The sequence below is a fragment of the Phacochoerus africanus genome, chromosome 8 (assembly GCF_016906955.1).
Source record: "Phacochoerus africanus isolate WHEZ1 chromosome 8, ROS_Pafr_v1, whole genome shotgun sequence".
NCBI lineage: Eukaryota > Metazoa > Chordata > Mammalia > Artiodactyla > Suidae > Phacochoerus > Phacochoerus africanus.
The window spans coordinates 53,562,681-53,692,887 of NC_062551.1; the positions used below are offsets into that span (position 1 = coordinate 53,562,681).

Sequence of the window (130,207 nt, forward strand, 5' to 3'; positions counted from 1 at the left end):
AGCATCTGTAGCTGTAAATGCAAAACAGTGCTAGTAAGAGTAATGACGTCATGATGGCAGCCCTGTTGGCAACGTCACATGTGCTGACCCACAGAAACCTCCCAGCAGCCCCGGGGGTAGGGGGCGTGGGGGCCGCAAGAATCATTCTCCTTCTGTTTCCCAGAACTTAGAGCCTCTGAGGCTCGGAGGCTCGCGGGAGGTCACAGATGGGATCAGGAGAGTCCCCTGCTTGGAGCGGAATGGGACAGATTTGGTAAGGAGAGGAGGGATGCTGGGGAGCTCCAGGCTGGCATCCGCCCTTGCCCCCCATAAACTGATAAAGCTCTTGCAATTCAAGCCTCACATTTCAGTTCCGTGGAGCAGCAGGTTAAGGATCTGGCATTGCAGCAGCTGCGGCGCAGGTGGCAACCCGTGGCTCGGGGTACATCCCTGGCCGGGGAACTTCCACATGCTGCAGGTGCAGCCAAAAAAAAAAAAAAATTCACATTTTAGCACAAACTTCTACTTAGGTTTAACTATTAGCCAGGACAATTCTTCCAGTCCTCTAGGAGCCTGAAATGGTAACAGGCAAGGGATGACAAGCCCAGAACTTTTGCTCACAGCTGCGCGGCAGGATCTGTCCGCCTGCACAGTCCTTCCTGCAGGGGGCGCCACTGCCATGTGATGCCCGAGGACGCCCAGCAGCTGGCAAGAGTGGAGAGATTACATCTTGTGCATGGCGAATATCTAGTCCTGGAACAAGATCGCTCAGCCGAGTCCTCTGTGAAGCTCTGCCAGGTCCACCCCATCTCCGAGCTGGGGGCAGGCATATAGGCTTTTAGGACTTAGCTCCGTGTCGTTCCTCTCGCCTGTGAACTCAGTGGAGACACTCGCGGCACTTAATCTCTTGGGCACCTGAAAGGGTCTGAAACCTACCACCCCATCGCTTCTAAAGACTCAGAAGAAGACCATTTCCTCCTGAATCGTAAAGATCAACTCATACGCCCAGGATCACTGAGTTTTCATTCTTTTGGGCATTTTTGAGAAATGCTTCAATCACAAAGGTTCTGCGTGACACCAAGATAAAGTTATTTGGAAAAAAATACGATGTGGACGAGCAGTAGACCAGACACCAGAAGCGGAGAAATTCTAGCACCACCTTAACCACTCCTTAAATAGATATATATATGTAATTTGGCCATCCTGTCAGCCTACGGAAGTTCCCCAGGCCAGGGATCGAATCCCAGCTGCAGCTTCAACCTACATTGCAGCTGTGCCAACCCCGGATCCTTGAACTCACTGCGCCACAGGGGGAATGCCTATATTTTCTTTGTCATGGATGTACAGGAGTTGACATCTCATAAAACACCTAGGTACAAGTCAAAGTGTCATTTTTCAATAAGTGCAAACAATTCTAATTGGCTAGAAAGTGGTTGTCATAGCTACACTGAGAACATCTTTCCCTTTAAAAAAAAAATGATCAGTATTATGTATACCTTTCAATGTAAACATGACCTGAAAAATACCTGAAAGTAGTTCATGCAAGGTCACTGTTTCTTGCCATCTTATTAAAAAAAAATGTTTTCACAACTATGTGTAATCCTCATCAGACATAGAAAGACAAACCTCAGATGATATATCACTTATATGTGGAATCTAATAAAAATGATAAGAAGACCGTATTTATAAAGCAGAAACAAATTCACTGCCTGCCGGCACAGTCCTTCCTGCAGGGTGCGCCACTGCCATGTGAGCTCCGAGGACACCCAGCAGCTACTAAGATTTCAAAACCAATCTTGTGGTCACCATAGGTGACACTGGGTGGGGAGAGGGGAGAGAAAGTGGGAGGATAGGATTAACACATACGCACTACGTATAAAATAAATGATCAACAAGAACCTACTGTGTAGCACAGGAAAGCCTACTCAATGGTTTGTAATAACCTACATGGGAAAAAAGAATGGGTATGTTTATAACTGATTCACTCTGCTGTACACCTGAAACTAATACCACATTCTAAGTCAACTATCCTCCAATAAAATAAAATAAAATAAAGTGAAAAAATGCTCCCACCATGAAATCCTTTCTGCGATTATTGCTTGATCATCGTTGGAGGCCACATGATTTTGGTAAAAGAATAAAGTATGCTTGCAACAAATTCCATTTTCCAAACCTCCCCACAAGGCATTTAAAATACATCAGAGTGAAAGAGGATGTGTGTTAATGAAGCAACAGGATAGAATTTTTTTTTTATGGCCACATCTGTGGCATATGGAAGTTCCCGGGCCGGGGACTGAATCCCAGCCACAGCCCCGACCTGCATCACAGCTGCAGCAACGCCAGATCCTTAACCCACGGGGCCACCACAGAAACGCCCATAAACTTTTCTAACTTACTTCTCTGTCCTTGCATTTTTATTTGTCAAATCTTTTTATTTTTATTTTTTAGAATCACTCAGTGGATCATGTCTATTCAGTGGAAATACCAAAGAGCATCTTTTTCTTTCTGCGGGTACCCGGGATAAGGACAGCCTTTGCCCTCCATGGCATCTCTGATTTGATCACATGTGGCAGGAGGTGCTCTTCAATGTCCCATCCCAGACACTGTCCCCTACCTCCTCACCTCCCAGTTGGAGACCAGGCACAGAGCGGAGCTGGCAGAGCCAAACCAACAGAAGCTGCACAGGCAGCGCCATACTCCTTCCTCCAGGGACCGCTGTTGCACCCGCTCATGCTCAGGATTTTATAGCTACAACCACTGTCCCCTCCCTGCCCCCCACCCCTCGTTCCTCCTCTTCCTCCTCCTCTCTCCTTTTTTTTTTTTTTTTTTTGGTCTTTTTAGGGCCGCACCCGAGGCATATGGAAGTTCCCAGGCTAGGGGTCGAATCAGAGCTACAGCACCAGCATCTGCGACCTACACCCCAGCTCACAGCAACACCAGATCCCTAACCCACTGAGCGAGGCCAGGGATGGAACCCTCGTCCTCAGGGATATAGTCAGGTTCATTACTACTGAGCCACAACGGGAACTCCCCGCCTCCTCTTGTTTTTCCATTTGCCCGCAGTCTCCTCCTTCTCCCTTCTCTGTCCTACGTCTAAAGCACCCCTTCCCTTTCTCATCTCCCTTTGTCCCCTCCCCCTCCTCCTCCTCTTCCTTCATCTCCTCTCTCTCTCTCTCTGCCCCAAAGCTAGACAACCTCCCTTGCGCAGGAAGACAGACACAAAGAGAAATCCCTAATTACCTGGCATCAATAAGACAAGGATTGGAGGGGCCATCAGGAGGAATTTCCAGTTGTCAGAGATTCCAGCAGAGAGTCATCCAAGTCTCGGAGCTTATCTGCATTTGAAAGCCAGGGCTGAAGAACCCCCTGGAGGGTGCCAGGGAGGCTGCCTGGGGAAGCAGGGTTGCTTTGCCGATTCAAGCATCTCTGTAAAAGCTCCGGGCACCTTCAGTGTGAGCTGCTGTTCCTGGTGGCCCTTGGCGATTTACCAAATGAGCTGCCGGTGGCTGTGCCGTCCTGGGAGTAAGCACCATTTGTGGTCGCTTTAGATTTCACAAATCTGACAAGTCAGATTAATCATGAGTTCTGAAACACACCATACTGTAGTCACTTTTTTTTTTTTTTTTTGACACCTGCAGCATATGGAAGTTCCCAGGCTAGGGGTCGATTCGGAGCTACAGCTGCCAGCCTACACCAACAGCCACAGCAACTCTGGATCCTTGACCCACTGAGCGAGCGCCAGGGATGGAACCCGCATCCTCATGGTTCCTAGTCGGATTTGTTTCCACTGAGCCATGATGGGAACTCCTGCTTTGGCCACTTCTTAGGTCCCGTTTCTATGAGAGATCCATGCACACCAATTAAAATCTTTTTTTTTTTTTCGCCTGTTAATCTGTCTTCTGTCAATGTTATTATTAGTCTAGCCCCCAAATTCGAGAGGAATAGAGGGGAAAATAGCCCCCTTCCTGACCTCTCAACTGCATAGAATTTGCTACTCTTGCACGATAGATTTTTTTTCTTGTCTTTTGTCCTATTTAGGGCTGCACCCGTAGCACATGGAGGTTCCCAGGCTAGGGGTCTAATCGGAGCTGTTGCTGCTAGCCTATACCAGAGGCACAGCAATGCCAGATCCGAGCCATGTATTCGACTAACACCACAGCTCACGGCAACGCAGGATCCCCAACCCACTGAGCAAGGCCAGAGATCGAACCCGAAACCTCATGGTTCCCAGTCGGATTCATTCCTGCTATGCCACGACGGGAACTCCACAATAGTTTTTTTAAATGACTTAAAAGCCTACTCAAGAATTTTGGAGTTCCTGTCGTGGTGCAGCAGAACCGAATCCGACTAGGAACCATGAGGTTGCAAGTTGGATCCCTGGCCTTGGTCGGTGGGTTAAGGATCAGGCATTGCTGTGAGCTGTGGTGTAGATCCACAGACACGGCTCGGATCTGGCATTGCTGTGGCTGTGGTGTAGGCCGGCAGCAACAGCTCCGATTACACGCCTAGCCTGGGAACCTCCATATGCTGTGGGTGTGGCCCTAAAAAGACATTTAAAAAAAAAAAAAAGAATTTTAAAAAGCTAGCCTCCCTCTGGTGGAATGGGAAAGAGTTGCTGCCTTCACTTATTTCAAACAATTTTTCATGCTTCCTATAATCGCAGGAAAGTCTGTCCCTAAATCTTGGATCTCCAGAGGTACCAAGAAAAGGACGCAACTGGCATTTGAGAATTCTTATCAGCATCTCAGCGTTCATTTCAATGGACCCACTTCAACTTCTCCCCAGGCACTTACAGAAAGATTCCAGTAAGAAACACCTCCATTCTGAGAGCACAGAGTCCACTGCTTCCTCACATTTTCTGTGCACAAACCACTCACTTTGTCAGAGATCGGCAGCTGAAGGAAGTCCTTTCCTTCCTGATCTACTGAGCCAGGAGATGCTGAATTCAGCATCTTTGCTGTTGAAGCAGCCTTTGCACATAGAATGTCAGAGGGAAGAACCAATGGGACTCCATGCTGGATTTGCTTCTTTCACTTGAGCTTTTGTATTCTATTGCTTTTGCTACAAATTAAGAATGTTGCCTATAGCCTGAAATATACAGGAGAGCCCATGCTCAAGGCTCTGACCTTGGAAGGTGTAACACTCTTCCATTCATATGGAGATAAAAAGTTGCAAAACAGAGATTAACATTTGTCTTGGAGTTCCCGTGGCCCAGTGGTTAACGAATCCGACTAGGAACCATGAGGTTGCGGGTTCGGTCCCTGCCCTTGCTCAGTGGGTTAACGATCCGGCGTTGCCGTGAGCTGTGGTGTAGGTTGCAGACTCGGCTTGGATCCTGCGTTGCTGTGGCTCTGGCGTAGGCTGGCGGCTACAGCTCCGATGAGACCCCTAGCCTGGGAACCTCCATATGCCGCGGGAGCGGCCCAAGAAATAGCAACAACAACAACAACAACAAAAAAAAGACAAAAGACAAAAAAAAAGTGAGTCAAAAAAAAAAAATTTGTCTTGTTGGAGGGTCACAGGAACATGGTGACCTGACTTCCGCTGACAGCAGCAAGAACAAAGGGTTTTGTTTGTTTGTTTGTTTTTGTTTTTTTGGCTATGTCCAGGGCTTGTGGGAGTTCCTGGGCTAGGGATCGAACCCCTGCCACAGCAGTGACAACACCAGATCCTTAACCTGCGGCACCACCATGGAACTCCAAGAACACAGGATTATGATACCAAGAAATGTGCAACCACCACCCATGTCTCCTCCGTCTTTAGTATAAAAGAAGCCCAAATGCTGACTCGGGGAAAAAGATGGTTCTTTCTGGGGCAGTAGCTCACCATCTTCTTAGGCTCTGGGCTTTCCAAATAAAGTTGCTAATCCTTGTCCCCAAAACTCGTCTCTCGATTTATTGGCCTGTCAGCAGTACTAGCTTGGGCTAGGTAACAGGAATAGCTGCTCTCCTGTCCTGTTTGAACATTTTCCAGCAACCTATGATAAGGCAGTTCTAGAATTTATTCTACAACATAATAGTTGGTCTTCAGCTCACTATCTTTTTGCTGTTATAATTGATAATTTTGACAGGGCTAGAGCAGGATAATTAAATAAGGAGTTCCCGTCGTGGCTTGGTGATAATGAGCCCAACTAGTATCCATGAAGATGGGGGTTCGATCCCTGGCCTCGATCAGTGGGTTAAGGATCTGGCATTGCCATGAGCTGTGGTGTAGACCAGCAGCTGCAACTGCGCCACGAGAAACCTAAGGAACAGCAGAATTTAATTCAGGGAAACGTTTTGAGTCACATATTTTCTAAATTGTGTCTAGGATCTGCTTGAGCAAATTTCAAATATCTTCAACCAGTAAAACATGGGAGTTCCTGTCGTGGCTCAATGGTTAACGAATCTGACTAGGAACCATGAGGTTGCAGGTTCGATCCCTGGCCTCCCTCAGTGGGTTAAGGATCCAGCATTGCCATGAGCTGCGGTGTAGGTCGCAGATGTGGCTCAGATCTGGCATGGCTGTGGCTGTGGTATAGGCTGGCAGCTACAGCTCTGATTTGACCCCTAGCCTGGGAACCTCCATATGCCATGGGTGCGGCTCTAAAAAGACAAATAAAATAAAATAAAAATGTATTGGCCATGTATAGCAATAATTTTTTTTTAATTATTTAAATTTTTAGCCTCTATAGACTGGGAGGAATGTTTTTCTCAAAATAATTGTGTAAAGTCTGGGGTTCTGAGGTTTGACTGGTGAGAGTGAAATGTATTAGGGTATCTGATTTTCCTCTCCCACGTTCTCCTTTTTCTTAGGCTCTTTATATTCTTTATGATATCTAGGAAAAAAAATAGGTCAGGGAGTTCCCTGGTGGCTCAGTGGGTTAAGGATTTAGTATTGTCACTACTGTGGCTCTAGCTGCAGCTGAGGCTCGGGTTTGATCCCTGACCTGGGAACTTCTGCAGGCCATGGACACCAAAAAAAAAAAAAAAAGATACCTTCCCATGGTTATCTTGAAGAGCAGCAAAATTGTCATTATGCTTTCAATTTGTGCTCATCCTATTGGAAGAATTCTAAACTAGGACTCTTTGAAGATCCATGACCTAAGTGGAATAAATATGATTCCTGAAGATTTTGTTTAATGTCATGAATTTGGTTACCAAACACTTATGCAGATGCAGCTATAGAGAAATACTTGAACTCTGCTAGTCTGCCTTGTTTATCATTTAAATCATACCTATTTTTTACCCTAAGAGGATATAATGTTCTTATGACAGTTAACTAGGAGGTCCTATCATGGAGCAGCAGAAATGAATCCAACTAGCATCCATGAGGACGCAGGTTCGATCCTTGGCCTCGCTCAGTGGGTGAAGGATTCGGTGTTGCCGAGAGCTGTGGATCCCGAGCTTGGATCCTGCATTGCTGTGGCTGTGGTGTAGGCTAGCAGCTGTCGCTCTGATTCGACCCCTAGCCTGGGAACCTCCGTATGCCTTTTTTAGGGTATAGTCCTAAAAAGCAGGAAAAAAGAAAAAAAGAGAGAAGTACAGTGTCAGTAGGTCTCGGTTGGAATCTGAGCATCTGTATTTTTTTAAAGCTCTGTGGCCATTCCAAACGTATTTTAAAGTACATTCCTATTTTAAAATAAGGAGTGAGTGTATATATATATTCAAGTCAGAATGAGACAGAGAAGAGGCTGACAAAACCCAGAGACAGAGGAAAGGGGCCGGAAAAGGCGATCTAGGCGGGGGAGGGAAAGGAAGGGGGAAGAAGATGGTGCAAGAGAGACGGACAGAGAGAGTGAGACCCTGAGATGCAGCAGAGCAAGAAGTAAAGGCGGGGACAGAGACAGATTTGGAGAAGACGGGGCAGGGTGGGGGTGGGGGGGTGGCTGCTGAGTGAGAAAACGGCAAATTTTCGTTTTGAAAGCCCCTGAAGGTTATTCTTAAAACCCCCCCGCCTGTGACATGAGGACATGGCCCCAAAGAGACCTTACAACGAGCCCCCCAATTGCACAGGTTCTGGTGCCACCCTCCCCACCAACTTGGTAAGTCCCGAAACACATCATCTGTGCCTCACTTTCACATCTGAAACACCCAGGTGTCCTGTTTGGGCATCAACTGAATCACTTGGAAAGTGTCTATGGTGTCCGTGCTAAAGGGCATCAGGAGAGGGTTTTGGGGGGGGGGGGTTTGTTTTGTTTTGTTTTTTGTTTTTTTGCCATTTCTTGGGCCGCTCCTGCGGCATATGGAGGTGCCTAGGCTAGGGGTCGAATCAGAGCTGTAAACACTGGCCTACGCCACAGCCACAGCGACGTAGGACGTCCGAGCCTCGTCTGCGACCTACACCACAGCTCACGGCAATGCCGGATCTTTAACCCACTGAGCAAGGGCAGGGATCGAACCTGCAACCTCATGGTTCCTAGTCGGATTCATTAACCACTGGGCCACGACGGGAACTCCAGGAGAGGGATTTTTTGGACATCTGAAAATTCCAGAATGGGGGACCATAATTTCCAACTTAGAAACCATCCGATGCTGGGTTCCAGAGAGCTACTGTCGATTCTCCCACGCCTCCCTTCACGCCAGACGATCCTCAGGCCCTTGGGCTTTTCATGACTCAGCTGAAACCCACCCACTTCCTCGCCGCTGAACAGCCCGGAGCACCGTCTCCTCTGCTGGTTAATAGTCTCGTCCATGACCCCAGGCCCTGCAAGACCCCATTAATATATCCATGATTGAGTTTTAGGGACCTCGTAGATACGCATGAGGTCACCCCGGGACATCATTAACTGTGGGGCTCTTCCACCCCAGCGTCCCCTGATTGTAACCATCCACGGAAAACCCTTCTTTGGGGAGCTGCTGTCTCACTTTACAGACAAGTTTAGGGCCCAAACCATCAGAGAAGCCAGAGATCTTGGGAGTAGAACCTGAAAGAGGGAGCGAGGACACACCTAGGGCCAAGAAGAAAGAACCCTTGCGAAGGTACCCTGCAACCTGGAAACCTGGGAGGGTGTGAGAAGCGGGACCTGGGGGGATGCCCCCACCCCACCCCCGCAGCAAGGAGGTGGGGCGCAGAGCCGAGACGTCTGCCGGAGGAAATAGGACGTGAGCTGCCTATATCACGGGGGCCACGTGGATAAAAAGTAACAAGAAGCAGGTGCAATTTATTTTCCTAATATATTCTGTAGAACCATGATCTCCTCTTAACGTGTCATCCACGGAGGATGATGTGAATGAGGTATTTCGCATCTTTTCATGCTTCCTCTTCAGAGCCCAGTATGTCACCCCAACCTATGCGGACGAGAACTCACCACACTTCAAGAGCTAAAGAGCCAAGGGGGCGGCGGCCACTCCACTGGCCAGCACAGCTCCGGAGACGGAAAGGCAGAGAAAGCGGGCAGGGAGCCTTGGGGGCAGGTTGCTTTCTCTGTAAAGAAACTCAGAGGGGTGGGTGAAGCTCCATCCTGTAGCCATGGTAGGCTAAGGAAGGCTGTCTCTATCCCGGCTTGGGGGAAAAAAGATGGAAACCAGCCTGGACAAATTGCCTGTTGAGTTTCTGGTCGTGAACAAATAACTTCATGGTTCCAGGAATTTTTGCACCATCCTGCTAAGATAAGGCTCACTCTCCTGGTGGAGGAAGGAGGAACTGGAGATTGAAAAAGAACGTCTTGAGGTCCTATTGCTTCTCCCTCCAAAGGCAGCCTAAGTGCATAAGAGAAGAGGGATGTGCGTGTGTTTGCAGGGAGTCTTACACAGAGGGTTTGGCTCAGACTTGGGGTTCTTGGCAGTTGAGGAGCAGAAGGACTCAGTATTTTGAGGACACTCTATTGTCCAGTGGCCTTATGCCCACAAGCTCCCGTAATCCTTACAACAGTTTCCCCAGCTGGATTATTATTTCCACTCAACAGATTAAGAGCCGTGAAAACTGGAGGTCAGAGAGGTGAAAATAGCCTTTCCAAGACGACTCAGGAGATAAACGGAAGAGGTGGACTTTAAACCCTAGTTGCTTGAGTTTATTCTTTGCTCCCTGCTCCACTGTGACATTTTTGGCTTAAGAAATCCAGACAGCAGAGGCTGCAGGCTGGTCGCCCACTCAGCACTTCACTACCACCTGCTGTGGCTCTTCTTATTGTCCACATTGAGGGATAGGTATGGGTGCCCATGTCTCATATCTGACTATTGAGGTCAGAAATTGTGTTCAGTTCTTTTGGTAGTTGCCACAGTTCATAGAGGTGGTAGGGTTCTGGAATACTTACTGGATGGGTAGAGAAAAGGTTGGATGACGGAAGAATTGAAGGAATGAAGGAAAGATGGATGGATGGATGGATGGATGGATGGATGGATGGATGGATAATGGATAGGTGAATTGATCGAAGGATGGATGGAAAGATGAATGGATAGAGAGATACTTGGGAGGACGGATAGATATTAACAATAAAGAATGTCATTCAGGAGTTCCCGTCATGGCACAGTAGAAACGAATCAACTAGGAACCATGAGGCTGCGGGTTCGATCCCTGGCCTCGCTCAGTGGGTTAAGGATCTGGTGTTGCCGTGAGCTCTGGCATAGGTCGCTGATGCAGCTCGGATCTGGCGTTGCTGTGGCTGTGGCATAGGCTGGCATCTGTGGCTCTGATTCAAACCCTAGCCTAGGAAAGTTCATATGCTACGACGGCGTTGCCCTAAAAAGCAAAAAAAAAAAAAAAAAGAAATGCCATTCAGCAGGGGAAACTTTTCCTAGTAAAAAACAAAAAGGAAAAGAGAAAAGAAAATCATAGAACATTCCCCAAATAAGTTTCTTAATTAATTAACCACCGCAGGCCTAGCCAGGCAAAGAGATGTTATTACCACCACCCGCCTCAGCACCACATTGTCCTCAACGGCTGGCATTTATTGGGAACTTCCTGTATACCGGATGCTGTGCTTAGTATTTTATATCTTTTCTCTAATTCAATCTTCCCGACAACTCTGTGAAGCAGAATTTTCAACATGCCCATTTTACAGATGGGTAAGCTGTTAAGTACCGTGCTTACTGTTACTCTCCCTTTGGCCAGTGACGAACCCACAGATTCATTTATTTTTAGGGCTGCACCCGAGGCATGGCCCGTGATCCAAGGAGGTTCAAGGAATTGTGGTGAGGATTAATTGCAGATGGTTGAGCCCATGATTGAGATATTAGCTTTGTTTGTTTGTGTTTTTTGTTTTCCTCTTTTGTCTTTTTAGGGCCGCACCTGTGGCACAAGGAGGTTCCCAGGCTAGGGGTCCAATTGGAGCTGCAGTGACCGGCCTCCACCACAGTCACAGCAACTCGGGATCTGAGCTGCGTCTGCGACCCACACCACAGCTCACGGCAATGCCGGATCCTTAACTCACCAAGCCAAGCCAGGGATCGAACCTGCATCCTCATGGATAATAGCTGGGTTCTTTAACCCCTGAGCCATGATGGTAACTCCAGAGATATTAGCTTTGAAGTCGAACTTTGAACTGAGTAGACAAAGTCATGCCAGTTGAGGGAGGCACTTCTTCTATTTTTTTTTGTCTTTTTTTTTCAGGGCCACACTCAGGGCGTATGGAAGTTCCCAGGCTAGGGGCACCATTTGCAAAGTATGTTCCAGCCTCTATTGCACTCGTGATAAATTCTTGTGATGGGTTTTATTCCCCTTCACCCGATGATTGGGAAGCCTGCACCCACGTCTGACCGTGGGTTGACCCCAAAGCCATAGCACCTCTCTTTTCTATCAGCCAACAATATGGGGACAGTGGCAAGATGCCAGCTCCAACTACCCTATGGGTCAGGACACCATGTCTTCCAAAGAGTTTGAACACGCTGGTGCTTGAGGAATAACTTGGTCCTGAGCTGAATGTTCCAGACATGGAGCTATTAAGGCTCACTTTACAGTCCAGACCGAGTCTTGAGCCACCCCCAACATATTTCTATTAATATCCATGATCTGATCCAAGCAGAAGCATTAACCTTCCAGAATGTCAGTCCATATCAACTCCCAAGTCTGCACAAAATCCTTTATGGCACACAGAAGCAAGCCAGGCAAATGTCTGGAGGTGTGGTGGGCGGGAAGCCTTCCAGGGGAGAGAAGGGCTAGACCCTGAGGTACCAGGAGGCTTGGCAGGCTTCTGTAGGAAACAGTCAAAAGACTAGTGTAGGAGTTCCAGCTGTGGCTCAGCAATAAGGAACCCAACTCGTATCCATGAGGACTGAGCCCCGAGAAGTGGGTTAAGGAGCCAGTCTTGCCATGAGCTGTGAGGTAGGCTGAAGCCATGGCTCAGATCTGGTGTGGCTGTGGCTGTCGCGTAGGTTGGCAGCTGCAGCTCCAATTTCACCCTTAGCCTGGGAACCTCCAGATGCTGAGGGCATGGCCCTAAAAAGACAAAAAAAGAAAGAAAGAAAGAAAAAAAACCTAGTGTAGCTGAGACGACAAGGAGGGAAAGAGTGATGAGCTATGAGCTTTGAGGAGAAGGCCCTCGGTGTGGACTGTGGCTGTTCTTACACGTGTGGTGGAGATTTCCGAATTAATGCGTAAGCCACTTCTCCCTGACGTTAATCCCTCCACTGGCGTCCAGTTGCATTTAGAGCATCAGGCAGGCTCTGCAGGGTCCGGCTCCCTCCACTTCACCAAGCACCACTCGGGGCCCCGGACACTGGTTGGACTGGCTCCTCGAACCGATCCTCTGAATCTGCCTCGATGACCCCTAGACACACACCCCGGCTGCCCTCATCCCTACCCATCCTTCTCTTCCTCCTGGTCTGTTTACATGTCCGATTCTCAGAGGAGCCTTCCTGGATGCCCTGGTTCATGTTTATTGCAGCCTCTGTTCTCCTCCTTCTCAACAAGGAAGGAGCACAAAGGAAGAGGTGCAGGAGACCACTGAGCCACGTGGGGAGCAGGGGCACTGACTGCACAAGCGAAACATCTGGAATAGTGTACAGTCAGCCCTCCGTATCCATGGCTCCTCCACGTCTGAGGGTCCTGACTCTGCATCGTCAGAGCCAACCAACCCCGAATGGTATAGTACTGTCGCGCCTGCCACTGAAATCAACTCCCAGATAAGCGGACCCTTGCTTTTCAAACCAATGATGTTCAAGCATCAATTGTATATGTTTGTCTCGGGTTGATTCATTTCTTGTCTATCTCCTTCATAGACTGTGGGTCCCACGAAAGCAGGGACCATGCCTGTTTTCCACACTGCTGTACCCCCATCAACTAGCCCTGCACCCCACCCATTGTAAGGGCCCAATAAATATTTGTTCTTGAATCTATGCCTAAAAGCATGCATCAAGAGAGATCCTGGGAGTTCCCATCATGGCTCAGCGGTTAACGAACCCAACTAGCACCCATGAGGATGCGGGTTTGATCCCTGGCCTTGCTCGGTGGGTTAAGGATCTGATGTGGCTGTGGCTGTGGCTGTGGTGTAGTCAGTTGGCTACAGCTCCTATTGGACCCCTAGCCTGGGAACCTCCATATGCCATGGGTGCGGCACTGAAAAAAAAAAAAAAGAGAGAGAGTGATCCTATTGATACTGAATCAAACTGGTGTTCACTCATCCGACGATGTGCAGCAAAGCCATCTACTGATGCAAGGCTGTGGTGAAAGAAAGTACAGAAACTATTGCAGGGTGCCAGGTAGGGAGCATGGGCAGCCTAGGCTCAAAAGACCCAAACTCCCTGATGGCTTTCAGGCAAGTGTTTTTATGTTTTGTTTTGTTTTTTTGTTTTGTTTTTTTTTATGTTTGCTGTTTTAGGGCTTCATCAGCAGCATACGGATGTTCCCAGGCTAGAGGTCTAATTGGAGCTACAGCCGCCGGCCTACACCACAGCCACAGCAACGCCAGATCCAAGCCACGTCTGCGAACTACACCACAGCCCACGGCAACGCTGGATCCTCAACCCACTGAGCGAGACCAGGGATTGAACCTGCAACCTCATGGTTCCTGGCCAGTTCCTAGTGCACAGTTCTCTGATTGGTTGGTGGTGAGGTAACAGGGTGACATCTTGGGAATCTCCATCCCTGACCTTCTGGTTCCAATCCATCTGGGATTTAGTGCTTGTGGTCAGCAGTTTCCATCTGGTGGGAGTTTGGTTTCTGTAAAAACAGTTTAGGAATGAGTGTCAGGCATTTGTCATCTGTCTTGGTCCTTCAGGGAGGAACGAAAGGTCTCATGACTCTGCTCTAGGGCTGATCTGTGGTTTGAATCGTTACTGATTCTCCTGCCCAACTGCTGTTCTCCCTTCCTTCCCTCCTTGTCTTTGCAGGGCCGCACCTGCAGCATATGGAAGGTCCCAGGCTAGGGGTCGAATCGGAGCTGCGGCTGCCGGCCTACACCACAGCCCCAGCAACGCTGGATCTGAGCCACGTCCGCAACCTACATACACCACACATCTCACCACAACGCTGGATCCTTTCATCCACTGAGTGAGGCCAGGGATTGAAGCTGCATCTTCATGGAGACTAGTCGGGTTTGTTACTGCTGAGCCACAACGGGAACTCCCGGGTTAACATACTTTCATATCCAGCCTAGGAGATGGGTGCGATGCATGAGGAAGGTTAAAGACTCTTGTTAAGGTTCCCAGAATGGCTTGAGGCTTCAGAGCCATTTATGTTGGTTGGAATCTTGCCATCGCCTTGCTGGGTAACCAACTCAGGGAGATGACTTGGCTTCTGGAGCCTATTTTCTCATCTGTAAAATGGGGATTAAAAATATCTGTCACACAATGTGTGAGAACCAAGCAGCATAATGTGTGTTGAGCATCTGACCTGGAATAGAGAAACAAATGCCACACCTCTTCTCCCCCATCTATGTAATGACAGTATATATATATATTTTTTCTGTAGGAATAAGTTATTCTTTATTATCTTCTGGGAATAAGAAAGAAAACGGCAGGGAGTTCTCTGATGGCCAACGGGTTGAGGCTCCCGCGTTCTCACTGCTGTGGCTCTGGTTGCTACTGTGTGGTGTAGGTTCGATCCCTGGCCCGGGAATTCCCACATACTGCTTGCGTGGCAAAAAAGAAGCAAACAAACAAACAAAGCGAGAACCTGAAATAAACGTGGCAACTCTCAGATTTAAAAAAAAGAAAGAAAGAAAAGGGCGTCCATGACATCAAACTTGGGTGTTAGTGGAAGAGGAAACCCTTGGAGCAAAATGTTTGTTTTGCCTCAATCCAGAAAGAAAAGTCCAGTCGAGATGAACAGATGGTCCAGTTACCTGTTGGGATGCACGGCCTTCATCCTCTACTCCTACGAAACAAGTGGAGGTGAGTATAGTGGGAAATGATGGGAAGGATTTGGAAACTGGAAAGATTCCCGGATCCAAGTAGGGAGGAGAAGGCTTAGTCGAAATCTCAGACATAGGGTTGAACCCTGGATCTGCAACTTTTTCTCTGTGTGACCTTGGTCACGCCGTGTAACCTCTCTGAAATCAGTTCTCAACCTTAAGAGAGAAATAATGACATTTACCTCATGGAGATATTTTGGAGGTTAAATAACAGCCACGAGCCCCTTTCACAGTACTCAGCACATGAGAGGGGGAATGCAAACATGGTCATTTAAAAAAGGGGGCTTTAGGAGTTCCCTGGTGGCTCAGGGGGTTAAGGATCCAGCATTGTCACTGCTGTGGCTTGGGTCGCTGCTGTGGTACAGGTTCAGCCCCTGGCCCTGGAACTTCTGCCTGCTGCAGGTGCACCCCCAAAAAAATTTTTAATTAAAAAAAAAAGAGGGGCGGAGTTCCTGTCATGGCTCAGTGGTTAATGAATCCGACTAGGAACCATGAGGTTGCGGGTTCGATCCCTGGCCTTGCTCAGTGGGTTAAGGATCTGGTGTTGCCGTGAACTGTGGTGTAGGTCGAGGACGTGGCTCGGATCCTGCATTGCTGTGGCTCTGGCGAAGGCTGGCAGCTACAGCTCGGATTTGACCCCTAGCCTGGGAACCTCCATATGCTGCGGGAGCGGCCCAAGAAATGGCAAAAGGATAAAAAAAAGGGGGGGGGGGGCTCTATGGACCGAAACCTCAGGACCCCACCCCCCACAACTCAGACACTTCTTCTATACTCACTAATTTTTTTTAAGTTGTGGTAAAACACACAGAACATAAAATGTACCATCCTAACCTTTTTTTTTTTTTTTTTTTTTGCTTTTCAGGGCTGCAAGTGTGGCATATGGAGGTTCCCAGGCCAGGGGTCGAATCGGAGCTACAGCTGCCGGTCTACACCACAGCCACAGCAATGCCAGATCCCAGCCACATCTGCAGGTGACCTACACCACAGCTCATGGCAACGCCAGATTCTCGAACCCACAACCTCATCGTTCCTAGTCGGATTCGTTCCCACTGCACCACGATGGGAACTCCATCCTAACCATTTTTAAGTGTACAATAATAATTTTATTACTATTCATAATTAATAAAATGCTATTGTAACCGTGTGCCTGGGCAGCAGGGATCCAAGCTCCTTCCAGCTGGGGCTCCACCACCCCTAGGGCGTCAGAGGACTCTGTGGATTCTTTGATTTTAGTTGATAGACAGGGATCCAGAGAGTGGAGGATCTTGGAGGAGAGCTTTTTGACCAGGCTGGGAATCGACATAGCTCACTTCCCCCCAGAACTCACAGGGGGCTTACATGCAAAGGAGTCTGGGAAATATAGTTTAGCTGTGCATTCAGGAGGGAAAAAAAGCTGATTTTGGTGAACACAGCCATCTCTACCACAGGAAAATACAAACATTTTCCTAGAGAGAAGGGCTGGGGTCTAAAAGAACTAAGTCTCTAGGAGATTAAGAACCCATGATTTGTTCAGATAATGTACTTAACTGAGTCTCAGTTTTTCTTTCTCTATTTCTTTTTATGGTCGCAGCTGCGGCATATGGAAATTCCAGGGCTAGGGGTTGAATCGGAGCTGCAGCTGCGGTCTGTGCCACAACTACCGCAACACTGGATTCTTAACCCATTGATGGAGGCCGGGGATGGAATCTGCATCCTCACTATGCTGGATTCTTAACCCACAGAGCCACAAATGGGAACTCCATGCATCAGTTTTTCTAGCTATCATCTCATTTCTGTAACACTTTCCTGAGACCCCCGCCCACATGCCTGTGCTGAAACTCAGTATCCCCAAGTCCCTCTGCACAGATTTTGGATTTGGGGACTAGTTTATTCAACACACATTTATTGAGTGATTCCTCAATCCCAGGCTCTGTGCTATGGGCCAGAAACACAGGAATAAATAAAAGTCATGCCCTGCATTCGGAGTTCACAGTGAATAGGAGTGATAAATACATAAACAGATATTTACATGATATTTACGTGCATTTATAGAGATTGGCTCAGAGTATTAGAAGAGTGAGGAAGAGTATTACTTTAGGCTGGACCAAGTCCTCATGCATGAACAGTGGGGAGTAGGCGGGCAAGAGAGGAAGGTCATTCTGAGCAGGAGGAAGGGCAGGAGCAAAACTCCAGAGACAAGCGAGACCATGGAGGAAGGTCAAGGAAATGTCAGTCGGGGGTGAGAACAGGAAGGTCAGCAGGGCCTGGCTTATGGAGGATTTTAACCCAGTTAAGAAGATTAGACCATCTGCTGGTTTACTCTGCAGATGGCTAACAGGATCTATTATGTGTTGATTTTTACTAACGACTCCCAAGGATAAACTTAATTCTATGTTCAGGGGGTACCTGCCTGCCCTGCCCTTCACCACCAGCATCCCATATACTCAGTGGTGCTCCTGGTTGAAGAAAGTCATGGATGATGATGATGATAGTGGTGGTGATGATGGTGGTGGTGATGGTAATGACAGTGGTGATGGTGATGGTGGTGATGATGACGATGATGGTGATGGTGGTGGTGATGGTGATGCTGGTGATGGTGGTGATGACAGTGATGGTGGTGATGATGGTGATGGTGGTAATAGCTAACTTTTGGGGGGTAGCTCTCATGCCCAGGGACCCTTCAAAGCACTTTCCAAATATCAACTGCTTTCAACTTTATCAAATCAAGACGAAACAGTTCTGAGCCCCAGAGGGGGAAAATGCAATGTAACTTAAGAGCCCCTAATGCATCAACCCACAGGCCCATGTTCTAGTCCAGAAGAATAGAAAGGTCAAGAGCTGTGTTTCCTAAACTTTTATCATCTAAGTGTCCCCTCCTCCATACTCGCCACATCTGCATGCCACCAGAAATATGATGCACTCAGCATTTTTCGTTAAATGTGTCCACTTTTCTTCACTTTAAGACATTTATTTTTTGGTCTTTTTAGGGCCACGTCCCCAGCATATGGAGGTTCTCAGACTAGGGGTCAAATGAGAGCTGTAGCCGCTGGCCTACGCCACAGCCACAGCAATGCCAAACCCCAGCCATGTCTGAAACCTACACCACAGTTCACGGCAACGCTGGATCCCTAACCCACTGAGCGAGGCCAGGGATCGAACCTGCGTCCTCATGGATAATAGTCATATTCATTTCCCCTGAACCACCATGGGAACGCCTAATACATTTGTTTTTCAAAGAAGAGCTCTGTAATCTGTAAAAGCACTACTACTTGCCATAAAGAAGTACAAATAGGAGTTCCTGCCATGGCTCGGTGGTTAACGAATCCGACTAGGAACCATGAGGTTGCAGATTTGACCCCTGGCCTCACTCAGAGGGTTAAGGATCCAGCACTGATGTGAGCTGCGGTGTAGGTCACAGATGCGGCTTGGATCTGGCGTTGCTGTGGCTCTGGCATAGGCCGGTGGCTACAGCTCCGATTAGACCCCTAGCCTGGGAAGCTCCACATGCTGTGGGTGTGGCCCTAGATAAGGCAAAAAGACAAAAAAAAAAAAAAGAAGAAGTACAAATGAAAGTAAATGCTATAGGAGTTCCCTAGTGGCTCAGTGGGTTCAGGATCGCTGCTGTGGCTCAAGTTGCTGTTGTGGTGTGGGTTCCATCCCTGGTCTTGGAATTTCCACATAGCACCCCGCCAAAAAAAAAAAAAAACTATAAAAAATCCTATTATTACATTCTACTAGATGCTGTTGTCCACATAAGGTTTTGAGTCCGAGTCCTGCCCTCTCTTTTTTCGTTGTTAAAAAGGGGGATTATTAGGTATGAGAGGCATGGTAGAGAAACACTAGCATTAAATTGGAGCTTTCTCTTTTGTGTAATCAGGAGAATTGAAAGAGCATTGGAAAAGGACAGAGTTTTGCAGTCCACGTTTCTACATTTTTTAATGTGCATCTCTACGTGACCTAGTGGGATCTCGTGATTCACTAAGTGCATCTTGTGTGACATTAGTGGCAAAGTCCTGGTCTGGAGACATAATGGATCTCAGTTTCACTGTGTATGAAACTCATCCTCAATACTCTTGGTCCAAACACAAACAGGACACACCCTGGCAGGTCATTAGGAAGTTGGATGCAAAGACTACACGTGTAGACTTGAGACCCCTGTGTAAACTAGACTGGGTCTCATCCTTGGCTCATGCTTTCAGACTAATCCCCTGTTTTGTTCCTTCTGTCCCTCAGATACTAAAGATTCCTGTGTCTTTCCCTTCAACTACAAGGGTTTTACTTATTTCTCTTGCACCAAAGCCAACAGCCTCTCCCCTTGGTGTGCGACCAGAGCTGTTTATGATGGACAGTGGAAGTACTGCTTGATAGAAGGCAAGTGGTCCATGTTGTCCCACTGGCGGGTTTCTTAAGATGATGGGTTACAGAAGAGAACACATGAATGTGGATAACATGAGCGTATTTTTGGCAGAGAAGTTATAGTATGTATGTGTGCACACAGACAAGGCTCTGGAAGGCCAAACATGGCATGTTAATATGGATACTAGTGTGAAGGATAACAGTATTAAAAACGGCACTCTCCAGGACATGGTGGCAACCTATATATCCATTGATAGATGAATCGATAAAGAAGATGTGGCCTGCATATTCAATGGAATATTACTCAGCCATGAAAAAGAATGAAATAATGGCATTTGCAGCAACATGGAGGCAACTAGAGATTATCATACTAAGTGAAGGGAGTCAAAGACAAATATCACATGATATCACTTATATGTGGAATCTAACAAAATTTTACAAATGAACTTATTTACAAACAGAAACAGATTCACAGACATAGAAAACAAATTTATGGCTACCAAAGGGGAGTAAGTTAGGAACTGGGGATTAGCAGATACACACTACTGTGTATAAAATCGATAAACAAGATCCTACCGTATAGCACAGGGAACTATATTCAAAATCTTGTAATAAACTAACGGAAAAAAAAATCTGAAAATCTGAAACTAGAATACACACACACACATATATGTGAATCACTTTGCTGGAAACCAGAAACTAACACAACATCCTAAAGCAACTATAGCTCAATTTTAAAATGGTGTTCTCTCTCGTAATACTGTAAGAACAACCAGCCAACCACAGGGAACCACTGTATTCTTGGTCTCTTTCTTGATTTTCTAAATTAATAAGGAAAAAAGAAAGAAAATATAAAAGAAAAGGGATTTGAGAAATGTTTACCTTTTCTTAAAGCCCAAGACACGTTTGACCATTATTTTTTTACTTCTATTTTTTGTTAACAAAAGACATTTAGGTTGTTTTAACCAATACCTATTGTTGGCTACTGAAACTGTCCCCACTGGTATCCAGCTTTTGAATATTCAGGATTTACTTTTGCCTGGTATCACAGTTCTTCATTCTCTTAGATCAAATACCCACCTTTTATAATAAATAGAAGAAACATCCTTTTTATGATCCTGAAATGAGCTATATAAATAACATTATCTAGCTATATTCATAATTTCAAAATAAACCAGTGTAATCACTTAACTGTAATATAATACAGAAATAAAATGAAAGAAATTGATAATAAGGTAATAAGCATGCACGACCATAACTAACCTAAAAGGCATTAAAAAGTTGCCAGAGGTTTATACCTCCAAGCAGAATCTCTGCAATTACATGAACTAAAAATGACTGCAAAAAAAGCACCCAGGAGCTCCCTTTGTGGAGCAGTGGGTTAAGGATCCAGCATTGTCACTACAGCGGCTTGGCTCACAGCTGTGTCACAGTTTCCTTCCCTGGCTTGGGAATTTCCACATGCTGCGGGTACGGGGAAAAAAAAGAAACAAACAAACAAGCAAAAAAACCCACCATGCATTAAAAAATCAAAACAAGGAGTTCCCCTCGTGGCTCAGTGGTTAACGAACCCAACTAGTATCCGTGAGGATGCAGGTTTGATCCCTGGCCCCCCTCAGTGGGTTAAGGATCTGGCATTGCTGTTAGCTGTGGTGTAGGTCGCAGACATGGTTCAGATCTGGTGTTGCTGTGGCTGTGGTGTAGGCTGGCAGCTACAGCTCCAATTCAACCCCAAGCCTGGGAACCCCCATATGCCTCGGGTGCAGCTCTAAAAAGACCACCAAAAAAAAAGAAAGAAAGAAAGAAAGAAAGATCAAAACAAAACCTGGAAGCAATACAGGCAGACCTCAGATATCGAGATATGGTGGGATTGGTTCCAGACCACTGCAATAAAGCAAATACCACAGCAAAGTGAGTCACATGAAGTTTTTGGTTTCCCAGTGCATATAAAGAGTATGTACAATATACTGTAGTCTATTAAAAGTTTAATGGCACTATGTCTAAAAAATATATACTCGTTTACGTGGAATCTGAAAAAAAAAAGATACAAAGAACTTATTTATAAAATAGAAACAGGAGTTCCCGTTGTGGCTCAGCAGTAATGAACCCAACTAGTATCCATGAGGATGTGGGTTCGATCCCTGAGCACGCTCAGTGGGTGAAAGGAGCCGACATTGCCGTGAGCTGCCGTGTAGGTTGCAGCTGCAGCTCCAATTCGCCCCCTAGCCTGGAAACTTCCATATGCCCTGGGTGTGGCCCTAAAAAGACAAATAAATAAATAAAATAAAATAAGATAGAAATAGACCCACGGGCATAGAAAAAAAACTTATGGCTACCAAAGGAGAAGGGGGGGGGAATAAGTTAGGAGGTTGGGGTTAACATATACACACTACTACATACAAAATATAAATAAGAAGGACCTACCAATAGTTTAAAATAACCTAAAAGGGAAAATAATCTGAAAAAGAATATATATATGTACATTATATATGCTGTATAAAATAATATAGATAACTAAAAATCATTGTAAATCAACTACACTTCATTTTAAACATTTAAAGAGTTAAAAAAGTAAATACCTTAATTAAAAAATATTTTATCACTAAAACTGTTAACCATCTCCTGTGCCTTTATTGAGTCATAATCTTTTTTGCTCATGGAGGCTGTTACCTCAGTGTAGATGGCTGCTGACTGATCAGGGTGGTGGTAGCTGAAGGTTGGAGTGCCTGTGGCAATTTCTTTTTTCTTTCTTTTCTTTTCTTTCTTTCTTTCTTTCTTTTTTTTTTTTTGGCCACTCTGAAGCCTACGGAGTTCCCAGGCCAGGTGTCAGATCTGAGCCACAGTTTCGACCTAAGCTATAGCTGGAGCTATGCTGGGAACTTAAGCCACTGTGCCGGGCTGGGGATCAAACCTGCGTCCCAGCGCTCCCAAGACGCCACTGATCCCACTGTGCCATGGTGGGAACTCCAGCAATTCCTTAAAATAAGACAGCATGAGGTCATCCACATGGACTGACTCCCTTTCATGAATGATTTCTTTGTAGCATCCACGGCTGTTTGGTAGTGTTTTACCCACAGCAGAACTTCTTTCCAAATTGGAGGCAGTCCGGAGTTCCCATCGTGGCTCAGCAGCAACAAATCTGACTAGTATCCATGAGGACACAGGTTTGATCCCTGACCTCGCTCTGTGGGTTAAGGATCTGGCATTGCTGTGGCTGTGGTGAGGCCAGCAGCTACAGCTCTGATTCAGCCCCTAGTCTGGGAACCTTCGAATGCTGTGGATGTGGCCTGAATAAACCCACCAAGATCAACATAATTTCAGAAACTATTTTTGTTGTACCACATTCGTGGGGGGGGGGACTTCCATCTATTTATGGACATTGCAATGAGGCACCAGCAGCAAGGTGCTAGTTTTATTAGATCTGACTTCACTGACTTTTTTTTTTCTGTCCTCTCGACACGTTTTGTGTATCAACACCTTGGCTTCATCTGTTCCTCATAAGCCATCAAAACACGTTGTCTTGACTTTATTCTTTTGGGTCTCTTGGTGATTATAACAGATTCGTTTTTAAGATCCAAATATGATGTAAGTTACATCTGTTCAACAGGGCGGGGGCACCATGAGTTGAGATGAGCGACCCTCTTGGAGAAGCTTTGAGGGAGACAGTATGAGAAGCAGGCTTTCTTTCCTAAACACTCGATAAAATGACTGGATAAAGTCTCTTCCAGACCAGATGTTTGTCCTGGAATTTGGTGGTTGGTTGATTGACGGATGATTAAATGGCTCCGTCTTTTGAATGACTAGAGAACGTCGAATCACGCATGGATCTCTCTCCATACAGATTACCCACGGTGTGTCTTCCCCTTCATCTATCGGGGAAGGTCCCACAGGAACTGCATCGTGGAAGGCAGCTTCTTCGGAAAGCTGTGGTGCTCAGTGACCTCCAGCTTTGATGAGAAGCAGCAGTGGAAATACTGTGAGATAAACGGTGAGGCACTGCAGCAAGGATGGCGTATTTGGGGGAGAGGAAGGTGGATGGCCCTGGTCCTCGTGATGGGGTGTTGGCAGGGGGAGAGCAGAGCAACCGGAGGAAATACGTCTCTGCGTGTACACCTCGCCAGCCACAGACACAGGACTGTCCTGAGCCCACGTTCCCCCAAGTCCCCAACACCTGCAGGAAACACCAGTTGTCCTGAGGATCAAAAGGATGTGCTGTGGTTCTGATGTGGGTTTTCAAGACTTTCTGTTTCTAAGGAGTTCCCACTGTGGCTCAGGGGAGACAAATCTGACTAGTCTCCATGAGGGAACTTCCATACACTGCAGGTGGGGCCCTAAAAAAAAACAGAAGAATTTCTGTTTCTAGAATTGACATTAACTAGGCTCACTCAATGCCAGACCCTAATTGCATTTCTTTTTTTGTTTGTTTTTCCTTTTTTTGGTCTTTTTAGGGCGAAACCATGGCATATGGAGGTTCCCAGGCTAGGGGTCGAATGGGAGCTGTAGCCGCCAGCCGACACCACAGCCACAGCAACACCAGATCCGAGCCGAATCTGCAACCTACACCATAGCTCACGGCAATGCCGGATCCTTAACCTACTGAGCAAGGCCAGGGATCAAACCTGAGTCCTCATGGATACTAGTTGGGTTCGTTTCCACTGAGCCACGACAGGAGCTCCCCCCTAACTGCACTCAATGCCGTTTAGCATCTAATCTTAATTCTATGCCTATTCAATTCAATAAGGAGCTCTATTCACCCAAGTGCCCTTTCCATGTTGGTCTCTGACCCAGAAGCTCTCTATACACCATCCCACTGAGCCTTTCCACGGAAGCTCTATGAGACGCTTTTCCCCCCTGACCCCGCAATTTGGTAAATGCCTTTTTAATTAGGCGATGCTGAGTTTACTGCTTACTGAATTCAGTAATATTGTTGACTGAAAGACCTTGACAGAGCCTTAATAGCATCTTGGAGAGGGAAGGACAAAATCAGGATATTAATGAGGTCTTGAGGTCTTTCAGTGCGGGGATGTGATAAGGGTTACGTATGGATCATCATATGGATGATTTAAAGTCATCGGTCACGACAGGTGACATTCAGGATTCAAAGAGACTCGAAGACTTAGTCTTCTGATTCGATCTCTTGGAAAGGTCAACGTTCTGAGGTTGGGAGTTCCCTGGTGGTCTAGTGGTTAGGATTTAGTGCTGTCATCTCTGTGGCCCAGGTTCAATCCCTGGTCTGGGAACTGAGATCCCATATCAAGTGACTGCAGGCTGAAGTTAAAAAAAAAAAAAAAAAAGTTCCGAGGCTTATTTAAATGATTTTGCAGGAAATTCCTGAGATGAACATTAAAGTTATTTATAATTTTTATGTTCCTGGGCAAGAATGACCTAGATTAGCAGAGTTGTGTCATTGAGGTCTGTGGACCAGTAAAGCCTGGTTAATACACATAGTAAACTGGGTGTCACTGGCTTTGGTTCTCCCCTATCTATAAAGTGGAAATGATTACAACACCAAGAGCTGCTTTGGGAGTGGTCAGTATTATATCGCCTTTTATAAAATAAGGCATGGGGGTTCCCTTCGTGGCTCAGTGGTTAACGAACCCGATGAGGATCCAGGAGGATTCGGGATTGATCCCTGGCCTCCCTCAGTCAGTTAAGGATCTGATGTTGCTGTGAGCTGTGGTCTAGGTCGCAGACATGGCTCAGATCTGGTGTTGCTGTGGCTGTGGTGTCCGCTGGGGGCTGCAGCTCTGATTCAACCCCTAGCCCGGGAGCCTCCATAGGCCAAGAGTTCCACCCTAAAAAGCCAAAAAATAAATAAATAAATGAAGCCTGGCAGTTTTTGTGTGGGTTTTTTTGGGGGGCCATGCCTGTGGCATGTGGAAGTCCCTGGGCCAGCGATTGAAATCATGTCACAGCAGGGACCTGAGCCACGGCAGTGCCAGTGCCAGATCCTTAACCTGTGGTATTTTTATTTGTACTTCTTTATGGCAAGTAGTGTTTTTATAGATCACAGAGCTGATGCTAGCTCTTCTTTAAGAATAAATGTATTACTTTCCCAGGGAGCTCCCCATGGCACTGTTTTTTTGTTTGTTTGTCTTTTTGCCATTTCTTTGGCTGCTCCCGCGGCATATGGAGGTTCCCAGGCAAGGGGTCGAATCAGAGCTGTAAACACTGGCCTATGCCACAGCCACAGCGACGCAGGATCCGAGCCTCGTCTGCAACCTACACCACAGCTCACGGCAACGCCGGATCCTTAACCCCCTGAGCAAGGCCAGGGATCGAACCCGCAACCTCATGGTTCCTAGTCGGATTCGTTAACCACTGAGCCATGACGGGAACTCCTCCATGGCACTGTTTTTTGTGTGATCAGTGAAAGCCCTTTCTATTATCTCTTCTTGAGCTGTAACATTTCCATCGTTACTTTCAGAGTATGGGGGAAATTCTTTCAGCAAGCCCTGCATCTTCCCCTCCAAGTACAGAAACCACATCATCTCTGAATGCCTCGAGGATGAAAGCAACAAGCTCTGGTGCCCGACTACGGAGAACATGGATATGGACGGAAAGTGGAGTCTCTGTGCCGACACCAGTAACCACGGGAAGGGGACTGGGTGGGCATGGGTGGATTCCTTCATTTAGTCACTCAACAAACGTCTACTCCAGCCCTGCTGTGTGCCGGACCCTGAGCTGAGCACTGGGGCTATAGTGATGACCAGGACGGACTCCTACCCTGGAGGATCTGATGAGCAAAGAGCAGAAACCACGCCCTAAGGCAACAGGTCAGGTTTGCTTAAGACCCAAGAGAGGGAGTTCCCTTGTGGGGCAGCAGGCTAAAGATCTGGCATTGTCACTGCAGCAGCTCGGGTCACTGCTGTGGCACGGATTTGATTGCTGGCCTGGGAGCTTCCACAAGTCACGCGTGTGGTCAAAAACAAACAAACAAACAAAAACAAACAAAACTCAAAACCAAACCAAGAGAAAGGAGCCAAATATAAAATCTGCAAAATATGCAATACCTCCTACAAACCCAGAGTAAGTACACACTGAAGCTTTGAAAACTTTATTGAGGGAACTAGAAGGATGGTAAAGCCAATTCAAAGGACTTAATATATAGATGGGTTCCCGAATCTCCTGCAGTTAACAAAACCCACCTACGCTCAAGTCCCTTCTATAAACTGGTGTAACCTTGTATAATTGGAGTCACCTCTGTCTTCTCCCCCTCTTCTCCCTAGGAATTTCCTCCCTGGTTCCTGGCTTTCCCTGCCATTTCCCATTCAACTACAAAAACAAGAATTATTTTAATTGCACCACCAAAGGATCCAAGGAGAACCTCTTATGGTGTGCCACCTCTTACAACTACGACCAGGACCACACCTGGGTGTATTGCTGATGCAGAGGTAAGGCGGACAGAAGAGCTGGGTCATCGCCCGTGGGAGAGGGAGTCTGTTCCCTTCCAGTGTGATTCGCTGAGGTTCCCAGCAAGGTGTGTTCTATTTTTTCAGAGCAAAGGTTGGACTCAACAGAGGTGGGGGGGGGGGGCGGTGGCGGGAATACTGGGACAATTTATCAAATCAGAAGCCTGGAAGAAATCGGGGTGCCAGGCAGGGCAGCAGGGCAAGGGGGTGGGCGAATGATTTCGAATCCAGAAAGGTGTCGTTCCAAATATTAGGTCTGGGAGTTCCCGTCATGGCTCAGCGGAAACGAATCTGACCAGTACCCATGAGGACGCAGTTTCGATCCCTGGCCTCGCCCAGTGTGTCAAGGATCCGGCATTGTCGTGAGCTGTGGTGTAGGTTGCAGATGCAGCTCCCATTGGACCCCTAGCCTGGGAACCTCCATATATGCCCTAAAAAGACAAAAAGACCAAAAAATAAATAAATAAGCACCCACAGTGGTCTCCAGTCCGTGGCTAAGGCTGAGAACATGTTTAGCCCAGCCTCTAACTTCTGATCATCAGAGCAGAACTATCTCCTTGCAGGTCCCTTTCCCAGCAAACCTATCGCCACTGAGGTGACGGGGTGCTTATTATTCACTGACTTGATCCCGTGAGCTGGGTGAGGGGCCGGGCTGTCTACCTTCTCTTGGCTCAGATGCTTCGCCTCACTTCGACTGCGTCTGGGAAATCAGTACAAAGTGACTCTTTAATGCCTAGGACATTTGCGGTCAATGCGTACCTATTACCTGAAGGCTGGCTTTTGATTCTCTTTTCAAGGGAGGGAGACACATCATTAGGGGGAGGCTGACTGACGTGTTCAGTCTGGAGCCTGCTTCGCCGTTTTCATCACATCTTTCAAGCTTAGGATAATCACCTTTAGAAAGACGCTGTCCACCGGCTAGCTTACTCACCGGGTCCTCTGTGAAGTGAAAATGTGGCACCGCTATCAATCAAGGAAAATTAACTCTGGGGCTGCCTTTCTTTTCTGCCTCCTAGAATGAGCCCATATGACTGGGCTGGTCAGTCGCATGGTGGGGAGATCAGATTCTCTGCCCAGGGGCCCTAGGAAGTAATTGCAGCCTGCCATCTCTTTCTGGGAAACCACCGATTCGGGTGGAGCATCTGTAGATACTTATTACATCATTAATAAATAACTTAGTAAGTCAACGGAGGGTACAGAATTCATTGCAAGACTGCCTCAGCTATCCCCTGTGCCGCACCCATGACAGACATCAATAATCGATGACAGAATCTGTTTCCCTGGGAGCCCAGACGCAACCTCACGTTGTTGTTCTTCTCCCCTCCATCCTCTTCTTACTTCTTCTCTTCCTCCTCTTCCTGCACTTCTCCCTCCTGCTCCTCCTCCCTCTGTCCTCCGTCTCTCTTGTAAAATCCTCCGAGCAACTACTTCCATGGCCCATCGCTACCACCAGTCATCAGGAACAGATTTTCGCTGTTCCACTTTCAGCCCCAATCTGATTGTCAGATTAAAATGATGTTGCAGAAATGTGAGAGCAACGTGGAAATTTAATGGTGACCTTTTTTCCCTTTCGCTTAGCAACCAGAGCATAGATCCTCAATCATATATTAAAATGCCATCTAGGGAGTTCCTGTCGTGGAGCAGTGGTTAACGAATCCGACTAGGAACCATGAGGTTGCGGGTTCGGTCCCTGCCCTTGTTCAGTGGGTTAACGATCCGGCGTTGCCGTGAGCTATGGTGTAGGTTGCAGACGCGGCTCGGATCCCGCGTTGCTGTGGCTCTGGTGTAGGACAGTGGCTACAGCTGCGATTCGACCCCTAGCCTGGGAACCTCCATATGCCGCAGAAGTGGCCCAAAGAAATAGCAAAAAAAAAAAAAAAAGACAAAAAAAATAAAAAATAAAAAATAAAATGCCGTCTAGGCAGAGTCCTCCTCTACCCAGATCACACCTCTCCATTCCTCGTTCAGAGCCCTCCCGCATCTCCTTGTCTGTCTCTGGTCCCCTCACTCCCGACACGCAAGCTGCTGCTCTGTCCCTGGAAGCCACCAGGCTCACTCCAGCCTTGGTACCTTGCTGGCGTGGGAGTTCCCCACCACCCTCCCAGCTCTTGCCGCCCTCCTCCTCACCACGCTCCGTCTCTGTTGAAACGCCCTGGGACCGAAAGGGAGAGATCCCCAGATCCGCCTTCCACACGTCCTGGCGCCCAGCTGGGGGAGGAGCGCCATCTGCAGGCGGCCTTCATCCATCAGCCCCAAATCAGAGATGTCCTCCCTCGTCCAAGGTCATCCCCTTCCCAGGACGGGACACACGCAAGGACTGACCCAGGGCAGGTTTAAAGACCCAGCCCTTTCACCCCCAAGCGAGATGACTTAAATGCTGTGTCAAGAGCTCCTGTGGGCTTGCCTGAGACTGTTGAGTTGGCACTGCCATTCAACTTTCCCCATTGCCTGATCCTGGTTCCTGACTCCAGATATCGACCCCAAGGACATTCCTTGATAAACTGGCATCTCTGCCCTCAAACCCTCTGGCCAATTAAGCCACCCTGGTGCCTTCCCCAGTTCTCTTGATAGCTAACCACTCCACTACTAGTCATCCCGATCTGAACTTCTCTTAACTGCTTTTTTTTTTTTTTTTTTTAGGGCCGCACCAGTGGCACATGGAAGTTGGGAGGCTGGGGGTCACATCTACACCACAGCCACAGCAACGCAGGATCTGAGCTGCATCTGGAACCTATACCACAGCTCATGGCAACGCCGGATCCTTAACCCACTGAGCGAGACCAGGGATCGAACCTGTGTGCTCATGGATGCTAGTCAGGTTCGTTAACTACTGAGTCACAACAGGAACTCCTTACAGTCAAAATTTTACAAAAGGAGGCTGTTGAACTAGACGACCCGTTCTCCGTTTCCACTTAATGGACTTAAAAGTGAGAAAAACTCGGAGGGTGTGCAACGAACTCTTTATTTGGAGAACTTTGTGTTCCGGAGTGATCTGCTCCCGGACCAAGGGGAGGAGGAATGTGTCTTTCCCAGCACAGTTCAGGGTCAGGATGCGAGGGGTGGAACTGACTTCCCTTCTACCAGAGGGAAACTCCCTGAGCAGCCCAGGGCAGACAGACGCAGAGGCAGGGGGCTGCCAGGAATGGCTTGGTGGTGACCCCGGCTGAGCTGAGGATTTGAAGAGGCGGGTCCTCTCTCTCTGCTGCATGATGTCACTTCCAGGGGGATTAAGCCCCTGGGGGATCAGCCTGCTCTAAACCTTAATAATCCAGATTTGTGATTTAATTCAGCGGGCTGAGTATTTGACACAGGAGAAGGACAGAGGAGGCCAGAGAGATTAAAAACAGACTGGGCTTCCAGGAAATCAGGGAAAGGGGGGGTGAGGCTTTTTTTTTTTTTTTTTTAGGGCTGCACCTGCAGCATATGAAAGTTCCCAGGCTAGGGGTCGAATTGGAGCTGCAGCTGCTGGCCCACACCACAGCCACAGCCATACCAGATCCAAGCCGCGTCTGCAACCTATACCACAATTCATGGCAATGCCGGATCCTTAACCCACTGAGCAAGGCTGGGGACTGAACCCACATCCTCATGGATACCAGTCAGGTTCATAACCCACTAAGCCACAACGGGAAGTCCCAGATGCTTCTTTGATTCATCACCTCCAAACCCAGTCTTATCAAAAACCCCGTCTCCAGCTGTCTGATTGGCACACCTCCTTCTGCTGAGAGATGGAAGCTGAGGGGAATTTGAAGCAGGAAGAGGGGAAGGGTGGATGCTGTGCTGAATCCTTGGAGTCTAACAGGAGAAAAGACTATTTTGACCCGGAGGAAGCTGGGGAAGAGACTGGCAGGTCATGAGGATTTAAGATTCTGTAAAGTCAAAAGATATCATTAAGGAGTTCCCACTGTGGCTCAGCAGGTTAAGAACCAAACACTGTCTCTCTGAGGATGAAGGTTCAATCCCTGGCCTTGCTCAGCGGGTTAAGGATCCAGCATTGCCATGAGCTGTGGTGCAGGTCCCAAATCCGGCTCGGATCCTGTGTTGCTGTGGCTGTGGTGTAGGCCGGCAGCTGCAGCTCTGGTTGGACCCCTAGCCTGGGAACCTCCATGTGCTGTAGGTGCGGCCATTAAAAAAAAAAAAAAAAAGCCTTTGGAATTTGGGGAGCAGCAACTAGACCCCAGTGCCGTTCACATTTCCACACACAGACTCTCTCTTCTTCATCTAGTTCTAGAGATGTGACCCCTGACCCCAGCGGGCAAAGCTATCACTTCCGGTCCAACCTCAGCCCCCGGCGCTGCAAAGCTGTCTCCACACAGCCTCCCACCCTCTCTCCTTGAAGGGCCCCTGGGGGTTTGGTCCTCCCCCCGAGGCCAATCCCCGCTGACCAGATAGAGAGTGACCGGGATTCCAGAACCTCCTCAGCGAGACATCATCTTCACAAACTCTGCAAAGGAAAATTCCCGGTGAGGCACCCGTGTTTCACAGCAACTGCCCTTATTTTTTCAGCCCTTACTACATGTCAGGAACCACTGGGGACCTTTGGGAAATTATTTCCTTGTCCCCCTCGACCCCTTGATTTCCTCATCTACAAAATGGGACTCAGAAGGAGTTCCCGTCATGGCGCAAACAAAACAGTCAAGGAATTCCTGCTGTGGCTCAGTGGTAATGAACCTGACTCGTATCCATGAGGTGGTGGGTTTGAGCTCTGGCCTTGCTCAGTGGGTTAAGGATTCAGCATTGTTGCTGTGAGCTGTGGTGTAGGTCACAGACGTGGCTCAGATCTGGGGTGGCTGTGGCTGTGGCTGTGGGGTAGGCCAGCAGCTGCAGCTCCGATGCCACCCCTACCCTGGGAACCTCTATATGCTGCAGGGACAGCCCTAAAAAAAAAAAAAAAGACACAGTCAATGTTCAATAGTCATTATGAGCATCTGATTTCATCTTTTCAACCGATCCTAGAGGGTAAGTACCATTTTACAGATCGGCAGACCAAGGCTGGTGAGGTTGAGCAATACGCCGCAGGCCGTTTTTCGATGAATGGAGAGGCCTGGAATGAACACAGGTTGTACCTGCCTTTGCCCTGACTCAGGTCAGATGAACTTACTGGTCCCACCCAGGTCTCGAGGTCCCAGTCTGTTCTTTCCTTGCCTGTGACGGGCTGAGGTTCTGTTTCCTCAAACCTCCCTACCTCTTCCAGCTCTTCATGGCTGCCCACTGTCCCTGAGCCAGGCTAGATCCAGCAGGCATCCAGCAGACACTGGCTAAGATGCAGCACGCAACAAACATCTACTAAGGTTGGGGATTATATAAGCAGAGCGGAGAGGGTTTAGAGAAGTTCCCTCACTGCCGCCCAGGATTTCCCAGCAACTCAATACAGCAAGGTGTGCAGTCCCAGAAAAACCCCTGCAAAGAATGGTTGAGGATCCAGGGTTGTCACTGCTACGGCTCCGGTCACTGCTGTGGCATGAATTCGATTCCTGGTCTGGGAACTTCTGCATGCTGTGAGCACAGAAAAAAAAAAATAAATAAATAAATAAAAAATAAATAAATAAAAAAATAGAAGAAGAAGAAAAAGAAGTAAATCTACAGATAACAAATGCCGGAGAGGACGTGAAGAAAAGGGAACCCTCCTGCAGTGCTGCTGGGATTGTAAATTAGTACAACCACTATGGAAAATAGCATGGAGGTAACTCAGGAAACTAAATCTAGAACTACCATTTGACCCAGCAATCTCATCTCCTGGGCATCTGTCCAAACAAAACTTTCATTGAAAAAGATACATGCACCCCTATGTTCACGGCAGCACTATCCACAATAGCCAAGACATGGAAACAACCTAAATGTCCAACGACAGATGAATGGATTAAGCAGATGTGGTACATACATACAATGGAATACTACTCAGCCATAAAAAAGAACGAAACCATGCCATTTGCAGCAACATGGTTGGAACTAGAGACTCTCACACTAAGTGCAGTAAGTCAGAAAGAGAAAGACAAATTCCATATGGTATTACTTACAGCTGCAATCTAATATATGGCACAAATGAACCTATCTACAGAAAAGAAATAAACTCATGGACATGGAGAATAGCCTTGTGGTTGCCAAGAGGGAGAGGGAGGGAGTGAGATAGACTGGGAGTTTGGGGTTAATAGATGCAAACTACTGCACTTGGAATGGATAAGCAAAAAGGTCCTGCTGTCCAGAACAGAGAACTATACACAATCATTTGTGATGGAACATGATGGAAGATAATGTGAGAAAAAGAATATATATACATAACTGGGTCACTTTCTAAACCCACTGTCTTGGGCATCGAACCTGTGCCTCCACAGAGACAACGCCTGATCATTAACCTGCTGTGCCACAGTGGGAACTCCAATGCTGGATGCTTAACTGAGCCACAGAGACTCCATCATTACCCCCATTTTGCAGATGGGAAAACTGACCTTTAAAGAGAGTAGGTGACCAGGATACAGCCCAATATTTAGTAAGAGACAATTCTGGGAGTTTGCTATGGTTGGTTTGGGTTGGGTCGGTCCCTGGCCCAGGAAATTCTGCATACCTCAGGCATGCCCCCCAAAAAAAAGAGAGAGACAGGGGGACATAATCTTGAATTTGAACCCTGTGACTCTGACCCCAGTGCTAACTAGTCTGCTCTCCTTTTTTTTTTTTCTTTTTTTGTCTTTTTAGGGCTGCACCCGAGGCATATGGAGGTTCCCAGGTTAGGGGTCAAATTGGAGCTGTAGCCGCTGGCCTACGCCACAGCCACAGCAACACCAGATCCAAGCTGCGTCTGCGACCTACACCACAGCTCTCAGCAATGCCAGATCCTTAACCCACTGAGAGAGGCCAGGGATCGAAGCTGCATCCTCATGGATGCCAGTCAGGTTTGTTTCCGCTGAGCTGTGATGGGACCTCCTAGTCTGCTCCTCTTCTGATGGGACATCTTGCTCCTATGACAAAGGCGCCCAGTGAACAAGGAAGGGCTGAGAGAAGTGGCATCAGAATGGGCTTCGGGACAAGGGGTCCCAAGGAGGGGCCAGGTGCAGAAACGGGGAGAGGGGAGAGGCACGGCTCTTTGAAAGGAGATGGATGCAATAAAAACATCCAAAACCTAACCCCCTCCTCCACCCTCAAACCGGGGGAAGAGCGAGAAGGAATGGCTGACGTGGGAAGAGGGAGGTGGGTCCCCCAAAAGGCTGCTCCATTCAAGGTCACCTTCAAAGTCAACAGTGCCATCTCCGTTAACATCAGCCTCCTGGACCACCTCGGAGATCTCCTGGGAAGTGAGCTTGTCTCCCAGGAGCCTCTGCATGGCCTGCTGCAGCTCCCCCAGCGTGATCTCCCCGTCTCCGTTGGCGTCAAACTGAGTCGGAGCAGAGGGTATCATATAAGCAGCAGCAACAACAAGGATGACAGCAGGGTTTGCTGATCACTTACCAGGAGTCGAGAACACAGCTAAGAGCTCGTGGGCACCATCCGCTAAAAGTCAGCTCCTCGAAAGCAGGTTTAAGGAGTCTTGTTCCTTGTTCCACATTTAGCTCGCCTGGTGCTGCACCCCTTTCACTGAGCTACTAGAAAGAAGGTCTTTTTTTTTTTTTTTTTTTGCTCTTTAGGGCCCCACTTGCGGCGTTTGGAGGTTCCCAGTCTAGAGGTCCAATCGGAGCTACAGCTGCCGGCCTACACCCACAGCCACAGCAATGTAGGATCTAAGTCACATCTGCGACCTACACCACAGCTCACAGCAACACCAGATCCTTAACCCACTGAGCAAGGCCAGGAATCGAAATCGCAACCTCATGGTTCCTAGTTGGATTCGTTTCTGCTGCGCCATGACGGGAACTCCCCCAGAAAGTCTTTTACGTTCTGGGTCCAAACCTACTTGGGAACCAGCTGTCCTTCTCTTGCTGTGCTGCAGCTAACCTGCCTGGGTTATGGCCACAGCTTCCTAGTTGGTGTTCTGACTTCCACGGTGCTCCTATGTAATCTGTTCTCCACACATCAGGACTTCACATTCGTGTGCATTTAAAACACAGATCGGGGGCGCTCCTGCTGGGGCGCAATGGGATCAGCAGTGTCTTAGGAGCACTGGACCCGGGTTTGATCCCTGGCCCAGCACAGTGGGTTAAAGATCTGGTGTTGCCACAGTGGCGGCTCAGGTCACAATTCCAGCCTGGATCTGATCCCTGGCCCAGGATCTCCATGTGCTGTGGGGTGGCCAAAATGAAAACAAACAAAAAAAAACACTGATCAGGAGTTCCCACTGTGGTGCAACGGGATTGGCAGCATCTCTGCCGAACCAGGACGCAGATTTGATCCCCAGCCTGGCACAGGGGGTTGTGTAGGTCGCAACTGCAGCTCAGATCTGATTCCTGGCCCAGGAACTCCATATGCCTTGGTGTGGCCAAAAACTGAAACTAAAATAAAATGCGGGTCAGATCTTGTCCCTACCTGGCTTCGAAGTCCTCCAGGGGCTTCCTATCCCACTCATACTGAGATCCTGACAGTACTTGGTGACATGCAAACTCCTCTGGTGCTGGGTTCTGCTGAGACCTTGTTTATGTCCTTCTGCTCTCTCCAGCTCATGCTTCTCCAGCTCTCCAGGCTTCTTACTCTCCCTCAGCTCCGCCTTCCTGCCTGCTGCGTCCTAATCCTGGGCTGTGACTTCCCCTGGGGCAGTGCACTGTCCCACAGAAATACAACACGAACCTCATGGGTAGTTTGTTCTTTATTGGCTGCACCCATGGCAAGCAGAAGTTCCCAGGCCAGGGATCGAACTTGCATCACAGCAGTGACCCAAGCTGCAGCAGTGACCACAATGGATCCTTAACCTGCTGAACCACCAGGGAACTCCCTTAGGGGTAATTTGCATTTTTCTAGCAGCCCCCACCCACCCACTTATTTGAAGGAGACAAGTGAAATTAATTTTTATAGTCAATTTTACTTCACCTAATATATCTAAAATATCATTTGAGCATGTAAAAAGTTTAAAAAATATTAACGAGCAGTATGTTACATTCTTTTTCTGAGTACTGGATTTCATAAGACTTAGCATAATACCCTACTAATTACTTACTTATTAAGTCCTTAGCATAGTTAGTTAAGATACCCAGCTTCCAAGAGGACCTAAGCTAAGATACTGAGCCTTTTTTTTTTTTTTTTTTCCCTCCTTGCCAGCAGCATGTGGAAGTTTCAGGGATCGAACCTACACCACAGCAATGACCCAACCTGCTGCAGAGACAATGCCAGACCCTTCACCTGCTGTGCCACAAGGGAAGTCCTAAGATGCTAAATCTCTCTCTTTTTTATTTTTTATTTTTTTTGCTTTTTAGGGCCACACTTGCAGTGTTTGGAGGTTCCCAGTCTAGGGGTCAAATCAGAGCTACAGCTGCCGGCCTACACCCACAGCCACAGCAATGTAGGATCTAAGTCACATCTGCGACCTACACCACAGCTCACAGCAACACCAGATCCTTAAGCCACTGAGCAAGGCCAGGGATCAAACTCACAACCTTATGGTTACTAGTCGGATTCGTTTCTGCTGCACCACAACGGAACTCCCCAAGATGCTACATCTTAACCCAGGGTGTATTCCACACTCACAGCACGTTTCAATTCAGATACAAACTGTTATCAGAAATCCCTGCATTTCGGTTTCGTAAAATGCAAAGATGAAAAGGTAGATCCATATCCTCTAGTCATTCTGAGTGAAGGTTTTCCAAGAATTGCACTGAGTATTCATTTTCAGATTTAAATGAATGGAAATTGCAGCCTATTGAGTACACGTGGAAAGTAACTGAATTGAAAGGGAGCAAAATGAAATACAATGAACAAGTCAGCCCCTCAGTCACTAGCGCTACATTTCAGGGCAGTGGTTACCGCTGTGGACAGAGTATTTCCACGATCACGGGACGTTTTCCTGGACCACGCCACTCTAAATCTTTACGCAAGGCTGAATGAGGAAACCACACAGCAGTTGGAGGGCTTCCTGGGGTTTGGACCCCTCTTTGCCCGACTCCAAAGTCTTTCCTCCTAAACACTAGTCTTTTTTTTTTTTTGCCTCATGTTATTGAAAACTGAGTGAGGAAAGCAATTTATCCAGGGATCCAAGTGAATTTCAGCAAGCCCTGACACCCCCCCTGGCTCACTCTCTTTTTTTAAATGGCCGCACCCTCGGCATCTGGAAGTTCCCAGGCCAGGGGGCGAATCCAAGCCACAGAGGCGACCTACACCACAGCTGCAAACATGCTGGATCCTTAACCCACTGTGCTGGGTGGAGGAGTGAACCAGTGCCACCAGAGCCAAGCCGGGTCATGAGCCCACTGCACCACTGCGGGAACCCTGGATCTCATCCTTTTAAGCATCTCTACAACGGGTGCATTCAACCAGATGCTGTCTTTCCGCTCCCTTCTGGGGTCTCACAGTCTTGGATTCCTTCCTCCTATTACAAGCAAGAAGGTTCGAGGAAAACTGTCGGCTTGGGTGGGCTCTGCCCACAGTCGGCACTGGTCACAGACCTCAAGGGTCTCCTCCAAGAACCTCTGACATCACGACGCTCTTAACTCACCTCCTTGAAGGCGTCTCGCATCTCCTGGACACCGATCATCCCAGCCGTCTCTGCCAGAAGTTTGGGGGTCATGAGTTCCACAAAGTCGTCGAAGTCCACGCGGCCGCCCACTGAGGACGGAAGAGGCGGGTCTAGGGAGGTTCCGAGTTCCCTTGCCCTTCACCTCAGTCCAAGGAATAGGCCTGCTCCAACCTCTCGACATTCTAAGAGCATCGTCCTCTCTCCGTGACCCCACGCCCTCTGGTCCCTCTCATCTGAACAGAAGTGGACAGGTGTGGAAGGGCAGACGTAACGAACCCTTGGTGTGACCTTGAGACAATCTCGCCCTCTTTTATTCTTCCCTTTTTTTAGGGCCGCACCTGCAGCATAGGGAAGTTGCTGGGCTAGGGGTCTAATTGGAGCTGTAGCTGCCAGCCTATGCCAGAGCCATTGCGACTCAGGATCCAAGCCGTGTCTGCGACCTACACCACAGCTCACAGCAACGCTGGATCCTTAACCCGCCGAGCAAGGCCAGGGATGGAACCTACATCCTCTCAGACATTATGTCAGGTTCGTAAGCCGCTGAGCCACAGCGGGAACTCTGAGGCAGTCTCTTAATTGGCTTTGATCTAGGTGCCCTCATCGGTAGATCTGGAGAAGGGATGCATGAATTAAATGAGCTCCAGATCCCTTCCAGACGTGAAGAGTGCATTTCCTTGATAAATGCTGTTTATTCTGTCACACGCCCAGAAGCAAGCCTGGCAGCAATTTTATCCTGGCTTCCATCACAGAATCAGCTCTGGTCTCCACCTAAACCCCCATCCCTTCTGCACCATGATTCATAACGTTAGGCTCCCACTCCAAGTTTGTTTCCAGCATCAAATATAGCTCCAGTAGTTCCCATTACAGCTCAGCAGGTTAAGAACCCAACTTGTATCCATGACTATACTATATATACCTGTAGTCTTGCGTTCCACTCATGAATCTTGGCGGTAGTAATACTTACATTGAATACGCATTTGCGAGAGGCTAAGCCTTTACCTGTACTAACATCTTTATCCCGTCCTTTCTTCAGTTCCACAAAGTGAGGAGTCATGTCACCCTCACTGGGTGGATGGGGAAACAGAGGAGGGGGCTCCTTCCACTTTTCAAAATGACTGCAATTAGTAAATAACAGAACCAGGACCTGAACCCAACTCTCCCTCTGAAAGACACCCTTTTAAGCACTTCAAATGCTGCCTCCCTAAGTATGTTTAAACCGTCTTCTGCCAGACTTGCAGCCCCTCTTCCCTCCTCCAACTCTACTCTCAAGGTCTCTATCCTTCCTAATTCCACCCTCAGCCCTCCCCTCGCCCCAGCCATTCCTCCCACTCCCACGCCTCACAGTTCATGCGGATTTGCTGGCCCAGTTCAATCAGTTCCATCTCCGTGGGCATGTAACCCATCGTCCTCATTAGATTCCCCAAATCCTTACAAGAGATGAACCCATCTCGGTCCTTGTCAAACTCAAGAAATGCTTCCCGGAGCTCTAAAAGTTAAGAAAGAAGAGCTTTGGGGGAACTTGAAACAGTCAATGGGGAAGCATATCTTCCCTTAAACTATTAATGAGGGATTAACTCAAAAAATAATACATAAAAAAAAACAAAAACAGAAAGGAGTGATGTATGGAATGTGTTAGCAAGAAGAAGTCCTGAGACCACTAGATGACAGCCCTGACGTCCTTCATACTCTTGGGTGAGGTTCTGGGGAACTTCGAAACCACCAAGAGACTAACAATTTTGGTCTCCTCCTAAAACTCCTATGTCATTCTTGGGTCTCGGAGACACTGGGGGATGGGGACAGCTTCTGAACACTTTGGGAGGCACTGAAGCTGCCACCGAATTGCAGTTGAGCGGGAAGAGAGGGTGACATAAGGTTTTCACATTGAGGGATTTATACTGAGATGCACAAGGGAACAGAGAGGGGTAAGTGGGTGGATGGCAACAGGAGCGTGTTGGAGGGAGAGCATTACCTTCAATCTCATCTGGTCCCAGCGGTCTTTCCTGGAAAGGAAGGCAGCAGGGAGGGGATTTGGAGAGAGGTGAGGGATTCCACTCCATTCTCCGAACAAATCTCCTCTGTCCAAGGCGCTCCCTGTCCTTTCCCGGTCCCCCTATCCTCTGTGCTCCACTCCGTCTCGCTCCCATCTGCTGACTCCCATGCCATGGCTATGCTCTTCCTCACCCCTTCACACATCCTCGCCCCCATCCTTGAACCTTAGTCCCTTTCCTGCTGCCCTTCCTGGCTGCCTTTCCTGCAGCCATCTGCTTGTGCTGAAAGGGATCTGGGAGGCCACGGAATTCAGTCCCCACTTCTCCAGATGAAGAAAGCCAGGCTTTGAATCACAGCCATTTGATCCTGTTTCCGAGTGAGCGCTGACGGTACCAGGCTTCCACAACCATTGCATTTAAACTTCAGAACCACTCCAGGAGGGAGAGCCAAATCTTATTCCCATTTTAAGAGGAAGCCGAGGGACAGAGAGGTTAAGGAAGCTGCCTGAGGTCACCCAGCTCCTAAGTGGCAGATGCCCTCCCAAAGCAGTCACTTGAGGTCATGCAGCCAGTCAGGTGCATTGAGAATGGGTATTTGAATTCAGGGCTCCTGGCTCCTGGGTCAGAATTCTTTCTACTCTATCTCATTGACTCTTTTCCTCTGTGCTTTCTCCTAGGGGCACCCAGGCATGATCGCTGCCAGCATGACCAACTCCTAAAAGCTTTCAGAATTTCCAATCGTGTTGCCACCACCCATGCCTGGACATACCTGCAGGGTCAGGCTTGGGTCCATGGCACTAGGGTCAGGGTTGGGCATATGGCACTCCACCTAGAAAACTCCATCAGCCTCTGGCCTCTTTCACCCTCCTATCTGCCTTTGTCCTGGGAGACCTCTCCCCAACTTCTCTTACTCTCCCCTTCCCCCCACATCTCTCTCTCTCTTTCTATCCCTTTCTCGATCTTAAAGACTAACAAAAGCATGCTCATTGGAAGCAGGTAGACCTGGCCCCGCCACATACTAACCATATACGCTTAAAGCAAGGGACTTCATGATTCAAAGCCTTAGTTTTCCACATCTGTAAAATGGGAATGAAAGTATTATGGACCTTATGAGTCATTCTGAGGATTAAATGACATCAGGAAGACAGAGCTCTTTGTACAAGTCTGGGGACACGGCAAAGACTGAATAAGTGGCAGCTACTGTCATCACGACCGTCAAAACCATCATCTCCACCCACCGCCACCACCACCATCCCCACTGCCACCGCCATCCCCATGGGGGTTCAAAGAAAAGGATGATGATAATGATCAACAATGACGTTGTTTTATTTTCTGTCTCCTTCTTCGTCTTCCATCTTTTGGTCCCAACTTCTGATTTCAGCCTCGCCCGTATCACTGACCCACGTGTCCCCACCATGGTCCCTGGAGTTCCTCTCCCATCTCAGCTCGTGCTCTTCCCACCTGCTCCCCCTCTCCTGCTGCACCTGCCCCGTCCCTCCTCTTCCCCGCATCCCTGCTCCCTTTGTCGTGCCCCCCCGACCCTTCCCCATCGCCCCCCCCCCCACCTCACCCGCTGTTTCTCAGCGATGCCTTTTCTTAAGAAGATGCAGGCGGGGCCCATGGGAAACTGCATGGAGGGGGCACGACAGAGCTCACCAGGCACCGATCTCAGAACGTTTCCCCTCTTTCCCGTCCTCTGTGTTGGCTCGGCCTCCTTCTCTCCACCACGCCTTCACCAGCTCTTCCCACCTCTCCTGACCTCTCCCTCAGTCACCTTGACTCCCTTAGAGCAGTGACAGCTGGGTTGGAATATCTTTCCCGGGATGGGGAGGGATCAGGGTTGTTCCTGCCTCCCCATCTGGCTTGGGGGAGACTGGAGGGGGAGCCAGTGTCAGCCTCTGACCTTTTATCCCCAGAATGGAATCGGAAGGATAGTTTCAAAAAAGGGGATTAGAGCAGAGGGCATCCATTCCTACAATGTTCCGGCAGGCACACTGTGTGATCGGTCTAAGCCCGACCTCCGTGCATGTGCAGATGGAGAGGACACGGCCCCTGGCTTCACGCTAATAAATCAGGAATGAGTGTAAATGAGCAGAATGCAGAAACCACGGGACACCTGACTTCAGGGATAGAGGGATGTAGTGGTTAAGAGGGTAGTATTTGCCCTCCCTCTGCTCCCCTCTTCCCTTCATTTCTTCCTGAATAATTCAAGGGGGAGGGGCAAGGCAGGTGTCCACCCTGGCAGGGTTGCTCAGAGCCCAAGGAGGCAATAGGGTGTCTGCACGGGATGTGGAGGGGACTAGAGGCCATCGGTGCGGGGTGCCAAAATTTAACTAGGGGTGCGAAGGGCCTCTCCACGGAGGGGCAGCAGTGCTGGGGTGGGGGGGGTGAGGGTGAACCCACAGAGGAGCAAGCAGCCTGGGGTGGATACTGGAGCTCGAGCAGAGTGACCAGGACATCCGCCTGCAGGTATCACGTCGCCTAGGGCAGGGTCTGTGCCGTCAGCATCGCAAGGAGGGTGCCCGCTCAGGGAGGCAGTGTGGTGTCGGGTGTTGATGCCACATCATGGCGAGAAAGGCGCCCCCACAGGGGTGGGATGCCACGGAGAAGGGCGAGTGGTTGGTTACATGTAGGATTATATCAAGGATAAAGGGAATCAGCTTCCTCACTGGGGGAAAAGGTTCCTAATACAGAAAGGGGAAGAGGGAGAGGGAGCTCTCTGGTGCTGGGTTGGAATCGGAGGCACTGGGATATACTCGTGGGTTTCGGTACAGAGAGGGACACACGAATAACCAGCGTGCCGGGCGGTGGGGGGACATCAGAACACATTCTCTAGTTCAGGGGACACAAGCGTAACACCCTTGCAACCCTGTGCCTCGGAGCCCTCATTTGTTCAAGGCAGGTAGTAAACACACCTCATCAGTGGGGCTGTCACGAGGGTTGCAGGTGAGTGAAGATGTCCCTTCCTCGGCCCGGCAGAGGGACAAAGCTGCTTGGGGAGTATGTGCACGGGGCCCAGAGGGATGTGGGGAGTAAGAGTGGGTCCCCAGGAGCTCCCATCGTGGCTCAGTGGTTAACGAATTCGACTAGGAACCATGAGGTTGCGGGTTCGATCCCTGGCCTTGCTCAGTGGGTTAAGGATCTGGTGCTGTGAGCTGTGGTATAGGTTGCAGATGAGGCTCCGATCCTGCGTTGCTGTGGTTGCGGCGTAGGCCAGCAGCTACAGCTCCAATTCGACCCCTAGCCTGGGAACCTCCATATGCCATGGGAGCGGCCTAAGAAATGGCAAAAAGTCCAAAAAAAGAGTGGGTCCCTGGCCCTGCTTCCCTTAGGAAGACCCAGTTCCAACCTAAGGGAAGCACAGGGCTCCTTGCAGGGGTGGACAGTCACTAGGACCCTTGACACATGATTTTTAACGTCTAATCAAATATCTTGCCTTAAGTTTTTGAACTTGGTATATGTGGATGTACATTAATTTGCCAGTCCTTTAAGGCAGAGCTCTTTTAACTATGAGAAACAGAGATCACAGTGGAATTTAGTTTTCTCCCACATCCATCCCACCCCAGGACAAGAGGTCTGGTTAGGCAGCTGCTGCTCTTGGTTCACTGGTTGAGGCTTGTCAGGATGACTTTATCTGTGACTCTTCTGGCTCATTCCTCATGATCACAAGATGGCAGCCCCAGCACTGACCATCACATCCGCAGTCAGGGCAGGAAGAAAGGAGCGACTGCTGCAACCAGGTCTCCTTTTTGATCAGGAAAACCAGCACTGACTACGCCCCAGGCGCTGTGCTATGGGCTGGGGATGGAAGGATGAGGAAAAGAGGTCCATCTACTGCCTGCCTCCTGGTCAGGCCTGGAACACGGTGCTGAGGATTCGGAGGCCACGCCTGGCCCCCAGATGGTGGGCAGCAGAGGCGGGAGTCTTGCACGAGGCACCGCATTTACTGTCTCCCAACAGGATGGGGACCACGCCTGAACGCTGTGGGGCCTGGGGCCACGCCGCTGAGTCAGAAGCCTGGCGCTGGCCCTCCAGGCTGCAGCCCTCAGAAGCCACTCCTGCCCTCGGTGCTTCTTCACCTAGGAAATGTGGCTCTGGCCGTGCCTACCTGGCAGGCTTGCCGGAGGGTAGGTTAGAGTTCATGTGCAGAGTTCAGACAGCCCATCAGGTAGCCGCGAGGCTATTTCAGTGAAAATTACTTAACGTTTTTGAGTTGCATTGGCCCCACTTCAAGGGCTCAACAGCCACACGTGGCTGTCATTGCACACAGTGTGGACGCAGGACATTCCCCACACGGCAGAGCTGTCCTGGCAGGAGCCAGTCTAGACGGCTCCTGGCACACTGTTACCGGCGAGCTGTTAGGCTGTGCCCCGCCTCAAGCCCAGCACGGACACAGAGCAGGTGGTCAATAATTATTTATTGAAAAAAAACGGACCGCCCCCCAGACTCCAGCTGAAACAACCCCCTCACACACACACACAACCCACGCAGACGGCAACTCCAGATGCGCTGAGCAAGAGGCGACGCTGCTGCCACCCTCCGCCCGCAGCCCCTGGGAGGGCTAGTAGAAATCTTCCTGGTCGGAGTCGGGCCCTGCGCCTTGCTGGTTCTGAATCTGACTTTGCTTCCGGTACAGACAGGCCACCTGAGGGGAGAGGTCGGTGGTGGGCGGGTCAGGAGCCCTGGGCTGCCCACCGCCTTCCAGGCCCTTCCAGGCCCAGACCCACCCCTCTACCCAGGGCCTCACCTGAGCGCTGGTGGTGGCCTCTTCTGGCTTCTTGTCGTCACGGACTCGAATAAACCGAGGGAAGCGAAGGGAGATGCCCTTCTCGCTGTCCACCTGGCGGAGGCGGGGCCATGATGGGACCTGGCGGCGGTCCAGCCCCCAGCCCACCCCAGTTTCCCATCCAAAGTCTCCTCCTCAGGCCTGCACCTGTGGCCTCAGTTTCCTGATCCATACAATGGGGGGCTAAGCAATGGGGCACGGTAAAAATTCAAGAAAGCAATTAAGGGCTTGAGCCGGTAGCTCCTGGGTGTGCTTTTATCATTATTATTAAGGCTGAGAGGCACAAGAGCACAGAGTCAGGATGTGGATTCTAGAGCCAGACTGGGGGGTTCAAGGTCCAGCTCCCAATCAGGATCCAGGGCCAGTTACACTCCCTGGGGTGCTATTTCCCCATCTGGAAAATGCGGACATTCAATTTTCATGAAGGTGAGTAAGTGTGAACAAGTGCGGCGCTGGCTTCATCAACTACCCAACAAACACTGCTCCCATCACTTGTCACCAGGGGACCCCGACTTCCTGATGCGGAGCATGAGTGAGACATTCAATAAAGAAATCAGATTTTAAAAGCAGGAGTCCTGGGACTTCCTTTGTGGCACAGTAGGTTAAGTAACCAGCATTGCCACTGCAGTAGCTGGGATCGCTGCTATGCTTCAGGTTTGATCCCTGGCCTAGAAACTTCTACATGCAGCAGGAACAGCCAAAAACAAACAAAAAATAGAAGTTTTGCCTTTAAATCAAAGTCTGTTTTTTCTTTTATCTTGCTGTGTGCTTGCAAGAAAGTTTCCAGGCCAGGGATTGAACTCATGCCACAACAGTAACCTGAGCCAAAACAGTGACGGTGCCAGATCCTTAAACCACTGAGCCAGCAGGGAATTCCAAAAGTCTGCTTCTAATCAGAAAAGCACATGCTAGATTTTGAAGAATCAGAAGACATCCCAAAAGAAATAGTTTGGGCTTGTTTTTGTTTTTTTCTTCTCTTGGCTACAACGTGCAGGAGCTTGATTCGGGGACCTCGGTTCTCAGACCAGAGATCAAAACTGGGGCCACAGTGGTGAGAGTGCCAAATCCTATTCAATAGACCACCAAGGAACTCTGGAAAGTGCTTTTTTTCCTCTTTCTTCTTCTTCCAGCCACACCCAAGGCATATGGAGGTTCCCACTGGGGTCAAATTGGAGCCACAGCCACTGGCCGACACCACAGCCACAGCAATGATGTATCCGAGCTGCATCAGCAACCTGCTGCAGCTTGCTGCCATAGCAGATCCTTAACCCACTGAGCCACAACGGGAACTCCCAGAACTGCAATGTTAATTTAAGATTTCCTGTTCTTTGGAAGGAGGATGGTGACAGCTGTCCCACTGCAGCTCAGGGCAGTGTGTCTCTGGGCACCGATCCTCTAGCTGACGCAGAGGACAGAACCACCAGTGAGGGAAACTAGCCGAGGAATTCTAAAACTTAGTAGCAAGAACATCAACTACAGTTGAGAAAGAAATGCAGTAGCTGACCTAAAATGCTCAGGAGGAAGAACTCTTTTTTTATCGAAAAGAACTCTTCAAACGATGAAGCACTGAATGCGAGGACTGATAGATAGGAAAGCAATTTCATCGTTTCCCTTTACCGCTGGGGGATTTTTCATTTTCTAGATGAGACCTCAACCTCACGATCTGAAGCCCACATAAAACGCAAGCTCGAGTTCGCCTAAGCATCTCCCACGCAGTAAAGATGTGGGCTCCAAGCCCTCCTCCCCACTGTCCCCCCCCAGCTGGAAGTCCTTTGGAGGATCTACCCAGAGGTCCCCCAGTAACTCACCAGGCCCCGGGCGGCGGGGTAGATGGGGGAGAGGGAGAGGTCGGCGCACTTCACCTCCCACACCGCGCTGGGGTCCAGCCAGTGGTCGGGGGCCACAGCCCCGTCGGCGCGAACGTAGGAGCGGGGGACGGGCAGCACCAGGGCCTGCAGCCAGCGGTGGGAACGAGGGAGAGAGGGTCGTGGACCTCAAAGTCACGGCTGAGAGCTGGAGGGCTGGGGGCTTGCGGGATGAGGAATACCGGGGTACAGGAGAGACAGAGACGCGCCTCAAAGTAAAACGCTAGAGGTGGTGGCGGTGGAAGCGGGAGAAGGTGAGAAGTGACAGATACCCTGGCAGCTGACACAAGAAATTAAAGACAGGCCGAGAGAACAAGAGACCCAGAGCCCGGGAACCCGAGACCCAGAGAAAGAGAGAACCAAGAACGGGACAGCCAGGACCAGAGACCCCAACACGCAGGAAAGCGAGCGCGTACCCCCCAAAATGCCTGGGGCAGGGCTGCAGACGTCCCGGTTACTAGGGGCTCCGCTGGCATTCTAAGGGCACGCGCGGGAGCCAGCCATGCAGCCTGTCCTGAGCCTTCCCGGCGGCGGCCGAGGCACTGAGCGCGGGGATACCAGGCCCCCTGACCAGCGCCTCCGGCCCGCAGCTGGCAGAGCTGAGACTTGAACCTGGATGGGCTGGACTTGAGCCGGCGGTACTGTGCCGCCCCTGGGCCACCCCCGGCTCCCAGCGTGAGCCTCGCTGGAGGGCAAGAGCCTGTGCGCACCCACAGACGGAGGGCGAAGGAGGCGGAGGGGTCTCACCTGGAGGCTCTGGTGATGCGCCTCCAGCTCCTCGTCGCTGAAGCCAGTTCCGAGCTGGAGAGGACAGGGCGGGTCAGAGGCTCCACTTCTCTCTGCTCCCGCCACCTCTGGCCCGAATCTGTATATGCTGGTCCCCGACCCGTCCCCGCCCTCACCAGCACCCACAGACACCTCAGAGGAAGGCGGGGGGCTGCTGGGCCTGTGGCCCAAACCTCCACAGACCCCGAGGGAGAACCACTCTCCCCGCGGTGGCCCCTGCTCCTTCCGCTCCTAGGAGGTCGCTCCCTGGGGAACCTGCACCGCCCACCTGCCCCATAAACAGGATCATCTCCCATCTGAGCGCGGCCAAGGGTTCGCCTTCACCGACCAAGAATAAAGGCCACACGATACCCCCGGGCAAACAGGGAGCGAGACGGCCCGACTTCAAAGGAGCGACAGCAAATCTCAACCAGAAGCCCCCCTGCCCTTCAACCTGAGAGCCTTAAATACGTTCTTACTTTGGCCCCAGCGGCAGGTCTTTAAAAACTGGCCACGACTACAGGGAGCTGACTCAGGACACTGGGACACGGCTCCCTGAAAACCTTTTTTTTTTAGGTTCACCCCTGCAGCACATGGAGGTTCCCAGGCTGGTGTCAAATCGGAGCTACAGCCACGCGGGATCCGAGCTGTGTGTGTGTGTGTGTGTGTGTGTGTGAGACCTACACCACAGCTCACAGCAACACCAGATCCCCAACCTGCTGAGCAAGGCTGAAGATGGAGCCCGCATCCTCACGGACTCGCCTCCTCAAATTCGTTTCCACTGAGCCACAACGGGGACTCCGACCTGAACCCTTATGCGGGCATTCGAGTCATGTTTATGACAGTCCTGAATGGCAAGTGAAAACCTAACATTTCTTACACTTCTTAAATGATATCCAATAGCATCTTTAAAACGTACTTGGGGCAAAAAAAAACAGAAAAGTACTCATCTAGAAGGAGCACAGCTTTCTGAAAATATAAACAAAACATTCCCTCAATTGTTACCAGTGCTTGCCTCTGAGTGGTAGTGTGTTTCCGTGGCAGAAACCCCAGATTTGTTAGATCAGCAGCAGTTAGAGGCCCCCCAGGCTCCTCTGCAGGTAGGGTGGGCCATGGTGCAAAGTGCTGACCAGTGAAGGCAACTTAAGCAGAAACTGCTCCCTGGCTGAGGCTGACTCTGGTGGCCCTTGGCCTCCTCTGCCCATGGGCCTTCCTCCTTCCTGCTGCTTGGAGCATGCACGGGCCATGATGGCTGGCGCTCCAGCAGCCATGTTATGAAGAGGAGGCCAGACGCCCATGACAGACCTACTGTAGGGAAAGAGGAGGCTGGGTCCCTAAGGATATCAGCGCACTGCCTGCCCCCCTTCAGACTTGGGATTAGCATGAGACTTATAAAAAAAAGCCCCCACTTTCTGCAGTTGCACTCAACTCCTAACTGATCCTTATCCATTTCTCTATGTAGAAGCAAGAGTTACTTATAGAACCAGAAAAAGTAAATAAAAGCTAGGAGAAAAAATAATCCTTCTCAGGGAAGCTGTGTGAGCCTCTAGGTCCAGATCCTCCAAAGGATGAGTCACAACCCCATCCCTCCCGCTCCTGGGGTCCACCCGGCCCCAGCACCTTGCATATGGCCTGCAGCTCCTCACTCTCCTCGTCATAGGAGGCCAGCAGGAAGCCCCCGTACCGACCGGCCCTCTTTCCCCGGCCCAGGTAGGCGCCGATCACCACCAGGTCCAGGGTGTCGCTCACGCCATCAAGGTAGTCCTTCTTCAGCTGGGAGGAGGGAAGGTGGGAGGTGAGAGTGGGACGCTCAGCTGTGACCCCCTGCTGGAGGTTAAGTGCCGGAGGGGCTGGGTGAACGGCCCAAGGATGGTCGCTGGAGGAGGCTGCACAAGGAGCAGGTCTCTAGGCTGGAAGAGCTAATAAGAGGTGACTAAACTGGGCCAAGGAGGCAGGATCGAGGGGAGAGGTCAGATTCGGAGAGCTTGGGGGTCACCCCAGGTTCCCCCTTCCTTCGGTATGGAGAACATTTATCCCTTAGTGAAAACTCTACTCCTCATACTATGTATCCCTAGAAAGAAGCATCGACGGTGTGCCAGGCAGGAGCCTTGGGGATATGACAGCGGCTCTTTCCTGAGACAGGAACGGTTTGCAGCCGCACAGCTGCTGACAGCCTCGTGGCGGAGACGGACCACAGACAATGAACAACACACAGGGACACCCTGTCCGAGGCCCAGGCTCCTGGCTGCTCCTCACCGTCCCATGTGCGCTCAGGCCTTGACCACTTCTTGCCTCCTGCCTGCCGGCTCCCACTTCTGCCCAGCAGCCCCACTCCACACCCGCTCACCATCCGCCGTGCGGCCAGAGGACCTGTGCACAGCTCCACCTCCTCCTTAGAAGCTCCTCTGGTTCCCGAAGCCCTTGGCAGCCCTCACTGTGCTGTGTGATCTGGGATCTGCTCTCCGACCTGACCTCACCTCCTGCCTCCATCAGCCTCGACCCCTGCACACGCCAAGCCTGTTCCTACCCCAGGGCCTTTGCACTTGCTGACACCCCCCAGGCTCTGCCCCTAATCCTCCCATGACACTGACCACCTCCCGTTGTCCAGGCCTCCACCCAAAGGTCTCCTCGGGAGAGGCTTTCCCCAGTCACCCCAAGTACTCAGACCCTCGCTGGCCCTCAGTGGACCTGCTTTCCTTCCAGTGCTCAGTACTCCCTGGCTTCATCCCGTTCGGGTCCTGGCTGACTTCCTGCCCGCAGCCTTCCCTGACTCCGAAGCAAGCTCAGGGGGAACAGAAAGCTCCTCCAGCTCCCTGACCCTGGCATCTGGGCCACCTGGTCTTGGTGAATTTGTTCTCAGGACTCGCGAGGGGAGCAGAGCTGAGGCTGGCTGCAATGGGAGGCGGGAGGGATCGAGCACAGGGCTCCGGGGCTGACGCAGGTGTGTGCAGAGACTGGGACGCCCACAGGGCAGCTTCCGCCTGAGCTCAGCAGAGGAAGGCGGGGTGGCAGCACCTTGAGCCAGTTGTGCGACCTCTTGGCAATCTCGTAGGTGGCATCGACATCCAGGGTCTTCACCATCAGGCCCTCGCAGGAGTCTGGGGGGACACGAGAGCCCTGGGAAGCGCCGGCTCAACCCTCACACCCGCGGGAGCAGGCAGGGTTCCGGTCCAGTCGTCTCGGGGCCGGGCGGGTGCCCTCACCTTTCACCGACTGCTCCAGGAACTCGGCGATCTGGTCCGTGTCCTTGGTGTCCAGGGAGGTGGCGAAGACAAACTCGCCCTCTGTCTCCACGAAGTTCTCCCGGAGCAGCTGCCGCCGTCGGGAAAGGGGCTCCCGAACCAGGGACTGCGGGGCAGGGGGAGAGGCCGGGGCGTCACGGTGGATGTAGCGGCAAGCAGGCCCGACCGTGGGGCCGTGGGAGGGGATGGGTCACAGGCCACCAGGCGGCTGACAGAGACGAGCGTGAAGAGGGCGCTGGTTCACGCCTCGCAGATGCTTTAATGTCTGGCTTGGGGCACCAGATCCACACCTGCCCCGTGGAGATGCGGGGGTGGAAAGGGGGGGCCCGCGGCCCCACCTTGAGAACCACTGCCCGAGCGGGGCTCAGCGACTCGGAAGACTCAGACCTGACTCTCGGACCCGGCTCCCAAGCTCTCAGGCCCGAGGCCCGGCCCGTCACCTCCGACCTGACCCGAGGCCCCGCGCAGCTCACCTCTCCGTTGAGGTAGATGAGGTCGAAGGCGTAGAGACACACCTGCACCTGGATCTCTGCCGCGTCCACCTCCTGAGTCGGGGTGGAGTGGAGACGGGGTGGAGGGAGGTGAGACAGGCAGGCCGAGTGCCCTTGCGCCCGCCACCCCTGCCCCCTGCCGTTCTCCCCTCTCCCCAGCGAACAGGCCGCACACCCGGGAGGGTGTGAAGGCAGCAGCGCGGAGCAGCAATGGCGGCCACCTCACTCCCCTCTGCTGTGTGTCTGCTCTCCCTGCCTCCTCTGCAGCTGATGGGGACGATATGACACAATTCTGGCCAATGAGAGCCAAGAAGTTTGCTGGGGTGCGGGTTGTGGGGGCTCCTAGAACAGATCTACTTTTCTAACAAAACAGCCCTTTCCTCCTTCCTACGTGGCATTCTGGGATGAGAACGCGATGGCTGGAGCTGCGGCAGCCGTCCTGTAAAAGGCCACGAGACCTGTATCCCAACCACTAACTGCCGCTGGCATTGAGCAGGACTGGGTGGAAGATGAGGGAGCGTGAGACCTTGGCAGGAGGTGGAGGGGGCCAGGGGCTACCTTGCGTTTGCGGGTGGTAAGCACTTGGAATGGCTGGATCTGCTTCTTTTCCCGGTCCCAAGCCACGGCTTCTGCATCCAGGATAAAGGATGTGACGGATGGGAGTTTAATCTAAAAGGTGAAGGGGGGACCCAGGGCTGGTAAGAGGTGGAAGATGAGGCCAAATATCCTTTTCCTTCCACAGCACCAAAGATCCATGGATGGACTGACGCCAACCTCCAAGAGACAAATGAACAGAAACCCCCTCTCATTCCCCCCTGGGGGGGAAAATACCGAGTTTTCTGAAGACTTACTTTGTGGTCCCGCCAGCTGGAAACCCAGGAGCCTTTGTCATCCTGCCTTTCCCCCCGCTTCACCCTCAACTCCCCAGGGAACATGTCCACTTCCCCCACCCCACGTCTCTAAGCCGCCCACTGGCCGCCACCTCGCCTAGCCTGGTCCAGCCTAAGCCACAGCATCCTGCTGTCTCCCCACTCCTGACTGACCCTGTCCGACTCACTCTCTTCACAGCAAGCCACCCCACATCCGATCACTGCTCACCCCTGCTAAAACCACCCTACAACTCCCCAAAGCTGTGGGAGCTCTCTCCGGGTCAGCCCCTGACCCCCCCAGACTCACCCTCCGCACCCCAACACACTAGCCTTTCTATGCCCCTCCAACCACAGGGCCTTTGCACATGCTGTTTACTCTAGACATCTGTCCCTTTCCTTCACCTCCAAGGAAAGCTGCCGCACACCTCCGGCAGCACCATTCACACTGGATCCTGGGGCTGTGCGGTGACAGCCCTGCTCCCTTGACACCGAGTCTAAGTCAAGTCTGACTCCGGTAAAGGCTCAGAACGCTGGGCCTTGTCTCCAGAGCCCCATCTCTGCGTTCACTTGCGGAGGCAACAGCGAGACCCTGATGAAGATCTGTCTGTCTCGCCGTCTGAGTTAAAGCCCAGCCTGAGGCACAGGGCTGAGCACGGAGCAGACGCCCAATAAATACTTGCTGACGGAACGAGCGATAGAAGCCAGGTACTGAAGGCCCCTGCTGTAGGATTCTGCTTGCATGCAGCGCCAGCACAGGCGAAACTACTCCAACAGGACAAAAAAGCAGGGCAGTGGGTGCTGCCTTGGGAGAGGGAAGTGGGGGTGGGGCTGCTTGGCAAGCGGCACGAGGAAACGTTCTGGAGTCAATGTTCTGGAGTCGGGAAAACATGGAGATGTTCTATACACTGATTACGTGAGTGTGTGAACTTACAAAACTCATCTAATCTGCACTCTACACTCAAGAGCAGAACCTTTTATAGAAAGCTACATCTTAAGAAAACTGATTTGAAAAAAATAGCGCTTGGCACGTAACACAAGCTCCATTAATGCCTGTGCTGTACTGTTACTTCTGTCCCCGCTGCTCTAGGAAAGAACAAACTTCCTAATTAATGAGGGCAGGCGGGCACGGAGAACGGCTCTTTGACCGGAGGACGCCGTGACAGGCCCGAGACCCCCCCTTGGGAACAGAGACGCCCCAGGCTCCAGGGCCCTTGAGACCCAGCCCCATTCAGGCTGTGGGCCAACCTGCGGGCCGCCTCCACCCTTGTCCCCAGCCCCCTCCCTGTCCTGGGAGGGCCTGGCTTTCCCAGCCTCTGCTGCACCCGGTGCTGGACAGTGACCCTAAGCTGGAGTCAGGTGGGGGCAGGGGGCGGGTCCTGGAAAAGCGCTCACTTTCCCCAGGAGAGGGGACAGAGACCGGAACCCCCTTGTGTCTTTGTCTGGAAGCGTGGTGGCATCTGGAGATACAGGGGATGGCCAACCAGCCAAGGACTGCAGAGGACAGAGGACTGAGCTGGATCTACGAGGACATCAGGCTCAGCGGAGCCGCCCAGGGCAATGCGCCTTCTGAGTTCACTGGGGAAAAAATAGCACCTGCAGGTGTTCTGTCATCTGCAGCCCGACACGCTCCAATCTCCTTCCAATAAACGCCCAGCTGTGCCGAGCTGGCCTGGCCTCGGTCCTCCGCCCCCGGACAGTGGTCCCTGTCCCAGCCCCGCCCGAGTGAAAGCCAGCGGCAGCCGCCCACCTTGGGGATGCGGCTGATGATGTCGGGGTACCTTCCGGTGTTGTCTTCCTGGTTCCTGCTGAAGATCTTCACCTCGCCGCCTTCCAGAACGTGGATCTGCAGCAGTGGGGGAGGCAAGGGGACTCAGAGCCCCGTCCACCCCGGGTGGCCCCTCCTGTCTCTTCCTGAACCCATTTCACTGGCAGAAGGTTCCAGAGGCCCTGAGGAGGTACTGGTGCATCCTCTCCTTGGTTCAAACGGCAGCCCCTCCGCCTCTTCTTCATCTCCAGCCCCAGCCCCCGCCCCCGCCCGACCCCGTAAGCACGGGGCTTTGCCGCATGCGCACAGGCTGACCGTGCCTGGATGTCGTCACACACTCTGCTTTTAACTACTCGTTTAAAATGTCAGGTCACAGTCCTTGAGCTGAGCTGAGTATATGCCATCTAACACGGATGTTATCCTGAGAGGTGGCGGCATGTGTATATATCGCCACAGCATGCAGAAACTCCTGTGCCAGGAATCCAACCTGAGCCACAGCAGGAACAACGCCAGCTCCTTAACTTACTGAGCCACCAGGAAACTCCATATACATATATATATATGTATGTATATATATTTAAATTGCTGTCACTATGGAAAAGCACAGTTTATTTTTTCTCTCACTGTACTCTGAAGACCTTCTCTGTAAATGTCTATCGAATCCACCACAAAAAGCTGCCCCCGTGCCCACCGGGCTCTCTCATCCATCCGCAGGCAAGGCGCAGGGAGATGGCCCCCGCTGGCCCAGAGCCACAGCAAGCGCCTTACAGACCAGACCAAGGACACCTCCGGCCCTGGGTCTCGGGACACACGCCCGCGTAGCTGCACTGAGGGTGACGCGGGGCACCCGTTACAGTTGCACACACGCCAGCAGGACACGACATCATCAAGTAAAACCCATTTTCCAGAGATGCCTTCGGGTGGCTTCGCCCCCCTGCACGGAAGGGGGAACTACAGCCCCCGGGACGGGCAAGGTCAGTGGGCAGCGGTGGCCGAGGCCGGCCTTGAGCCACCCCACAGCCCTGCCCTGCTGAAGGGACGCGTCCACGCCCTCACCTGTGCTCTCTGCCCATCGTATTTGTACTCGCAGGTGAACGCTGCCTCTTCAAAGCGTTTCAGGACCTCGCTGACGCCCCGCGTGGGGTGTGCCAGCATTGGTTTCAGGGGGACCCCTGGGAGGGGAGGAGAGAAAGCCCGTTCGGGTGGATGTGGGAGTGGGAGTCAGAGGGCAGGCAGCAAGTCAGAGACAGGGTGTGGGGACGGCTGAGTGCAAGGCCTGGGTCACGCTGTCACAAGGAACCTGGCCACCCCCTCTTCTCTAAACTAGGACAGAACACACGCTGTCTTCTGATCACACACATCAGGGTGACAAGCTGGGATGACACAGCGATGGGACAGAAGGAACTCGAGGGGTGGGGGGTGCCCTGACCACCTGCCTCCCCCTGGACCCTTATGTGCAAGAGAACGAGGCTCTGTCTGCCTCGCTGCCTTTGGGGGCATCTTTGCTTCAGCAACCCTGACACAGAATGGGGAGCTCTGAGAAAAGGAACGGCTTTTAGCACAGGGAACAGGACTCGCTTTTGGAGGAGGGGATTCTGTGGCTTCTTGGAGGCTCCTCTGAGAGCCCTGGGCCCTGGAGGGCAGAAGCCAAGGCCGGGAGGGGGAGCGGAGCCTGAGGCAGAAGGCGCCGGGCGCAGGGTGGGGGTTACCTGGGCTCAGCCTACAGTGCTCCGGGAGACGTTCCAGGCCGTGCTCCAGCAGCACAGGGATGATCCGGTCCAGGTCGGGCACCTCGCTGGGGTGGGGGGTGAGAACCAGGTCGGGGCGTCTTTCCAGAGCTCTGCACTACGGCTGCAAGACCCACCTCCGCCTGCCTGTTACCCCGGCCCAGGGCCTGCTCTTGCCCATCCCCGACTCCCCTTGTCCCCGTCCCTGTCGTGGTCCTCACTCCGTGGCGCCATACATTAGCCCTCTCTCTCCCTTGGTCTGGGCCAGCCACTGCCCCTGTCTGTCACCAGTGACTCTCCACCTGGGCTACGCGGCAGAACCACTGAGGAAGGGCTAGAAAAAGTGCTTCCTCGAGGCCTGCCTCCACCTCATCTATAGGTCCCCACGCAGGGGCAGAGCTGAGTCCACCCTGCCCTCCCTGCCAGGGGCTCTGCAAGTGTGTGCCCAGCACCCAGGGGGCCCGGCCCAAGGCAAGCACTGCATGGGCACCTGGGAACCCCTCGTTGGCCGTCCTGCGCTGTCACACCCTCTGGGCAGTCACCGTCCTGTGGCCAGCCCAGGGTCTCAGCTGGCTGGGTCCCTCCACAAGGCTCTTTTGGGAGCCCTCACTGTCATTCCCCGGATGTCCTCTCTGTGACTGTCACGACCCCTCATGGTGCATCAGTCACCAGCCCCTCTGGGTCCCTCATAGCCCTTCACACACACAGTCCTGGCAGGACCTGGAAACCTCTGGACGCTGCTCCTCTCCTCTGCTGTCAGAGCGTCGGCCTCTCCCTGTCCTCACCCTTCACTCTCTGCCACCTCCCCGTGCCCAGCACAGATTCCACCTAGATCACTGCCCAGGCCATCGGCAGTTCCGTGATGGTCACAGATGCTTGCCGGCCTTCCCAACCCGACCCCACCCCACCCCTGCGCCACCACCACCCTCCTGCTCAGCCCAGGGTCCCCGGATCTCACCAGAACGTCTGTTTCAGGATCATGCCCTGCTCCTCCAGCCACGTCTTTCTGGCTTCTGCTGTCTTACCCTTCCCAGCATCCACCACGGCCGGGGGGAATTCTAGGACAGGCCCCAGCAGGAGAGGCTTTCAGATGGGCCCAACCCTCCTCAGCTACCCAGGGTCCACAGGGGGTGGTGGCTGCTGGGGACAGTTTCCTCAGGGGAGAGGGGTCTGGAGGGGCAGGGGGAAGTGAGACCCGCCTGGGGAAGGGGTGGGGGGGCTTCTGAAAAGGAAAAGGGCAGCTGGGTCACCTCGAGAGATGGGCAGGGGCCGGCTGCAGGGGCTCACCTTGGCCTGGGGGCGTGAGGCTCGCAGCCTGGGCGAGGGCCGCCAGCACCGACTGCTCAGCCAGCCCGAGGCGCAGCCGTCCACTCAGGGCTCTGGGGAGAGAGAGGCCATGGGCCGTGGGCCTGCCTGCACGGGTCCAACCTGTCCACGCCCCTGCTGTCCACACCCTGCTCCTGCCTCCCCGTCTCCCCCACCTCGACCCTCTCCTCAAAACCTTCAGAGTCAGAAAGCAACTGAGCTCACACAGCCCCACTGAACAGAGGAGAAAACAGCCGGCCCGCAGCACACGGCCCGCAGTAATCGCGACCGCTGGCAGTGCCTGCGAGCAGAACTAGGGGCCTGGCAGGGGCCTCGGCCTCTCACCTCAGCTGCGCTCTAAGAAAGAGGTGTGGCTCGGGAAGGCAGGGTAGAGCCAGGCCTGGAACTAGAACACACCCTGCCCCCAAGGTGTCGGAGTGTGACAGCCAAGAAGTGTCCCCACCACAGGCCTTGCTCTGAGCCAGGGACCTCTGGCAGGAGGCTTTGCCTCCCTGTGCCCCCAGCCCCCTTCTGTAAACTGGGGCTAAGGGCAGCAGGGAGGATGTAGGAATAAAGCAGCTGGCACTGGGCAGAGCACCAGGAAACACTCCATGAGGTTGGCTGTCAATGATGCAATGATGCATTTTCACTGTCATGGCAACGGCGGCCTCAGGGTGCACTGCCCCCCCCAACTCTGGAGGCCAAGGCAGACATCACCAATCAATCACAGCACTCTTCTCACCTGAGCCCAGGACCCTTCTCCCCGCAACATTACTGAGAGGAGGAGCCGCCCCTGAAAGGAAATCTATGTCCCAAGAAGGCCCCTCAGGGCCTGGACCCCCGGCTGTTCTCATCCAAGGGCGGTCAGGGCACGGGCAGTCATGCAGCTGCATGTCCCTCCCCACCTCACCTGGCGATGAATCGCGCTTCTGAGTGGCGACAGGCCACAAAGAGGCCTTTGATGATTTCCATCTTCTTGGCTGTGGACTGAAGAGGTGGGGGAGAAGCAGTCAGTGCCTGGGGGGCAGGGGCGCTGAGCACCCCGGAGTACCTGCCCCCATCACCGCCTGCTCCCCAAGTCCCAGGGCCCCATGCTCTTGGCACTCGCTCTCCAGGCCTCCCTCCCCAGCCCTACTCAGCACTCGCTCGTGCGGTCCTGGCCCACAGCGGGGACCAGGTCAGCGCTAGAATCTTAGGAGCAGGGTCCCTGGGTCCTGAGAGCAGCAGAAGCACAGCAAGCCCTGCATCCTGCAAGCAGGACGGAAGCCACCCAGCCCTGAACGTCTAACCAGAGCTGTTGATTTAGGTCCCAGGCGGAGAAGGACGGGGAACGGGGCGAGTCGCCCACCCACTCACCGCGCTGCCAGCTAGCTGCGCGATGTCCCGGAACTTGGTGAAGACGCCGGCAGCAGTGAGGGCGGGTGGGGGCAGCACGAGCCTCTGGGTGCTGCGGCTGCTCTCGGCCACCAGCCCCACGTCGCCCTTCTCGGCCACCTCAGCCCGGACCGACTCGAGCTGCCGACCTAGGGAAGGAAAGGGTGGTGCTGAGGGCAGCAGCGGCGTGGGCTCCTGGTGGGGCCCCCTGCCCGCTGCAAGGGCTTGGTGCGTCTCTGAGTCCCAGGACCCGGGGGAAGGGGCCGGTTAGCGTTCACCCGAAGGGTCGGCAGCTGGACACCCCACCTCCACCAGAGGTGCTGCAGTGCTGTCGTCAGTGTGCAGACGGAACTGAAAGCCCCAGGGTGGCGAGCGCAGAGGGACCCCTGCCTGTCCCCTCCTGGGTCGTTACCACCCTCCAGAGTGCCCAGTGGCCCTTTGCTTTTCTGTCTCTCGATCTTGCTGAAGTCACCGATTTACACACACTGGAGGCGTCCTGGCCTGACTGCCCCTTGGGAAGAGCAGGAGGCCGGGAAGGCGCCATCTGCCCCGGGAGGCTCCCCGCCCTTGCGGTCACTTCGCTCCCACTCTCCGCCGCCTCACCTGTGGCCTGGGCCACCGCCTTGAGAAGGATGCCATCGCCGATGCCAAGCTCCAGGCCCTGCTGGGGCGGCCCCAGGCGGTTGAGGCTGAGGTAGAGGACGGGGAGGAGGTCCGCAGGTGACAGGGCCACCACAGAGCGCAGCAGGTTGCTCAGCGTCTCGACCATGCGGAGCCTGGAGGAGGGGACAGGCCGTGATGTCTCGGCATTTCAGGGTCAAGGTGTTGGGGGGTGGGGATAAAAGGAACCCAGGAGAAGACGAGGAAAGGGCTGCAGGTGGGAGAGGAACGCCATCCGCCAGTGTCGAACACGATGACGAGTCTCCACAGAGACGGAACAGCCCACGAGGAGACGTGCCCCATGCTCAGCACCCGTGGGATCCGCTGCCTCCGTCCTCACAGCTCCCTTGAGCTGGATGTGACCATCGCTCCACTCCACAGGTGAAGAAACTGAGGCACAGAAAGATTACACAACTTGCCCAAGGCCACAGAGCTAGTGAGGATCAGGCTGAGGTGCAAACTCAGGTGGCGGCTCCAGGACCCGGGCTCCCAGCCCCCGAGCTGGGCTGCTCTGAAGATAACACATTTCTGTGTCACAGAAACTGGCAACGCCTGCCTGGGTTTACCGTCGGCGGAGGGCCTGATTGCAAAGAGAAGCTCTTCTTTCTCACAGGCGCCTGATTAACAAAAGCAGAAGGAAGGAGAAAGAGAGCCAGCCCGCCCTGGTGACAGCTGCTCCAGGAAAGCCGCGGTCCTGGAGGCTCCGTGGGGGAAGAGGGTGCGAGCACAGGCACCCGGGGAGCAGACAGGCCCTGATGGATGGAAATGAGGTCTCGGCCGGCGTAATGATGGGAAAGGCTGAGGTGAGGCCGCCCTGGATCAGGGTGGGCCGTATAACCACTGAGCGTCCTCATAAAATAGGGACACACAGACAAGGGACTCTGATGGCAGGCAGAGACGGGACGGATGTGTCCACAGCCACAGGACACCAAGGACAGAAGCCGGGCAGAGGCTTGGTCGGGGTCCCCTCAGAGCCTCCAGAAGGAACCCACTGCCATACCTTGGCTGCAGACCCCGGCCCCCAAACGGAGAGACAATACACTTGTGTGGGTTTAAGCCAAGCGTGTAGTGACTGCACTCGGCAGCCCTGGACACCCACACAGACGCTACAATTAGCGGGCAGAGGCTCCCCGAGAAAGACGCTCCCTGCACAGCCTTGGAGCGAATCCCCAGGAGAAGCCCAGTTCCGGCCGAGGGGACACGCAAGCCTCCCCGAGCCCGGTCAACCTGGAGCCAGACAGGCCGCACGTGCCCCTTGGGAGGCCAGGAGCAAGCAGGGCATCTGTGCTCCGCCCACCAAAGACGGGCCACCTGCGTCAGCTCCCCGAGGAGGCGCAGACAAACCCAAAGGGAGAGAGGGCCTGCCAGTTCGCTGGCCGCTTCACAAGAGCCGAGGGGGTGAGGGCACAGAGAGACAGAGAAGCTGCCCGGGATGCGGGAGACGAAGCAGACCAGACATCTAAGCTCAATGGGATTTTACCGATACTGCTACATGGCTTTTTTTTTTTTTTCCTACTTGGCCGCCCCCACAGCATATGGAAGTTCCCAGGCCAGGGATTGAACCTGCGCCACAGGAGTGGCAGTGAGCCGAGCCGCAAGAGTGGCAATGCTGGATCCTTAACCCACTGAGCCACCGGGGAACTCCTACTCAACTTGAAATGTAATAAAAACAAAATAGTTGGGGAAAAAATCTTTAAAAATCCAAAAAACAAAATGACTTGTCGTTGCCATTTTTTAATGAGAAAAGCTCAGTGGGGTGGGGGATCCTGCCCACGCACATGGGGAGGCTGCCAAAACGTCAAGAGTCTGTAGACTTCCTAACAGCACAGAGACAGCCCCCCGTGTGCGGAGACACAGGCCCCGCAGAGGCAGAGGATCAACGGTCTTAGGCCCGTTTACGTAGGGAACTCGAGCATCTGCAGGTCTGGGGACCTGGTGAGGGTTGTGGAACCAGGTCCCCATGGACACAGGGCACGAATGTCCTGACACGGGTTCGGGATCCGCATCCCGCGCAGATGTGAGATGGGAGCATTAGGGAAGCCGGGCAAGGGTATTCGGGGACTCTGCACTCGCTCTGCAATTTCTCTGCAAGTCTAAAGTCATCACCGAAAAGGTTAAAAAATTCTAAATTTGGGACTATGGGCTTCGGACCATCCCCTGCAGTGCTCCTGAATTAGGTCAAACTCAAAACCCTGCTGGGTTACTTTTTCATTTCACAGTTCTCACAGCAAACTCGAGACATCTCACTTTCACTTTACTCATGAGAGAGCAATGCTCAGAGAGGTCAGGCCACCCACCTACTGTCACACAGCCAGGAAGCAGCAGAGCTGGGCCCACTCCCAGACCTGTCTGTCCCCCGGGGCAGGGCTGTGGCTAACAGCCCTCACTCTGCAGCTGCCCGCAGTGGGCCTCCGAGCCCCTCAGCCTGGCAGTCAAGGTCCTTCTTGTGCCCCCAGGCCCTGCAAGTCTGCCGTGGGGGTTACACCCCAGAGATTCTGCTCACATTCACAAAGGCACACATTTGCAAGAACAAAGCGTGAGGGACAGCCTAAACACACTGCCCCAGGGCTGGAGAAGTGGAGGTGACATGGGAAAATGAGCCGCAGAACAGTTAAACCAAAGCTGAGGTCTGCCTGAAGCAACGTGGAGAGGCCTGCTGAAAACAAGGCTGACGGCAGGGGCAGGAGGCAGAACCACGGGGACCCACAACAATACCCACATCCCCACATCGACTAAACGCCCAATGGTGGGTGGGGGTGGGGGGGACAAGGAGGAGAGCCTGCGGTGGGGTGGAAGGGGAGGCCCAGGTCCGGGTGACCCTGTACCCAGGACGGGGGAGGCAGAGCCTCACTGTGGTTGGGGGGGGGTCCCCCACCACGCATGAGACCTGCATTTCCTCCAACACTGAGACACGCCAGCAAGGCTGGGCTGCTTGCGCTCGCTTAGCTCGATTATGCTCCTGTCAGGGGATGGGGGGCAAGAGAGGCTTCTCCCCACGCCAGGGAGCTGCGCCCGACCTCAGGCCTTGCTTTAAGCCACAGAGGATGAGTGGCAAAGGTGGAAAGGCCGGCCGGGGCCGCCCACGGGCCCGCAGCCGCTCTTGTGGCCGTGCCTGCTGCCCGTGACCTTGTGTGTGAGGGTGAGGCTGAGAGAGGAGAGGCTAAAAGGATTAAACAGCTGGAGGCACAGGGACGGCCAGGGGGCCAGAGCCGCGGCCATTCAGGCCTGGTTATTACCGCGCAGAAACCTCCTCAATCTTCTCAAAGGTCCGGGCCACGGCCAGGTAGGGGACCCTGGGGAGGAAAAGAGAAAACTGTACACACCCCACGCTGCCCTCCGGCCACTCGCCTCCCCACGCCTCCCTGGGGACAGGCTTGCTGGTCCCCAAAAGACACCTATGACCCCACCAGCCTGCTGCCAACTGTCTCCCCCAAACAGGGAGGGGAGAGGCTGGCCAGTTTCCTCCCCGAGGCCTGGGGTGAGAGGGCCCCTGGCAGTGCTGGGAGGAGGGCAGGCTGGGCAGCGCTGGGCCTCACCTCTGGCCCGCCTGCCAGCAGGCATCCTGGACAGGATGGTAGTTGTTCTTGGCAGGATTGTAGCTGGGAGGGTCCGGGTGTCTGCGGAGGAAGAAGGGAGAGGGCAGGCTGGATGCCTGGGCGGAAGAGACGTCACCCTCCCGGTAACACTGACAGAGCTCCTGCTAATGCTGTACCAGCCCAGGCACAGGCCACAAGAGTGAAGGCAAACAAGCTCGCCAACCTGGAGCTCACAGTCCAGTGGGAGAGTCAGGGACGAACAAAAGACATAAGCAAATAAATCATTTTAGGCATTAAAAAATATCTCAGACAACTAAACCTAACCAGGTAGGGGGAGGAACGAGGAGAAGGGATGCTACTCCAGAGGGTGGTAGGGCAGGCCGGAGACGCTGGGCAGAATGACAGGAGGGGCGAGCAGAGTGCGTACCAGGGAGAAAAAAATTCCAGGCAGGGGGAACAGCAAGTGCAAAGGCCCTGAGGTAGTGACACGCCTGGCATGTCTGAGGAACAGAAAAAGGGTCAGCATGGCTGGAGTGAAGCAGCTCCATGTGGATGTTGTTCAGACTCTACTCCAAGAGGCGAGGGTCGCCGGGGGTTCTTGGCCAACCCTTCCCTCGCCCTGTGGCTGGACCAGTAGGAGGGGGGCAGTCCCTGGGCACCACAAAGTGCCAGGCATCGTGCTAAGAGTATTAAACCTGCTAGCAATCAACCCTGCAGGCAGGGATCCTTCTACTCCTATATCCAGATAAGGAAACTGGGCACAGAGTAGTTAAGCAGCCCACCCGAGGTCACACAGCCAGTAAGCGGCACAGCCCCAGAACTGCATTCTGAACCTCCACCTCGTCAGAGCTACCAGAGTCCACACTCTACAGTCAGACTCACTGGGTTCATTCCCCGCTCCACCACAACCAGCAGTCATTGTGAGGAAGCAGCTTCCCCGTCAGAGCCCCAGTGTCTCCATCTGTGGAGTGGGGCGACCAGGAGTCCCCACCACGACACGCTGTCAAGAGGTTAAGGAAGGGACTCTGCTGAGGGGGCCACTCCTGGGTGCGATTCGCAGGGAGCCGTTTTCGAAGAACACTGACTCCCCAGCTTCAGGCCCGTATCTCCTCCAAAACTGGGAGGGGGGTGGCAAAAGGGCGGGGAGAAGACGCCGCATTGTTTTCAGCTCCTCAGCTGCTCCTAAAGCACAGACGAGGGAGGGTGTGGGCAGCTGAGCTGGCCGGGGCCTGAGCTATAAAGACGCTGGGCTGCTGAGGGGCGGCCCTCCTGGTCCTTCCGAGAGTTATCACCAGAGGCGCAGGGCACGGCGGGGAAGAGATTCTAGAGCCAGACTGCCTGCTTCAAATCCCAAGCGCCTCCCATGTGGGACCCGAGCAATGTGATCGAAGGCAAACCTCCTCCTCCTCACAGCAATAATACCAGCAGCTACAGCCTGCAGGGCTTGGGCCTGGCCAGACCCTCGTCTAAATGCCTCAAACCCTCAGGAGGAGACGGGCCCAGAAAGGCTAAGTCACCCGGCCCGGGTCACACAGCTCCCAGTGGAGCTGGAATTTCTAAGCACTCTGCAATATGGTCGCGCCTCCACGCCTCACTTTTCTCATCTGTGAAATGGGGATACCAACAGACCTGACACCCAGAGTTGCTGTGAGGCTTCAATGCGTTAGGATACGGAAGGCACGCTGCTTCATGCCAGCACACCACTGACAGTGGATAAAAGGGTGTGCTTCGTGCCATTAACACGTCCCCATTTTATTTTCATTTATTTTTTGGCCATGCTCACGGCATGAAGACGCTCCCAAGCCAGGGATTCAACCCGTGCCACAGCAGCAAACGGAGCCACTGCAGTGACAACACTAGATCCTTAACCTGCTGCGCCACAGGAGAACTCCAATGGGTTCCCATTTTAAAAGCGAGGAAGTCAGAGGCCCTGAAAGTTTGTCTGTCTCCTTGAGGCAGCCAGTGACCAGGCTGGGAATTGTCTAAGACAAACGATCACAGCATCACCCGAAATAAAAGCCAGGACATTGAACTTTCTGTAGGAAACCACTTCTGTTCGAGAAACTCACTTGAAGAAGCCAGGCTTAGGAATCAGGGGGACCCGGGTTCCAGGCCTGGCCTGTGCGGCCTGCGGCAGATGACCTGCCCTCCCGGGGCCACCTGCCTGAGTGTGTGAAAGGACCCAAATACCCACTTCCGCCACAGGATTGCTGCGGAGATGAGGCAAAAAAGCATAAAGGGTGCCTTCAGCACCTCCCCTGACATGCAAAGGGGTGCAAGGAGAGGAGCTGATCGGCCCACGGGGCAGTCACGTGCTGAAACGGTGCCATTTACTCTCACTGATAAGGTCTCGACGGGGGTACAAAACTGTCACTGAGAATCCCCCGAACTTTTTTAGAATAATGAAGCCTTCACAAAATCTGACAGCTGAAAGACTGCTGGGTGACGGCCCGTCTCACTTTAGGGACCTCCCCCCAACCTGATGGGAGCCGCCCCGGGCTGGCCGCCTAACTCTGTTGAACCCGTTGTCCTGCTCACAGCGGAAACCCACTCACCCCGTGGCCTCGTCCTTTCGTAGGGCGCCGGGTCCCTCTTCGATCGCTTCTTTTTTGGCTGCCGGCTTCCGGGGGGCTGGGAGGCAAGACGGGCCATGGTGGGTCCTTCCCCTTTGGAGAGCCCCACCCACCCGGCATCTCCAGCCAGCAAGGGCCCGGGGAGCCGGCCACGGGGCAGGAGAGGTGGTTCGACTCGGACCCACGGAGGGCAGGAGGGACGCGCAGAATTCTGTGCAGAAAGACCCGGCCGCCTCTTCCCCACTTGGCCCGGGAGGGGAGGGGGAAACACTCACAGAAGAAACTGCTGAGCGACTTGAGAGTTCTGGGGGGAGGCTTTGCCTGGCTGTCCACCTGCACTGCCTGCTTCGCCGCCACCTCGGGCCCTGAGATGCTTGCCGCCACCGCCACTGCCACCGCCGGGGGCTCTGCTTCGAAAGTGAGGTCAGAGAGTGATGCAAACAGTTCTGACCCTGAGGTTCGCTTTTTTTTTTTTTTTTTTACGAGGTCATCCAGACTCTACAGATGGAAAGCTATCACTCTGCCCTCTTCCTTCCTATACTGTCAGTTTTGAGCCCCTCGGGCCTGATGCTTCGGGACTAACAAATGGAATCCTTGCATTTGGCCTGAAACTGGAGACTTAGGGAGAGGAGTGAAAAGAAATCTCAGCACAATGAGAAGAAAATCCTCCCACTGCTGCAGCTGCAGAGACTCAGCTGTGATTCTGACTCCTAAAAATGTCCCCAGAGCATTGTCTCCACCACGGGGCCCCCGGACACCTCGACCGCAGGGGCCGTTTTATTGCCCCGGAGATTTTACTCTTAAGTGACTGCTCCATCAGCAATGCCGAGGGTCTATGACTTCTGAAAGATGCATCTGGTTGGAGGATGACTGGCTCTTTTCTCCCCCCACAAGCAGGGAGGGAAAATAACAACAAAAATAACAACAGTATAGTTCAATCATGGCTCCCATCATGGCTCAGTGGTTAACAAACCCGACTAGTATCCATGAGGACGCAGGTTCAATCCCTGGCCTCTCTCAGTGGGTTAAGGGTCTGGCGTTGCCGTGAGCTGTGGTGTAGGTCGCAGATGAGGCTTGGATCTGGTATTGCTGTGGCTCTGGCGTAGGCCGGCGGCTATAGCTCCAATGTAACCCCTAGCCTGGGAACCTCCATATGCTGTGGGGTGCAGCCCTAAAAAGACAAAAATAATAATGATAATAGTAGTAATGAAATCTATCATTTTCCCCTAGAATTTGAATTTAGACAACACATTGGAGAATCTCACCTACGTCTCATCTACATCTTATTTAACTTAACTCTCCTTCGAAGACATCTGACATCGAAACCAGAGAGACGGGGCTGCAGGGAGAGAGAAGGCCAGAAACTCACTGGCGGTCTTTGGGGGCTCAGGGGGCGTTGTGGGCTGGTCCCCTTCTTCTGCTTCCTGCTTTTTGCTCACTTCAGGCTCTGTGAGGCTTTCTGTTGGTGTCTCAGCTTCTGATGCATGACACAAACATCAGAGGGTGAAAAGTCACTATGAACCCCCCAAGGCATTTTAAATCCCAAGACCCCTTGCCTCTTTCTGTCCTCTGCTGTGCTGACTGTACCTCTGGAAAGTGACGGGGGTGTAAGAGACCCCTCCTGGTCAACCCTGAGCAAGGCCCCGTCCTTTGGGAAACTGACCCCAATGTTCACCTGTGCAGCTTGAGAAACAAGGGCAGTCTTTTCTTATAAACCATTATTTCAGAATTATTCACCACAAAATAGAACACGAAAGCATTCAAAATGCCAAAGGTTCACTTGTTAGAGATAAAAATAAAGTCCTTTTTTTAAAACTGATTGAAAAAAAAGATCCTTCCTCCAGGGTAATAATAAAAACTGCATCAACTAACTTGGGAAAAACCTGCCTTCGTAGAAAGAAGCCACGCCCCTCCCAAACTCACAGACAGTCAAGAGCTAAAACCAGGCCATTTATAGGAAACTCTCTTACTGACTAAAAATTGCCACCAGGAAATCAAATCTCGAACAAATTCAAATCTCCCCTGGGAAAGACAAGCCTGATAAAGACCCTTTATTAAGCAAATCGACAGACAGTGGCAAAGGCTGAAATTACTATAATCTCACACAACTGGTCAGCAGATCAGCTCCTCACGGCTGCGTTTACACTTTCAAGGGAAATTAGCGACATCTGCTGGACACCACACGAACTACTAGCTTGAGGTGGTGGCAGTGTTCCATTGCATTCTTTGCAGCGCCTGACCTTATCTTTCTGCAAAGCTGGGCACCCACTGGTGGCGTGATAAAATGGTTTTATCTTGCAGAAAATTCAATATGGAACAGGATATGAGAGCGGAAGTTTGCAACTGGATCCCAAAGTCTGAGAAACTGTGCAGAGCCCAGGAGACAGCCTTGTAGAAATTAACTGTGACTATCTTAAGAATGAGATAAAAGGCTATTTTTCCTTTCAGTGTATGGAAGTTTGGGAACCTCTCTGCTTTCTGGTAAAATTTACAAAACCACTTAGAGGAAAATACTTGCCATACAACAAATGTAAACACAGAAGAGAAAAATGGGAAACGGCCTATGAATGAATACTGAATTAAGGTGGCCAATGGAACACAGTCCAGAATGCTGTCGCAGCAGATCCCCGTGTGGGGCCGTGGGATTCTGACAACATGTGGGGGTTCCTGGACAGAGGCGACACATCAGTGGAGTCTGCACATCCTGTCCTCTCAGGCCCCCTCCCTTCCAGACTCCCCACTGTGCGCATGCCCACGAGACACACACACAGAAGCACACACTCACACACACACACAAAACACACAGCACATAGCTAGTCCCTCTCCCTCCCTGCTCCTAGGGCCTCACCTTCTTCCGTCTTCGGCCTGTTAGCTTCTCTGTCCTTGTCCTCGCTCTGCTCTTCCAGGACATCCTGAAATGTCCGTTTGGACAGCTGCTTCCGGGCTGGGAAGGCAAAGGGTTCCGTGTGGCCTCCTCGCTGCCCGCCCGCCTGCCCCAGTGAGCTCAGACCCTGCGATGATGGGGCCCCTGCCCTTGTCTGCCTGCCTACAGCCTCTGCCCTGGTGCTGGCCTTATCCTTCAGGTTCTGCTGCTTCCTGGCTGTGTGACCCTCTCTGTGCCTTGTTCCTTCTTCGAAAATGGAAGCAATCCCACCAAGGGAACAATGATAATGGGCCTGGCCTGACCAACAGATGCTCTGGGTGCCCCGCCAGCATCCCCAGGATCTTACTATCTCCTGGGGCCCGGACAGCTTCTCTGGATCCTCAGAGGTCCGGAAGCGCAGGGATCTGAGGCCCTAGGAGTGGCCCTCAGCCGGGGACCGAGGGAGTGGGGGTATCGACACCCCAGCTCCCAGGACTGGGGTGGGTGATTCACAGGCACACATTCACACCGATTCCCAGACTCCTCGCAGAATCCAGCTCTGGCTGCCCAGGAGGAAGCTGACCAGAGAACACATCTTACTGGCTGCTTCCCCTTCCCAGAATCACTCAGCAGCCCCCAAAGGCCTCCTCCACGCCCACTCCCCCTGCCTGGAATTCTCCCCTCCTCGGTCCCTGCTCCCTCTTTCATCCTTCAGGGCTCAGCATGGTTAAGCTCTCTTCTAGGAGTTTCCCTGGAGTCACAACCCCTCCCCTGAGCTCCCTCCCTCCCTGCACACAATCAATGCCAATAACAGACATTTACTGAGCACGTCCCACGGGCTGGGCCCAGGTCCACAGACTTTACCTGTATCCTCTTCTAATCCTCCCAACATTTCTGTGTGGGAGGTACCACAATTATTATCATCGGTGTTCCAGATAAAGCCCAGAGAAGGTAAGTCACTTGCCAAAGGTCACATGGCCCATGGACAGTGGGGCTGTGCTCTTAACCGCAACCCTAAGACCAGAGCTGTCACGAGAATGGCCGAATGATGCAGAAATCCAGGCGTGGACAAAGCCAGCCAACTGAAAGGGCAGGGCCGGGGGCTCCTTACCTGTGCGACGCTTCGGGATCCCTGAAGGGGAGATGACCTCCGGAGAGGAGCTGGAGAGGGAAGGGCTGCTCTCAGGAAAAGAGACAGGACTGGGATGGGAGACTTGTGGAGAGTCTGGAGCAAGTTTCTGGAAGAGGAGAGAAAGAGCAATTCTTAAGTGAGGGCGGAAAGAGGGAGCACCCAGCTATGTCATTTTCCAAACACTTGAGAGAGTACAGAGGTTCTCAGCCCGAGCTCAGGCCTCGTTACCCCCTTACCTGGGCCCTCACTCTAACCTCCTGCACAGTTTCATGGTCCCAGACTGTCCTTATCATGGACCTAAAAATTCTTCTTTTCTAAAGGAACAAAATCTTTGATGCTTAGCTAGACATAAGGCCCAACTAAAAATTGTACTTCCCAGCCTCCCTTGCAGCTGAGTATGATCAGGAGCCCCAGGTCTACACCATGGAAAGGGAGGGGAAGTGATCTACATGTCCCTTGGTTCAAAGAACATTCACTTGAAGGCAAGTGGAGCGCCCTGCTCTTCCCCCTGGCTGAATGCAGATGCTCCCTTGAACAAGAGCACCTAAGGCTGGCAGGCCTCAGAGCAGAAGCAGCCCGGCTGACACTGGAGGAGGTCCCACTAATCCTGGATTTTTGCGCTCATTAGAGAGAGAAATAAATTCCCACCTTGCTTAAGCCACTGTTATTTGTGTTTTGGTTTCAACTACTAACTAACTTTACTGGGTCCCAGGCCCGTTATTAAGTGACTGGAGTTATTCGGCTCCAAGCCCGCTCCATTCACTCCCCCTTGTGATGCTGGGGCCCTGCAAACCCGTCTCCTGCTCTGGCAGCCAGCTCTGCATCAGGCAGTGCCAACGCAGGGCGCTCAAGGAGACCACGTGAGCCGATCCCATCTACAGTATTTCCGATACTTGCAGGGCCTGCTACGTGGTGCCCATCAGAGCCCAGCAATGCCAGCACCCACTGCCCAGTGCCCCTTCCGCAGACACCTGAGCCCCAGGCCCACAGGGCCCCTCCACGCTCAGAACTACCCCACCCCCACCCCCCTGCCAGCATCTGCCATGGTCTGATTTTCAGCTCCAAGGCCCTGGGGGTGGGAGTGCACCCTGCCTGAGAGTTCTCTTTTAACTCCTCCTTCAGTTACCAATTAATAACGGCAGGTCTAGCTGACAACACTTTCTATTAAACTGTCTCTTCAAATCATTCATGTAATTTCTGCCTATCTGGATCCTGATGGATACAGGCCCCAAAAGGATGCTTCGACTGTTGCCCGGGACCCAAAACTCCCTCTGTCCCTCTCCTGCCGTGGCTCCCAGCAGCCTCATGGCAAAGTCCAAGCTCTCAAAGATGTCCCTGTCCTTGCTGGGGACCCCTGAACTGCTGAGCTCTGCAGAAGGCAGGCTTGGCGTGTGTGCAAAAGCCCAATAAGCCGAGGAACGCTTAAGACGGCAAAAGCCAGACAGGCGCACATCCCGACGCAGGTTCTAGAGCACAGGCTCTTCTGCTGAGATAAGATAAGGAACTCAAATGATCACTTTGTCGTTGTGCAAGCAGCCGCATTAGGTCCTAGATGAATATACCAGTGACTCGGTCGCTAGCAGCTTTCTTTCACCTCACGAGGAGGCAACCTTGAAACTGCCTGTGCCTGTTTCTACCCACTAACCTAAATGTGTCACCTTCCCTAATACAAGCCTTGTGGGCTAAAGCCTAGGGGCCGTTGTTCTACAGAACAGGGTGCCTCCTGGTCCCCCGCTTACTAACTGTGAGAGTCTCGTGTGTGTTTGTGAGACCACGCCGTTCCCCTCGGAGGATCTCCCGGGCCCTGCCGTGCAGGACGCAGCCACCTCACAGCAAAGTTCAAGCTCCTGACGATGTCCCCATCCAGAGCCCCAGAACCTGTGAAGGTGTTCAGTGATCGGGCAGAGAGCCGTTAAGGCCGCAGATGGAATTAAGGTTGCTCATCAACCGCCCTGAAGATGAGTGGTTACCCTGGATCATCCACGCGGGCCCAGTGTAATCACAGCGGCCTCAGAAAGGGAAGAGGGAGGCAGGAGAGGAGAGGAGAGTGAGAGTGAGACGTGTCCACAAAGAAAGGCACAGAGCTTTGCTGTCAAAATGGAAAAACAGGGGCCCTAGAAGCTGCAAAAGGCCAGGAAGGGGACTCTTCCCTCAAGTCTCCAGAAGGGGACCCAGCTCTGGTGACACCTTGATTTTAGCCCATGAGGCCTGGCTCAGACAGCTGACCCCCCAAACTGCAAGATAATAAACTTGTGTTACAGCAAATGGGAAACGGCCTCGCTACACCTGCACAGCTGCCACCCTATAAGGCGGGGTCTAACGGAACCAGGCCAAGGAGCCGAGCCCAGGCCCCAGGGGCACACGGACCTGATGCAACTGCCCAGTTCCTCCACGACCTGGGGCACTACCTCCAGATTTCTCCCAGGCAGCTGACGCACGTGGTCCCAAAGGCCAGTGGGAATTGCGGTGCCTTCTGATATGCGTGGGCAGGCTGCGGGGGACCTACCTGGCGTTTGGGGGGCGTAGAGGCTTCCTCCTCATCCTCCCCTTCGCTGCCCAGCACCCGGGCCACCTTCCTCCCAGGCCTCCTTACTGGAGAGTCGCCCTCGGGCACCACTCTATTCCGCTCCTTCAGTGCCACCCTGGAAGGTGAGGAAATGGAGGTTTTTCCAACAGGCAGGGTGGGGACCCTGCCCCAAACCCTCCCGCCCCCTCATGACGTTTTGCTCCCGCCCCTGCCTTTTAGACATTCCATGCACACTGAATTTCTAGGGGCCTCCACAGCAGGTACTCTTAACCATCCACCTGCCCACCCCACATCTCTGGAGTGCTCCTTGGCCTCAGTAGAGGCTACTCAGGGCAGAGGCTGGCCTCCCACAACCATTCGGAGACCCCCTTTCTTTCAGTCAGTCCTCTAAGTGCCTGAGTCTTGGCTAGGTACACAGCTGCCCGGCTAAAGACTACATTTCCCAGCCTTCCCTGCAGCCAGCTATGCCCACATGATGAGTTCAGACCAATAGGACCTAAGGGGCATGCCTGACACCTGCGACCTGCTCCTAACTGCTTGTCCTCACTGCTGTCTTAGCCCTGGAACTCGACTTGCTCAGCTGCTTTGACAGTGCCGATGAGGGCATGACAGAGGGGACAGAGGGACAGAAACAACCTGGGTCCCAGGACCACCGGGTGGTACAGCGTCACCTACCTGCCCGAACCTGCTTCAACAGCTAGAGTCTTTCAAGTGATAAAAGGCAATTTCAATTTTAACCCAGTCACTGTGACCTTAGTTCAAGGCAAAGCTGCTCAAGTACTCCCTTGACATTGGCTCGGAGGTGCCCCCAGGCTGGTGAGGAGCAGACACAGGCCATCAAAGTAAAGCATGATATGTGAGCTGATGGAAGTCACCACGGAGCTGAGGACACAGCTGACTCCTACCTGTTTCCGCACTCACAGAGCGCATGGTCTGGACAGAGACCCAGACGTACAACTCCCGACTTAGCTCCATGCTGGAACATTCCTGTCAGGGGACATTTTCATCTGGGGCGGGGGGCAAGGGGCCCTGCACCTGCAGCATATGGAAGTTCCCAGGCTGGGGGTCTGTCCAACAGCACAGCCACAGCAACGCCCGATCCGAGCCACGTCTGCAACCCACACCACAGCTCACAGCAATGCCAATTCCTTAACCCATTTAGCAAGGCCACGGATCAAACCTGCAACCTCATGGTTCCTAGTCGGATTTGTTTCCCCTGTGCCACGAGGGGAATTCCTGTCATGGAACATTATTACAAGGAATAAAGTGAGTTTTGATGAAAGCACGTGGCTCTAAGACATTTTTTTGTGGGGAGAGAAAGGCTGTCAAATCCACAAGAGGAACTGCTGTCGATTTTATTCACTGCTAAATCCACAGGGTCTAGAACAGTGCTTGGCACAAGGCAGATTCTCAGTAGATCTTTGCTGAATAAATGAATCTATACAGTACAATTCCATGAGTGTAAACAAACAAACAAACAAACAAAAACCCAGGAATATTTGCCAATAGGTACCTGCAACTTGCATACACAATAATCTTTTCTAATTTAAAAATAAAATTAAAAGTGAGGAGGTCCCATCATGGCTCAGTGATTAACGAACCCGACTAGCATCCGTGGGGATGCGGGTTCGATCCCTGGCCTCGCTCAGTGGGTTAAGGATCTGGCATTGCCATGAGCTGTGGCGTAGGCTGCAGATGCAGCTCAGATCCCACGTTGCTGTGGCTGTGGTGAAGGCTGGCAGCTGCAGCTCTGATTTCACCCCTAGCCTGGGAACCTCCACATACCACAGGTGCGGCCCTAAAAGACAAAAAAGAAAGTGAGTATTATCATCTGTTATATGTCAGGCATGTGCCAGCTACTTGAGATATAATAGTGACCAAAATAAGGAAGTGCCCCTGTGGCGCAGTGGGTTAAGAACCTGATACTGCCAGAGCTGTGGCATAGATCACAACTGCAGTGCAGGTTTGATGCCCAGGAACTTACACATGCCACAGATAACAGCCAAAAACAAATAAATAAATAGGGACCAAAATGAGAGTCCCTGCCATCCAGTATATTATACAAGTGTGGAAAACACTTACTCAGTCAACAAATCACTAAGCACCAACTATGTGTTATAACTAAGTAGGTCAGGTCCATGTATGTTGGTTTTTTGGGGGCCACACTGACAACATGTGGAAGCGCCCAGGCTAGGGATCAAACCCATGCCACAGCAGTGGCAGCACTGAACCCTTAACAAGCTGAACCACCAGGGAACTCTGTATATATGCTTATATGCACAGAATAAAGGTATGGAGGGATCTATCTCAAACCTTAATACCAGTGCCTCTGGGGAGTGAATACCGAAGGACTTCAAATTTTCACTTTACCTACTTCTCCGAGCCGAGGTGTGGACAATTACGTGTAATCCCACATACGCCAATCTACGCTAGAAAAAAATACCTGCACATGCGCCCAAGGAGCCACACATACAGACTATTTATTGCAGCATATGGACTGTTTCAGCCAAAAGGTGGAAACAACATCAACATCCACCAGCAGGGAAATGTTAAGTATAACCATTAAATGGAACACAAAGCAGAGGGTGAAAGGGACTGGGTGGCCTCTATGGTCACGAAGGAAAACATCTCTACGTCATACTGTTGCTGAAGAAACCAAGCTGAAAAACCATATACACAGTATAATCTCTCTTCTTCGAGAAATCAAAACATGCCGCAGAAAATCAAACTACATAAGCGTGTACATATGGCGGTGTAAACACAAAGGGGGCGGATCTAAAGTCAAGAGTTTGGATAAATTATGAGCTGATTCTTACCACTTACTGAGCGGCTTTTATGAACCAGGCACTGTCCTCTAAGTTGTTAGTGGGTTAATGCATCAAATCCACACAGGAAGCCGGGTACAGATCATGACGCCCTGTTACCCAGGGGGACACCGGGGCACAGGAAGTGAAGTTCCTTGCTCAGGGCCACAAACTGGGGATATGAGCTAAATCTCCCTTGAGCACATGCTCTGGAAAGCTAACTGGTCCGGGGGGGATCACAGGACCCAAACAGGGTCTTCCCAAGAGCTTGTGACAGGATGCTGTTCTCTTCCATGTAGATGCAGCCAGTGGCAGGCTGTCCGCCTCACAGAGAAAGTCTGCTCCAGAATGAAGTCGAGACACTGGGCCAGAGCCCTGAAGACAACTCTGAGGCCCTGGATCCAGCCGTGCTTGAAGCTGAACCTACCTTTGGCCTTCCCAGTTACCAGGGTCAAAAATTTCCCTGAGAGGCCCTGAGATATTCTGAGCTACGATTATAACACTGGCAGCCAAGAGCATCCTGAGTGATAAAGGAACAGATTCACCACCTCCCAGCCACAGAACGTACTTTGGAGGGGACTCTATTTCTCTGATACTGTTGGATGTCTCCTTCTCTGGCTTCTTTGCTTTGCCCTCTTCCTTGGGCTGGAAAAATGACCTGGAGGAGCAGAGAAGAGGGGGGCAAGGAATGATAACAGTACCAATAACCCTTCCAACACACCTCACACTCCAGGGCCTCTGACACCCATCCCCACGCCAGCATGCAACAGACTTCAAACAACTCCCTTAGACCAATATGGAGATTGAGACAAATGGAGGAGGCAACACTCACCTGTCGGCCCCAATTCGCTTCTCACCCGAGAGGTGACACATCCCAATTTCCATTTCACGAGTATTAACCACACACTCACTATGTGCCAGGGCCTGTCCTGGGGACCTGGGGACTCAGCAGTGACCCAGACACATTAAAGCCCCTGCCTCTGACACTCTGGCAGAGGGGGCAGGTATTAAACAAGTAGCTACATACAAAGTGTCCAGAGGCGTGAAGTGCTCCGAAAAAGATAAAGTGAGGTACCCTCCCCTCCACTTGAGGCGGGAGCACTGAGTGGTTTGCTCCCAGAGAGCAGAGCACTGAGAGGTACCAGGCACTGAGCAGGCACTTGACTCAGACCTCATAGGCTCCTCTGAGAACCTCCAACAAACCAAATCAGGGGACAGGCCACAGGTGTCAGGACAAAGAAAGCCTGAGAAATGTTGCCGAGAGGAGGCTGAGGAGGCATGACGAGTGAGTCCAACGTGGTTTGGAATCAGGTCCTGGCACAGAAAAGGACATTAACAGCTAAGCTGGAGAAACGCAAATGAAGGCTGGGGCTTAGTTAAAAGGAAGGTCCTGCTGCTGGGTCCTGCTGTGACCATCGGACCACAGTCAAATAAGATGTCAACACCAGAAACCACATCGACGGGGTACGGGGACTCTCTGGACTATTTTCCTGGCCTCGCCCAGGGCATAGGGAAGTTCCTGGGACAGGGATCCAGGTCCGAGCCACAGCATTGATAACCCTGGATCCTTAACCTCCTGGCCACCAGGGAACTCCAGGACCAACTTTACAACTTCTTACTACGTCTAAAACAGCTCCAAAATTAAGCTTATTTAATCTTTAAAAAACAAAATAGGAGTTCCCATCGTGGCTCAGTGGTTAACGAATCCAACTAGGAACCATGAGGTTGCGGGTTCGGTCCCTGCCCTTGCTCAGTGGGTTAACGATCCGGCATTGCCGTGAGCTGTGGTGTAGGTTGCAGATGCAGCTCAGATCCCGAGCTGCTATGGCTCTGGCATAGGCCGGTGGCTACAGCTCTGATTCAACCCCTAGCCTGGGAACTCCATATGCCACGAGAGCAGCCCAATAAATGACAAAAAAAAATAAAAATAAAAAAAATAAAGGAAGGTGACAGGAAGCAATCAAAAGTGCTATCATCCCAGGGAGACTGTCCCAGGATTTCACGTCACTTGAGACACGGCCTCGGGTTTGTGTAAGCCACCATCCCCCAAGTTTCTGGGGTGATGTCGAGGTCTGGCTCTGTCTAGAGTTCTCCTGGGAACGGCCCTCCCCCAAATTCTCTCAGTCCCTGCGCTATGGGTGGAGGGGCCCTTTCACCCCCAACCAGGGTGGGCATGTGTCCCAGGGCCTGGCCACTCAAAGCCCTGTGTCCCTGGGGCCACTACAGTGTCTGGTTCAGGGTCTGGCATGCAGCCCAGGGTGGGCCCACACAACCTAACTCTCAGTATTGCTGGAAAAGGAGTTCCTGTCGTGGCTCAGCAGTAATGAACCCAACTAGTATCCATGAGGACTCAGGTTCGATCCCTGGCCTCGCTCAGTGGATTAAGGATCTGGTAGTGCTGTGAGCTGTAGTGTAGGTCTCAGATGTGGCTTGGATGTTGCTGTGGCTGTGGTGTAGGCCGGCAGCTGCAGCTCCATCTCAACCCCTAGCCTGGGAAATTCCATATGCCGCGGGTGCAGTGGTAAAAAGCAAAAAAAAAAAAAGTATGTGTGTATACATTTTTTATTGCTGACGGCACTTTTGATCGCTTTCTGTCACCTTGCTTTCTATACATACATAGAGAGAGCCAGGAGAATGACTGCCTCTTTCCACTGGGAGTGCTGACTGCAGGGTGCCCAAGCCCAGGGAAGAGAAGCTGCCAGAGTGACCCAGTGTCACGAAAGCAGAGCTGAACCATAGAGACAGATTCCTAGCGACAAAGTGTGGAACCTGGGTCTCTTAATCGAGGTCTCCCCTACACCAGCCAAGGAGTTGCCCCTGTTCTCCTGAGGCCAGCCTGAGTTAGTACCGGGTTTCTGAACCTGGGCCTTGCCGGCGCTTCAGGCCAGGTCGTTCTGTGTTGCAGGGGTCTATCCTGTGCACTGAGGGATGTCTCACAGCTGCCTGGCCCTTGTCCACTAGATGCTAATAACGGGACACACCTCTCTCCTTCCAGTCATGGCAACCAAAAATGTTTGATGTTGGGGGGCGTGGGTGACTGCCCCTAACTGAGGAACACTGGGTTGGGGTGGCTCAACCTTGCAGCTAAAAACTGTGGTTTCGACACTACTCCTTTTTCCTATCTCCCACCCCATGTTCCCTACTGCTTAACTCCTGGAAATTTCTACATGAAGACTAACCGAAGTTTTTCTAAGAAAAGTCACAGCCTTCAGAAGTCACACGAAGACAGAGGCAGGGATCATAGTGCTGTAGCTACAAGCCAAGGAAAGCCAAGGATTGCTAGGAACCAGAAGAAACTAGGAGAAAGCGTGGATTTCTTCTCCCTCAGCCTCCAGAAAGAAACCACCTTGTGCCAACCCCAGACGGGATTAAGACGGCGGGCTGGAAGGACCAGAGCTCAACTTCTTTCCTAAAAACAACAAAATTCACAACTAAAGACCGAGCAATCTCCACCCAAATGGACCGGAAACCTTAAAAAAAAAATACCCTACTCCAGAAGAAAACGAGGAGGTCACATCAAGAGGTAGGAGAGGCCATTTCGCGATATAAACAATCCCGTACCTCCCAGGTGGGAAGCTCCACAGACTGGAAACTAACTGGTTCACAGAGACTCACCTACAGGCGTGAGAGTTCTGAGCCCCACATCAAACCCTCACATGCGGGGAGCTGGCACTGGGAGAAAGAGCCCCGGAGCATCTGGCATTGAAGGCCAGTGGGGCTCGTGCGCAGGAGCTCCTCGGGACTGGAGGAAGCGGAGACCCCATTCTTAAAAGGCGCACACAGACTTTCACGTGCACTGGGTCCCAGGGCAGAGCAAGGTCTCCATAGGAATCTGGGTCAAACCTGACTGCAGTTCTTGGAGGACATCCTGGGAAAACAGGGGTGAATGTGGCTTGTGGTGAGGGAAGGACATTGAAGGCAAAGCTCTCAGGAATATTCAGCAGCTGCCTTTCTCTGGAGGGAGCCATTTGGGGAAAATCTGGCCCCACCCGTCAGTCAGCTGCTGAGAAGCCCCAGGGCAAACAACCATCACAGCCCCGCCCCTCAGTAAACAGGCTGCCTAAAGACCCCCATCCAGAGACTAAGCCCCACCCACCAGCGGGATTCCAATCGGCTCCACCTACTAGGGGGCGGGCATCAGCCCCTCCCATCAGGAAGCCTACAGCAAGCCCCCATTCTGACTTCAGCCACAAGGCGGGCAGACACCAGAAGGAAGAGAGGCTACAACTCTATTATCTGTAAAAAGGTCAAAAACCTATAAAAATGAAAAGACAGAGAACTATAACTCAGATGAGGGAGAAAGGAAAAACCCCAGAAAATCAGCTAAGCGATGAGGAGATTCTCAGCCTCCAGGAAAAAGACTTTAGATTGTTGATGCTGAAGATGATGCAAGATATTGGAAATAAACTGGAGGCATAGATGGATAACTTAAAGGAAACACTGACCAAAGACATACAAGATATAAAACTTAAACAAGAAGAGATGCAAAATACAATAACTGAAATAAAAAATTCACTAGAAGCAGCTAACAGCAGAATACAGGAGGCAGAAGAACCAATAAGCGAGGTGGAGGACAGATTAGCGGAAATTATGGATGTGGAACAGAAAAGAGAAAAAAGATGGAATAGAAATGAAGAGAGTCTCAGAGAACTCTGGGACAACATTAAACGCACCAACATCCGTATTATAGGGGTGCCAGAAGGAGGAGAGAGAAGGAGAAGGGGACAGAAAAAGTATTCCAAGAGATAATAGCCCAAAACTTCCCTCACATGGGGAAGGAACCACTCACTCAAATCCAGGAAGCACAACGAGTACCATATACAATAAACCCAAGGAGGGAGTTCCCATCATGGCGCAGTGGTTAATGAATCCGACTAGGAACCATGAGGTTGCGGGTTCGGTCCCTGCCCTTGCTCAGTGGGTCAACGATCCGGTGTTGTCGTGAGCTGTGGTGTAGGTTGCAGATGAGGCTCGGATCCCGAGTTGCTGTGGCTGTGGCGTAGGCCGGTGGCTACAGCTCCGATTGGACCCCTAGCCTGGGAACCTCCATATGCCGTGGGAGCGGCCCAAGAAATGGCATAAAGACAAAAATAAATAAATAAATAAATAAACCCAAGGAGGAATATGCCAAGACACATATTAATCAAACTGACCAAAATTAAAGAGAAAATCTTGAAAGCAACTAGGGAAAAGAAACAAGTAACATACAAGGGAACTCCAATAAGGTTATCGGCAGATTTTTCAGCAGAAACTGCAGGCCAGAAGGGAGTGGCATGATATATTTAACGTGATGAAAGGAAAAAACCTCCAACCAAGATTACTTTACCCAGCAAGGCTCTCATTCAGATTTGAAGGAGAATTCAGAACCCTCACAGATAAGCAAATGTTGAGAGAATTCAGCAATACTAAACCAGCCTTACAACAAATACTAAAGGAACTTCTCTAGGCAGAAAAGAAAAGACAGCAACAGGAAACAAAAATTCCACAAATGACAAGGCTCACCAGTAAAGGTACATATACAGTAAAGATACGAAATCATCCATGCACAATTATGCCACCAAAATCAGAAATCATGAGAAGAGGCGGGTACAAATGCAGGACACTGGAGATGAACTTGCCATTAAGAGAACAACAACTTAAAACAATCTCATATACATATAGACTCTGATATCAAAACTTCAGAATAACTGCAAACCAAAAATCTACAACTGATACACAAACAAGGAATCTCTGGAGAAGAAATATATCTCATAGTAAATAAGCACATCATCCACCATGAAGGGGGTCATTTGACATCATTCTTGGAATGCTGAAGTCTTCTTAGATCTGATTCTGATTTCCTCTCCATCAAAGAATTTATGATAATTATAATTAAATAATACTGTTCTACAACTGTATTATTAATAACCATTTCTCTCCATGGTACAATGTAAGGTCTATAATGTCTTGTTTATCACATCACCTAGAATGGTGTAATGCCTATACTGAAGAATCAAGAAGATGTAACAAACTGTGAGGACATGTTTATATAGTTACACTGTTTTTTAACCAATTTATGCATTTTATATTTTACTTATTTTCAGAGGGTATATTATTTTTGTTATTCTTACCAGTTAAGCTATTCTTTTTATTATGCTATATAAAATATTTAATGGTATATAAGGCTTTCTTCTTTATAAATTTTAGTTGCATAATATAACAATTTTAATATAGAAAAAAAAAAAAGAAAAGGCACAGCATTAGAGAGAGGAAAGGGGAGCCTGGAGGTGGTAGGACGGTGAGGGTCCTTACATGATACTTCGCTGCATGATGGCGTCAGAATTCTCCCTCCCCTCTCGGCCTCCTCTTCTCGGTCGGCTGTTCCTGAAACAGACATCCAAATACTCAGTGAGGATTCTGACTGCGCAGAGATCCAGACACCTACCCGTCTAACTAGGGAAAGCTTCACATGCCGAGGTGTGAGAATGGCTGCAGCATCTACACAAGTGGGCTGGAACTCTATGCTAACCGGGTCAGCCTCCTCCGGGCCTGTCCACCACATACGTCGGCCTCCGCCACTAAAGATGATCCCGCATTTCCCACAAGGAAAAAATGTCCACTCTGGGGAGTTCTCATCGTGGCTTAGTGGAAACGAATCTGACTGGCATCCATGAAGATGCAGGTTTGATCCCTGGCTTCGCTCAGTGGGTTAAGGATCCAATGTGGCTGTGGGCTCCTGGCCTGGGAACTTCCATATGCTGCAAGTGCAGCCCTAAAAAAACAAAATAAGAAGAAGAAGAAGAAAGAATGTCCACTCTGAAGACAGGGAGAAAGGCCTCTCTTCCTATGAGGCCCAGGAGCCCTTCAAAGATCTTCCCAGGTGCTGAGCCAGACCAACCACCTGTGTGTGAGCTAATCTTTTTTTCTCTTTCTAAAGCCTTGAAGGAATGTACCCCCTGCGTATTTATAATGGTCCTTCAAGGGTGAATGGGTAAACAAACTGTCATATGATGCATTTAATTACTGAATTCCATTCCACTGGAGAATGCACTAGACTGAAATATTTTATTTGTGTGTGTATGTGTTTCTAGGGCTGCACCCATGGCATATGGAGGATCCCAGGCTAGGGGTTGAATTGGAGCTGCAGCTGCTGACCTTCACCACAGCTCACAGCAATGCTGGATCCTTAACCCACTGAGCTGGGCCAGGGATTAAACTCACATCCTCATGAATACTAGTCGGATTCATTTCTGCTGAGCCAAGATGGGAACTCCTGTGAAATATTTTATACCTTTCTCCTGAATATGCTACTCTCCTTTGTGCCGAGGATCAAACAGCTCTGCGTCCCCTAAAAGACAACTCAGGAAGCAGAGACAGGAGAGGGACAGTGCCCTGGTCAGGGCCACACAACCAGTCAATGACAGACACCAGAAACGGAGGGTTCCAGTTCTGAGAACTATCTGGATTCGCATTTAAAACATCCCTACCCCAGAGTTCCCATTGTGGCGCAGCAGAAACGAGTCCGACTAGGAACCATGAGGTTGTGGGTTTGATCCCTGGCCTTGCTCAGTGGGTTAAGTATCTGGCATTGCCGTGAGCTGTGGTGTAGGTTGCGGACGAGGCTCGGATCTGGCATTGCTGTGGCTGTGATGTAGGCGAGCAGCAACAGCTCCGATTAGACTCCTAAACTGGGAACCTCCATGTGCCCCAAAGGTGTGGCCCTAAAAAGGCAAAAAGACAAAAAACAAAACAAACAAAGAAACAAAAAACATCCCTATCCCTCTCCCAGGGTCAGAAGCCCTGGGGATGGAGGGGGAGATCTGCAGGCCCAGGGGTCCTAAAATTAAGGTCTTACGGTCTTACTCAACTCAACACATCCTTCCTGCCTTTCCCTCGTGCCTTCTTCTCAGGCTGCCTAATAAGTCAGAGGTTCAAATGGGCTGAAACGGTGGCCAAGGAGTGACGGCCATAATCCCATTTTCTGCTGTCTCTCCTCCCCCTTCCAAGCCAGCTCCCCTTTCCAAATGCCCCTCCCTGCCAAGTGCCCACCCCGTTACCCTTGAAGCTCTCCCAGACTTCTCTCTTCCCTCCTCAGGCCTCTCCGGCCCTCAGGCAATGATAAGCCATTGGGCAATGATAAGCTCAGACCTTTCAACTACTCTCCCCTGAGCCCCACTCCCTCCCAGGCCTTGGGCCGCCTCCTTGCAGGGCCCTCCAGAAAGTTCCTGACCTTTCATAAGGCCTTAGCCCATTAGGCCTTTGCCTCAATCTTACCATTGACTTCCCCCTGACCCCACCCATCTACCTGGGTTCAGCCTTTAAAGCTGGCCCCGTCCTTTTTTTGTTTGCTTTTTTTTTTAGGGCCGCCCCCACAGCATATGGAGGTTCCCATATGCTAGGGGTCTAATTGACGCTGCCGGCCTATGCCACAGTCGAGCCACCGAGCCGCGTCTGCGACGCCAGGGATCGAACCCGCAACTCCATGGTTCCTAGCCGGATTCGTTTCCGCGACGGAAACTCCGCTTTCAACATTTCCATTAAACTTTTCCCTAGCCCCACCCCTTCCAGGTGGGCCCGCCTCCCCCGGCCCCGCCCCGCAAGTCCAACTTCCAGATGACCCCGCCCACCGACAGCCTCTCCCCGCCCCCATCCCTCTAAAGACACGCCCTTCCATGTGGTCCCGCCCCTCCAGGCCTCTCCTCAGAGCCGGTTCAGTCCAGGGGCTCCAGGCCTCACCTACCTTCTACCTGCCCCTGAACCTCCGACAGATGCTGCCCCGCCCCCTCGAGCGGCCCGTTGCCCGCGCTCTCCCCTCCACAGCGCGCTCCTGGCCGCCTCACCGTCTCCCCACGTCCGCTCCACTGCAGCTGACCGACGCTGCGAAGACATGAACTCTGAGTTTACTACACGCGCGCCATCCCCCAGCCCTGAAGCCCCGCACGGACGACTCCACTTGCCTCTCTCCGGGCCAGACACCGCTGGCCAGAGCGTCACACCCGGAACCGCAGGGCGCTACACTGCACTACCAAATTCGCGCCACAGAGTTCGCGCGCAGACTTCTACGGCCGGGGGCGGGGCCGAGCTGAGGGGCGGAGCCCGGGCGACGGCCGCGCCGCCGTCGCGCAGAGGGTCCTGGGAGTTGTAGTTTCTTGGCCGCGAGACCGCAAGGAAGGGGGTGAAATGGGGCTAGCCCTCCCGCAGAGCACGCTGGGAAACGGCCCCGAGCCTCCTCTTGTACTGAATGAGTGGGTGCGGCTGCGGGTCCAAGGAGTGACCAGCAAGAAAAGGGAGCTTCGGTGGCAGCTGCTTCGCGAGGCACGGCGGGAAGAGAGGCGGGAGGCCGCGCGGGGCATCCCGGGAGCAAGGGCCGGGCCGGGCCTCGGCGCGGGGCATTGTGGGAGGTGGACGCCGCTCCGGGGCGGGTAGGTGATTGGGGAGGGGCGGGAAGGGTGCACATCTGGGGGAGGGGAGAGGCACAGCTGGGTGGGACAGCCTGGATGGGAGGTGCCCAGGCGGGCGGGGCTGGGAGGGATTGGGGAGACAGGAGCACGCTGGGAGGGGCTGCCCAAGGGGGGAGGCGAAGCTGGACGTGGGGGAGCATCTGGGGTGATAAAGCCCATCTAAGGACAACGGGCCATGTCTAGGATGAGGACCCATATTTGGGGAGCACGGGAACTGTAAATGGGAGGAGGGGGCCACAACTGGGCTGGGCGGTGCATCTGGGCAGGAAGAGACCACAGATGAATATTGGTGACACTTCTGAGAATTGGCCACAAGTGAATGGGGCACACACCTGTAGGCAGAGGGTCCATACTAGATGTGGGGAGGACGTCTGGATACGGGGGCACCTCCACAGCTGGATATGGCAACCCATAGGGGTCCCATCCAGGAGAGGGGCAATAGCTGCCTAGTATCTGAGACACATCTGGGGAGGAGGGAGCCACAGATGCATGAAGAATATGACTAGCAGAGTTCTTGTTGTGGCTCAGCGCGTTAACGAACCCGACTAGGAACCATGAGGCCGTGGGTTCCATCCCTGGCCTTGCTCAATGGATTAAGGATCCCGCGTTGCTGTGAGCTGTGGTGTAGGTCGCAGAAGCGGCTTGGATCCCGTGTTGCTGTGGCGTAGGCCGGTGGCTACAGCTCGGATTGGACCCCTAGCCTAGGAACCTCCATATGCCACCAGTGCGGCCATTAAAAAGAAAAAAAAAGAAAAAGAGTATGACTGGGGACAATGAACCCATAACTGGATGGGCAGAGCAAATCTGGAGATGGAACATCTTTAGAGGGGGGACAAGCTGGATGTGGCTTACAGCCCAAATGTAGGCACATGGGGCGGGGGAGGGTATTTCTATGGGAACGGAGGCACTAGAGGCTGCCGCCAAATGTGGGAGGCATATCTGGAAGGCGAGGAGATCCTACCTGGAAGCTGAGAACACATTTGAGGAGGCGTCCGCGACTGAGTTTAAGGGTCCTATTTTGGGAGAGGGACCTTAATTGTACGGGGGTGGGGGTGGGGGTCACACCCGTGGAGAAGGGGACCGGCGTTGGCGTTAGGATCAGGATGAAAGGTTCCAGTTGTCCCAAGAATAAAACACGCGGTGGGAGGAAGCCAGAAATGGGGTGGAGGTTCATATCTAGAGATTAACGGGACTATCCCGCCCCAGGCCCCACCTGGATTGAGGCATCAGCCCTGAAGAGCAGGCGCAGAGTGGAGGAAGAGGGCCCCCTCGGGTGGGGATGGATCTGATCTCCACGTGTCCTCCCTGCCCCTCCCACTCAGGCACCCCAGGATGGAGCCCCCTCCCGGCACGGCGGCGGGGCAGGAGGAGCAGGAGCTGCGGGAGAGGGCCTTCTTCTCCTGGGCCGAGTTCAGCCGCTTCTTCGACGCCTGGTGCCAGCAGCGGCTGGCGCTCTTCTTCGTCAAGAGCTCCATGCACCTGGCACGCTGCCGCTGGGCCAGCGCGCCCCCGCTCTACACGCTCATCGACGTGCTCAAGTACAGCTACGTGCGGCTGGTGTGCAAGGACGTGCGCGCGCCCAGCCGGCCCGCCGTGGGGTGCGTGAGCTGAGCCGCCTGCCCTGCGGGGTGCTGGGGGGAGGGGCCGCCAGGGGGAGGGGGAGGCCCCGAGCCCCCTCCCCCCCCCCCAGACTGGGAGGGCAGCGATCCCAAAGAAAGCCCCTAAATACACGGTGAAGAGAGGCCGAGGGAGTCAGGAGGGAAGCTTCCTGAGACAGAGACAGCGGGTTCCCAGAGGGACAAAGGCGCACACCTTTAGCGGGTGGGCTCCAGTTACAGACTTTATAATAAAGAGCCACGCAGAGGCAGAGAGCCAGGTGGACACACACGCACACATGACATAAAGAAAATTCCAGAAACATGGAGACTTAGTGCCAAAGACACCAAACAGCCAGGAGAAACAGATGAGAGCCAGATTTTGGACACCTACAGAGAGATTAGAGTCTGGGCTGCAGAGAAAACCACAGGATAAAAATAGAAAAAAAATCCATCCATTCAGGAGATACAAGGCCAGGTCCCCTGCTGGGAGCTAGGGATCTTTCACTTGGGGGCGATGGGGGGTTTAGCAAGGCAAATTCCTCGCTCTTCTAGAACTTTCTTACTGGACGGAAGACTGACATTCCTTGAACAAACTCAAGGCTGGTTCCCTCCAAGTGTAATGCCACAAGCAGCTTGAGAAATCCAAGAGGGCTAGGAAAGGTCTCCAGGTGGCCGGGGGTGTTTTAACTGACCCCAGTTTTAAACCCCGAACATTCCCATGCAGTGTGGGGTTTCCAAGGACAGACGCCGAGACCTCATTCCCAGGAGGCAGGCGGCCACCCCCGTGGGACCGAGACTTGGCGCTCAGGTTTGCCACACACCCCCCGGTCCCTTCCACCTCTGCATTCGCCACTTCCTTGTTTGGCCTGTCAGGACCCTGTCCCCATGTGAGTTGGCGACCCTTGGATGGGGCTGTAGACAGAGGGAAGTGCTTAAGAACAGAGGCTCTGAGAGGTCCCATCGTGGCGCAGGTTTGATCCCTGGCCTCCCTCAGTTGGTTAAGGATTGGGCATTGCCCTGAGCTGTGGTGTAGATCGCAGATGTGGTGTATATGGCTGTGTCTGTGGTGTAGGCCGGCGGCTACAGCTCGGATTAGACCCCTAGCCTGGGAACCTCCATGTGCCGTGGGAACAGCCCTAAAAAGCAAAAAAAAAAAAAAAAAAAGACAGAGACTCTGCCTGCAGGCTGTTTGAGATCCGCTCCACCACTTCCTGGGTGGGGTTTGAGGCCACGGACCGCCCATCTCTCAGGCTCGGTTTCCTCCTCTCTGCAAGGGGGTTATCGCAGTACCTGCCTTGCGGGCTTGTTGTGAGTTTATTGTGAGCCTGCGTGCAGGGAGGCGCTACCCGTGCCTGGGACCCGGGGCGGCTGCGTCCGTCCGTGACAGCCTTTCCAGAGCCAAGAGCACAGCCCAGGGGGGGCGGCAGCCTGGGTACCAACCAGGACCCCAGCACTGATCCGTCCTTGACGTTGAATTAGGGCCGTCCCCTTTCCGGGCCTCAGCTTCCTCCCTGGGAAGATGGGAGAAGTAACGGTATGGATCGCTGGAGTTTGGTGAGGAGTAAATGAGCCAAGACAGGCACATGCTTCAGGGGGGCCCAGGTGAGCACTCGCGAGCGGCCATTCTCACTCACCGTTACTTAAACGTTTAATGTGAGAATTCAGATTCTCCGTAGCTTATGCACTGCTTGTTCTAGAAACAGACTTGGTGATCCCGAAGCAGAACAGCATCAAACACCTGGAGAAGCCCGGATCCCTAGAACATCCGAGCTTGCCAGAAGCTTAGGCCCAATCTGGAAGCACTGTTTGTTAGCAGAAGCCAATTCAGAGCAACAGACACTTATGGAGCCCCTACGGTGTACATGGGAACCCAGAACGTAGGGCCTGTGGAGCGGTGGTCCCTGCCCTTGAGTGGTTCAGGATCTAATCTAGGAGACAGAGACATTCCCCCCCGGGGGGGGGGGCAAAAAAGAAATGGCCCGAGGTAGTAAGAGGTTGACGAGGGAGATGGAGCATGACGAAAGAGGAGTGGCCAGCTCTACTGAGAGCTTACAGGTGGACCTGGAGGGCTTCCTGGAAGAGGTGACCCATAAGTGGAGTCTGGAAAGGTTTTTGTTTCTATATCTGTGTATGTACAGTATTTGACTTAAACACACGGCACATACTACATGCAGGCACTGGCTCTCTACAAATAGCAGAGGGAGGTGGGGACTGGAGGTGTGGCAAGAGAGTACAGGCTGGCACAGGGGCAAGGACGGTGCCTTGGGCTTGGGCCTGGTGACTGGGGGGACAGTGAGAGGGTCCTCGGCGGGGCAGGGGGGGAACTCATGAGTGGAGGTGGCTGATGATGTGGGCCCATCACTTCTGAGCCTCTCTGTCCCTCCAGCGGCTCAGGCAGGGCCTCTCTGGCGTCACAGCCCAGGGACCGAGGTCCGAATCTGGGGAATTAGTGCGGGAGAAAAGGCAGGAGGTGTGGCTGGAATGCTGGGACTTTATCCTAGGGCACTGGGGAGCCCCGGAGGTGGCGAGCTGGAAAAGCTCTGGGGGGTAGGAAGACCCTCTGGGGCCTGATGGACCTGGGCTGGGGGAGAGAAAGCGGAGGCCAGGGAGGCGGCTGGGCTGCGGGTCCGGGGGCCTCACAGAAGGGCTGTCTTTCCGGCCACTCCATCCCTCTTTCCTGAAGGTTGCACCGTGACGGCCACGTCACACCCACGGATCCCCAGCTCTCCCCGCTCCTCCCCAGCCTCTCATAGCACTGCCTCCTCTAGAACCAGACTGCCAGCCGCTCCCAACACACCGGCCTTTGAAGCCACAAAGATCTCAAGACCCAGAGGGATCATGAGGAAATGAGTGAGTGGAATGCAAAGCAAAGCCATGGTCCTTTTGGAAGAAAAAAGGTGACAGAGGAGTTCCCGTTGTAGCTCAGGGGAAGCGAATCTGACGAGGAACCGTGAGGTTTCAGGTTCGATCCCTGGCCTCACTCAGTGGGTTAAGGATCCAGTGCTGCTGTGAGCTGTGGTGTAGGTGGCAGACATGGCTTGGATCCTGTGTTGCTGTGGCTGTGCTGTAGGCTGGCAGCTGTAGCTCCGATTCGACCTCTAGCCTGGGAACCTCCATGTGCTGTGGGTACGGCCCTAAAAAGCAAAAAAAAAAAAAAAAAAAGATGATTGAAAACAGTGGCTACTTTTGATTAACTGTTTATTAGACACCAGCCCCTTTTCTAGCCATTTATGTCCTCTTCTTTAACCCTCTCAGTGACCCTGTGAGGTCAGTATTATTATTAGCCCCAATTTCCAGATGAGAAAACTGAGGCAGAGAGGTTAAGGGGCTTACCCCAGATAGCACAGCTGCTAAAGAGGGAAAACCAGCCCTGGGACCCATACCGCTCGACCACACTGCCCGTGCTTGTAATTACCATGCAGCTCCCTCTCTCTCTCCCCTTCTCTTTCTGCTCCTCTTTCTTTCCATCATGGGTCGTGAACATGAAAGTTAAATGGGCTGACAACCCCAGGGACTTTTTGGTCCTTGGCACGATGATGTTTGCTCATTCATCTCTTGGTTTGTTTTGAGCACCTACCATGTGTGGGGTGTGTGTGTTTTAGATGCCGGGATTTCTGTGGGAGCACTCCGCGTTCAGTGGAGAGCGTTCATCACAGCTAGGCATCAGTCACATCACTACCCCAATATGTGATGGAATCTGCCCTCGCCTGGGGATGGTCTGGGAGGGCTTCCTGGAGGAGGCGATGCCGGCTCTGATTTGTGAAGGACAAGTAGGAGTTAAATAGGTGAAAAGAAGGAGTTCTGGTCATGGCGCAGTGGAAGTGAATCCGACTAGGAACCATAAGGTTGCGGGTTTGATCCCTGACCTCCCTCAGTGGGTTAAAGATCCGGCGTTGCCATGAGCTGTGGTGTAGGTCACAGACGCGGCCCGGATCCCGCATTGCTGTGGCTGTGGTGTAGGCCAGCAGCTGTAGCTCTGATTTGACCCCTAGCCTGGGCACCTCTATATGCCAGGGGTATGGCCCTAAAAAAGCGAAAAAAAAAATTTTTTAAAATAGGTGCAAGAAGGGAGAATGGTGTTCCGTAAAGAGGGAAAAAACTTAGAGTAGGTTGGTCACACAGGGAAAAAAGTGGGTGGTTTGGAGGGTTTAGAAGGCGTGATAGTCAGGACTTGGTGATGGGTGCTTTCGATGGGACGAGAGGTGTGCCTGGGCGCCTGGGTTCAAACATTAGGATGCAGTCATTCACTCATCATGTAGTGACCCAGCATCTCCCAAGTGCCAGGAGCTGTTCTTGGTGCTGAGGATACAGCAGGAAACAAAACGGGCAAAAATTCCTGGCCACGTTTATAGTTAGTGGAGGGTGATGTTATTCCCCCAGATAGATGGAGAGAAATGGCAGAGGTGGCGTGTTGAGGCCATCGTGGACCATTGTGCAAGACACTGGGACCCCACAGAGGGGGCGTGCTCATCTCCGGTGAGAGGCACGGCTTCCCAGAAGAGGCGACCTCTCACGAGTTGGGGGCTCGTTCTAGTTGCTGAAACACCCAGGCCCAAAGAATTCAGACCAGAGAGTTTCATAAAAGCCCATGAGTTTTTCTAGAGAAATGTACCAAGTAGAACCCCATGCACTTGCCATTTTTGTAGATCAGAAATGGTGCATGCTGGGAATTTCTTTTCGTTCCACCTGATACCACCATAGTGGCTCTACATTTGTATTTTATTTAGAACGATTCGTACACTCAATGATTTTTTTTTCTTTGTAGGACCATACCTGGGGCATATGGAGGTTCCCAGGCCAGGGGATGAATCAGAGCTGTAACCACCAGCCTACGCCACAGCCACAGCCACACCAGATCTGAGCCGCATCTTCAACGTACACCATAGCTCATGGCAACACTGGATCCTTAACCCACTGAGCCAGGCCAGTAATCAAACCTGCATCCTCATGGGTATTAGTCACATCTGTCACCACTGAGACACAAGGGGAACTCCCTCAATGATTTTTCTAATTTTGCATTATTTTTGTTACTTTAAACAAAAATCTCAGACACTATGTGGATTTTTAAAAATCTGTCAGACTCCTGGATTTTACTTTATTTCATACATGAAGGAGAAAGGGGGTGTGTTGAGGATCTCCTGCTGCTTTATTTATTTATTTATTTATTTGTCTTTTTCCCTTTTCTTGAGCCACTCTCGTGGCATATGGAGGTTCCCAGGCTAGGGGTCGCATCGGAGCCGCAGCCACTGGCCTACGCCAGAGCCACAGCGACACGGGATCCGAGTCGCATCTGCAACCCACACCAGAGCTCACAGCAACACCGGATCCTTAACCCACTGAGTGAGGCCAGGGATCGAACCTGCAACCTCATGGTTCCTAGTCAGATTCGTTAACCACCGCGCCACGACAGGAACTCCTCCTTCTGCTTTATTAAAGACAATTCTTAAGTATTTATTCCGGAGGTTCTCAAGGTGGATTACCCTCCTCAGGGACTATTTGGAAACAGTGCGGGAGCATTTTGGAGGTGCCAGGCTTCTTAACTATATGCCAGGCTTCAGATGGTCTATGTTACAAGGCTTGGCAAACTAGGAGCCCTTGGGCCAAATGCAAGCGGCAGCTCATCTTTGTAAATAGTTTTATTGGCACACAGCCACACCCATTCATGGACATATGGTCCCTGGCTGTGTCTGCCATATAGCGACAAGCCACAGCTACTGACTGGCCCTTTTCGCAGGACAGGTTTGCCAACCCCTGCCCTAGAAACACAACACCTCCTACCAAACACGCTGCTGTCACCTCCCACGAATAAACGCAAACACCTTTCAGACCGCAGGTATCCATTTAAATCTTATCAGAGAAATATACTCTGCTATAGTTTTCTCAAATTCTCTTTCATTTTTTACCACGCGGATGTAACTCCCTAAGTCGATGTCCAGTGACAGGCCCTGCCCTGCAGTTTGAAAACCACTGTCTGAGACAGAGTTTTGCTCACACACAAAGAAGGTGTGTAAGAGAGTGTTCGCTAAAGCGTTGTGAATAAGAAGTGAGAATGGGAGACAACCTAATAATTGGCGGAGCTGTGGAGGGGAATATTAGGCAGCCCAAAAAAGGAACAAGATGGAGAAGTCTTTTTTCTTTCTTTCTTTCTTTTTAGGGCCGCACCTGCCTCATATGGAAGTTCCCAGGCTAGGGTTCGAGTCAAATCGGAGCTACAGCTGCCAGCCACAGCAACACGGGATCCAGGCTGCATGTGTGAGCTACACTGCAACTCAAGGCAACACCAGATCCTTAACCCACTGAGAGGGGCCAAGGATAGAACCTACGTCCTCATGGATGCCAGTCAGGTTCCTTACCGCTGAGCCACACGGGGGACTCCTTTGTGTTGTTGTTGTTGTCTTTTTAAGAAAAGTCTTGAAAAGCTGATGAGTGAAAACAAGCAAGCTACAGAAGCATAGACGGAGTGTGATGCTCACATCCATTCCCTGTTGTTGCTGTAACAAAGCGCTACAAATGTAGTGGCTCAAAACGAATACGAATGTGTGACCCTACCCCTCCGAAGGTCAGACCTCCAACATGGGAATCACTGGGCTAAAATCGAGGTGTCTGGCAGGGCTGCGTTTCTTCTGGAGGCTTAGGGGGGAGACTCTGTCTCTTTGCCTTCTCCTGCTTCTGGAGGTGCCCACATTTCTTGGTTTGCTACCTCTTCCTCCATTTTCAAAGCCAACAGCACGGCTCTTTCCATCCTTCTCTGACTTTGACACTCCTGCCTCCCTCTTCCACCTGAAAGGACTCTTGTGATCACACTGGGCCCATCTGGATGACCCACATCAGGTCCTCCTCTTGAGACTGAATTGAATCATATCTTCAAGAAGTCCCTTTGCCATATGCAGGGACATTTGCACAGCTTCAGTGAGTAGGATGTGAATATCCTTGGGGGGCTGTTATGCCGCCCCCTCTCACGCCAGAAAACAGAAAGTTGCCAAGGAAACCTTTCTAAAATGGTGTGACACACCTTTATAAAAGTACACACGTAGGAGTTCCCATTGTGGCTCAGTTGTTAGGTACCCGACTTGTATTCCTGAGGATGAGGGTTCGATCCCTGCCCTTGCTCAGTGGGTTAAGGATCTGGTGTTGCCGTGAGCTGTGGTGTAGGTTGCAGACGTGGCTCAGATCCTGAGTGGATGTGGCGTAGGCAGGTGGCTACAACTGCGATTCGACCCCTGGCCTGGGAACTTCCATATGCTGCAGGTGTGGCCCTAAAAAGACCACAAAATAAATAAGTAAACAAATAAAGTGCACACATAATATGTGTGCAACGTGATGAATTTTCCCCAAATAAAATGCACCTGTAGCTAGAACCCAGTACAAGAGGCAGAACATGTCCGGTGCCAAGAAGCCCCCCACCCTCCATGCCCTCCACAGGGGCAAGCCCTCAGGGTAACCTGTATCCTGTCCCTTGCCGGCAGAGGTTAGCTTTGCCTGCTGTTGAGTTTTCTATAAACTGCAACCACGTGGCAGGTCTTTTTCTGTGTCTGGATTCTTTTATAGAGCAGGTGCGTGAGATCATCCACGTTCCACGGATAACCACGGTGTGTTCATTCTTAGTGGCGATTGATATTTTAGGTATATATCAAAACTTGTTTTCCCGTCCTGTTGGATGCTGGGTTGTTTCAAGTATTTGGCTGATAGGAGTGGTGGTGTTAAGAACATTCTAGTAAACATCTTTTGGTGCTTCTCTGCAGGCGTTTGTCTTGCGTGGAAATACTGTTCACAGAAGGGGCACGTGCTTAGCTTTAGTAGATGCTGCCAAGCATTTCTGCAAAAGTGCTGGGACCGTTTCACACTCCCATCGACAACACATGGGAGTTCCGGTTGCTCCACCCCCTCACGGACACCTGACGTTATCAGTCTCTTTTATTTGGTGGCGGGTAGTGGCTTCTCCCGAGGGTTTTTTTTTCTTTTCTTTTTTTTTTTTTTTTTTTTGATATGTAGTTGATTTACAATGCTGTGTTCGTTTCAGGTGTGCAGCAAACTGATTCAGTTGTCGTGTGTGTGTGTGTGTGTGTGTGTGTGTGTGTGTGTGTGTATAGATCTATAAATATATATTCCTTTTTAGGCTTTTTCCCCTTATAGTTCATTACCAGATATTGAGTATCACTTCCTGTGTTGTAAGTAGGTCCTTGCTGATTATCTCTTTTATCTATAGTAGTGTGTATAGTTTAATCCCAAATTCCTCCCCCCCTTCCCCCTTTGGTAATCCTAAATTTGTTCTCTAAGTCTGTGAATCTGTTTCTGTTTTGTGAATCAGTTCCTTTGTATCATTTTTTTTAGATGCCACATATATATATATATATATATATTTATCTTCATCTGATTTACTTCATTTAGTATGATAACCTCTAGGCTTATCTATTTTGCTGCAGATGGCATCATTTCATTCTTTTTTATGGCTGAGTAATATTCCTCTGTGTGTGTGTGTGTGTGTGTGTGTGTGTGTGTGTATGCACACACCCAAGTGCATATACCACTCTAGGGTGTTTTAATTTGTGTTCTCTTGATGCCTAATGAATTTGAGCACTTTTTTTGTTTGTTTTTTGGTTTTTTTGGTTTTCATTTTTGGTTTTTGGGGGGGTTTTTTGTTTTGTTTTTTGCTTTTTAGGGCTGCCCTGGTGGCATATGGAAGTTTCCAGACCAGGGGTCAAATCAGAGCTACAGCTGCCAGCCAGCACCAGAGCCACAGCAACTTGGGCTCCAAGCTGCATCTTCAACCTACACCGCAGCACATGGCAACACCAGATCCTTAACCCACTGAGCGAAGCCAGGGATCAAACCCACATTCTCATGGATCCTATTTGGGTTTGTTACCACTGAGCCACGATGGGAACTCCTGGACCACCTTTTTGTGTGTACAAAATTTTAAAACCCAGTGCCAAGTCTTCCACTGTTTATAGGTTCATAACATATGTAAGAATGCTAAGTACCTAACTTGAGTCGTGGCTACCTCGGGGGACAGAAGGAGCGAAGGGACTTGGTTGGGACAGGGTTCACAGAGGGCCTCAGCTGGCAATGTTATCATTGCTAAATCAGAAGCAGATTCAGGAGCATATGAAATGTTTTATTTCTTAAAGTTGATTGAGGTAAATATAAAAAGCCATTCATCCACTTTTCATAGAGCCGCAGGGGGTAGGTAGAGAATTCCACGGCCCATGGGGCTCAGACCCTGTTTCTCAGTGCCTTCCCTGAGTCAGCTCTTTTAATCCCCACAACAACCCTATGCGAAAAGGACTGGGATAATCTCCTCCCTTTTAAGAGGTAACTGAGGCCCCGGGACCTGCCCAAAGGTCACACGGCTGGCCTCTTCCGGAGGCCCTCCCCTCTTCTCTATGCCTGCCACAATTCTTCTTAAAGAGAGTCCAGGAGAGAGAGGGAAGGCGCGAGAGGGCAGGCAGCAGGGTGATGTGACGGCGGCGGTGGTCGTTCCTCCCGCAGGCCCCCCCAGCCCGGCTGCCCGGCCTTCATCATCGTCAAGCTGAGCCCGCTGCGGGACCGCCTCGTGGTGACGGAGTGCCAGCTGACCCACTCGCACCCGGCCTGCCCGCTCGAGTTCGCCTACTACTTCCGCCCGGGCCACCTGCTGGCCAACGCCTGCCTGCCCGTGCGCACCACCAACAAGATCTCCAAGCAGTTTGTGGCCCCGGCCGACGTGCGCCGCCTGCTCTCCTACTGCAAGGGCCGCGACCACGGCGTACTGGACGCGCTGCACGTGCTCGAGGGGCTCTTCCGCACCGACCCCGAGGCCAAGGTGGGGGTCTCGCGAGAGGCAGGCCGGGGGGGGGGGGGCGCGGGGAGAGCCGCGCGCAAGACTCGCGTTCACCCATCCATCCGTCCGTCCGTCCATCCCATCCATCCATCCAACCACCCGCCCACCGATGCATATTCCCACATTTCATTCATTCCTTCGCTCATTCATTCTGCATGTGTTTATCAAGGCGTTGAGGGGAATGGGGCGAGGGACAGCCCCCAGCAGGACACAGGGTCCTTACTCGCACAGAGCCCATCCTCTAGGGCAGTAGAGCTTTCTGCCATGATGCTAATGCCTGGTGATTCTACACTGCGCAGCATGGCAGCGACCTGGCATACACGGCTTAGTAGGCACTTGCAGTGCGGCCAGTAGGACCGGGGAGCTGAGTTTTTAAATGTTATATCATTTTAATGAATCAACATTTAAACAGCCACTTGCAGTGATTGGCTACTACAACCTTGCAGTTGTCGCGGGAAAAACCAACCCTAGACAGGTGCATGCAAATGTGGTTTGGCGGAAGGGTTGGCGCGAGGAAGGAGAGAATGCAAAGTGATGGAAGATAATATTAAAAAAAAAAATTTAACTGAACTATGCCAATAGGAAATGCACACACACAAAAAGGGAGCCCCTGTCCTGGCTCAGTGGAAACAACTCTGACTAGGAATCACGAGGGTGTGGGTTCTATCCCTGGCCTCGATCAGTGGGTTAAGGATCTGGCCTTGCTGTGAGCTGTGGTGGAGTTTCCCAGGCTAGGGGTCCAATCGGAGCTGCAGCTGCCAGCCTACACCACAGCCACAGCAATGCTGAATCTTGAACCCACTGAGCAAGGCCAGGGATTGAGCCTGCGTCCTCACGGATGCTAGTCTGATTCCTTAACCCCTGAGCCACAACGGGAGCTCCCAGTGGAACTTTCTATGATGCTAAGAACAGTCTCTGTCTGCAGCGTCCAGTGGGGTAGCTCCTGTGGCTATTGAGTGCTTGAAATGTGGCCGGTATGACTGAGGAACTGAATTCTTTTTTTCTTTTTGATTGCAGTATAGTTGATTTACAGTGGTGTGTCAATTTCTGCTGTACAGCAAAGTGATTCAGTTATACACACACATATTCTTTTTCATATTCTTTCCTATGATGGTTTCTCACAGATTATTGAAGGTCCCTGTGCTATGTAACAGGGCCTTGTTTCCTGAATTCTTCATTTCACTCAATTAATGGAAATGTCAACAGTCCCATGTGGCTAGTGGCTTCTGTATCAAACGGCACAGATCTATATATGGATAAGTTTGCATGAGTTTATTTTTAACCTTCTTTCCCCTTGCCCCGCTCCCAGCAAGATGGCATATTGTACCACTTTTTTGCATCTTGCTTTGTATGTTGGGGCATGCCAGCTGTTAGCATCTTTTGTGCTTCCTCTGGGGCCTGTCAAATCCCCCTGAGAAAACTGCAGCCACTTGGCTGGCCGGCAGGAAAAGGCCAGGCTGCCCGCTTCCTGGAGCCACGTGGGGGAAGAGGGCTGGGTGCTGGCATTGGGTCAGCAAGATGCACTGACCTAACCACCCCACCCCTGCACGGCAGGGGGCCAGCAACCCTCTCTGTTTTAGCCCCTCCACACAATAACCCTCCAGTCCCCAGGGGCTGAGGAGAAGCAGGAGCTTTAGAGATCTAGCTGCCCTCACACTCACTGTTTTAACTTCCCACCCTGCCCAGGTTTGCAATTCCGTTTGTTGGTTGGTTGGTTTGTGTTTGGCTGGGCCCTCAACATGCAGAAGTTCCTGGGCCAGGGATCAAACCCAAGCCACAGCAATGAGCCCAGCCACAGCAATGACAATGCTAGATCCTGAACTCCCAGGCCACCAGGAAACTCCTGCCAATTCCTTTTGAGGACTCTGCTGTTGGTCCTAATTGCTAGTTTAGGAATCATGGGGTGTTTTTTTTTCTTTTTTGCCATTAGGGGGCGATGGTGAACTTGTCCATCTGCTTTCCAACTTCGAGGCGTAAAACAGTGTACATAATGTGTTTTATGTATAAGATGAAGCAAATAGGAATCTAGAGGCCTCTTGTAGTCACATAAAGAAACACTAGAAGAGCAAGCTGGCTTTTTGGGCAGAGAGGGATCTTGCACAGAAATGGGGCGGCCTTCTCTCATGTGTGTGTTTCACTTTTGGAAAAACATGAACTGTGATCTAAATGTGCTACTTTTAAGAATACTGGGAGTTCCTTTGTGGTGAAGTGGGTTAAGGATCTGGCGTTGCCACTTCTATGGCTCAGGCTGCTGCTGTGGCATGGATTCAATCTCTGGTCCAGGAACTTCTGCATGCCCTGGACATGCCCCCCCCCCAAAAAAAAAAAAAATCCTGAAAGGTCAACTGTTTACAATCTCAGCAGAAGACAGCTTGTCAATATCTATCAAAAGGACCAGATCACTCACCTTTTTTTTTTTTTGTCTTTTTAGGGCCACATCCGCCACATATGGAGGTTCCCAGGCTAAGGGTCTAATTGGAGCTGTAGCAGCCGGCCTACACCACAGCCACAGCAACGTGGGATCTGAGCCGAGTCTGCGACCCACACCACAGCTCACAGCAACACCGGATCATTAACCCACTGAGCAAGGCCAGGGATCGAACCCGCAGCCTCATGGTTCCTAGTCGGATTCGTTTCCGCTGTGCCATGACGGTAACCCCAAAAATCGTTTTAATTGCTTTGCCAGCCAAGGGAACCCACAGCAGGCTAATACCTTAAAGACTGTGCCCCCCTTGGAAGAGATTAGGAGGTGGTTCTACAGTTTGGGGAGTGGAAAATAGGGCCTCAGAGCAGGATCAGGGTAGAGGCAAGCTTGCATCATTTAGTGGCCCCAGGGCTGGTTCTGGTGGTCCTCCTTCTTTCTGGGGTGGAGAATGTTCCATTAAGTAGCTAATACTTTCCACTCGTTGGGGGTTTTCGTTTTGCAGGAGAACTCAAAGATATTGTTATGTATATTCCTTGAAGAGGAACCAGGACCTGCCCGGAGGCTGCACTCTTGTCTCTCGCCTGCTTCTCCCCACCTCTGCATCCCCTCCTCCCTGATTCACCACCCTGTAAACCTGCCTAGGAAGTCAGGGAAGGTCGAGGAGGCGGAAGCTTATCCCCTACAAATAAGAAATGGGGACACCGAAAGGCTCGTGTGCCCAGGGGTCCCACAGGGCCCTGCTCAGTTTCAAAGGAATGAATAGTCACTTCCCAGAAGGGGAAAGTGGGGAACAGGGAGGTTAAGGCGGAAGCTGAGGCACAGAGAGCTCAGGTCCCAACGTTAGAAAGTGGTGCGGCGGGGACTCAAACCCAGGCAACCTGGCTCCACCATCGACGCACTTCACTTCCAGCCCAGTGGCTCTCAAACTCCAGTGGGCCTCCGTGGGAATCCCTGGAGGGCTTGTCAAAGCAGATGGCCGGGCCCCTCCCTGGAATCTCTGACCCAGCAGGGCTGCGGAGGGCCTGAGACTAGGCATTCCTGTCAAGGTCCCAGCAGGTGATGCTGACGCTGTCGGTCCAGGACCTACACTTTGAGAACCACTGCTCAGCGCAGGACGGAAGGAATGCCCAGCTCCCAGTAGGGGAAGCTGTGGCTCCGAGAGGCAGCCTAGTGGGCAAAAATCACACAGCATTTAGATGGTGGTGCCAGGATCCAAAACTCAGGCAATCCACTTCCGACGTTTTGAACCATTCCCCTGCACTGCCTCCTGCACGCACTTACGAACGAATGAATACATTCCTCTTTCCCGAAAGGGGGAGATCGTGGGCGGGCGACCCCCGGGCGCCTCCTGACCTCTCTCCCTGCCCACCCCCCTCCTTGCCCGCAGGTGAAGCTGGTGTTCGTGGAGGACCAGGCGGTGGTGGAGACGGTGTTCTTCCTGACGTCGCGCACCCGGGCGCTGCTGCGGCGCTTCCCGCGGATGCTCCTGGTGGATCGGCTGCCGGGGCTGCAGGGCGCCCTGGACCTGCTGGCGGTGCTGTGCGTGGATGGCGCGGGCCGCGCGCGCCAGGCCGCCTGCTGCGTGGCGCGCCCGGGCACGCCAAGCCTGCTGCGCTTCGCGCTGGCCTCGCTGCTGCAGAGCGCGCCCGATGTCAAGGGCCGCGTGCGCTGCCTCACCGCTGGGCCCGAGGTGGCGGCGCAGCTGCCCGCCGTGCGCCAGCTGCTGCCCGGCGCGCGCGTGCAGATCTGCCGGGCGCAGGGCCTCGAGACGCTCTTCAGCAAGGCGCAGGAGCTGGGCGGCGCGGGCCGCGAGGACCCGGGCCTGTGGCCGCGCCTATGTCGCCTCGCGGGCGCGCCGTCGCCCGCCGCCTACGCCGAGGCGCTGGCGGAGCTGCGCGCCCACGGCCCGGCCGCCTTCGTCGACTACTTCGAGCGGAACTGGGCGCCGCGCCGGGACATGTGGGTGCGCTTCCGCGCCTTCGAGGCGGCGCGCGACCTGGACGCGTGCGCCCTGGTGCGCGGCCACCGCCGGCGCCTGCTGCGCCGCCTGAGCCCCTCACGCAGCGTAGCTCAGTGCCTGCGCGACCTGGTGGCCATGCAGTGGGCCGACGCGGCTGGGGAGGCGGCGCCCGACGTCTCCGATGACGGGGGCACTTGGCTAGAGGGTGAGCCGGGGCAGGGAGCCCGGGTGGAGAACGAGAGGGTGAAGGGCCTGGAGACCCGGGACTGGGGAGGGGCCCCGAAAGAAGGAAGCGTTTGGAGAGAAGCCCAGTTAGAGAAGGAATGGGCGCGAGGGCTGGAAACCAGGGACCGGGGAGGGGCTCTGGCGGAGAGTGAAAACGGGAGAGGGCTGCACATTCGAGACTGGAGAGGGGTCCAGCTGGAGAACCAAGTGAGAGGGTTAGAGGGGAGTGTCTGGAGAGGGTCCCAGTTGGAGAAGGAGCACTTGAGAGGGCCCGAGATCCGAGACTGGAGGGGGGGGCCCTTGCAGGGTGAGAAGGATTGGGGCCGGGAAGGTTACACCTGGAGGGAGGCCCCGGGGGAGGACCAGAGGTCGAGAGGCTCAGAAGGCTTTACCTGGAGAACAGCCCACTTGGAGGAGGGAAGGATTCGGGTGCTGGAGACCACAGGCGGGAGAAGGCCCGGGTTTGACTCCGAGGGGGCCAGGAGCCTGGACGGGAGCTCCTGGAGGGGGGCCTGGTTGCACGATAAGAAGGCAAGTGGGCTGAAAACCAGAGAGTGGAAGGGGCCTCCGTCAGACGCGGAGAAGGGAAGGGGGCTGGAGGTCAGAAACTGGAGGGGGGTCCGTATGGAGAAGCCCTTGGAATGGGTTCGAGAGAACAGAGACCACAGGGAGGCCCTGCGGGGAGAGGGGAGGCCGAGAGGGCCGGAGGCCAGAGAGGAGCGGGGAGTGAGGTTGGGTGTCAAGAGAAGAAGGGATCTGGAGGATGTGGTTCTGGTCCAGCTGGGGGACACCAGGGCGACAGGCCTGGAGAACGGGGATGGAGGGGGCACCCAGTCTGGGGGCTCCCAGAGCAGAGGCGGGCAGGGGATGGAGTGTGGGGACCCAGCAGGGGGCTGTCTGGGGCTGGGGAATGGAGTCCCGTGCAGCACCCCCGCGGGGACTGTGCTGGAGGGTGACCCCCAGTGGGCAGTGACGAGGAGGCTGTACCTGGCCGCTGGGGAGGGCACGCAAGAAGGTAGTGGAGAAAGCCCAAGGGAACCAAAGAGGCCTCGCTGCCCGTCGGGGGAGGACGAGGTGGACTGGGAGCCTCTGGCCAAGTTCCGAGCGGCCTGCGGGCCAGAGCTGGCCGAGCTGGTGGCCGAAGAGCTGGCCTTTGCCCGGCAGCACGGGACCCGCGGGTTCCACTGGACGGGCGCTGGGTTTGCCCTGAAGGACGGCACCTCGGACTTCTTCCTGGACGGAGCCCTGACGCGCTGCAGCTGCTCCATCCACGCCGCCCGCCGCCTACCCTGCCGCCACCTCTTCGCCGCGCGCCTCCTCACCGGCGCAGCCTTATTCCACGTGGACCTGCTCAGGGATTGCTGGGGGCGAGCCCCGGAGCCGTGAGCCTGCCAGCCCCTGCCTGTCACCCTCCACGGCGGTAGTGGTGCTGGAGGTTGCAGGAGGGCACTCTTTGATCCCAAAGATAACAGTGCTGAGGCCAAGAAGGCCACCCCAGTCACTCCGGCCACCCCCCGGGGCATCCAGGGACCTCATCTCCACAGTTTGCTTCTCTGGGTCCCAGGGGAAGCGGATAGTGTGGTCTCCGAGGTCCCGGAGCCACAGCGGTGGCAGGTGGTGGAGGCCACGGTGGGCCCTCAGGAGAAGAGATGTGCGGGGAGAGGTGTAGACAGGGGCAGGCAGAGGATGGGGATCAAGCTGGGGGAGGGGACAACCTGGCAGGAGGAGGGGGAGAGCTGGGGACAATGGAGGGGAGGAAAAACAAAGGGGACACAGACACAGAGGAGAGAGAGGACAAGAAGAGAGGCAGAAATGGGAGTTCCTGTCTTGGCTCAGCAGTCAGGAGCCCAATTAGCATCCCCGAGGACAGGGGTTCAATCCCTGGCCTCGCTCGGTGGGTGAAGGCGCCGGTGCTGCCATGAGCAGTGCTGTAGGTTGCAGACGCAGCTTGGATCTGGCATGGCTGTGGCTGTGCTGCAGGCCGGCAGCTGCAGCTCCGAACGGACCCCTAGCCCGGGAACTTCCATATGCCGAGGATGTGGCCCTAAAAAAAGAGAGAGAGAGAGAAAAGAAAAGAGGCAGAAATGGGGACAAGGAGAGCGAGGCGAGGGCATGGGGCAGGGGAGGAGGAGGCAAGGATGGAGGAGAGGGATGGAAAAAAGATGACGAAGGGAAGGTATGGGAGGAGGAAAGGAGAGCAGAGCGATTTGGGGATTTCTCTAAGCCTGGAGTCTCGGATCCCATTCGCCTTCATTCCCACAAGAGGCAGAATAAGGGAGGACGCCGGGGGGCTGGTGGGATGTGCTGGGGGCTCTCCAGTGGGGTGGGGGGACTGTCTGGACCATTGTGCTTCAAGATGGGAATAAAACAGTATTATTTTGGTTTTCATGCTGAGTTCTTGGCTTGTGGCGGATGGTGGGAGGCCCAGACCCAGAGGGAAGTTGAAATGGTCCAGCAATCCCCCGTGTCTTCTATCCACAGGGCCTGCTCGGGCTGGATGGAATGAAGGGGCCCCGCATAAATCCATCTCCACGGTAGCTCAGGCCTCATCCTCCCTCGCCTGGACCAGTGTGCCATGGTGACGACGTGCCAAAATCCTTGGATCCCACCCCCAAATGACTAGTCCATGCCAATCTCGGCCGCTGTGCCAGTAATTGGTTGAAGAATGGGCGTGTGGCCCAATCCTGGGTCTGCTTAGGGCAGGAGGCTTCTAAAGGGTCTCTCAATCCTAAGAAGAAGCCCTAGAAGAGATGGTTAGGCCTCTACCTGCTCGCAAGCATTGTGGTAGCATATGACAATGACAGAACTATAAGATGAAGCAAAGCTGCACCCTTGCTTGGCCTGGTAGAGTCCCTGGAGGCTGCCCTCCTGGGCAGCTTCCTAAGTAAGATATGAGATATTTTAAGAGCTCCCAGGTGGCACAGCAGGTTAAGGATCTGGGCTTGCCACTGCTTGGCTTGGGTTGCTGCTGTGACATGTGTTGGATCCCTGGCCTGGAAATTTTTGGATGCCGCAGGCACAGCGGAAAAAAAAAAAAAAAAGGATACCTCAATACTTGTAGCAGTTTGAGTTGGGATTTCTGTTACCACAACTGGCGAAGGACACTGACTCCTACTGCAGAGGACAAATCCAGGTGGAAATAGCTCAGCACATCTCAAATTTTATGAACTGATGAATCACCAGTAGGTCTGCGGTGGGGCCCAAGATGGTAGAAGGTTCTCCAATGATGCGGTTGCTGCTGGATTCTGGAACACACTCTGAGTAGCAGTGAGGGAGCTTAATATAAAAGTTCAGCCAGCCCTTCGCATCACTGGGAAATCAAAAGCTTCAAGTGAAGTTGAGTCCAGGGACTCAAATAATACCTGGTTTCTCCCTTGTGCTTCTACCCATCCAAAGAAGGCTGTCTCCTTTGGCTGAGAAAGTTAGGGTCTTTTTTTCTTTTTGTGTTTTTAGGGCCGTACCCACAGCATATGGAGGTTCCCAGGCTAGAGGTCGAAGTGGACCTGAAGCTGCCAGCCTCCACCACAGCCACAGCAACACCAGATCTGAGCCACATCTCTGATCTACACCACAGCTCCCAGCAACGCTGGATTTTTAACCCACAGAGTGAAGCCAGGGATCGAACCTGCGTCCTCATGGATACTAGTCAGGTTCGGTACCACTGAGCCACAGTGGGAACTCCAAAGATAGCATCTTGTCCTCATCTCATATCCTCAGATCTTGAGCCCCAGAGACCTTTCGACCAGCATCTAAGTATCGAATCTCAAAGAAGTTGATCGGATTCACTCAAGTATCAGCATCAATCAGCTATGGTTACGTTACTGCTGCGTAACAACCACGACGCTTCAGAAGTGTTAACAACAAATATCCTTATTGTCTACGTGTTGCTTAAAGCTTGAGCAGGCCTCAGGAAACTGACTACGTCGAGATCCTGTTAAAACAGAGACACCCCTACCCCCACCCCACGGAGTTTCTGTAGGTTTGAGGCGGAGCCTGAGAATGTGCATGTCTAATCAGTTCCCAAACGAGGCTGATGCTTCTGGCTCAAAGGCCATGCCTGGAGACGCACTGCTCTGATAGGCCCGGCTGGACATCTGCCTATTCCTGCAGCAGGTTGCCAGGGCAGACGGAAGGTACAGGATCACTGGAGGGGGCGGGGGGAGTGTTAAAGAAAGGATGCAGGAGGCGTCCTGGCAGACAGACCTAAGAGCAGTCCAGTGCAGACCCTTGTCCCAAATGTCCCTACTTGACTCTTATATCTCTAGATTGTTGGATGTGGATGGAGGAGAATCCTTGGGAGGGAAGCAACTCAGGCCATAATATACCCTGAAAACCGGCTACTAAAGGGGGGGTCAGGGCATGAGAAAGGGAAGAGATTGTGGATGGTGACATCAGGGCCTTATTGGTACATGAGGAGATGACTCTTTACTCAGTGGGAAGCCATTCCCAACTTTTCAAGCAGGGGCGTGGCCTGATTGGACGTACAAAAAATCAAACTACCCAGAGCTCCCTTGTGGCTCAGCAGGTTACGAACCTGACTAGTATCTGCGAGGATGCAGGTTCCAACCCTGGCCTCGCTCAGAGGGTTACGTATTCTGTGACACTGTGGCTGTGGTGTAGGCCAGCAGGTGCAGCTCTGATTCAACCCCTAGCCTGGGAACTTACCCTCTGCCCCCCAAAAAAGCAAAAAATACATACATACATACATACATACATAAAATTACCCCTGACAGCTTTATTGTGACAAATGTTTCAGAGGTGAATTCAGAGGAGGAAGAGATTTACAGGTCAGCAAAACAGGACAGAGCAGAAGCTTCTTCACAAAACCACATCCTGAAGGATGCGTTTGACAGAGAAAGAATGAGGAGGCAGTCTTGGCAGAGGGAACCTCGTGTTCCCGAAGATCAGTGACCCTTGGACTGTGCCCCACAATGTCACCTCCTAAAAGCCATCCTTGAACCGTCCATTTAAAGAGTCATCCCAGAGTTCCCATCGTGGCTCAGCAGAAATGAATCTGAATAGCATCCATGAGTACTCGGGTTCGATCCCTGACCTCGCTCATCGGGTTAAGGATATGGCGTTGCCGTGAGCTGTGGTGTAAGTCAAAGACGGGGCTTGGGTCTGGCATTGCTGTGGCTGTGACGCAGGCCAGCAGCTGCAGACCTGATTCGACCCCTAGCCTGGGAACCTCCATATGCCTGCAGATGCAGCCTTAAAAAGACAAAAAAAAAAAAAGACATAAATAAATAAAGAGTTATCCTATCCCCTTTCTCTGCTTTATTCTCCCCCCCCACACACACACACCCACTGGCATATGGAGGTTCCTGGGCCAGAGATGGAATTCTAACCCCAGCTGAGACCTACGCCATAGCTGTGGCAACATGGGATCCTTAACCTGCTGTGTCCCAGGCAGAACTCCCTCTCTGCTTTATTCTTCATGACACTTATCACTGCCTGAAATTATGCCACAAATCTCTACCAGTTGAGCATTGCAGTTAAACTCACAGAGAATGAAACCAAATGGTCTTGTTTCACATCCCAGCTCCACTACTTTTATGTCCTTTTGTTGCTTAACCTATGTTTGTCAGTTTGGGGATAGTAATAGCACCTCATAGGGTTCTGTGAGGATAGATGAATTCGTGCGCATACCAGTGCTCTCACATTATCTGCATCTCTACCTCTCCTAAAGCATCTCAATTACCTATTACACCGTTTTCTCTAGTGATCTGCGATCATCATTGTTATAATGCAGTCTCCTAACACCAAATTTTAAGCTCTATTTTGTTTCCCACCGTAATTCCAGTGCCTAGAAGAGCATCTGGTGCAAAATAATTACTGAGCAAGAAAGATGAATAAATATGGCAAACAGGCTAGTAAGGTTCATCAGGTTTCCACGTTGCTACAGCGACAGTCGAGCCTGCCCAGCGATTCTCAGCTTCAGTAACCTTGTTTCTATCCGGGCCACCCACTGGCCACATGTGTCTCAGCCAGGAAACTACAACTCCCAGCAGTCTGAGCGCCTCCTGCAAGGTCCGCTAACTGTGAGCGCCTGCGCAGTAGAATCCGCTGCCTGGCGTTTCCATCTGAGCGTCTGCCTGCTGCAGGGAGCTCAATCGGATCCGGGATGAAAAATGGGGAGGACCCTTTGCTCGCTGAGCACTGTGGGGGCCCCTCATCTCTCCCGGCTCTCTTGGGTCTGAATCCCAGAACAGCCATCTCGCGTGAGGGGGGAGGAGGGGACCGCTCCAGTTTCCATGGTGATGGGCCCCGCTAGGTGCGCGGAAGGAATAGCTGCAGGAGGGTTGGAGAGAAATCCAAGATGGGCGTTGCCATGGTAACTCTGCAACGGAAGGGGGCGGGGTGAGATGCTTAAGGGATACCGCGGGAGGAAACAGAGTAACAGCCGAGGCACTGAGGTACTCTTGGAGGAATGGAGAGTGTGATAGAAGAATCAGGGTGAAATAGGGAGAGTTGGGGAGATTATAGGCATTGGGTGTTTTGAGGGAGTGGGAGTGTTTGGGTGAATTCATATGTACAAGGAAAGAGAATTGGGTTGTTTGTGCATTGTGCAGTAGGTAGAGGATTCTTATAGGGGCGAGTGGAGGCTTGTAGGGAGCATTGAGGTGTTTGGGGAGAGTGGGAGTGTTAAGAAAGAGCTGGATCTTTTGAGGTGTAGTGGGAAGTTGTCCAAATCAGTAGGAGGTTGTCATATGTGGCTAAAGTAATTAAATGGAATATAATGAAAAATTCAGTTCCTCAGTCACACCCCATTTCAAATCCTCAATGGCTCTGCTGTATTGGACAGTGGAGATCTAGACTATTTCCATAATCTGGGAAATTTTTGTTGGCCAGCACTAATATACAGGGTGAACTGGGATGTTACAGCAAATATGGAGTTTCCCGGTTCCTAACTGTCCGGCCATATTTCTTATCACTTGCCCTCCTGTTTCACCCACAGTAGGCTTCTCCCGGTTCCGCCCCACCCCCCACCCCCACCCCCCGCACATAGGACCAGTTTGATCTAGTTTTTGCCCCTGCTATTCCCTCTGCCTGGAATGCCCATCCAACTGTTTGTGTTTCAGACTTAAATGTCGCCTCCCAGGAATAGATGCCCTTGACATCCCTATTTAAAGTAACCACTACCCCCTTCCCACCACCAGTCACTATCCCATCCCCCCTTATTCTTTCTTTCAAAAACCGATCTAAGTTACTTGTTCATCATTTATCTTTAAATTGCCCACCCTCCCCACTAGGGGGCGGCCTTGTGCTGTTTACCATGAAAAATTCCAGTGCCCAGAAGCGCACCTGGCACAGAGGGGATATTCCATAAACTGTTGATGAAATGAATGGAAGAGATTCAGAATTTGAGAGCAGAGATATGACATGGGAGATTGGGAGTTTTAGATAAACAGAGTCAGAGGGAAGTTGGGGGGGATAGGAGAGGAACTGGTATCAGGAATTGAGGTGATAAAGGAAGATGGGTATCTGGAATCTATGGCACAAATGAACTTATCTACACACACACACACACACAAAGCCATGGACATAGGTAGTAGACCTGTGGTTGCCAAGGGGGAGGGGGAGAGGAGAGGGAGGATGGACTGGGAGTTTGGGGTTGGTAGATGCAAGCTATTGCATTTGGAGTGGAGAGGCAATGAGATCCCGCTGCATCACCCTGGGAAAACTGTATCCAGTCACTTGTGATGGAACATGATGGAGGAGAATGTGAGAAAACGAATGTATGTATATGTGTAGCCACATCACTTTGCTGTACAGCAGAAATTGACAGAACATTGTAAATCAACAACAATAAAATTAAAAAATAAATAAATTTAAAAAATAAAATTAAAAATTAAAGAAAGGATGGGGCACAAGGGTTACATTAGAAAACAAACTAGGGTCTGGTAGAGGAGGACTTGGGATGTTTTAGCAGATTCACTGTTATTTGCTGCATTATTAAACTCCCAGTGCCTCAGTTTTCTTATCTGTAAAATGGGAATATCTATCGCATAAGTTTGAGGATTGACTGCGATAACACATGGGATGTTTTCCAAAGATGGCCTGTCATCATCAAAGTTATTACTGATGTTAAAGCCAAAGCTGGGATACACAGGGTCCTGCTTTTTTGTCCCAGTCTGTTCCTACTTGGACTCACTGCACCTGGAAAGAAGCCTGGAGTTGCAAAATGGTTTGAAATCCACTCTGCTGAAGCCATCTCAGACTCTCTGGCAACACTGTGTTCTTTGTAGCAACAACTGGCCGGTGATGGGTAGCAGTAAATCTCTATGCATTTGGTCCAGAACTCTCTTTATAGCTTTCCATCTGGCTTTCTTTACCCATCAAAATCCCATGCCTGCCTCCATGCTGATATTTAACTATCCCTGAACTACACTGTGCTAGGTGGGTCTGCTGGGTGGGTCACCTATAGGATCACCCCTATACACCCCAGGAGATAAGGATTGTGTCCGTTTTTTCCAGCTGGGAAAATTAAATCAGAGGGGTTCAGTGACTTACCCGAGGGCACACAGCAGAGAAGAGGGTAGGTCCTCCCTCAACCTCCACCCCCACACTTTTTTATTTTTTGCCAAGCCCGGGGCATGCGAAGTTCCAGGGCCAGGGATCTAACCCACGCCACAGCAAGGACCCAAGCCGGATCCTTAACCCGCTGCGCCACCACGGGAACCCTCCACCCCTGCACTTTCAAGAGCTTTCGTTTTAGCAGAAAGAGCGCCGGGATGGAGTCATACACAGCAGGCTCCCAATACGTGGTCATGCACTTGAGGCTCTTTCTCATTGAGCCTCGCTTTCTCCATGTGGAAAATAGGGATAATAGTAACTCAGACCGTTTTAAGAACTAAAAATCACATGCTTATAATATCTAGCACATGCTAAGCATATCGGTAATTGCTTGTCATTATATATCAGCCCTTTCCATTTCTTTTTGAGAGGCGGACGCTGTGGGTTGACGTTTGAGGTGAATTTGGTGATGCTCCAAATTTCCATAGGGAGTGAAAACTCCCCGGGTCAACCTGATAAAAACCAGCCACGGTACCAGACAGGCATTACGCATGCGCATTCGGAAGAGCCAGCGGCACTGGGCCTGGAATCCTACCGTGGATGGAGACTCCCGTGAACCGGCAGAATACCTGGACCGAAAGGTGAGGCAGCGGAGTATGGAGAGATATAGGTCGAATCTGAAAGGCACCAGGGAAGCCAGAGGTCTGGTCAGTCCCTAGTTGAAAGGACTCCCTTCATGGCTCACCTCACCTTCCACCCCCCGCTCTGGTAATGGTCTCGCCCGATTCCCGTTCTCTTCTACCACTCCAGGACGTACCAAGTTTCCAGAAGAGGGATGGGGGGGGCAGTGGGCCTGGGGGCGGAAAGGACCATTCGGCGAGCGAGACCATTGACGCGGAGGTCAGGAGAAAATGGGGGGAAGGGCGAAAGGGGGCCCACAAGGTTGGAAGAGGAGCGGAGAGGCCTTCGGGAGACCCTTGTTGGAAGGGCGCGGGGCCTGGAAGACCTTTATCGGGAAAAGAAGGCGGGGCCTCTGGATGGGCGGGTTCATTGGTGGGGAGGTAGGAGGTTGGGGTGGGCGAGTTCATTGCGTGTCCGACTGAGGGGGACGAAGTTGATTGGGAGAGACCATTGTTAGTCTGGGGAGATTTGGGCAGTTCTTGAGGGGCAACCTCTTCATGTATGAATGGGGAGGGTCCGGGTGAGTGTGTGCGCGGGTAACAGGTTTGAATTGTGCCTTGAAGCAGGAGCTGGACTATGACAGAGGCTCTGAGATCCGGGCGAACAACCCACAGTGGAAGAGTTAAGGATCTATTTGCAGAAGAGGGGGCTGCGCCGGAATGTAAGGTCCGCGGGCAAATATATCAAAAATGATGCTGGAGAGTATGTAGGGAGCCTGGACTGCTAGGCTGAGGGGCCTGACGCTGTCTCATGGTGCTGGGGAGCCATGGGAGGATCGTGAGCAGGCGAGGGACAAGGTCATCTGGCCGTAGAAAGACCTGTTTGGGGCCGTGTGGGTAACGGACTGGAGAGGGGAGACTGGAGGCAGGGAGGCCCGGGAGGAGGCTGGGCAAGGACACGCATGACCTGGATTCAAGGCTGAATTCCCCCCCCCCCCCCCACACACACACGCACCCCTTCCCAGGAGGGTCTTGGAGAGAAATGGCCTCCCTGGGCCTCTAGGGCAGATAAGACCCCTCTCCCAACACCAGCAGCATGGAAAAAGCCCTCCCTGTCGCCTCAGACCCGTTCTCTCTTCTTCAGCCCCCTTTGCCTCCTCACCACTGGGAGCTGACCGACAGCAGCCTCACCTCACCCTCTCTTTGGCATCTGGAGCCCAAGGGCTGGGTCAGGGACAGACCCCACCTCATGAAGGCAGGAGACGGAGAAGTGGGTCCTGGAGACCCCCCAGACTGTCTGGGGTTCGATCCAGGTCAGCTGAGGATACACCCTGAAGAGCCTGAGGTCCCAGAAGAGGTGAGCTCCCTGATCCCCACCTCACCCCAGTAGGAGCAGAGATTCAGGCAGCTGTGAGTGAGTGTGGGTCCCAGATCTATCACTTCCTGGCTTTGTGACTTGGCCCATGGATACACTGTTGTGTATTCACTTAAATTTTGGTGAACTCCGAATAAAGATCAGTACCCGCATTAACAGAGTTGTTCCAGAATGAATTAGTTATTTAGTTATTTATTTACTTATTTAATATTTATTTTGCTTTTTAGGGCCACACCCGCGGCATATGGAGGTCCCCAGGCTAGGGATCTAATCGGAGCTGTAGCCGCTGGCCTACACCAGAGCCACAGCAACGCGGAATCTGAGCTGCGTCCGCGACCTACACCACAGCTCACAGCAACGCCGGATCCTTAACCCACTGAGTAAGACCAGGGATCGGACCTGCAACCTCATGGTTCCTAGTCAGATTCGTTAACCACTAAGCCACGACGGGAACTCCAGTTCAGGAACTTAATACACATGAATTGCTCAGAACAGTGCCCACATCCCCTGAGGATCCAATAACTAATGTTATTTCTGACCCTGTCACTGAATTCGCAGGGTACCGTGGACTGGTGAGGGCTGCTTTAGAGCCAGACTTCCCAGATTCAAATCTTGCCTCTTCTGCTTCCAAGCTCTGTGACCTCAGGCCAGTGACTCACCATCTCTGAGCTTCAGTTTATTGTGAGCACTTGGTCTGGTGCCTAATATCCAGCAAGTGTTGAATATATGCCAAAGAAAAGGTTTTTATTAGCAGCGTCCCCTCTGTGTTTGGAGTCTGGGCTGCCAATGGCAAGTCCTGGTTTCCTATGGCTGCCGAAACCAAGGACCACAGACTGGGTGACTTAAAACTACACCCATTTCTTCATTTACAGTTGGTAGTTCAGAAGTTCAAAATCAGTTTCACAAGGTGGAAATCAAGGTGTCAGCGAGGCTGTGCTGCCTCGGACGCCTGAGAAGTCATTTCCTTGCCCTTTCCAGCTTCCAGAGCTTCCTTACATTCCTCAGCTCCTGACCCTTCCTCTGTCTTCACAGCCAGCAGCTTTTAGTTCTGGGGTCACCTAGCCATCTTCTTCCGCATCAGATCTCCCTCCGCTTCCCTCTTATAAGGACACTTACGGTTACATTTAGAGTTAGGCAGAAAAGCGCCTCATCTCAAGATCCTTCATTCAATCATATCTACAAAGTCTCCATTACCCTTTGTTTGTTTGTTTGTTTGTGTTTGTTTTTCTGCATTTGCGGCACGCGGACGTTCCTAGGCCAGGGTTGGAACTCGAGTCACAGCAGTGACAACATCAAGTCCTTAACTGCTATGCTACCAGGGAACTCCTCTATTACCATTTAAGGCAACAAGCCCAAGTTCTAGAGATTTAGGACTTGGATATATTTAGAGGCCATTCTTCAGCCTACCATATGACATAAAACAACAACAACTCAAACTTGTTTAAGCAGCAGAAGGTAATGTATTGCCTGACCTAACCAGAATGGAGGAAAGGATGCTTCAGGTGTAGCTAGATCTAGGTGCTCATCAGGAAGCTGTCTCTTTCTTCTTTGGGGGTTGTTTTCTTCTATGGATATTTCATTGCCAGGCTGACTCTTCTCACAGGGTGCAAAAGAGGAACACAGGCCGCTCCAGGCTCACATCCAAAGATAAGTGCTCTGGAGAAAAATAAAGCCAGGATGCGGGTAGGAAGAGTCAGAGGGATAGCATGAGTTTCCATTTTAAATAGGGTGGTAAGGCAAAAGCTGAAGGAGAAGTGACGTTTGACCAAAGACCTGACAAAGGTGAGGGAGCAACCCCACAGCTTTTGAGAGGAAGAGGGCTCTAGGCAACAACTCTGCTAGGGAACCTTGAGGATGCCTTAGGAGTGGCCAGAGCCTGGTGAGCCAGGGGTGAGGGCGAGGGGTGAGGGCAAGAGATGAGGTCAAAGAAGAAAGGCAGGCGTGTCACGAAGGACTTCCTGGGTCAGAGTGAGGAATTGGGCTTTTCTCTGAGTTAGAGGGGAGCCAGGTAGGGCTCTGAGCTGAGAAGGGACTTCAGCCGACTTAGGTGTTAACAGGTGCCTTGTGGCTGCTATGTGGGGAGCAGACCTTGGGCGTCGAGGCAGAGAACTCAGGAGACCATGGCGGTAGCCCGAGAGATGATTTTGGCTTCCAGGAGGGTGCTGGCCTTGGGGATGGAGAGAAGTGGTCGGATTCTGGATGTATTTTCGAGTCAGTGGGCTTGATGAGAGATCAGATGAAGATCTGTGAGAAAGGCGTGTCAGGTTTTTGCCCCGAGCACTTGGAAGAAAAGGAGGAGCTCCCTTTTGCTGACAGGAAGGCGCCAGGAGGGGCAGGGGTGGGGTGGGGAAGCAGGATTTCAATCTTAACCCTCTTGATCCGCATCACCGCTCCAGGAGGTCGGTCACGTTATTTGCCCATTTTGTAAGTGTGGGGCTGCAGCCCCAAACTCACAGTCACGCCTGGGCAGGGGTGGGATGGGGGGATTACCCGAGCCCCTTCTTCACCTCTTCCAGGCTCCCAGAGGAGCCGAGGATGAGGCTCTGGTCCTGGTGCAGCTCATCGATGAGCACGGGGCGTACTCGACCGCGCGGCTGGTTCCGGACGCGGCAGCGGCGGCGGAGCGCTCCTCGAAGAGGGCGCCAGGCTCGCTCCGCGACAGCTCTGAGAGCCGGGAGGGGCTGCTCAGGAGGTTCAGCTGCGGGGCCTGCGGGAAAGCCTTCAAGCGCGCGTGGGAACTGCTGAGTCACGAGGTGGTGCACACTGCGGCGCGGCCCTTCCGCTGCGGCCTGTGTGCGGCCGCCTTCAAACGCCACTCGGACTGCAAGAGCCACCGCCTGGTGCACAGCGACGAGCGCCCTCACCGCTGCGACGCCTGCGGCAAGCGTTTCAAGCGAGCCAGCAACCTGCAGGTGCGGGGCCGAGGGGAGGCGGGGCCCGCGGGAAATGGGCGGGGCGGGGCACGGGGAGGTGGGCAGGGCCTGGAGAGAGGGGTGGGGCCTGAGGGAAAAGGGGCAGGACGGTGGAGGAGAGATGGGCGGGGCCTGCAGGAAAGGGGCAGGGCTTGTAGGAGGGGGTGGGGCCTGCGGAGGAAGGGCGGTGGACCTGCTGTAGGTCCTGGTTTGAACGGAGGGGTGGCCCTTTCTGCGACCAGGGTGAGCGGGGCCTTTGGACTGGAGGTACCTGGGGTGGGTGGGAGAGGCAGAGCCCACTGCAGAGGGAGATTTGGCTGGGCTGGAAGGGAATGGGGGCAGGATGGCAGAGGTGGGGTTGAGTTAAATGGATGTGGAGATGAGCTAGAAGGTAGACCAAGCCCAGGAAAGACGAGAGAGAGGCCTAGAGAAAGGAGACCTACCACTGAGGGAGGTGGCCTCTGGGTGGCCATGAGATGATAGGAAATAGGGAAAGATTTTTGAGGAGGATAAGAAGGAGATAGGGGTTAGATTTGGAGAACGTACTGGAAAGATAGGCTTCCGTGGCTGGGGAGGGAAAGGGAGGGCAAGGGGGGTTGTCGAGGGCCATGATGGGAGGAAAGAGAAGCCAGGAGTTAGAGCGGAGGCAGCCCCCACTCTCAGGGCCCTACCCTGGATCCCTCACGTGACGGGTGCCCCTCTCCTGCTGCCCCTCCTTGTGTAGCCAAACGGACAAGAGACCTTGAAATTCCAAGAAGCCACAGGTCTACTTCCAGGGCTCTCTCTGGATCCACCATCCCAGCGGCCTACATTGCCCTGCCAGCAGCGTGTGTGCACTGGGCTGGAAGGGTGGCAGGGAGGCTTAGGGATGTGGGTCGGGCTGTCCTTCTGTGGGTGCCATATCCCCAGAGGCCTGAGAAGCTCCATGAGGCTCTCCTGGGCCCCCAAGTTCTAGTGTGTGGAACTCTAAGAATTTCAAAAATTATGACTTTGAACATGGCCTTCCAGGTCATGGTGAAGGTCCATTTGTCCAGGTAGGAGGAAGCACCTATTTCATTTTATTATTATTTGAAATGTATTTTACTTAATGGTTTGATTTGTAATTTTTTTTTTTCTTTTTTAGGGTTGCACTCCCGGCATATGGAAGTTCCCAGCCTGGGGGTCAAATCGGAGCTGCAGCTGCCCGCCCATGCCACAGCCACAGTATTCTAGAACCGAGCCACATCTGCAACCTACACCACAGCTCATGGCAAGGCCAGATCCTTAAACCCACTGAGCAGGGCCAGGGATCAAACCTGCATCCTCGTGGATACTAGTCAGATCCATTACCACAGAACCACAGCGGGGACTTCTGATTTGTAATTTTGAAAATGTTTGGGACTTCCTGTTGTGGCTCAGTGGGTTAAGAACCCAACTGGTATCCATGAGGACTCACACTGGATCCCTAGCCCTCTTCAGTGGGTTAAGGATCCCGCTTGGCGGTGAGCTGTGGTGTAGGTCACAGATGCGACTTGGATCTGGCCGTTGCCGTGGCTGTGGTGTAGGCCGGCAGCTGCAGCTCTGATTGGACCCCTAGCCTGGGACTTTCCATGTGCTCAGATGCGGCCCTAAAAAAAAAACCAAAAGTTTAGATGGTTGGTCTAAGTTCATTTGGTCTCTCTCCCGGAGACCGGAGACCGGCAAGTACTAGGGGTGCATCTACCTGGAGAGGTGTGTCCTGCAGACAGGAGCCCCCGCCCTCACTCCCGTGCTGTCCCCATCCCCAGGAGCACCGCCGCATCCACACCGGGGAGCGCCCGTTCTCCTGCGCATCCTGCCCAAAGCGCTTCAAGACCCCCTACGAGCTGCATCGTCATGAGCCTCTGCACGCCCCTTCGCGGCCCTTCCCCTGCCCAGACTGCGGCAAGGCCTTCGCAGCTGGGCCCGCTCTGCTTCTGCACCTGCGGCAGCACTGCGAGGACAAGCCCCACGCGTGCGGGGTGTGCGGCAAGCGCTTCACCTACCGCCACAGCCTGCGGGTGCATGAGCGCGTGCACACGGGCGATCGGCCCTTCGTCTGCCCGCTGTGCGCCAAGGCCTTCAAGCAGTCCAATGCGCTGGCCTCTCACCACCGCGTGCACTCGGGCGAGCGGCCCTACCGCTGCGCCACGTGCGGCAAGGCTTTCAAACAGTCGTCCTACCTGGCGATCCACCGGCGCATGCACACGGGTGAGCGGCCCTACCCCTGCGACACCTGCGGCAAAGCCTTCGCCAGGCCCTCGCTGCTCCTGCAGCATCGCCGCGTGCACAGCGCCACGCGCCCCCACGCCTGCCACTTCTGCCCTAAGCTCTTCAAGGACCTGAACTACTGCGCGGTCCACGAGAAGGTGCACACGCGGGACACGCCCTGCAAGTGCGGCATCTGTGGCAAGGGCTTCGCGCATCCCAGCAACCTGCAGCAGCATCAGAGGGTGCATGGGGATGGGTGAGGGCTGGGTGCCAGGCAGCGGGGAGCCAAGGAGGGCTTCATGTCCCCAAAGCCGTTATACAAGCAGTAACCATGTCCAGGAGAGGCCCTCTTTAGGACAGCGCAGTCCAATAGCACTTTCTGCAGTGAGAGAAATATTTGGGGGAGTTCCCTGGCGGCTCAGCAGGTTAAGGATCCAGTGTTGCCACCATTCCGGCTTGGCACCTATGTGCCGTGACAGAGGTTTGACCCCGGTCCCAGGGAACTTCCACATGCTTTGGGGTTGCCAAAGAAAGGAAAGTTTGGCATCAATGCCCTCCAATATCTTAGCAACCAGCCATGTGGTCTTTTGAGCATTTGAATTGTGGCTAGTACCCCTGTGGAAGAGTTGTGTTTGGTTTTTTGTTTTGTTTTTGTAACTTTTTGGTTTGAAATAGACTCACAAGAAGTTGCAAATATCACGCAGACTTTCCCATGTGCCTTCACATGGCTTCCCCCGTGGAGCCCATCTTAGATAACCATAGGATGTTATCCAAAACCAGGCAGTCCTGGAGTTCCCTTGATGTCTCAGCAGTTAACAAACCCGACTAGGATCCATGAAGATGCAGGTTCGATCCCTGGCCTTGCTCAGTGGCTTCAGGATCGGGTGTTGCCATGAGCTGTGGCGTAGGTTGCCGATGCAGCTCAGATCCCACGTTACTGTGGCTGTGGCCTAGGTGAGCAGCTGCAGCTCCAAGTTGACCCCTAGCCTGGGAACTTCCATAGGCCATGTGCGTGGCCCTAAAAAGCAAAATACATACATACATACATACATAACCAGGCAGTCCATTCTGGAACGACTCTGTTAACGTGGGTACCGATCTTTATTCGGCGTTCACCAAAATTTAAGTGAATAGTCAAACTCGCCAAAGTTGAACCAACTGCACTTTCAAGAGCCACAGGTGGCCAGTTGCTGCCCTCTTGGCCCACAGGTCAAAGGCATGGAGGCGTGCCACACACCACGGTCCTGGTAAGCTGCTTCGTGTTCTTGATACTCTCAAGAAGGGCTTTGCAGGGGGGCTTTCACAAAACATTTCTCTTTTTCTTTTTTCCTACAAAGTCAAGAGGAACATGTATAATGGAGTTCCTGTCGTGGCTCAGTGGTTAATGCATCTGACTAGGAACCATGAGGTTGTGGGTTCGATTTCTGGCCTCACTCAGTGGGTTAAGGATCCGGTGTTGCCATGAGCTGTGGTGTAGTTTGCAGATGCAGCTCAGATCCCACGTTGCTGTGGCTCTGGCATAGGCTGGCAGCTACAGCTCGGATTCGACCCCTAGCCTGGGAACCTCCATATGCTGCGGGAGTGGCCCAAGAAATGGCAAAAAGACCAAAAAAAAGGGGGGGGGGGACATGTATAAATCTCACCCAGAGCAGAAAGTGCACATACCCAACCCAGTACACGAGTTATGTGGTGTAAACTCAGAGCTGCTACCGCGAATGACCCATTAGGTGGCCCTGTAGCTGTTACTAATTTACTGTGCGAATGAGGGCCTCTGGTCATGAGAACGTCCCCATGGTGGCTTGTGGCCTGAGAAACCTCTGGGTCACGCCCCAAGTGCTAGTCCGAGCTGTGGGTGCTTGTCTTGAATGTGAGCCCGGCATGCACTTCTCTGTCTGCAAAGCCAATGTCTTCCTTCTGGTCAGTTCTCCTCCGGTTGGGAGGGGGGCATGTGCTGCCCTCCTCTGTTTGTGCCCTTTGGGAGGCCATGCAAGGACTAGGAGACCAGCCCCGTCTGCTGGGGGGTCTCCAACCTGCCGCGGTGAGGTTAGTGGGATTTTGCGTTGGGTTATTTTCCCGCTCAGCTCTGAGTCTGGATATTCACTTCTGGGAAAACAGCCCCCCATTTGCAGAAGAGCTGACTGAGGCTTATGGAGATGGGAACCCCCACAGGTATTTTGAAATGGGTATGGTTGAGGCAGAAATGAAATCAGATCTTCGGAAACCAGCCTTGTGATGTCATGCTGATAAGTAGAGATCCTTCCTTTGAGCCTCCAGAAGGTCCTTGACCACGTGGAAACCATCCACCCTAGAGCCATCCAGGTCCAGTGAGGACAGAGGTGCTGGGGGTCATGGGGATTGAGGGTGGGCTGCATGGGCTCTTGCATTTAGGGACGAAAGAAGGCGAAGGAAGAGAATGAGAGGCGAAGGAAGAGAATGAGAGGTTGATTCAATCACAGCCAAAATAATCTTAGCACAGGAAGATTTTAACACTTCACCCTTTCTGTATCTTGCTTTTAAGTCTCTAAGTGTATTTCTTGTTTGGTAACAATATGAATTCATTTCTTATAGTTGGAAAACAATACCTACAAGACAATAAAGATAATTTCACAGATAACCTAAGGCAGTCACCATCTGGTATTTGGAATCTCCTTTATCTCACCAGATTAAAAAAAAAAAAAAAAGATAACCCATCACCGAATATGGGCACTCACTGCATCTCATTCAATTTTTATATACACTGAATGCTGGCATGTTGAATATATTTAGCATATATTGAATATTTGGCCATACCTACAGCATAGGGAAGTTTCTGGGCCAGGGACTGAATCCAAGCCACAGCTGTACCCTACACCACAGCTGCAGCAATGCCAGATCCTTTAAGCCACCGCCAGAGCTGGGGATGGAACCCACACCTCCACAGCGACCTGAGCTGCCAGAGTCTGATTCTTAACCCACTGTGTCACAGCGGGAACCCCTGCATGTATATGATTAATCTGTGTCTCTGAAGATTCCGACCATTGAAGACAATTGCCTCCAATTACATAGTATCACGTCTAATACCTGTCACTCTATTTGAAGCCTCACTTTTTCACAACTAGATCCAGGAAGGCTTATACAACTACTCTCCAAGAACACTTAAGGCCTTCACAACCATTCACAATGGTGGAGTTTTTTTCTTCTTTTTTTGGCCACACCAGTTCCCAGGTTAGGAGTTGAATCTGAGCCACAGCTGCGATCTACACCACAACCACAGCAATGCTGGATCCTTAACCCACTTTGCAACACAGGAACTTCCAGGGATGGTGTTTTTTCATATGCTATGCCTTAAATATTTTACCTCCTTGTGTAATTTCTAGCATAATATAAGTACCTTTGCTGGAATCGAGTGCAGGAATGGGACATCACTTCCAAAAAAATCAGAATATACATTCTTTCCAAGAGCACATCCAACATTCTCAAGGATTGACCACATACTGGGGCACAAAAATAACTTCAACAACTTTAAGAGTGCAGAAATTCTTTCTGTATCTTCTCTGACCCTAATGGCATGAAACAAGAAATCAACCACAGGAGAAGAAATGAGAAAAAACTGACTACGTGGAATAAACAACATGCTACTAAAAAACCAATGGTCAACGAGGAAATCAAAATGGAAATGAAATATACCTTGAGATAAATGATAATGAAAACACAACCATTCAAAATCAATGGGATGCTGCAAAAGCAGTGCTTAGAGGGAAGTTCATAGCATTACAGGCCTTCCTCAAAAAAGAAGAAAAATCTCAAACTAACACCACACCAGCTAAAAGAATTAGAAAAAGAAGAACAAACAAAACCTAAACTCAGCAGAAAGAGGAAATCAATAGACTAGAGATTCAAAAAACAATAGAAAAAAATCAGTAAAACCAAGAGCTGGTTCTTTGAAAGGGTAAACAAAATTGACAAACCTCTGGCCAGACTCACCAAGAAGAGGAGAGAAAGAACTCAAATGAAATAAGAAATGAAAAGGGATAAATCTCAATGGATACTACATAAATACAAAAGAAAAAAAAACCCATAAGAGAATACTACAAACAATTATATGCGAACAAATTTGACAACCTAGAAGAAGTGGATAACTTTCTAGAGACACAGAGCCACCAAAACGGAATCAAGAGGAACTAGATGAATTGGACAGGCCGATCACTGGAAATGAAATTGAATATGTAATAAAAACACTCCCTGCAAACCAAAGTCCAGGACTAGATGGCTTCACAAGTAAATTCTACCAAACCTACAAAGAAGAACTTATACCCATCCCTCTTAAACTTTTCCAAAAGGTTAAAGAAGAAGGAACACTCCCAGACATTCTATGAAGCCAACATCACCACAAACATTTTCTATAAACTCTTTAATAATTATATTTTGCTTTTGCTGTTCACGAATGTATGCCTAGCCCTTAAACAGTGCCTGAAACATGTGAGGCATGCCATGTGTATGCTGCATAGATACATGATTGCCATAGAGCAGTGTAATTTGATAGAAATAGAATTCAAATGTAATGTAAACTTTTCTAGTAGCCACTTTTTTTTGTTTTTGTTTTTTAGGGCTGCACCCATGGCATATGGAAGTTCCCAGGCTAGGGGTTGAATTGGAGCTGCAGCTGCTGACCTACACCACAGCTCACAGCAATGCCAGATCCTTAACCCACTGAGCTGGGCCAGGGATTGAGCCCACATCCTCATGGATACTAGTTGGATTCGTTTCTGCTGAGCCATGACCAGAACTCTCTAGCAGCCACATTTTTAAAAGAGCAAAAGAAAGCAGATAAATTTAGTTGTCATCATCCATGTGTAATATATTTCATTTACCCACAAATATTGTACTCAAACAAGCAATCAAAATTAAAGTTATTAATTTCATATTTATGTACTCCTTTTCATGGTAAGACTTCAAGTCTGGGTGTATTTTTAATAGATAGCTCATTTCACTTCATCCTAGTCCTATTTCAATGTTCAAGTTCCACATGGCATTTTTTTTTTTTCCTTCTACAAATCATTATAAAGACTCCTCTTTGCCACGGGGACCTGTGGGTGTGAGGTCACCTATTGAATGTTTTTCTTCAAGGAAAAAAAATCCTTCTTATCTTCGAAAGGGAAGATGTTAACCTGGAAGTAATCTTACTACTTTGCATCAGCACGAAAGGGCAGGTGGTTGAGTAGCAGGGTGAAATTATCCCAGGAATTCTCTCCAATCTTGGATTTTTCTCAGGTTTGTGAAACAAATAGAAGGTCATGAGGTTGTTTAAAAAAGAAAAGACGACAAAGCAACTTGCCAACCAAAGGATAGTATGGGTGACTTTGATTTCAGGAGATGGCTGGGACCAGAGGCTGGGGCTGTGAACATGCCAGGCTCTCTGGTGATGCAAGCAGAGGAGATTCACCACGTAGAGCCTGGACCACACCATGAAGCCCACAGAAAGGAGATCTCGAATTATTATGACATTCGCACATGCCCTTGAGGGGTTGTGTACCAACTGCTTCGTTGGGCAGTGGAGTGAAGACTATCCAGACCCAACAGCTGTGAAATTGGGGTTTGCTTCTACCATGTTGAAGATGTGGATGTAGATGAGCAGGTTGATGCCCCAGAAGAAAAGGAGGGCGGGGTAGATGCACCCAGAGCTTATCGATTTCAGCCACGCCCACTTAGAATTCCCAGGACGGATGGTGACGGCTTGGAAGGCGCTCAGGAGGGCGGTGGTACAGATGGAAAGACCCCGGGTTACTCTGTGCATGAACGAAGTTACCTTACACCCAACCTCATCCAGAAAATGGCTTTACTCCAAAGGATGACACGCTATCTGGTATCAACTTGAACATGCAGACAAGGCATTGACAAAAGTCGGGTCAAATCATATACACTTTTTCAAGGGGTTTTGATTTAAGAAGACAGACATATGGAACATGAAGAGCAATGAGTTTCCCATGAACCCAACACAAATTTGAAATATGAAGAAAAGCCCTCAAACTACATCACTTGGAAACATTTTTGCATTGATGTCTTACATGCTGTAATTAGATCAAATGAAACAAAATCGATTATGCCGTGAAGTTTGAAATAATGGAGCTTGAGGAAGGCTGTAAGGACTCACAGGTCGGCGTAAGGTAAAGACGTAAGCATGTTTAACGCTTCTGGATGCCAGGCCAAGGTGTGTTGCTTCCAGATCCTGGTCCTGGGAATTCTTGAGAACCTTAGATATAGAATTAGGTTTATAAGGAAGGTAGAGTTCCAATTGCTCATTGAAACAGAGGGGAAAAAAGAAAATGGTAGCAGTAGACAGAAATAGCAATCAATTCTAAAAAGATGACTGGAATTGATACAAGTAAAAGCCAAAATTAAAAGATTACAGGAGTTCCCGTAGTGGCTTAGTGGTAATGAACCCGACTAGTGTCCATGAGGACGTGAGTTCGATCCCTGGACTCGCTCAGTGGTTTAAGGATCCGGTGTTGCTGTGAGCTCTGCTGTAGGTTGCAGACATGGCTTGGATACTTTGTGGTTGTGGCTGTGGCTGTGGGGTAGGCTGGTAGCTACAGCTCCGATTCAACCCCTAGCCTGGGAATCTCCATATGCTGTGGGTGTGGCTCTAAAATGACAAAAAAAAAAAAAAAAAAAAAGATTACAATCCTCATGTGGAAGAGAAAAACAAATTCAAAAGTCAGGTCCTTCAAAAGAATAATAACGTATAGTTAAAAAAAATCTAGGGGATGGGGGGATGTGCTTGGGTTTTGGATGGAAATCCTGTGAAATTGGATTGTGATGATCATTATACAACTACAGATGTGATAAATTCATTGAATAATAAAAAAAGTAAAAAAAAAATCTATATGAAACTGTAACACTCCCCCACAGGAAGACACCAATAATATCAGGAATTAACAATTTTTTTGTCTTTTTGTCATTTCTAGGGTAGCACCCATGGCACATGGAGGTTCCCAAGCTAGGGGTCCAGTCGGAGCTTCAGCTGCCAGCCTACACCACAGACGCAGCAACATGGGATCTGAGCCGCGTTTGTGACCTACACCACAGCTCACAGCAATGGGGGATCCTTAACCCACTGAGCAAGGCTAGGGATTGAACCCGAAACCTCATGGTTCCTAGTCAGATTCGTTAACCACTGAGCCACGACGGAAACTCAGGAATTAACAATGTTGAAGAGATAGCAGTGGACGAGTGGCAAATATTAGAAAAATAACATGATACTCTGATTGTCTATGCCAATAGATTTGGAAATTGAGGAGCTTTGGGGACACAACTCTAGAAAACATAACTTAAAAAAATTATATTGAAATAATAGAAAGACATAAATATGCAAGGCTCCTCATGATAGCATTGAACAGCGGGGAAAATTCTCCCAGAAAATATCTCCAAGAATGCTTCAATGCTGAGGTGCACCCAACACATCGGATACAAATAGTATCTATGAACCACTGTTACGGATGGAATAATGGAGAATATTCTATTCACCACACGATGAGCTCAGCTCAGACGACTATAGTCTATTAGTCACATTATGCACTCAGCATACCTCTGGGAGCAAAGAGCAATGAAGATAAGTGTGAAAAAGACAACGCCAGCTCTATTTCATAAACCAAAAAAAAAAATTCTTTTGGGCTGCGCCCTGCCATGCAGAAGTTCCCAGGCCAGGGATCATTAGAAACCAAAATTTAAAAAACCTATACCTAGAATGTCAAGAATCATCTTTGAGGTTGCATTTTGAAATCTCTCCATTTGAGACTGTCTGAGTAGAAATACCTGCTACCGCCGCTTCTATGCCTCATATTTTCGGATTTCATGGACTTTCCTATAAAGAAAGAAAATGAAATCTATAATAACCAGAAAATTGGAAGACCATTTTTAAAATCATTGACAGATTATTTAAGTTTTAAGAAAGAAACCAGTAGAATCATTGGTTAAATTACTGGAATATTTAAGAATGATTGTCAAGGTCACTGAAAGCAAAGCTAATTAACAAAAATTATTTGGGTTTCTATACGCCAGCAAAAAATAATTTTAAAGTGCAATTTAAAGAGTAATAAAAAATAAATAAAAAAATTAAGAGCAATACCTGGAGTTTCCATTGTGGCTCAGTGGAAATGAATCTGAGTAGCACCCATGAGGATGTGGGTTCAATCCCTGGCCTTGCACAGTGGGTTAAGGATCTGGCGTTGCCATGAACTGTGGTGTAGGTCGAAGATGCGGCTTGGATCTGGCGTTGCTGTGGTGGTGGTGTGGGCTGGCAGCTACAGCTCCAATGTAATCCCTAGCCTGGGAACGTATGCCATGGGTGTGGCCCTAAAAAGAAAAAAATAATCACATAAATAAATAAAGAGCAATACCATTAGAGCTTCCTGGTGTTCTAGTGATTTGGACTTGGCACTCTCACTACTGCAGCCTGGGTTCCATCCCTGGTCTGGGAACTAGATCCCACATTAGAAAACAAAACAAAAAACCCCAAGAGGGATACATAAAATAGATCACAAAAACTGTTAAAAGAATTAATATCTGACAAAAGATGTGTAAAACCTATAAGAAAAAAACAGTGGTGTACATCTGCTTACATGTAATTAAAGCATTTTAATTGAAAATTATGTGTGATAATTTGATAAACAGTGTTATCCATAAAAGCAGAATGACAAATGGTGTTATCTATAAAATAAAATGAAAACCCAAAAAACAAAAGTGAGACTTACTGATGATTGGAAAAGGAATGAAGTGAATTCAAGGGGCAAATTTTATCACATGTAAATATACATCAGACTAAATGTACAGAATCAAGAAGAGACATGAAAGAAAAGATGTGTGTGGAATTTTCATATATCTGTCGATAATAAGCTGAAAGTCAAAATACAATGAAGAGGTGTTCCCGTCGTGGCACAATGGTTGACGAATCTGACTAGGAACCATGAGGTTGCGGGTTCAATCACCGGCCTTGCTCAGTGGGTTAAGGATCCCACATTGCCGTGAGCTGTAGTGTAGGTCACAGACACGGCTCGGATCCCGCGTGGCTGTGGTTTTGGTATCAGGAGGATGGTGGTCTCAGCTACAGCTCCAATTTGACCCCTAGCCTGGGAACCTCCATATGCCATGGTTGTGGTGCAAGAAAAGGCAAAAAGACAACAACAACAAAAAAATACAATGAAGAAAGTATGATACAGAGTTCCTGCTGTGGCACCTCGGGTTAAGAATCTGACTGCAGTAGCTGGAATCGCTGTGGAGGTGCAGGTTCCATCCCTAGCCTGATGCAGCGGGTTGAAAGGAGCCGGTGTTGCCACAGTTGGGGCACAGGTCGCAGCTGCAGCTCAGATTCAGTCCCTGGCTGGGAAATTTCCATAGGCTGAAGGCATGGCCATAACCTTGAAAACATTAATAAATAGGGTCATGTGGTTTTAAGTGGAAACAAAACAGCAGCAATGAAACAGTACGGGAGAGCAGGACGAGATACTGATGAATGAAAGACAGGATGAAAGCAGGAAGGAAGCTAAAGCGACATACGTGGAGGAAAAGAGCATGGGGGGCAGTGATATGAGAAAAGAAGAAGTACCCTTCTCTCCAACGGAGGAATACCTGAAGGTTAAATCTGAATACAATGGAAGTCTCTGTAAGGAAGCTTGCAGGGAGGATGGGACAACTGGGAGGGTCTTCATGCCTCCCCCTCATGCTCAAGGCTGCGTGTCTCAGATCCTTACTGCGAGCATCTGGCTTCCCCAAAAAGGCGAGGCATCTCGGAAAGGCTGGGTCTGATCAGCAAAGACTGTAGAGCAGGGACGGGAGGGCAAGGCTTCCTCCCAGTGGGTCATCTTGTCACCTGCTGCCTCCACGACCTCGTCTATTGGGGACCATCCTGACGTGCCCAGAGGCGCCGCAAATCCCTCTCCCAGATGCCAAGTGATTCTCCTGGTAAGCTCCTGAGGTTTATTGATCAGGATGCCAAGTCACCCTCTGAGGATGTACAGGCTTCTCCGTTGCTCTGCATCCTAAAGCCAACTTCAGAATCTAGGGGATCAAAGTTGGTTTTCCCTCCACGAATGGACAGTCCTCCAGGACGTGATAAAGTCTGGCTCCAGAGCAGCTCCTCAGAGAACACGTTCCTTTTCCTCCTGAGCCTGCTGTGCCTCCTGCTTTTATAACTTACTTTTTCCACAGGTTCGTTGAGACTCCGTTGAATGATGTCATACCTTGAACTACATGGGTTTGAGCAGGTGCAGGTCCGTTTACGTACGGATTTTTTTTCCCACTAAATATGTACTGTAGTGCTCTACATCCAGGGTTGGTTGAATCCACTGATCCAAAGCCACAGATACAGAAGGCTCAATGTACGGTTATATTTGGATTTTTCACTTGTGCAGGGGTCAGCGCCCTGAACCTTCACAGAGTTGTATGTCAACCGATATTGCAAAATAATGACCATAATAAAATTCGCTAACATCTCAATCACCTCCCATAATTTCCTCTCTGTGTGTATGTGGTTGCACGGGGTGGTCAAGGATGAGAACATTTCACATTTACTCCTTTAGCAAATGTCAGGTGCACCATGCAGTATTGTTGGAGTTCCCTGGTGGCTCAGTGGGTTAAACATCCAGCATTGTCACTGCTGCAGCTCTGGTTGCTGCTGTGGCAAGTGTTCCATCCATGACCTGGGAACGTCCACATACCGTGGGTGCAGCCAAAAAAAAAAAATGCAATGCAGGGTTATTAACTATAGTAACCATGCTGCTGATTAGACTCCCAGAAACAACATGACTCGAAAAGATACATGTCCTCCAGTGTTCATTGTAGCACTCTGTACAATAGCCAAGATGTGGAAACTACCTAAATGCCCATCGACAGAGGAGTGGATCAAGAAGTCGTATATGCGGAGTTCCCGTCGTGGTGCAGTGGTTAATGAATCCGACTAGGAACCATGAGGTTGCAGGTTCGATCCCTGCCCTTGCTCAGTGGGTTGACGATCCAGCATTGCCGTGAGCTGTGGTGTAGGTTGCAGATGAGGCTCGGATCCCGCGTTGCTGTGGCTGTGGTGTAGGCTGGCAGCTACAGCTCCGATTAGACCCCTAGCCTGGGAAGCTCCATATGCCATGGAAGCGGCCCAAGAAATGGCAAAGAGACAACAAAAAAAGAAGTCGTATATGTACACAATGGAATATTACCCAGCCATTAAAAGGAAAGAAATAACGGCATTTGCAGCAACATGGATGGACCTAGAAATGATCATGCTAAGTGAAGTCAGTCAGACAGTGAGACACCAACATCAAATGTTCATGTGGAATCTAAAAAAAGGACACAGTGAACTTCTTTGCAGAACAGAGACTGACTCACAGACTTTGAAAAACGTATGGTTTCCAAAGAGGATAGGTTGTGGGGTGGGGGGATGCACTGGGGATTTGGGATGGAAATGCAGTAAAATTGGGAGGCAGTGATTGTCGTATAACTATAAATGTAATGAAATTCATGAGTAATAAAAAATTTTTAATACAATGCGGGATTATTAAGTATAGTAACTATGCTGTGGATTAGATTCCCAGAAATCATTCATTTTAGGAATGTTCGTTTGTAACTTTTGACCACGATCTCACCATTTCTCCTATTGCCCAGCCCCTGACGACCTGCTCTCCGTTTCTAGGAGTTAAGCTTTTTGAGATTCCACGTATAAACGAGAGCGTACCGTTTGTCTTTCTCTGTCTGACATATCACAAAGCACCATGCCTTCAGAGGGCATCCAAATGGTCCCAAATGGTGAGTTTTCTTTTTAAAAAAAATTATAGCCTCATAATATCCACTGATCCGAAAACCCAGCCATTTACATTTGCCCCATTTTATCCAGGCTTTGTCTATTACAATTTTTTGCGTTTGTTTTAATTGAGGTATAGTTGCTGGACCACATGTCTATTAAGGTTTTAGCATGCTTGAGGCTGGGCAAAAATAAAATGAAAAAAAAATTACACATGAGAAAATATTTTGACCCAGAAGAGAAAGTGAGACTATTGTGACATTTGTTGTCCCAATGTTCCTTGGGTGTCCCTGGGGACTAGACCTCATTCCAAACATGCAGGAGGATGCTGGCAACGGGGAGTGAGACAGAGGCATTGCTTCTTCCCATATTGGACCAAAAGATCACACCCAGGAGCCCTCAGGTTCTTACAATCCGAACAATCAGACGTCTTAGGGAACCGGAGCAGGACCAGTGAGGGTGGCACAGAGAGATGTGAGATGTAGAGATGTGGCACCTGGGAGACGTGAATGTCCCTCTACCCCAAAATGTGCCTGGAAATGGTCTGTCCGGCCCCAACACATGGCCACGACCAAAGCATGAGAGGGTGGTTGGCCTGGGAAAGTCACGGAGGTGGTGTTCTATCTCTGGGTGCTACGGGGAAGAAAGGGCCCGATCCTTTCAAGACTTTAGCCTTGTTTGTGTGTGCGCAGCGGCTTGATGTGGGATTTCAGTTCCCAGATCAGGGATTGCAGTGGTGAAAGCACCAACTCCTAACCACTCGACCACCAGGGAACTCACAGGACTTAAGGTCTTTTGGGAGTGCCCCAAATCAGGAAAGGGAAGAGGGAGGAAAAGCCCCTGGATTCCTGCAGAACTCATTTATTCAAAAAGAACGTAAGAGGAGTTCCCGTCCTGGCTCAGCATTTAATGAACCTGACTAGCATCCATGAGGACGCCGGTTCAATCCCTGGTCTTGCTCGGTGGGTTAAGGATCTGGTATGGCTGTGGCTGTGGTGTAGGCCAGCAGCTACAGCTCCAATTCAACTCCCAGCCTGGGAACTTCCATATGCCGTGGGAGCAGCCCAAGAAATGGCAAAAAGACAAAAAAAAACAAAAAACAAAAAACAAAAAAAACCCATAGTTTTATTTTTTAATTTTTTAATTTTTAATTTTTTGCCCACACCCACAGCAAGAAGAAGTTCCCAGGCCAGGGAACAAACCCACGCCACAGGAGTGACTTGAGCCGCTGCAGTGATAATGCGGGAACCTTAACCCCAAGGTCACCAGTGAACTGATAGGCAGTTTCCTTCTTACCAGCATTTGGAATTTGTATTTTGACACAGTCTCCAGGTCTCTGTTCCAACTGGGAAGTTTCACACCCATGCCTGAAAATATGTTCATTCCATATTGTAAAGAAAAACATAACAGGTTACAAGTAGCATATTTAGTATCAGCTCACATTTGTAGGAGAAAATCACAAATTGCAGGGAGAGTGTATTCATACATACATATGTCAAAAATTTAACTATGCTTATTTCTGTGTGGTGCAAGTTCTTTTTCTTTTTGCTTATAGGTGTTTTTTTTTTTTTTGGTCTTTTTTGTCTTTTTTGGCATTTCTTGGGCTGCTCCTGCGGCATATGGAGGTTCCCAGGCTAGGGGTCCAATCGGAGCTGTAGCCACCGGCCTATGACAGAGCCACAGCAACGAGGGATCCGAGCCGTGTCTGCAACCTACACCACAGCTCACGGCAACGCCAGATCCTTAACCCACTGAGCAAGGACAGGGACTGAACCTGCAACCTCATGGTTCCTACTCGGATTCATTAACCACTGTGCCACGATGGGAACTTCTATAGGTATTTTTAAATGAACATGTAGCTCAAAAAGAATGAAAGTGTCTTTATAACTAAGAGTCAATCGAATAATTAGCAACCAGCTTCTAAAGGCAATGAGGGCAGCTAACCTCTTGATGAAAGAATTATGGGGAAAAAATATAACCTTAGGATTTCCCTGGTGGTCTAGTGGTTAGGATTTGGCTCTTTCACCATGGCAGCCCAGGTTCAATCTCTGGTCTGGGAACTGAGATCAAGTCGCTGCACACTGCAGCAAAAACAGATATAAGCCTCATATTACTTCTGGATCTTTTAGCCGGAAGAATAAAGCTGGCAATTTTAATGGGAAAAAAAAAAACCTCATTTGAAAGTGTTGCAGAAGTTTCCACCATATGGATTCTCCCATTTTCTTTCCAACTATTCCACTATTCCTGGGAATTCAGTTGGCTTTCTTTTTCTCCCGATACATAAACTAGTTCTATCTTTCCACGCTATCTCTGCATATAGGCTCTCTTATTTCATAGAATAGATCTCTGAAGATGGATCTTTGGGTCAAGTGACAATTTTAAAACATAACCTATGTTTCCAGATTATTCAAAAAGTTCTTTATAGCTCCTCTAATAATTTCATTTTATAGAAATAAAGACGTATGAACCCTCCCACACTGTTGGTGGGAATGTAAATTAGTGCAGCCACTATGGAAAACAGGACTAAGATTCCTCAGAAAACTAAGGGGAGAATGACCATGTGATCCAGCAATCCCACTCCTGGGCATGCATGTAGTCTAAACTCGAATTCAAAATGATACATTCACCAGAGTTTCCATTGCAGTGCAGCAGAAACGAATCTGACTAGTAACCATGAGGTTGTGGGTTCGATCCCTGGCCTCCCTCCATGGGTTAAGAATCCAACATTGCCATGAGCTGTGGTGTAGGTCGCAGACGAGGCTCGGATCTGGCGATGCTGTGGCTGTGGTGTAGGCTGACAGGTGTAGCTCCAATTCGACCCCTAGCCTGGGAACCTCCATATGCTGTGGGTGCAGCCCTAAAAAGCAAAAAGCAAAAAAAAAAAAAAGATACATTCACCTCTATGTTCATAGCAGCATTATTCACAGTAGCCAAGACCTGGAAACAATCTATCTAAATGTCCATCAACAGATGAGTGGATAAAGAAGATGCAGTGTGCGTGTATATATATAATGGAATACTACTTGGCCGTAAAAAAGTAGGAAATAACACCGTAACACAGATGTTACTAGAGATGATTGAACTAAGCGAAGTCAGAAAGAGAAAGACTAATACCATATGATATCACTTATATGTGGAATCTTAAAATATGACACAAAAGAGCCTATCTATGAATCAGAAGCAGACGCATGGGCACGAAGAACAGACGTGTTGCCAAGGGGGTTGGGGAAGGCATGGATGGGAGGTTGGCATTAGAATATGTAAGCTCTTGTACACAGAGGAGATAAACAGCCAGGTCCTACCGTACAGCAGAGACAACAATATTCATGTCTTATGGAAAAGAATATTTTTGAAAAGAATGTATACAGAGTCTGTATGTATAACTGCATCACTTTGCTGCTTCAGTATCTACTGTTGAAGATACTGTTTTCCATGTGTTTGTTTGTTGATTGGTTTGTTTTTGTTTTGTTTTGTTTTTTGGTTTTTTTT

General features: G+C 51.4%; 5 protein-coding genes, 1 non-coding gene and 1 pseudogene across 18 annotated transcripts; 4 read left to right on the forward strand and 3 right to left on the reverse strand.

Moving 5' to 3' along the window:
- The first annotated feature begins 8,862 nt into the window (after positions 1 to 8,862).
- ELSPBP1 (epididymal sperm binding protein 1) lies at positions 8,863 to 28,176 on the forward strand. Of its 3 annotated transcripts, XM_047793334.1 has the most exons (7): positions 8,863 to 8,939; positions 15,139 to 15,227; positions 19,460 to 19,597; positions 23,424 to 23,570; positions 26,010 to 26,168; positions 26,812 to 26,976; positions 27,792 to 28,176. In XM_047793334.1, the coding sequence occupies exons 2-6, from the start codon at positions 15,158 to 15,160 to the stop codon at positions 26,967 to 26,969; spliced, it is 672 nt and encodes a 223-aa protein (XP_047649290.1). In that variant the 5' UTR covers positions 8,863 to 8,939; positions 15,139 to 15,157; the 3' UTR covers positions 26,970 to 26,976; positions 27,792 to 28,176. The 3 variants fall into 3 exon arrangements, with proteins under 3 accessions (XP_047649290.1, XP_047649292.1, XP_047649291.1); XM_047793336.1 differs by lacking the exon at positions 26,010 to 26,168; XM_047793335.1 differs by lacking the exons at positions 8,863 to 8,939; positions 27,792 to 28,176 and having other exon boundaries at positions 15,158 to 15,236; positions 19,469 to 19,597; positions 26,812 to 26,969.
- On the forward strand, positions 24,751 to 24,822 carry TRNAD-GUC (transfer RNA aspartic acid (anticodon GUC)). The gene has a single exon. It is a non-coding gene; the product is annotated as a tRNA-Asp (tRNA).
- Positions 28,177 to 30,584: 2,408 nt separating the features above from the next.
- CABP5 (calcium binding protein 5) lies at positions 30,585 to 41,350 on the reverse strand. The gene is made up of 7 exons (XM_047791224.1): positions 41,141 to 41,350; positions 39,552 to 39,582; positions 38,925 to 39,068; positions 37,562 to 37,671; positions 34,213 to 34,360; positions 31,380 to 31,438; positions 30,585 to 30,863 (listed from the first exon to the last, which is right to left on the reverse strand). Exons 1-6 carry the CDS (start codon positions 41,201 to 41,203, stop codon positions 31,413 to 31,415), a joined length of 522 nt encoding a protein of 173 aa, XP_047647180.1. The 5' UTR covers positions 41,204 to 41,350; the 3' UTR covers positions 30,585 to 30,863; positions 31,380 to 31,412.
- A 2,620-nt stretch (positions 41,351 to 43,970) lies between these two features.
- On the reverse strand, positions 43,971 to 108,846 carry LIG1 (DNA ligase 1). 8 transcript variants are annotated; one of them, XM_047789854.1, is made up of 29 exons: positions 108,657 to 108,846; positions 108,435 to 108,516; positions 80,146 to 80,217; positions 74,423 to 74,512; positions 71,030 to 71,165; positions 68,503 to 68,629; positions 67,377 to 67,472; positions 65,898 to 66,005; positions 64,804 to 64,935; positions 64,511 to 64,586; positions 61,956 to 62,036; positions 61,656 to 61,712; positions 58,363 to 58,535; positions 57,742 to 57,908; positions 57,296 to 57,372; positions 56,368 to 56,459; positions 56,039 to 56,138; positions 55,063 to 55,148; positions 54,410 to 54,525; positions 53,336 to 53,431; positions 51,278 to 51,388; positions 50,702 to 50,773; positions 50,190 to 50,334; positions 50,002 to 50,084; positions 48,607 to 48,759; positions 46,969 to 47,022; positions 46,165 to 46,308; positions 44,318 to 44,410; positions 43,971 to 44,215 (listed from the first exon to the last, which is right to left on the reverse strand). In XM_047789854.1, exons 1-29 carry the CDS (start codon positions 108,727 to 108,729, stop codon positions 44,132 to 44,134), a joined length of 2,976 nt encoding a protein of 991 aa, XP_047645810.1. In that variant the 5' UTR covers positions 108,730 to 108,846; the 3' UTR covers positions 43,971 to 44,131. The 8 variants fall into 8 exon arrangements, with proteins under 8 accessions (XP_047645810.1, XP_047645809.1, XP_047645816.1 ...); XM_047789853.1 differs by having other exon boundaries at positions 64,804 to 64,938; XM_047789860.1 differs by lacking the exons at positions 108,435 to 108,516; positions 108,657 to 108,846 and adding exons at positions 82,674 to 82,710; positions 82,791 to 82,843 and having other exon boundaries at positions 64,804 to 64,938.
- On the forward strand, positions 82,999 to 101,028 carry ZSWIM9 (zinc finger SWIM-type containing 9). 2 transcript variants are annotated; one of them, XM_047789851.1, is made up of 5 exons: positions 82,999 to 83,255; positions 84,617 to 84,892; positions 85,617 to 85,700; positions 94,382 to 94,694; positions 98,525 to 101,028. In XM_047789851.1, exons 1-5 carry the CDS (start codon positions 83,014 to 83,016, stop codon positions 100,706 to 100,708), a joined length of 3,099 nt encoding a protein of 1,032 aa, XP_047645807.1. In that variant the 5' UTR covers positions 82,999 to 83,013; the 3' UTR covers positions 100,709 to 101,028. The 2 variants fall into 2 exon arrangements, with proteins under 2 accessions (XP_047645807.1, XP_047645808.1); XM_047789852.1 differs by lacking the exon at positions 85,617 to 85,700.
- Positions 108,378 to 115,784, forward strand: LOC125132519 (zinc finger protein 664-like). 3 transcript variants are annotated; one of them, XM_047789861.1, is made up of 5 exons: positions 108,378 to 108,480; positions 109,084 to 109,186; positions 109,604 to 109,816; positions 112,351 to 112,746; positions 114,513 to 115,784. In XM_047789861.1, the coding sequence occupies exons 1-5, from the start codon at positions 108,440 to 108,442 to the stop codon at positions 115,212 to 115,214; spliced, it is 1,455 nt and encodes a 484-aa protein (XP_047645817.1). In that variant the 5' UTR covers positions 108,378 to 108,439; the 3' UTR covers positions 115,215 to 115,784. The 3 variants fall into 3 exon arrangements, with proteins under 3 accessions (XP_047645817.1, XP_047645818.1, XP_047645819.1); XM_047789862.1 differs by having other exon boundaries at positions 109,087 to 109,186; XM_047789863.1 differs by lacking the exon at positions 108,378 to 108,480 and having other exon boundaries at positions 109,087 to 109,181.
- Positions 115,785 to 120,055: 4,271 nt separating this feature from the next.
- LOC125133230 (vomeronasal type-1 receptor 4-like) lies at positions 120,056 to 120,832 on the reverse strand (annotated as a pseudogene).
- Positions 120,833 to 130,207: the final 9,375 nt, after the last annotated feature.

Excerpts from the sequence above, each read along its gene's own strand:
- CABP5 (XM_047791224.1), bottom strand. The coding sequence starts at position 41,203 with ATGCAGTTTCCCATGGGCCCCGCCTGCATCTTCTTAAGAAAAGGCATC. Across the intron at positions 39,069-39,551 it reads GGGACCAGATGAGATTGAAG|AGCTCCGGGAAGCATTTCTT; the intron begins GTAATGCTCTCC and ends CTTAACTTTTAG. Across the intron at positions 34,361-37,561 it reads TGCGAGACGCCTTCAAGGAG|TTTGACGCCAACGGAGACGG; the intron begins GTGAGTTAAGAG and ends GCTCCGACTCAG.
- LOC125132519 (XM_047789861.1), top strand. The coding sequence starts at position 108,440 with ATGGAGACTCCCGTGAACCGGCAGAATACCTGGACCGAAAG. Across the intron at positions 108,481-109,083 it reads CAGAATACCTGGACCGAAAG|CAGGAGCTGGACTATGACAG; the intron begins GTGAGGCAGCGG and ends TGTGCCTTGAAG. Across the intron at positions 112,747-114,512 it reads AGCGAGCCAGCAACCTGCAG|GAGCACCGCCGCATCCACAC; the intron begins GTGCGGGGCCGA and ends CCCCATCCCCAG.
- ELSPBP1 (XM_047793334.1), top strand. The coding sequence starts at position 15,158 with ATGAACAGATGGTCCAGTTACCTGTTGGGATGCACGGCCTTCATCCTC. Across the intron at positions 19,598-23,423 it reads GAAGTACTGCTTGATAGAAG|ATTACCCACGGTGTGTCTTC; the intron begins GCAAGTGGTCCA and ends CTCTCCATACAG. Across the intron at positions 23,571-26,009 it reads GAAATACTGTGAGATAAACG|AGTATGGGGGAAATTCTTTC; the intron begins GTGAGGCACTGC and ends CGTTACTTTCAG.
- LIG1 (XM_047789853.1), bottom strand. The coding sequence starts at position 108,729 with ATGGTCTCGCTCGCCGAATGGTCCTTTCCGCCCCCAGGCCCACTGCCC. Across the intron at positions 80,218-108,434 it reads CACGGGAGTCTCCATCCACG|GAACAGCCGACCGAGAAGAG; the intron begins GTAGGATTCCAG and ends TGTCTGTTTCAG. Across the intron at positions 50,774-51,277 it reads TTACCACCCGCAAACGCAAG|GAGGTGGACGCGGCAGAGAT; the intron begins GTAGCCCCTGGC and ends ACCCCGACTCAG.
- ZSWIM9 (XM_047789851.1), top strand. The coding sequence starts at position 83,014 with ATGGGGCTAGCCCTCCCGCAGAGCACGCTGGGAAACGGCCCCGAGCCT. Across the intron at positions 83,256-84,616 it reads TGGACGCCGCTCCGGGGCGG|GCACCCCAGGATGGAGCCCC; the intron begins GTAGGTGATTGG and ends CCTCCCACTCAG. Across the intron at positions 94,695-98,524 it reads GCACCGACCCCGAGGCCAAG|GTGAAGCTGGTGTTCGTGGA; the intron begins GTGGGGGTCTCG and ends CCTTGCCCGCAG.